This window comes from Lathamus discolor, chromosome Z (assembly GCF_037157495.1).
Source record: "Lathamus discolor isolate bLatDis1 chromosome Z, bLatDis1.hap1, whole genome shotgun sequence".
In the NCBI taxonomy this organism is placed as follows: domain Eukaryota; kingdom Metazoa; phylum Chordata; class Aves; order Psittaciformes; family Psittacidae; genus Lathamus; species Lathamus discolor.
In genome coordinates this window covers 55,756,686-55,866,249 of record NC_088909.1, presented here as the reverse complement: position 1 = coordinate 55,866,249, position 109,564 = coordinate 55,756,686, and the positions used below count along the sequence as shown (strand labels likewise).

The following is a 109,564-nucleotide window of genomic DNA, read 5'->3' as shown; positions in this document are numbered from 1 at the left end:
TTGCGCAAACTGCCTCGACCCTCTGCCTCGACGCTCTCTGTTTGCCGGCTCTGTTCGCCGCGCTCCTGGTCGCCGCGCTCCCTGGGAAGGTTTTTTTCAGAAGTGTTTATGTTCAGGGTTTATTGTGGGGAGGGGGAGCGACGACACATAAAATTGGACCAAAATTATGTGCCTTCAGTAGTTTTAGATGTAGAGTTTTTTCATACCTATTGCTGTCTTAAGTCTAATAGATACTATTTTCCCATATAAGTTGTATATTTACATTGTTAAAAATCAGTGTTGTGTACTGACTATATAAGAAGTGAATTACAGCTGTTTCAGCTTTTTTTTTTTACCATTGCAGTTTTATCTTTTGTATCACAATATGCAGGAATCCAAGCATAACCCACCTATTTCTAACTTTGGATGGTAATAATATGTTGTGCCTGGAGCAGTCCCAAAGAAATTAAATGCTTACATAGATGAAGAAAGATTTTACCTTAGCAGGGTAATTTTGTTGCTGTAAGCAGTTTTTCAGTTCTTGGGAACTGCACATTGTTTATGAGTGGGAAGCTACCACCTATGTACTTGGTTAATTTTAAGTGCTTTCCAATTCTTTTTGAATACGTTACCCACTTTCTGCAAAGGTTCACCCTAGAACTGCAGCAGCACAAGACAAAGGTTGCTAGCCACGCAGATTCTTGCATCACAACATCACTTCATTCTCTGACCAAAGACCGATGGCTCTGGCTTTACTGAGACATCTTCTGGAAAACCTGTGCTCTATCTCATGTTCATTTCTGATGGGAAGACCCAATGTAAAGTGGCCTTTACCTGAGATCACTATTGGTAGATGAAACTCAGTGGAAAATGAGTGTGAGATAAGAAAAAGGTTAATGGACTACTTCTAGTACAATATTAAAGACATATAAAGAAAGCATGGCTAAGAATTGCTGACATTCTCTCATTTTACATGATCTGTTCATAGATGTTCCCTTTCAGTTTATAAAAATATTCGTCTAACCCAATAAAATGCTGTAGATATCTGTAACATCACATTTTGTTGTTTTTTTTTAAACCTGGAAAAAGTGTTCTGGGGAACAAATGGAAGTGTAAAGTGTTTTGTATAAAAAAAATAAAATGTATACTTTAATAAGCAACAGCTTTACTTTGTAAAGCATCTTTGTGTCACTGCATAAAAAGCATTCCATGTCTGTTGATATGACTTAGACCTGAAAAGAAGATGTAATATTAAAGAAACCTATTTTTTGACTAGGTAGCACATGCTTAATTAAGTTTATGTTAATGCTGTTTCTTTTAGTTTAGTGTATTTGCTGATTGCTTGGTATCTATACGTAACTCTTTTCCTAACTCTAGTTGCTGCAGCATGCCTTTTAATAAATGTCATTACAGCTGTACTCTCCTAAACTTTCCTGTGTTCTTGTCTATTGCTATGGGGTTTGGTGGTTTTTTGGGTTTGTGGGTTTTTTTCCTTATTATGCAGCTAACAATCTCTTATTTTCTAGTTGTTTTTTGTTTGTTTTTTCTTTTAGCATACACAGCCATGTAAGCAAAATCTATTTATTGAAAGTATTTTAAAAGGACTAATGCACATCTTCAGTGACAGCTGAAGTTCAGCAGCATCTAAACTTTCTCCTGAGCAGGCTAGAAGTCCTCATTTTCAGGAGGATGGAAATCTGTTCTACAGGCGTAAGCCAATTCAGCAGTTGAAGATTGCTTCATTCTTTGAGACTTTAAGCCTTAGGGCCTCATCAGTTAGAATTCTTTTTTTATTTTAGTACACCATGCTCCTTTCTAGCCTTAGGATTCAAGTCTGTGTCATTTGCACATAGACCTTAAAAACCTTAAATAGTGGCTAAAAAAGATGATTTGCTGCCAGCATTCTGCTTCCCAGTTTTCTTGCTGATTGATTTTCTTTCATATTCTTCTGCTTGTCCTTCTCTGTGTCACACAACACTAATTTAGACCATTTATTTTTGCCTCCAAAATTCAGGATTGATGGTAAACTGGCAGTAGTCTAAACCAATAGAGGTACGTGGGGAGTGCAGTGCCTCTTTCTGAGCTAAAAATCTCAGTCAGTCTGGCAAGAATTTGTTTATCACTAAGTACAAGCCCAGCAGATCTTGAAGCATCTGAAGTCTCGTATATGTCTCAAGGCTAGGACTAGAGCAGTGAGCAAATCTAGTGAAAACTATGCTGCTACCAATCACTGAAGGCAGATGCTTTTGTAGGGAGAAAAATCTAATGAAGTTTAGACTTGATTGAAGCTTTCAGCAAAATGCCTATTCTCCAAATGTTAGGTACATAGTCCCCAAGTACAACTCTTTATTTGCCAGAGGAAGTGTGGTAGGAGAGTGGAATTCCTACTTCTTGTCCTCCTCAACCAAAAAGTAAATCCCATCTCAAATTCTTGCCTGCTGTACCCCTGTAATATAATCATGAGTAATTATGTTTCCCTAAATAGCTAATATAACTCTCCACCTTGGAAAATGAAAAATCACTTGTAAAAGCATGAGTGTAATTTTTCTGGTATCAGAATTTGTTCTCTTACTTGTAACCTGAAACAGAAAGGTCAGTAAGTGGTGGATTTGCCATCAGATAAAATCTCATATGGCTTGTATCAGTGCCAAAAAATTACTCTACAGCCCTGAGGCTCACCCATTTACAAAGCTGGACACAAGATACTGTATTTTTTTTTTAAATAAAACCTTCTTATATTTTCTTTAGTGCTCTTGGATATTTGGGCTTGAGTTCTTCAGAGCGTAGCAGGTGAGTACAAGGATATGAAACAAAAGATGTGAAATTGGAAATCGTGGTAGAATATATAGGTGAGGGGAAGCATGGGAAGTAGAGGCAAAGGAGAAGAGACCTTGAAGTGGATCCTCTCAGAGGCTATTTCCAGACCAGTGCTTTTGCTGTTGACCAGAAACTCAGGTCAGATGCTGCAAAAAAATGCAACAGAAACTGTCCATTGACAATGAAGACAAACCTCTTTAGGATACTGTAGGGTAGCAACGTGAGTTGCTTGACCCCAAAAGAGCTCTTACAAGGAGAATACTACTTTAGTCTCAAGTTTACTTTAATTTACTTTATTAGAGAATAACCCTTTAGTCTCAGTCCTTAGTATTTGCTGCTTAGACTGAATCAGTTTATCCGGGTAACACTTTTAGGCCCTGTTTTTTATTTCCAATCAAGTACAGCTAGCCACTGTCCATCCGAAAGAATCTCAGCTTTTAATCCAAGTGTTACAAATTATTTGGTTGAAAAGCAACAGCGTACCTTCTGTGGCACCTGCATTAAATGTCCTGTGTAACACATTTCTAGCTGCGGTTTAACTGGTTCTCTTCTTGGTCCATGTGATGTCCTTCTGTGATGAAGGGCTTGAGGGTTCTATGTGTGTTTTCCTCCACTCAGAGCCCATCTTGGTCTGAAAAGCCACATTATTCCATGCTTGGAAAGACTAACTGAAGGATACTGTTCAATGCTGCAGGCTCTGTGGTTGGATGCAGGGTCTATTTCTACTCCGCTATAGTGGTATCTAGTACACCCCTAGAGCACGTATTTGCAAACGTTGCTTGGTGAATAAGTATTGCTGCCTGTAAAAATAAAGAACAAGACATAAGGTTATTTCAAAAGCTAAGGAAAGTAGGATAAGCCTTCTGCTCAGTTCTATGAATTCTGTTGATTATCTAGGAGGAGCTCTCTGCAGCTCCATGAACTATTTTAGTCACTGAAGTGTGGATGGGTGCTTGGATGGAGGACTGTGGGTTCTTTTCTCATTAAAACTTTTCAGTTAAGACTTGACAAAAAATGAAATTGTCGGGTTTGTTCTTACCAAAGAACAGAGCAACGTTGCTGGTTGGTTTTTCAGCATTTCTAAACCATTCTTGCCTTCCCTTCCCTCTTATTTCCAATTGTCTCCCAAAGCCAAATTGCCGCAAAGCAGTATGATATCTAACAGTAGCAATAGAGTGCATTCAGCAAAATGTCATTTCTGTATATGCAGATTTGGCTCATCTCAACAGATCTGGAAATATCTTGTGAATTGTGTAATTAAGGTTCCTCATTTTACAAAGCTGTGAAAACAATTTCTCCATTGTAAGTTTCTGAAAAAGATTTGCTACCTAAGTACTCTCTTCTATCACATCTATTGACTGAAAATTGTTTTTACACCTTCCTTCACAATGAAGTCTGGTTGTGTTACCTTTGGTTACATGGTTATTTTCCTTTTGTATGTTCTCAGTGTGACTGAATAACTTCAAATTCTCTCTTGTTGAGGCTTTATTTATCTTGCAGAAAGCATGAAGGGTTCACTCTTACCCTGTATGTGTTTCAAACAAGCTTATCCTTTCTGAGAGCCTTCACTGGTCTATCAGATGATGAACTAGTTGAAGATTTTGGAAGGAGACCGATCCCAGTTGCTGAGCGCCTTCTGCTTCAACAGTAATGACAAAACACTCTGCTCTTCAAGTTCTCAGGCTTAAGCATCTCTCAGGATAAGATCTTTCAATGTTAATTCAACCACAGCGATACACAACACTGTGCTTCTTGATGCTAAGACCTGTTAATGTCATAAATGTCTTTTTCCCTCTTTGTGCTCTGGGTTCGCAATGTTGCTTACAACCTGCCTGTCACAAGATGGCATGGGCTAATTTCACTTTCAGGGCACGCTATCTGTGCTTGTAAAATTCCCAAAGAACTTCCTGGAACACTTTATAAAGCCCTTTATTCAGCATTCGGTGCAGGACTGTGGCTGCTGCTTGTGTAAACTGTTTTTCTTTGAGTAATGTGTATCTTCCACTGTTATACAAGCTGTTTATTCTGTGGACCTTAGATTCTCCCAGATTTATGTCATAGGAAGATCACAATTGTCACTTAGTTTTTATTTTGATGTATTAGACTTTAATAAAGGCCCTTAAGAAATATTTTCACAGTCATTGTTACCCATCAGCAGGAAAATAGACAAGGAAAAAATTGCTTCTGAAGGGTCAGACACACCGTAAGATGGTACCAACAACATTCTCTTTTGCTGGGGTATCTTGGTCACTTAACTGTCTCATTTAATCTAGCAGAAAAATTACATGTTTCTGGGCAAATCTGTCCTTCAGAGGCTGCTTAGAAAAGCACAGTTAATATGCACAATATTTTCATCTCGTGATAACCTGCAATGAAACATGCAGCCATTGTATTTTTATGGTGCAATAACAAATGTTCAGTACTAGACAGAATTTAACCTTCAGTTACTGTGGTAAGTGGTCTCCTATTGACAATCTATTTCTGAATAGCAGTATTACTGATCGTATTGGAGAGTTTTGTGGGAATATTATAAACTGTTTGAAGATAAATAAGGCTGTCAGCTTTGCAATTAATACATTAAAAAAAAGACTAGATGACCTTTTATTTCCCTAGAAATGTCAGTCTTACGTCTTTACTACAATTTATGATAACATCCAAATATCATCAGCCAGGGTCTCCTTCTTTTCTGATTTCCAGTAACTGTAGAAATAATAGTTATAGACCTAACTGAATTTTGAGAGACCAAACAAAAGCTCTCACTTTTTGTACGCTAAAAAAGAATGCATCATGTTATGAGTCTGAAACCCAACCTGTCCTGCTGGCCTTGTGCTCCCGGAGTCTAAAACCACAGTAACTCGTACTTTCTAATTGAGGTAAGAACAGTTTCTTTAAAACGGGATAAACAGCACGTGAAAGCTGGATTGCTTACAAAACAACTCAGGGAGGGAAAGTCAAGGTATTTAGTAGGAAAGGCTTGGTTATTAGATTCTTCCCATCTTCTTTCCCATTTCAAAGTATTGATGCAAATATGAGATTGACAGATGGCAAAATACAGTTTTGGTCTGCAGGGAAAGAAGCTGTGGGTAAAGGATGTCCAGCTGCTTGGAGAGCTTGAGGAGAACTGTTTGGTTTAGAGTCTCTAGTCAGTATTTGGGTTTCCCTTCTTACATGATGTGTGTATGGAATTTTTTATTTTCATAGATAATATACTTTGACAAGTTGCCATGTGTCTCATCCAAGCACTATAGCACATCTACACTGAACTTGCCCCAAAATGTAGCAAAGCTAATGGCGAGAGAAGGATAATAGAGTCAGTGGGGTTTGGTTTTCTTTCTGTACCTATCAAAGAAATTATCATTAATTGTTGCCTTATCTCTAAGTTGTTATTAAGTTTTGTGCTGCTGCAATAGTAAGGCCAGCACCCCTGTGGACAAGCCTGGGGAATCTGGCAGAGAAAGAATTAAGCTTATTGCGCAGTTCTTTCTCTTCTGATTTTATCAGGTACTGGTAGGATCAGAAAGGAAAAGATGGCTGCTCATTTATCTGGAGTTAATAAAATCACAGCACTAGGCTGGTTTTTTTGGAGGTTTTTTTTTGTTTTGTTTTGTTTTGCGGTTTTTTGTTTGGTTTTTTTACAGTCTATGAAAGGGATGCTGTTACTCTGCCTCTCTCTCTTAACTATTGCCTTCAGTTAGCATAGCCCTCAATGGCACAGTTTGTATATAACAGCATGGAACAATCAGAAGCAACGACTAGTCAGCAGCTTTGTCGCATGATATTCCGAGATACAGCAATATTAGGATACTGTCCCATAAGCTCTCTGATGCTAAGTCTTTGTGGTTTAAAATTGAGGCAGATTGTAGTGACATCAAAGCTTCTATCAGAGAAGTTTACATTGCATCATCTCAGGCCTGCTTTTATGGTGTTAAGCCTGAACACACCTACGTAGTTTTACAATTAAGTGGGAGGAAGAAGCATAGAGAAACACGAAGTGGTTATCAAAGATTACAGTGAGTTTGTGGCAAAGCTCACTTTGGGCTCCTACTCCTATTCTAAAACCCACAGATAGCAGCCCCTTTGCTCTGTAGAATTGCTCTTCTGATTAGCAGCAACTGTCAGCAGGCTTTATCACCTACCATGCTCTTGCTATGAGATGTACATGGCATGCTCTGGTGTCTTTTTCATCCAAAGCCTATTCTTGAGGGAGAAGCATTCAATATTTAAGGTTCAAATTCAGGTATTTCTCAGTTCAATTCTTTTGCAGAAATCTCATTTCTATTTTTTTCATTTGACTTCGTCAGGAGTTGAGACACCTGAGAGTACAGAAATGCTGCAGACAACTCAAGCAGTAACATTTCCTTTGTAGCAAAATTCACTACAAGAGAATGCTTTCTTCTGCACCATATCTACTGAAGCATTTTCATTAGAAGCTAAAGAGGGCCAGCCAATTTTTCTGTTATTTCTGCTTCAACAATTGCTGTTGCTTATTCTGGAAATTAAGAGGATAACCAGAAATCAGTTATTAATCACTTTAAATAGGCAAGAGAGGCAAAACTCGGATGGAAAGAACCTTCCATCAAGTTACATTTATTCTTTTCATTGACAGCTGGAAAGAGGTACCTGCTAGCAAGCTGTTTAAGAATGCAACTTCATTATGAATAGCTGAGAGATCTGTTAACAAGGATGAATTACATTTATTCACTCTGGTTGAAGATGTTTGTGTGTTTTTAAAAATATGTTTGATGAAGGAGTCATTAATAGCAAATATTTTGCCTTTATGTGTCAGAATAAGTAGTGAAATCTATGACAAATATCCTTGCAAAAGAATGTGATTTAGATGACACAGTGACATTCAGTGTCTGTAAAGGAGACAGAACAAATCCAGATGGCTGAGGAGCTGTTTAATGCTGCTTGCCTTTCTGATTTTCAATTACCTTAAACAGCTGCAAGGAAAAACTGCACAGGAAACTTCCAAGTGTCCCTGGATGAATTAAATTACTTTGACCATAACAACTGTTTTCTTATCACGAAGAAGAGAAATGGAAGCAGATACTGGTACAGATGTCTTCTGGGTAGTGAGACTGAATGCTAATAGGGACAAAGGAAATACTGTAATTACAAACTAGGTCCTTGAAGTTTGACAGTGAAAAGATGCAAAACCTTATCCTATCCAGAACAGAGAATCTATGTGGACATTATCCTGTGTTTTCATACTAGGACACTGATCTGTCCTACCCTCCTAAATCTTTAATTGTCTTCCTAAAGGAATGAACTCAGGTTTCTTGCAGGTGACTTCAGAGCAGAAGTGATCTGTGACTCATTTCAGTGGCTGATTCAAACCTTTGTCCAGATCTTGAAGGGTGTTGGGAGTCTGTTGTGAACTGACAAAAAAAGACTTAATTTAATTAATTTAACTTAAATTTAAGTTGAACCTTAGATTACCATTTTCAGATTACAAAGAGAGCAAAGTAGTTGAACAGATTGCTTGGGATTGCTGTGAATTCCACATCACGGCCACTGTAAACAGCAAGTTAGACAAGTATGTCAGGAATCATTTAAGTAGAGCCTATATTGTCATAAAGGAAAAAGAATAGATGACCTCTCAACATCTTTCAACACTTCATATGACTGTGCTTTAAATTTAGATATGCAAACAACATATACATAATTTAAAGGAGCCGTTTTGAGTAGTTTAATTATGCGTTTCTGAAGAATGTCTTAAGCAGCAACTTATCAGCTGTTGAATACACACTAGACTGGAACAAAGTAAGGAGTTCCACTCTGGGCCATGTATTTTCTTCAGCTGATACACTTCCATGTTACTTTCTTTAAAGAATGTTTATAGTACATTTTTTAACTTATTCTCTTTATAATATAACCAGGCTTGCCACCAAAATTATTTTCCTGTTTGCTGTGTGAGGTGTTCATAATTATAAGCAGTTGTTCCCACTACTTTTTTATGAAAGGAACAGCAGAAATTGCAGCTATTAGTCGGTCTGCAACTTGGTGGGCTGTTATGAGAGAAAAAAACCCTCCGAGCCACTTTTAATATGTGGTGCAGAATAATTCCTCTCTGAGTCATTCCTTATTGTCAAAAACTACTTACCACCACTGAGAATGCATGCCTCCAATTTCAGTGATTTAAGATAGAATATGCAGTACTGACATCTATAGACTGTTGTTCCAAAAGTAAGGTCAATTGCAATGTAACTGGCCACTGCTGAAGATGCAGGTCACTTTGCGGCCTGATCGAGGTGAATAAGGCTAGCAGAAGCTGGTTAAAAATGTAGGCAGAACAATAATTAAAAAACACTGTCACATGCCAACTTAGATAAATAAATAAAACGGGTAGTTTTATGAAACTGTGTTTTGTCTCCATTAAAATCAGACAGATTGTTCGGGTTTTGTCATTGTAACTCCACAGACACAGCATAAGATGAGGTCATGCCACTTAAATGCAGTGCTGGTGGAGGAACTGACTGTGTTAACATTAAAAGGCATTAATGTAAAGCCAACATAGCACATGAGCAAAGCCTTGTTGGGAAGCTCTTTAGAGCGTATCATGCCTCAATCCACCTTTGTGTTAGGCTTCCCCCATTCATCTCTTTGGCAGTACCCTACTGTAGCTGTGATAACTGGTCAACTGTGTTTGCAGATAAATACAAGTTTACACAGCTCTCTTAAAACTGCAACTCACAGACCTGACTGAGGACCGTGAGCTTCAGGAGGATCACCTTTCTTCTAGAAAACTCTTCATGCAGCGCCACTGGTACTCATTAAAAACCAAGTTTCTGAGATTTCCCTGTGGTGAAGGCCTACAAGGAGAAAGTGTTTCTTCATTTCAAGTACAAGGGTTGTGGGTTTACAAGGTTTTCATCCATTTGTAGCGTGGGGAGCGTGCAGATGCTACCAGCAGCACTGCGCAGCAGCGCAGCAGAATGCTGGCCCTTCCAGATGGCAGGCCCAAGGACCTGCTGATGGCCACCTTCCCTCCACACCACAGCCCGGGAGGTGCTGCATTGGCCCATTTGCTGCCGGGACAGGAGGAGCCCACGGCGGCCGAGCCCGCAGCAGCACCGCTGCCACATGCGAAGAGGGCTAACCTCCCAGATGCCTTGCCCCCTTTCCCAGGAATCCTAAATAGCCCTTCCCTCTGCTTCTTCCCCCCTCCCGGGGTGAGGGCCCGCTGCTGCACAAACCAACAGCCCTTATCAGCTCTGCCACTCGCCTCGCCGGGCAGAGGCGGCGTCCTGGGGAAGGAAAGGGGTTGTGCCAGGGCTGTGCGGGCAAGGGTTCTTCGGCCGCGGTAGGAAAGGGGCCTCACCGAGGGGAAAGCCGGGGGGGGGCAGAGGGCGCGGCGGCAGTGGCGATAAAGGGTGCCCCCGCCCCACCGGGAGGCAGCTTGACGCCCTCCCCTCGGGCTCCCGTCCGTCCTCCACCCGCGAGGAGGATGCGGAGGCACCGCGGCCGTGCAGCACCGGGGGGGGCGAAGCCGGCGGCGGGGACATGAGCCCGGGGTCCGGGCGGGCCCTGGGGCCGCTCCTGCTGCTGCTGGCGCTGCTGCAGTGCGCAGCGCGGCGGCGGGGTAAGTGCGGCCGCGACCCGGCTCCGCTGGCTCTGGGCTGCGGAGGGACCTCGGGCCGTGAGGGCGGTGTCCTGCTGTCGAGGCGCGAAGGGGACGGAGGCCGTGGGCGAGGGGAGGTGCGGCAGAAGGGAGGTGGGCAGCCCACGGAGCGGCTGCACGGGGGCGGCGGCGGGGAGGCTCATGCGCCCGCAGGCGAGAGGGCTGGGCTGGACCCGTGGGGTGGCTTTGGTGCCGGCGTGGAAGATGGCGTGTTTCTGAGGAGAAGTGAATCGCCAAGTTTGATACGTAACAGCGGGGGGGGGGGGGGCCGAGGGGGGTGGAGAGGGGAAGCCCCGTGTTTTATCTTCTGGAGCAGCAATCTGAGGAGGACACTCCCATGGCTTATCGGAAGATTGAGGCATCGTGAGAAGGTCGTTCCGTTGGCTGTTTTTAAATGTAATTTAATGATTACGTTGGATGCTGTGGCATGCTGACGGGATGTATTGTCTGTGCTTATTAGGTGCACACACACACACGCACACACACAAGTATATAAAACCATGGAGAGTTAGGCGTGGGTATCTATGATGCTTCCCAGGAGCCTTAATGCACTCAGAAATGTGCTGTGAGCAGCGCCGGGACGCTGCGTGCAGAGGGGCAGTGTTACCGCGCTGATAAGTTGTGTGTGTAAGAGAAGCTGGCTGGAGTGTTCATCGGCCTTCTCCTTCCAGTTATGTGTTTAGACACCATGTGAAGACAGGCAAAAATTGATCATAACTGCTGTATGCACAGGGAGATTTGTATTCTGTCAAAACCTGACTATACTTGTTAATCTGAGCTTAGAAGAGTGAAAGAATTCTGTATTGTTGTGTCCAGCATCATGAGACAACATCAGCTTGAGTGCTGTTAGTTATTTCTTAAAAAATATACAAAGGGTGTAAGCGTATGCATGTTTTATCTACATTCAAGCCATCTGTTCTGAGGTTTATCATTTGGAAAGCCAGTGCATGTGTGAAGATAACAAAAAGAGCTTTCAGAAAATGGAGGGAAATGCAAACAGTACACTGAAAGTATGAACACAAATTAGGCAGTAAGTTCACATTTTGTTCCAGTTTCATGTATATTTATAGCTGTATCAAATTGCGGTAAATTAGGTTGTGTGTCATAGGCTGGTAAACTACTTCTAATATAAATTAATTTCTAAAATGAGGTTTCTGTAAGTCATTTTCCTCCTGGCAGCATTCTCAGCATTGGTTTTATGAATAGCATTTTTCCCATATGCATGTTGATGATACAGGTTACAAATAGATTGATAAATAGCCCAAGTGTCTATGTGTAAATAATAGAAACAAAATAATAGAATAAATGAAGAAACAGGAACCAAAAATGGAAAATAAAATTAATATGGAGAAAAGATAATATTGGATAGAACTATTTATTATATGTCTCGCAGGCCGTAGTGACAAGCTGGCTTGCTTATTGTAAAAGAATAGATAGATGAAAAAAAATGTTCAGTGTAGTTGTTTTGTTTAATCCTTTCTTTTAATTTTTTGTCTTTGAATACTATGGCTGTGGTTTTCCTGCAAGTTTGAAAAAGAGATGGGGGGAGATAGGATTTTATTCTATGCGTTTTAACCTGGGTTGTATCTCCAGTTTAAATTCTGTGCCAGTTACCAGTTAGCCCCTTAAAAAAATAATTTAAAAAATAATTTTGTCTCTTTGTTCTTAAAGCAGTTGTGAAGAGATCAGTTCCAGATGTCTGTGCAACTTGCCACGTTCACGCTACGTGTCATCAAATTGAAGGAAAAAGTGTCTGCATCTGTAACTATGGATTTGTAGGCAATGGAAGAACCCATTGTCAAGGTAGGCTGCCATTTTGTAAAATGGCAAGAAACCATGTACGTTCCTAAAATGTTTTTTCTCAAGTAATATTACTGACTTGTTCAAAGTGTAGTAAAAGCTTTATCATTTCCTGGCAGAATTTCCAAAATGTAAAATATGTGTGGATGCTTTTGACTTTTTTCCTTTTTTTCCATCAGCTAACCGTGAGCTGTACTGGATGCGAATACTGGGTTTTGCTTAGTTGCTTAACTGTTTTATTCAGTTTCTCCTATATAGTGAAGGATTGTAATTAATTTTGTCTTGATAAATGTAGGGTTGTATCAAACAATTACTTTTAAAATATATATTGGAATGGTTTATTATTTTTTATCCTAGCTTCAGGAAAAAAATATCAGTATGGTGGGCTTCAGTTCGTTATTCTTTTTAACCTATGCATCATTGAGCTGAAAGCTAGACAATAAAACTGACAATTAAAATTGTCAGCACATCTTTTGCTAATTTTCCCAGTTATCTCAGATTACTGGCTAACTGAAAATCAGTTGAATGTCTGCTCTTAATAAGAGTGTGCATATATACACAGATTTCTTAAGTGCAGATGTCTTGTTACATGGGAAGTATTAGTCAGCATTTTTTTATTACTGTACCTGATGGTGTCCTTTTAATACTATCTCATATGTGAGAAATCAGTATGTGAATCAAAGGGTGATGTCAAACATTGTGTCTGAGTGTATTTAGTAGCTTACACCTGCTTAAAGGGAAAGGTCATCCACCTCTGATCTCTTCCACAAGCAGTGGCACCCTCTTGGGCCCTGCACAGAGTTCATTTATGTCATTATTGTGGAAGAAGACAAGCTGCATATTTTGCCATGTTAATTCTCTGCCAGCTGAGCGAGTTGGTAAGATCAGCACAAGCTCCATCAAGTGCTGCAGACAGTGCGTTATGTAAGGAAAAGCAGAAGCAAAGAACACAGCTTGCTGGTTTCAACTGCTCTTAGATCAGCTTAAGCTGTGTCATGAAACTTTATTCACATCTGCTCCACTTAGGGACAGCAGCCTCTGTTGGTCCAAATAGTCCAGCTTACTAGCAGTGTTTACATCCCAAATAACTTGGAAAAATGATAAGGGGAAGTCTATTTACCCAAGAATGAGGCGGGGAGGATATCTTACTTTTCTTAATCTCTGTCTGATGTGTTTTAAATGTGCTGACAGATAAAGATGAATGCCAGATTGGAGCCAGCAAGATCTGTGGAAATCATACACTGTGTCATAATACACATGGAAGCTTTTACTGTGTTTGCCTTGATGGATATCGAGCCTCCAACAACAACAAGACATTTATCCCTAATGATGGCACAAACTGTACAGGTAGACATCACAGAGTCTTGAGCTCCAGGAATCCAAAACTATTACAACACAGGTCTTTTTTCCTGTCACTTTGGAATTTACTTTTTAAAACTGTATCACAGCACTTTCTGTTCTGCCAACACTTACTTGACAATTAGGTTCTAGCAGCTGTGAATCAGTTCTATTTTGCATTCTTTTCTATGTTACAAATCATTGCTTTCCAGTCACATTCAAGCAAGAATGTTCCCAAAAGAAACTAGATTAAAGAAAAGAAGGTAATACTTACCTTTCCCCCAGAATGTCATATTTGTGTTTAGAGTAGGATATTAGCCAGTTCTGTGTTACAGTAATGAACTGTTGTAACTGATTAAGATATTTGCAGATACGGGATTTTTCTGGGATTGTTGTAGCAGGAGATGACATTGGAAAATATTTGTCATGTCAAACAGAAAAAAAAATTGAAAGATAGCTAGCTACAAAATTGAGAGTCTTCTCCTTCCAGATGCTGGAACGCTAGGTAATGATACAGAATCACAGAATCACAGAATCCCAAAGGATACACTCCTTTGTCTCTCAAAAGAGCCATCAGAAGCTACATAGAACCCTTCATGGAGTACTGTAATTATTTTAAGCTTGGGTCCTACATTATCTAATTGAAAAAAATTGTATTATGCAGTGGATGTATTTTTCTCTGAATTTTTAGATATAGATGAATGTGAGGAGTCTGGGCTGTGTGGTCACAATGCAAAATGTGTGAATACTGAAGGAAGCTACAAGTGTTACTGCAATGATGGTTATAAATTAGAAAATGGAGAGCGTTCTTTTCATCCAGATGGGAATACAGTTTCATGCAGAGGTGAGAGTCTCTGGATGCTGTTTTTACTAGCAGATAAAATCATATCTTCCATGATACAGAAATACCCACTCTGACCTGTGCTTTTAAGTCTGCAGAGCAGAAGCCCTCTGTGGGTTTTGCTTGCTGTACGATTTTCTTTCTTCTTGGGTTCAGTTTGTTCTAATGATGTCTGAATGGTAGAGTTGACAGCAGATATGATTTCTACAGGCTCTCAGAAGTTGATCAGGTCTGCAGGGTCAAGGAGGTATAATAATGCCATGAAGGTGATGTAGTTAGTTTCTGAATAGAAAGGAAGTATGGTATAATCCACTGGCTTATACAACCACACTGCATGAAGGGAAAGGGAAGAGAGGATGCATAGCTGGTGGGAGAGTTCAGATGAATGGAACAAGCCTAGGGGACAGTAATAATAACATAGTAGTTTCACTATTTGTACTTATTCTGCCAACTGCATAAATAAGCTGTTCTGTTTATCTTGCCATAACAACAACAAAAAATTAATTTTGAAACTTCCTCCTTTCCTCTCTAGTGTAGGTTTTCACAGATGCAAAGTGCTAACAGTGAAAGCTGTAGCTGTCACGGTATTTAATGAAGCTGGACATCCCAGGCTCACATGCTTCTATTGTATCCAGCTCTCATTTCTGAATTATAGTAAGAACCATCAGTAAAGCTCACTGCCTGTAGCTTGTCCAGTTTTTCCAACTGGACTGTTCCACTTCATTTTGGCAAAGGTGCTGACAACCCTGCTTATCTCACCAACTTCCCCTCCACATGCTGTGGTAAAGAAGTGTGTCTGTACTGACTGTTGCTTGCAGAGCTGGACAAGGAAGCCCTGTCACAGGCAGGAATGTAGCTTTTTTATGCAGGCTGGTTCAGTGAGGTGGAGCAATTGAAGGGCAGACCGTTTAATTTCAGTCTGTGTGCAGTGCTTCACTTTTCCCATGCACAGGAAAAAGAAACTCCGCATTGGGACCTTAAATTTTCATCTGGTGTTGGAAGGATTATTTATCCATTGCTGTAGCAAGACTAGCACACACAGAGCACCATCACACTGTAGTGTTTTCTCTTTGGTGTTGTGAATGGCTCCAGCTGTATGTTAGTAAAGGTGTAGCACAATACATGGGTCACTGTGTTTCTCCAACTGTGGTCAGTAAAATTTTTCTGCTCTAATCTTGTACCTCTTTGGCAACCTCTCAGATTCATCTGATGGGGGCATATTTTATGATGTGACCATCCGATTCAGCTCATTTTAAAATGGTCATGTGTTGTGATTTTTATACTGTGAGGTCTTCTAACACAGTCTCTTTGCAGAAATTGGATGTGGTTCCCCCCCTGAAATGAAGCATGGCTACGTTGTGGGGAACTACAGCTTGCTACCAGGAAGCGCGGTTCATTATGAATGTAAAGAAGGGTTTTACAGCAACGAGGGAAAGTTCTCATATTGCACTGCAAATGAAACTTGGGAACCTGCCACTTTAAGCTGTAAAGGTGAAAAGTCTTAAGTCTTTCTTTAATTCTTCATTAAGCTGGTTTATGCATGGGGAAGTGTGTTAGTGAAAGACAGTAGACTGTTTCCTCAGTCCAAAGGATAATTTCTCAAGATCTGGCTATTTGCCAAAGAAAAAAAAAACCCAGAAGAAAAAAGGACAGGTTATAAAGCGGTGTTACCTCTTCTTATTAGTGAGTGACATTTTCAGTGCTGGCCCTTCCACTTTTACAGACACTGCAGTGTGTCCTTCTACCTGTGAACCAATGTGTAGAAAACCAGTTGATTTCTGTAGCCTTTTCTTTCAGGGAACAAGACACTGAGCTGGAAGGCATTAGTGACCTCTCATGAAAAGAACAATTTGCATGACAGCTCATGAAGTTTTTCCTGAAGGTTGGCTGTAGATGCAAAAGAGGGGCCTCATACCACCCTTCATCCCTGGGTAGCCTTCATGATTTTAAGACCATTTGTGCATAAGCAATTGCTTTTACATCTCTTAAGTGTTAAGATTCCTGAGAGCATCTTTAAAATTTCCACTTGCTTTGGTGTTCTGACTGCCCATTCTGTTGAAATATTTGCTCCTTACAAGTGCAGGATTTTGTGTTCCTGTGAGGAGTTACAAACTCTGTATATTAGTTAAATGACACTTGGAAGTGCTAGCTAGCGGAAGTTACACAGTGTATAACAGTTCTATGGGGCCGAATGTCATCCTGAAAATCACCACTTAGTGAGGAGAGTTCCTTCTTCCTTTCCTCAAGATACAGAGGCCCTCTTGGTTTCTCATTCTTTCGTGGTCTTTTTTGTTTCTTTTGTTTGTGTGTTTTTCTTTGAGAGAGGATAGAAATGCAATATTTTTATGTGTGTCTGTGGGAAGTGACAAGCTTATTTCTCCTTTGTGTTGCAAGCTCTTTTCCTGGATTTCAGTTAGGACTTCTCTTTTCATAAAACTAGCAAGTCTGAGTTTTTATGTATTTATTTATTTATTTTTAAGTATTAGTAAAGGCACCTTTAAATAATTCTTTAAAATCTGAGAATGTCCCTGATAAGTCTTTATCGCCTGTTTTTCTCCTGGCCAAGTTGTAATGTCATCCTTTTTAGGAAGATCAGTAAGTTTGTCTTTTGTCTTCCTTCGTATGGTAATTTAGGACTTTATTTTATGTAGTCATAATGAAACTGGCCATTGAAGGTAGGTCAGACTTGGTAAGATGTGTCACCTAACATCAGGGTACTGTAAATGGAGCAGATCCTGTTTTTTTGTTTAAATACAAGTGTATGGCTATATTCTGTCTTTGAAGGTTATAGCTTCCTTTGAATATTAATAAAGGAATTGTTTTGAGATGGAAAGTCAGCTTAATGGGAAGGTGTGATGTATGTGAAGAGGTGTAGTTAAACTGTTGAATGTGAGGGCTGTGTCATGTTAACATGAAAGCCTTTTAGATGGTGGCTTACTTTAGAAAATGGACAGCATATCAAACAAGCTGCTTTTTTGTGCTACTTGACTTCTTTGTTTAAGGCACTTGTAAATGACAACTCTGCATGTTTGTGGGTAGAGCAACTATTACAACACATTTTGAACAGATGTAGACTTTTTAACAGGAAGCTTTTGTGTTGTATGTTGTAAACTTACGTGGTTTTACATTTCTCCAGTCCTTGTGCACTTTTTAAAATTTCATCATCCTAAAGGCAGTTTCTGCTCATCTGCCTCCCTCTGGCTGTTGTTCACTGCAGATGGTATAGAACCAGCTTGCCGCCTGTAATCAGGTTTGTAAAAGCAGGAGAATCCTAACTTTTTGTTCTTAAAAAAGGATGATTTCAGCATACTAGCAGCTAAGCTGATGAAAGAGTCACAGATTTAGCATGCCATTCTGAGACAAAAGCAGAAGGAAGTTATTTTATATAGAAGCAGCTCCGGAGTAGCTAGGAGTAGCTACAGTACTCTTGGTCACAGTGGGGTTGTCACAGAGGGCATCTGGGGAGTCTTGAATTAACACAGAACAGGGTTAGTTGGTAACAATGAAAGAAATACAGGAGTGCAGCTGTCACTGCTTCTGCTGCTTGAATAATAAGTTTATCTTCCTCTTTCTTCCTCTTCCTAGGTGTGGATTGTGGGGTTCCACCCTCTGTTTTAAATGCACATACAGCATCTGTAAGTGGGACTACATATGGAAGTGAAGTTACTTACAGCTGTGTTCATGGTTACTTTATGGCAAGTGGCAATCAGACTGCAGTCTGCAATGCCAAAGGACAGTGGGATGGTACTGATCTGGTGTGCAAAGGTAAATCAAATCTGCCTTCAGATTTACTTAGCATAGATACTGTTGCAGACACCAAAATAAATAGCAGTTGTCAGTTAGAGACATCCTCTTTGGACATTCAGAAGACCGCTTCTGGCATGTTCAGTCGCAAAACAGAAGCCACATATTAAACAGTCTCGGGTTTTTTTAACCTGTTTTGCTAATGAGGTTGCAATAAATTGTTTAAATTTACCATTCTAGGGACAAAATCTGAGTGCATGTCAGACATCAGGATTAACATGAGATGGAAATTTATCCTAAATTGCTGCCATTTTTTTAGATCAATATCTGCTCTGTGGTTGAAGCCACTACTTGGAAATTGAACCGCTATTAGCAGTTATCATCCCTAAAAAATTCCATATTCAGACAGTTTCCAGTTGCAAACTATGATTGCTCAAGCAAGCTATTGTTACTTGACACGAGTCCTAAATCCTTTATGTTACTATGATCTAGAAGAATGTGGCCCAACAAATTTCTTGATGAGAAGAAGCTCAAAGGTACATTTAAAAGTGAATTATTTTGCCCAACAATATTTCCACTGTATTTTAACTCTGAGCTGATACTTTTAACTAATGCAACCTCAGGATCGTTAGTCTTTAGTCAGTTTTTATATTGACGCAACTTCACTTTTCCATTCTCTGGATGCTTAATATCTTTTCAACTTGATCCAGCAGGGTTGAGTCTTCCTTTTATTGGAATCAGTCGTAGTGACTTCTTTTGAAAAAAGCTCTCTACTTTTAGAATCTTCTCTAATATTCTTATTCTGGGTCACCAGTCCAAATAGAGGGTTTGCTATGTTACACAGAAACACATTTCTGCTTTCCAGTCTAATTAGAGGGTGGCTTTGGGCAGGTAGCTGGAGTTAAGCAGCAGTAATCTTTGTATCTCATCACGTACTGTCCTTCTAGAATTTAAGCATGTTCTGTGCATGTGCATTAATTATTCTAAAGCTTCTGATGATGGTATATAGTAGATACGTATGTTCATACATTGGTGTATGAAAAGGGAGGTAGTCATGATGGTGGATGTATTGCCTGTTGCAAAACATGTTTACTTTTAAAGGTTGTACGTGTCACGATTATAAAATTTGGGTTTTATGTCTTTTTTTTCTCTTTTTTGAGTTAAATTTCAGAATTGCTTAGGATTATTTATTAAACATTTTTAAAAGCACAGTATATAAGCTATAGTGAAGGTAAGATTTTAATTCTTACATTGTTTACTTCTTATAAGTTAAGTGATGCAGAATCTTTTATTGGGGTGTAATGTTCACTGTGGATTTGGAAATTTCAACCCTAAACAATATTCGTCCATTTGTTTGTTCCTCACTCGTTATTCTTTTTTGTTTCCTCATTTTATTATGAAGCCCTTGGAAACAGCTGAGCAAATTTATTGATTTGTAAGTGCATTACCCCAGCTTTCTAATCACCTCTAAAGTGGTCTGACTAGCCCCCCAAATATGCCCCCATAGGTGTTCTTTCTCATGTCTGTAGCAGCTTATCCTGTTTTCCAGCGCTTGAATTAAATCCAAGGGCAAAGGATCCGTGAATTCTGTTCTTGATGCTGTTCTTCCATGTTATTACTTGTGTAATTTTTCAGATCTGTTGTTACTCATGATAGGTAAAATAAAGGAATAACTAGCATATGGGGGTTAAAAGAATGTTATGGGACGATAGATGTATTTGTAAAAATTTGCTTAGAGATCTTTGTTCTCCATTTCTAAACAGGACACTATCCTATTTTATGGCTCATCTTGAAGGATGAATGCCCCACCGTGCTGGAAATTCTCCACTTACAAAATTCAGGGTTCTAAAGGGCTGGCCTGGCTTCTAGAAGTCATTACAAGTGAAAACAAGTGAAGCGTTACTTGTTGGGACAATTCATCTCTCTTCCTTAAACACTTTGATATGCCATATTTGTTTTAATTTTCTGGTTTTGTTACCCTCTTTTTTTCTGTTCCAGAAATAGACTGTGGCAAACCTTTGTGGATTCCACATACAGAAATGACCTGGGACAACTCTACCACCCTAAGGAGCAGAGTGTACTATCAGTGTAAAGAAGGGTATTATTTTAATGGAGGCAGAAATTTTTCAGAATGCACAATAGATCAGTCGTGGGAGAATATTACATTCGTATGCAAAGGTACATATTACTGTAGGAGGCTGTTGTGGGGTATGCTATTCATATATTTTCACATTCCTATTCTGAAGGTAGGAACAGGAGGAAGGATGAAGGCAAGAAATCCTTGCCTAATTTACCATGTAGGGCATGTGGTGGTACTTTTTTATGGAAAGGTCACAGAAGAGAATGTTGTCTGTGCAGCATTTTCTAGTGGATGCCACAGATCTTTCTCTAGTTGTCTTCCTTTTTATTTCAAATTGAAAGGGACTAATGGAACTGGAGATACACTGCTGCACTGAGAACCTTGAACTTTAAAAACAAGGGGAACTACATGAGCAGAAGATATTTAGTAATATTTTGTTGTGGGCCTAATTCTGTGAAGTGCACTGTGATGAAAGTAGGGGGAGTGGAATTCAAAACTTTTTCCCCCCCACCCCCTTCTCTCCTAATGCCTTAAGTAAAATTTGCTCCAGGATGCCTTTCCAGCATCCAGTTGTCTGAATTTCAGCCCAGAAGGATTTTCTTAGAAAAGAATGAGTTCGGAGAAGGGAGATCTGTTACGAAGGTGTTGTCATACTGTGGGCTTGGAAACAGGATATACTAATGTTTTAATAACAGCAAAATAATAGCAGATGCTTTGGACTATGTCTGTTGGGCTCCTTAGTGTTCTTCTGTATCCTTAGAAAGAGATGTCACAGGTCATAGATGACTGTCCAACTCTTGTTCTTAAGTAGCAGTGCTGTCTTTTGCAGATGACAGTGTTTATGTAGCTTTGTTACAGCCACATGCTTTTCAAAAGGACTGGAAGTGTGTCTTTGACTGCTACCACTTCACAGACAAAGCCTTTACACAAAGAGTTGCTGCTTGATGCCTCTGGCCTCACTTGATGTCTTGAGCATCTACTGCAAATACAACAGGTGACATCAAATAAAATGGGCATGCAGAAAAGAAGTTCTCTCAGTTTTGACAGAGCCCTAATAAAAATGAAACTGCTGTTGTTAGAGGGCAGAATTCATATTTCATTTAGACAGTTTGCATAGCTGTACTTTGTGAATTGGCTTTGAAGCCAGCATTGTGTAGAGTGGCTAAGTTGATCAGGTGTGTCAGTCTTTGTAATGCTGAGAGTTTGGTCTTGAGCACTTTGAAGCTTAGAAGGGATTCTAAGCAGAGGGCTTCTGCAGACTGCATTCACAGGATATCAGCCAGACCTTTGCAGAGGCAAAAATATATACGCCAGCTCTAGCTGTTGGATCAAAGGCCCAAAAAAGAGTTATGGGCAAATAGAATGGAAAAAAAAACTTATAAAAAATGAAATACCATGAATAGGAAATTAGCAGCAAGGTCTTCAGCTTTTTAATTTCTACATTTTTTACACTTACTAGAGGTAAAAAAGGACTTTAAAATGAAACGACACTTCTGTTTCAGTGATGATGTGTTTCAGATATGTGTAATCTTAAGGGTGTGTATGATTAATCAGTAATTCCCATTAAAATATAAAAGAAAATCATGTACCATTCCAAAATAACTTATGATAGAGCCGGGAAACTGTTTGTCTTCCTACTGCCTGAGAAATCACAGTAGAAGCAAAGAAGTTTGAGAAATTCCCCTGAGCATGTTCCCTTTGACAAATAATCACTTCTTCGTTTCTTAGGCAGTGATTGGTATGGAATGCCCTTTATTTGTGTTGTCTGTTGCATTGTCTGTTGGGGTATATAGCATGTGTATATAAGTATGCAAGTACATTTGGTAGTATCTGGTTTAAATGTTTCAAAATTGCTTAACAAAATTAATTTTACTGAGAGATGCTGATTGGATTAGTGAAGTCTGGCAATAGTCAGCTGAATAGCAGTCTTCCTTTCCCAGCCCATGATCTGTATACATAAGCTTAAGACACTGAAGTGCAGAGAACATGCAAACAGTTAAATGCCTGCTGTCCAGTATACTCAACATGTGAATCTGGGCATCCCCTATAGGTTGTCCTGGAAGAACTTCTTTTTCTCCTGTGGAGCAGGAATGTATGGTTTATTTTATTTTCATTTTCAGAAATGGTGTGATATTATTTCAGGCACTTATTGTGTTGACCTCTGGTGAGATTTCATGGTAAACCTTGGAAGTTTTTTACAGAGTGGAAAAATTATCATCTTATAGGAATAATGTTTCAGTTTGTTTCAAAGGAGGGCTTAGACTATAAAGCACTGTAGCATGAAGTGGTGGAATGCAGGGTAGTCTGACACAGTAAGATAGTTTTTCCTATTGTGCATTTCAGAGGAGAAAATGTTAACTTGAGCTTTTTTGTTAGGAATATTTACCTTACCAAGTGAGATTGTTCAGGGTGTGGGCTCAAAATGAGACATCAGGTAACCCAAGACTTGGAGTTGCTTTTCATAGAAAAGTATGAAATGAAGTCTTCCCACTCATGTTTTTCTTTTTGAGTGAATTCTGCCCATAAGATTGATCAATCAGTCTGTCTGTCTGTCTGTCTGTCTATATATCTGTCTGTAAGAAGGCCAGAGAAAAGGTGATTCGTGCCTTGGGTGTCTGCTTGTTTCTAACAAGCTGAAGTGAAATATATGTATGCTGTTTATGTGCACACATGTAAACACACACACATCTACGCAGTTTTCTTAACTCTTGAGAACTTATTTCTTAGGCATCCAGAGAAAGTGAAGATGAATTACGGTGAATAAGGTGTTTATGAGGTTGCCTTGCTCTTAATACCAGGTACTTTTTCCAGTCTTCTTCAGTTATGAAGGTGTCAGTTCCTGCACTGTTCCTGATGCTGCTTTCTATCTTAATTGGACAATTGTTAGGGATATTTTGGAGGGAAACATTCTCTTCACCTACCGCAGCTCTCTTCATCCTGTTTGCGGAGTCCTCCCTTCTACTATTCATCAAGCTTTTTTGAATTTCCCAGTCCCAAGTCCTAGAGATACCCTTGTCAGGAAGAGCATTTTCACTGTATCTTAAACCACGACATCTATCCTTTCTGTAACAATTGGCTGTAGTCCAGCTATAAAGCACACAGGCTGGGTTGGGTGCTGCGCATTATTCTGATCCTAGAAGACTCTTTCTCTAGAAGACTCCTTCTCTACATCTCTTATCTTTGGAGGTTGTTAATATTCTGTTTGTTGACCTTATTTTTATCCAAGGAGAAGAAAATACAACTCTGTATTAAAGAATAATTTTCAGTATTTAAATAAGTCTTCAGTACCACAATTCACTGTTACTAGAAATGCATTTATTAAAGTGGTTTTGATGTGTTAAGTGGAACACTGTCCTTGCAAAAGAAGCAGCTATTGCACATGGGTGGAAAAAGTCCATGGGTGTGTAAAACAGCTAATCTGACCTGCATAGAAAAGTAATGCACATTATTAGTAAAACATTCCAAAACTCAAGTAGGGGGAAGCAGATGTTGTAGAGAACAGAAGAAACTGTAGAGAACAGAGGAAATGCTGAGCCTGACAGCATGGCAGTCTTACTGGTAGGTTCTGAGAGCCTTCTAAAGTCACGTTAGGCAGTAAGGGCAGTCAGCACTTGAAAACATTGCAGAAGAGGAAAATAATACTGTCCTAATAAAATAATAAAAAAAAAAAGGCCTTGAGAAAAATCAAAAGTGAAATCTGAATCCAGTCTGGAATAAATGGACCAGATTCATCCATTAGGTGTAATTTAACTGTAGACCTACAGCAAAGGTAATTTCCATGCAGTTGAGAGGGTCTCGTTACTTTCTTTTCAATACACAGTTGTTTTCCCTTTGCTTTCACTTTCCCTTCTTCTGCAATGCTTTATCCCTGTTCCCGATGGCAGATTTCCTCTCTAGCTGGAATTCTGTGGGATGTGAGTTTTTACTCTCCTGTATAGTCATTACCTGAACAGTAAGAACTGATATAGAAAGGCAGCTGGAATGTTTCTGTGATGGCAGCATCAGTAATTTCCTCACAACAATGAATAACTGTCACTGTCCTAATTTCTGTTCCCAGCTGTAGTGTGATTCATGTCAACAGTTACGAGCTTAATGGAATAGGTGTCACTCACATCTTTGGGCACTGATTCAAAACCCATGGTCCTGTAGGAATAAGAACCCCACCAAACAATTAGGATAATTACAGTCATCAATGAAAAGAATCTTGTAAAGTTCTTGTAAAGGCCTGATTTGATACGTTAAATCCAGACATCTGGTAGTCTAGTAATTTCTTTAATTGCCTGGAAAAACACAGGTGTATTTTGTGTTATGGGAGGTGCTACTTCTGAAATCAAAGTGATGAAACCCAGTGACAGTTAAAACAAAAAAAGTATAGCTTTTTGCAGGGCTATTTAGGCTTTTATTTGTTTGTTTGAAAACAATAATTACCAAGTTTGTGATGACAAATACCAATCTTGGGAATCTCCTTCAGTTTGGGAGTAGATCATATGCATCTCTAATCCCAGTCTGTCTAATCCTGGGTAGTCTGATACCCTTGGTTGGTACATCTTTCCTTTGTAAGTGTGCTCACAATTGCATCTCTTGTGTTTTTGTCAGTCTGGTTCAATGCATGAATTACTCTGCTCCTGGTTGTCTCCTGGTAACATTTTTAGACCAAAGGAAGTAGTAAATCATTAGCTATCTGTCTGTTCCTTCCTGAATGACTGTCTGCTTGCAGCTTTGCTGTTTCTTTGTGGACTTCCTCTGTGTAAAGTTTGGGTCTGAAGGTGAAAACCTGAAATTTTAAATCCTAGTTAAAATGGAAGCAATTATGTTACTCAAAATGTGAAAAAATTCATAAAAACTTACCATGGTGCCTTAAAAGGTATGAATACTGAAGATATGTGTTTGTAAAATAAATTCCGTATGCGTTTGCGAAAGCTCCTGTGCAAGAGGAATTTGCCTGTGTGCTATGGAACAGGTGCCTTGAAACAGTCTGGGCAGAAGTTGTCTTTAAAATGTTGTTTGTGCTCGTTTCATCTCTCTATCTGAACATAAGTGCGGTACATGTTAATAGCAGATGGCATTTACAGCATCATTCACAGTTTTCACAGAATTGAACAGGCAAAATATACAAAACTAATATTTGGATTTTATTTTTTCCTAAATTGCATGTATGTGTGGGATTGGTGAGAAGAGCTTAGTAAACGAATTTGTACATGTGGATGCTCTTTTAGGTACTTGCAGAAGATGAAATGTTAGATTTGAGCTGATTCTATCCGATTTCTGATTAATACCATCTTCCCATGCAAATCCAGAAGTACTTCACTGATAAGATGTATCTCAAGCTGAGGTCAGTCATAGTTAAGGGCTCTTTCAGCTGAGGACTAGTGGATTGTATATGTGGAAGAAGTCATGTGGTTTTAAACATTTAAGTTTAAACATAAACCTGAACTCAGAGAAAACTTTATTTCTGAATCAGCAAATAATAACACTGAGTACTAGGACCTAAACTTGCAGAGGCTAAATGAAGGATTAAGGTTGGTTTTCCTAGAACAGGATTAAGGCAGAAGAACGTAACACTACAGGCATTAATGCACTGGTTGTAATTACTATGATTTTCCCACTTCCTCATGCACAGAGAGAGGCCCTCCTTCCTAGCAGAGCTTTTAAAGGTGAAGTAAAGAAGACTGAGACGTTCACTCTGTGTTTTCCTTCTTAGAAATAATCTCTTTGTTAAGAAAGTCGATGTTAAGAATACCATTGTCGTCCTCTAATGTTCACTGAATCCCTTTGACGCTCAATTTTTGCATTCTCCCAGTTGTGTTCTCTTTCCCTGTACCTGTCTTTCCTCACCATTAGCATCTCTGTACCCTCTCCCAAATTTGCCTTTCAGTATTTGACTTCTCCAGGATCTTTTTACAGCCTTCTGTTCTGGACTCCAGGCATTTGCATGTCGTTTTTAGGACCTTATCCCTTGGCATGTGAAGGAGATTGAGGTTAACGTGGAGGTCTGTGGAGCAGCAGTGACATCCAGTGGCCTTCTTGCTTAATCAAAAGCTGAAATTTCTGGTGCTGACGTATGGGTAAATTGAGGGTCTTCAGTTCTCCCATCTCATTTCTGAGTCTGAGTGAAAGCTCTTGATCAAAATCAGATATGTTGAAGACCCATCTGCTGAGGCCAGGCAGGTACAGAGAGTTCCCAGGCTCTGTAAGTCTGCCTAAAAAAAGAACAGATGAGTTGATCTACGTGACTGTGTTTTTTCTGTACGGCGTAAGCCAACTCTTCAGAGTGTAAATTAATACAGGTTTGTTGAGGGGTGTATCTCTGGTTGCTACAACTGTACTCCACACAGGCTTAATTCTGTGGACTTCTTTTTATCTAATGTTTGTTCTGAAAAGTTATTTTATAAACTCATGAATCAAGTGACTGATTTTCTTGTTGGGCAGTCTCAGAGATTCCTTTGTCTTTTCTGGTTATGCATTTTGATTCAGATCTTGTGGCTACGCAGACTTCTCCATCTAGCTGTGTTCTAGTGCGTTATTTTTGCCATCCAGTCTCTCAGTAAAAATGTATCTGATTTAAGAACACAACAGCTGAACATGCTCTTTTGCTCTGTGTTGGTACAGAAGTCTTAATACTGTGGAGTTTCTAGACATTACTGTGAAACATAATAATAAGCATCATTTAGAGACATCTAATCACACAGCCATGTGTATGGAAATTTGTTCTGAAGGACATGCAGATTAATCTCTTTCTTCTGTTTCTAGAAGAGGAAGATTTCAATAGCATTTCCATATTTAACCACAGTTTGGGGTTGGGGTAACAACGGGTCTAGTGAGTGGGGCATCTATTTTTTGAATATGTGGAGAGGAAGATATTATTAGAAAACAGTTTTATGATGGTTTTTATAAAAAAAAAAGTGCTGCAAAATACTTAAGGAGTTACACTTTAGTTCTGAATTAACTGCCTGCATATAGGAATTTTAGAGAGTATTGATGTATTGATTTATTTCAGTGACAGCTTCTTGTCCATGTGCTCCGTGTGAAATGGTGACTGAAGTTTATATACAGAGGAATGAGTGCCCTGAGTTGTGCTTGCTTTTACAGCAGGACATTACACCCAAGTATTGAGTGAATGTTTCTCAAGTATCTACCAAGGCTGTCATGTAAAATCCCTTAAATTTTTTCAGCAGCTAGTAAGGGCTTTTTAGCTTGGAGTCTATATGAGGTTGGATTTGTATGACCCTGGTCTTGTAGTGGAAATAATAAGAAAGTATGGTAGTAGGGCAAATGAATGACTGTTTGAAGGCTGGTGGAAGAAAGAAGAGGAGCATATACATTCATTGTCAATCTGAATTGTGACCAGAAGCAGCTTCGTTCTTAGCTCTGGAGGGATTCTTCATTACCTTGTTATGTGAAGGCAACTGCTCTGTCTGATAACAGCAGTGAGAGAATTGCCTGAAAAAAACATATAAGTTGATCTGCCTGGCTGTGTTTTTCTGTGAGGCATAAGCCAGCTCTTCAGAGAGTATAAATTAACACCGGTTTATTGACGGATGTAGCTCTGGTTGCTACAACTATACTCCACACATGCTTAATTCTGTGGACTTCATTCTTTTAATCTAGCATTTGTTCTGAAGAGTGTTTCACTGTGACTGTGTTACATAATTTTATTTATAATAAAACAATGAAAAATGTTGACATCTTTTAAAAAAGCAACCCAAACAGATAGGGAACCAAAGACATTCATTCAGCTACAAAAAGCTCTTTTCCAATCTTACATAAGCTTTCTTGAACAGCTTTAATGCAGGTTGTTGTATTTAGAAGAGCATTTTTTTAAGTTTGTTGGCTTATAGGCAGGCTCTTTTTCTTAGGTCTTTTAAATCTGCATTACTTTTTTATTTGCTGTTTAATGAGCCTTCTAATCTTTGAGATCCAATGGTCTACAAAGTCTTCAAGTTGATTTGTGAGTGGTTCATTTTTTAGAAGACAGACCATTGCGTATCAAGAGATCCAGTCTCTGGCACTGAAGTTCAAGGAGAATACAGAATGGGTGGCAGAAGTAGTGGAAGTGGGGCATTGTTTATTGTTCTTAATTTCAAGTGGTGTAATGCTGTCATAAGCACACTTATTCCAGCCAGAACTGCTGGAATACCTCTATGTGGTACAAGTTCAGTGTATTATGCCTAGGAGAAAATATGAAAAATATGAAGCAGACCAAAATGTCTTTTCTCATTGACTGTTTTGCCTGCATTGGTCACCTGGTATGAAAGATTCTAGTCTTCAGCATATGCTGAAAATCTTTGTGTGAAAAAGCAGCGCTGTTGTATATGTATGTTTTTATATAACAGAACATACTAGTGATCTGATGGAGTTAATGAGCTTATTCCTTTGCTAAGAGGAAATTGTAATGCAGTTTTAATATCCTCTTCAAAGTCCTTAGAATTGAAATGTTCTACATTAAAATGCAAGCCTAGCAAAATACTTTGTCTTCACTGGTCACGGTAGTTTACTCAATGATGACTGTGTGTTAAGGACTTTGCAGTCATTTGTTTGGAACATGCTTCTTCAGTTAGCCTTGTATTTTAATTTTAGCTGCTGACGCAGTTAAGGTAAAAATTGCTACCTAGCTTCTGCCTGCATAATTTCTTTTTTTTCGAGTGTGGAAAAAAAAAAAAACCATTAAAACAAACCAACAATTTCCCCCCTCCCCCAAGCAGAGAAAAAGAAAGAAATAAACAATTGCTCCAAACATGTTAAGATTTGGATGAGAAATAACTTTTCATTCTGTGTTCATGTTTTTGCTCACAGAGGAGGAATTATTCAGTAATTTGTCCATATTCAATGAAACGTGTATGAAGTGGGAAAGAAAAACTGGAAGACTAGGAGCGCAGGAAACATACACAGTAAGTGGGGCAATATTTGAGTTTGGGAGTAGCTTTGTCCTGGTTAATTCTGATGAGGCGGCAATGGAGATAAGTTTTGTGACTTTCATTTGTTGTTTCTCTCGCTCTTCTGTGGAAACCTTAAGGTGTTAGGAAGGAAACAAGTAGCTATCCTAAAGTTAGGTGAAAAAAGTAAATCACCTAAATATCTGCTTGAACATATATAAGGAGTGTTTCAGCCCAAGTTTGTTTTAGTAAAACTCTGTTGTAGAGCTCATTGACATGGAAAACATTGCAAAACTTGGGCTCTGTCCCCCTCTGTGATGCAAACATTTCAAGTAAACAGTGTATCACTTGCAGATAGGGGATGTAAGTTGTTTTAGAAATGCAGGGTATACTGAAATACCATACCTTGCTCAAGAGATTCAACTGTCTTTTATTTGGACATTTTAGAACTGTTTTCCATGGAAATAGGAAGTGACCTTGGTAACTATTTTTTACCCCATTTATAAACATAAGAATAAAAGTTAAGGTGTAAATTCTCGGAAACAAATAGTTCAATCATTGTTCCCAAAAGCCAGAACAACATGATAAAAATTAGTAAGTTTTGAGAATGACAAGATCTCAAGAAAGGTTGAGTGTTTTTTGGTTTTTCTGGTGGTTTTTTTTTGTGTGGTGTTTTGGGTTTTTTTTCTGTTTGTTTGTTTGTGGTTTTGGTGTGGGTTTTTTTGTTCTGTTTTGTTCAGGTTTTTTTTTAATATGTACAAGCAGGGGGGAAAAGGATTTCCAGGATGGGGAAAATACTAAGGTTGAGTGATAATTTTGGAAAACAATCTGTCTTTCTCTTCCTGTGTTAAAGGCACACAAACTAAACATAAATTTTATGAGGGACTGATGAGATGGAAAAGCCAAATTCCCAATTGCCCTAATGGTTCAAAAGTAGAGCTTTTCATATACCCAGTGGCAACTGGCAAGCTGTGTATCTCTGATGTAATGTGCTCTGTGCACATGCTTTTGCCTGAATTCAGCTATCTGCAAGATGCTTCACAATAGTGAAAACTGCGTGTCATGTAGGTAGGGATGGGATGCATTCAGTAAAGTTCAGAACACAGTCTGGATTTGGACTGCCTTGAGCTCAATTAGATCAGTTTTGTTTGTCCCTTCATCTCATACAAACAACTGGTTTCTCTTTCACTGCACTGGGATGATCTTAGGGATGCTTCTTTTTTACTGTTGTTTGGCATTCATTCTTAATACTAATTCTGTAGGGCAAGGGGGAAGAATGAGAAGAAGATGAAGGTAGCAAGCAGATGTAGTTTCTATCTGTGCTGTAAACAAGAAAGAATATTTACTTACACCTTACTATTTGTGTTGGAGGTGTTTTTAGGGTCTGTAGGTCTGTATTATAGATTCCTTCCATATGCTGTAGATATATATGAAAAAAGAATTGATAATTTTAGCAGTCAGAAGAAATTAAGGATTAATTTATTAAGCCATCTTTTTGCACCAAAACAGTTAATCACAAGCTTTTTTTTTTTTTTTTTTTTTAATTGAGCTGATAATCTAAATCAGATGTAATCATAGGTTCTCAAGGCTTAATTGAACTAGTATTCTGAATTTTGGACAGCCACAAGCACTTGTACCATCATTTTTGTTAATCCTTCAATAGTTTCACATACTGGGCCAGAGATGGGATGAGAAGACGTTCTCGGAAGATGTGATATTTAACGTCACTACAAATGAAGATAATCCAAAGGTGTGTTTAGATCTCGACTCTGGCAGTAACTACGTGGTGAATATTACTACAGTTTCTTCCACAAACATCCCAGTCTCAGTTACCGTAGCAGTTCAGACAAAGGGTAGGTTGTGTTTTATATTCTCTCTGCTTATAGAAGAATTTACTGTGCTGAAGAATTGACTGTTTTGAGTCTAGCAGACAGGATAACAGGCTGTCTCCTAGACTATCTCATTCTTTATGCTGACTACACTCATGTAGCCATCATCAGCATTTTATTTTTCTGCAAGAGGTTTCTCTGCACACTGTGGCCATTGAATCTGTGAGCAAACAGAGCAGTGGCAGTAAGTGCCCTTCAGGAAGGTTTGGCAAATTCACTTCTTCAGGATTTGTCTTCCTGGCGGAGGCAGGATTGGTGCAGTGGCATTCCTGGCTACCTGCTGGAATTTCAGTCCATGGTACAATGCTTACTGGTTTCTGTTCCTTGTCTTGAAAACTGATTTTCTGCCTGTGGGAGGATTTCCTGTAGCTGAGCTGTGTGATACTAATCCAGATGCGTGCATTATAGATGATGTTCCTATGTTTAGCAGTGATGAGCAGTGTTCTGACAATTTTTCAGTAATTCTAGAGAAAACTTGTTCTAATAGCAGGTTTCTGCAGCATTTTGGTCATGGAAACTTTAATCTTGCTGTCTGACATACTAATTCTGATGAACAGACCTTGGGAAATAATTGCCTTTGGAATCCACAAAAATGCCTTTCCCCCCCCCACATGCTTTTTCCTAAAGGGCATCAGCTGTGACAGATTGTTCTGTGATAACTTTACTTGCATCAGAAGGTCCAAACCCCTGGAACATTCTGTCATTATGACCTCCCTAACTCTGGACAAATAAGTCGTACCTTGATTTCCTGAATAGCATGCTTGGGTTTTCCAAAAGCCATTTTCCCTGGAAAATGTCTGTGCTTTATTTGCTGTGTTTGTTCATTCAGAAATCAGATTCTTCAATCAGAAATCAGATTCTGCCTCCTTCTCAGAACAGAATTAAAATAGCCCCCTTCCCCCCTTTTTTATTTTTTTTTATTTTCAGCTTCTCACATTCAATTAAGTTGAAGAGGTGAAGTTTTTGTAAAAAATTGTTCCCGTTTTTTATTGTCTTTACAGTAAAGGAAGCTTTCAATAATGTACTAATTTTTAATGATACCTGCTTGAAATGGCAGAGAAATGTCAGGGGAACTGATGTGGAAGACAGATATTCGGTAAGTGACAATCTGTATTTTGAATCTAGAAAACAATTTGTAGCAATCACCTATGTGAAAAAAAATTTCAGACACTCGCTGCTAGCAGTGTTCCTCATTCTAATAAAGTCTCATAAAACCTCAGGGAGTAAGCTTGCATAGCAACCTTCAGCAAAGAAAGAAACCACTATCCTCTTTTGTACTCTCCTATTTCTTGTTTATTTTTTTCCCCCTGTTCTACTCTATTTTGCCCTTCCTATGTGTACTTTCAGCTTTGTCATGTTCAGGCCTCAGACAGCTTTATTCCAGTTCCACAGAGACAGTCCACTGCATGGTGACAAGTCTTCAATATTCTCTCATCCCAGGAGGGCATTTCTGCATGAGCTGTCTCTGCCAGCTATCTGCTGTTGTCTCAAATATCTGTGCTGAGGTGCTCAGAGATAATCTAGAAGCACAGGATCTATTTAGAGGAAAATTAACACATTATTAAAATACAGCAGGCATTTTAATTTTCATTAACAGTAATAGTCATGAGAGGTCTTAAGTAAGTAATTTCATGATCATTTGGAACATCAACAACAAAACAAATACACACAATATCCAACTGAAACAAAAAAAAAACCCAACCCCATGTCTGTAAATTTGCCTGGAAACAGAGCTGTCTGTAAGCAGATCCTGGAGAGGATATTTAGCATTTTGACATAGGTCAGAATGACTTGATTTTGACTCGTTGTTAGGGTCAGACAAGGTGTTCATGTGAGGTTACTTCTGTAACTTTGCACCATCTGGGTGTGCGATAGTGAAAATACACTATTACTGGAAGCCTTCATGTTAGCAGGAAATCAAGACTTAGAGGAAACCCCATTATAATAAAAAAGAGGCTAGACTAGGAGGAGAAGTGAAAGGACTAGAGCAATGTCAGAGATGATCAAGAGGGACTGCAATTCATGTGAAATTTAGGAAGCATTTGAATTTGAGTAACTCTCAGTGCCAACACTTTTTGCAGTCTCTATGCAGTGGTGTGTTTTTCTGGTCTTTCTTCTAATTTAGAGCGTGACATGACTGAATGCAAGTGAATTATTGAAACATTGCAATTTCCATGCTGTGATTGTTTGGTTACAGTTTCATGTGCAAGGCCAGCGTTGGTATCAGAAAGAGTTCTTTCATGAAATGATCTTCGACCTTACTACACACAAGCAGGCTCCAGAAGTTTGTTTTGATTTGCAGCCAGGCACCAATTACTCTGTTAATATTTCCATGGCAGCTTTGAATTTTTCATTGCTTGTTTCCATGACAACACAAATCACAGGTAAGTCCTGCCATTTATTTTATATATTTATGAAAGCACCTACTGGGTCTGAGAGGCTCAACTGAAAGAGCATGGTTGACTTAGTGTTGTATGGTGGGTTGTTATAGTGCTCTTTCCATGCTCAAAATTTTCATTGCTGTTTGTTTTCACAGATTTCATGTTGTTGATAGTCCAGCAGCAGAAGAGGGAGAGAAATGAGGGTAGAGTGTTTGGCACAGCAGGGGTAAAGATGGTTTGGTGGGTTAGACAGAAGACTGGTATCTAGAGGTGCTGTTGTATTAGAGGCTAAGTCACTTTTTCAGTAGAAGTTCTCTCCACTGTGGAGACAGTAGCACAACTACACTTCCTATGGGTAATTTAACAACAAATTATCACTAAAGTCTGCAAGGATCCAAAGTGCATAGAGTCCTGCAAGTACCTCAGACAGATACCTTAATCTCTAATTGGTAGAGTAAAAAACACGAAAGGCATTTGAGTGAATAACATTCTGTAGGGGGTGTCTCAGCTTCGCTATTGAGCAAGATATGGCACTGAAATGCTACAGTAAAAACCGTGTGTCATTTTTTAGCTCATTTTTTTGTTTAGAACAGTTTTGCACAATCCCAGTGCTGTCAGATTTTTTGTATTAGGTTGTGAAGTGCAGTGTTTGGTGCTAGTATCATTCTTCGCGTTGGGGCCACAAATTGAAATGGGTAAGAAACATGAAAGTTCTCTGAATGTCTGTAACTCTGATCAGCCACTAGATGGAACCAGTTCTCTTCGATTGCTTACGAAGTCCACCTACCACATGATTGTGATGGTTTTGAAATTGATAAATTACCGTACTTTTAACAGTAAATGTAAGGTTTTTACGTTTCATGAAAGGTAAATATCCCTTTAAACATCTTTAAGTTTCTTAAAGCTACTGTTGAGGATATACAATGACCTGGGGGTTTTGTGGGGATTTGGCAGCAAAATTACGTAGTTTTTGGAAGTTGACTAGCTGTCACTCAGAAGTAGCATCCATGAGTTCATGAGTACATGTAGCTTTGTATAAGCTAATAAGCTGCCTCAGAATTTGGTTGACTGAGGTAATTTTTGAATACATGCTCAGAGTAAAGACATATCTCTTTCATCCTGTGATAAACTCTGCAAGATTGCATCATGTCACTTACTCAGCAGAGCTCTAAAGAACATTTTGCAGCAGGTGCTGTGTGAAGTGGTATTCGTGCAGCTGGCATGTTTCCCTCTCTTCTGACTTAGTGCTTAACAAATGCACATGCACAGCCCCAGAAAAGGTCTTCACATAGAAGTTAGGTCACTTAGAAGATCCTGCTATGCAAGCCATTTTGTATCTGGTAGGTAGTTTTTTCAATAAGCAATAAAAGGTAGGTGTTGTTCTGTCATTAGAAATCTTCATCCAAAACTTGTCATGCATACAATTCATATTGTGAGTTTTTTTAATAGAAGCAAAAAAATAAAAGTCTATATTTTTGTGGTTGAAATTGAGTCAAAATTAAAAAGCCAGCAGTGACCATGCTGCAAAGCTCACTAAATAAGAATTTTTAAAAGTGTTGAATTTGTTGCTATTTCAGTTTATCTGAGATGAAAATGATACAGTTAATATAATTCTTCTGACAGTGTCCCTTTGACTTCCGTGCCTTATGTTTTCGGAATTTCATTATCTATACAAGCAACTTTATTTATATAAAACTAGTTATAATTTTAGAGTAGGTGTATAATTTGCTTTTTCATTTGTCCAATTATTTTGTAATCATGTATGTTGTTATACCAGATGGTTGTGTTTCCATGGTGGGTGGAATGATCTCATCTGCCACCTTAAGTCTAAAACGTGTTTTTTGGCTCTGTTGGGTTTCTGGCTAAATGGTACTGTATAAGTGTAAGATATTCCTTAAGCAAAGAGGCTCTAAGGAATCTGAGACTTACAGAACTATTTTACTCTTAATGTACTGGAGGTGGCCTCATTTGTTGTCCAAGGTTTCATACAGCATCCTTTAACAAATGCACCATCAGTTGGTCTGTTTCCCCATCTGGGGGCAAATCTGGATGTTGTGACTCCTTGTCTTCCACACGCTTCCCACATTTTGAGACTTTGGGAAATCTTGACTGTAGAGTTTGAGCTGCTGTGAAGGGCCATGTCCCAGGCAGTTGGATGAACACTGTGTAAGAGACTTAATTTCCTGACAAGGATAGTCATCTGTAAATTATTAAAGACTGCTGCAGAATACAGTAAGCATGTAAATGTTAGCCATAAGTCTGGGCCTTTTTTCAAAAAGGAAGATTTGAAAGTGCATGTTAAGAAAACTACTTCTGTATGCTGAAGATCTGTATCTACATTTATATCTCCTTTGAATGAGGATATGTTATATCCATAGTATTTCTAAAGAAAAAAAGCAAGCACATGGGACTTACAAGCCTGCTCTTACCCCTAGCAAGTAGCAGCCTTTAAAATTAGTTTTGTGCTGAGTACAAAATTGATGCTGCCCATCATCTTGTGGATGGTAAGTATAGTCTAGCAAATGCTTCATGGATCATTGAAATTCTACTCCTTTCATACTTCCAGTAACAGGCATCTTGCACAGTCTTTTATGTTGTCTTGGCTTATTTTAGACAAGCTCTCAGCACCTGTCTGCTTGAGATAAGACATTGAGTCAACTATGAAAAATGATTAGGCAGTGATTATATTGTAGTTGTAAAAAGATGGTAGCAAGATTGTCTTTAAAGCAAGAGAGTTCGTATCTGTTTCCAAATAAGGAAAAGAGTGTCTTGTGGGTGTACTTTTTCATTCATTATTTCTGTTGGGATTACTCTACTTACACGTGGCTCTGTTCCTTTTCCTTTATGAAGACCATTTGTGAGAGGTTTTCACATATGAATTTAAAAGACTTAATTTTGAAACCACTTGCAAGTGTTTGAAAAAACAAATAATAAAGATGTAATGCTTTTGCTTTTGCTTCTAATGCCCTAAATAAGAGAAACTTCTTCAGTTGAGCTGTTTAAAAATACTGTTGATATTTGAATCTGTTTATATCTGCAGGATATATCTGCAGGCTACATACTCTTTTGTGTGTATCCTCTCTCTCTTGTTATGAACACGTAACTCAGAAAGTAGGCTTGCAAGCAGAGAGTCTAGAAAGTCACTTGAATTAGAAGAATTAATTTTATCATGTACAGAGTATAATTTTATGGAGCCCTGCACTTTCATCTCAGTATGTGAAAAACGTACTACATTACAGATCAGGTTGGGATGACTAATTTGTTTGCTTGCCCATGGATGTACACACAAACGTAAAAGATGTTATTGTTCTGCTCTGTTTGTATGATAAAAAAGATTTACACTCATCCCTTCATAGAAGGACTTTTTTAAAAGTCTGGGAAAAGACAGACAAAACAGATTACTCTGCAGTGAGGAAGTGAAAAGCTGTTGGCGAGCTCTTAGCCTGAGAGTTACTCTGACAGCACATCATGTTCCTTCAGAGAGACAGTCCATGATAGCGTGCAGGTTCAAAGCACCAGTACTGCAGAGAAGGGAGTTTCCAATTTATGTAATAGGGAGCGTGAGGTGATTCAGACCTGAGTCTGGTTTATTTTTTTTTTTAATGTAGGGAGGAAATTAGCTGCCAGTCCTGTAAACACTTTCATATGTATGTTCATGCGTACGCTTTGTATTCCTATGCAGACTGTTCAAATAGTTAAGTGATACTTAAGTTCATATCCATGCCTCCGTTATTTTTCTGACCTGTTTCATGGCAAGAATTTTTCATAAATACTTGTCAAGTCATGATTGTTCCAATCACCTCTATGACTATGTTTAGAAAGCAATTGATAGAGGTGTCACAGTCTATGCTTTACATGCTGAACATACTTCCTTTTTTAATCTTTTCCATCTGCTGCGTGAAGAGGGGGTTCTTCAGTATTGCCTCAGACCTTTATAAATCTATAGTAATGTATTTTCCTTAGCCTGGATGTTGTCCTCAACTAGTTAGTGTAATTAGCGTTAACTAAAATGAATGAAACACCAAATCGAAAAAAACAATGCAAAAATAGGCTACTAATGGGGAAGAAGATGGATTGTATACTCTCTCCTGCAATGAATTTATATATAAAAAGGTCACACATACACACTGCTACTATCTCCATTTCTAAGATACAATGATAGAATGGTTTGGCTTGGAAGGGACCTTTAAAGGTCATCTAGTCCAGTCTCCTACAGTGAGCTGGGACATCTTCACCTAGACCAGAGCCCTGTGAACATGACCTTAAACACTACCAGGGATGGGGCATCTACCAACTCTCTGGGCAATCTGTGCCAGTGTTTCATTACACTTACAATAGAAAGTTTATTCTAATACCTAGTCTGAATCTCCCCTTTTTCAGTTTAAAACCATTACCCCTTGTCCTTTTGCAACAGGCCCTGCTAAGAAGTGTCTCCCCATCTTTCTTATAAGCCCCTTTTAAGGCCACAATAAGATCTCCGTAAAGTCTTCTCTTCTCCAGGCTGAAAAAGCTCAACTCTCTCAGTCTTTCATGATAGGAGAGGTGTTCCAGCCCTCTGATCACTTTTGTGGCCACCTCTGGACCCTCTCCAACAGATCCATGTCTTTCCTGTACTAAGGATTCCAGAACTGAATTCAGTATCTATGTGAGTTCTCATGAGAGCAGAATAGAGGGGAATGTTTACTTCCCTTGACCTGCTGGTCATGCTCATTTGGATGCAGCCCAACTTACAGTTGGCTTAATGGGCTGCAAGACCACATTGCAGGCTCATGTCCAATCTCTCATCCACAAGCAACCCTAAATCCTCATCCCTCAGCCTGTATTGATACCAGGGGTTGCCCTGACCCAGGTGCAGGACCTTGCACCTTGGCCTTGTTAAACCTGATGGGGTTTGCAGGGGGCCACTTCTCAAACCTGTCCAGGTCCCTCTGCGTGGCATCCCGTCCCTCAGGTGTTTCAGCTACAGCAGCTCAGCTTGGAGTCATCAAACTTTGGGCTTAGATCCCAAGAGTTTACTAAAGCTCAGTTGCTTGCAGCTCCACTTTCTGTTTTGCTGAGCTGCTGACAGTGCTACCTTTCATTGACTTCAGTGTTAACCTCTGTGAGACAGCAAGGCTTACTGAAGCAGTTAAAGACATCTGAAATCATGTACCCCACTTCCTTTGTGAGGAAGCAAGGAAACACTTTCTGTTTGAGCTCTGCCTGGCTCTAAGAAGTCACTCAGGAAGCCTTGAAGTTGGTTGTTTCTGGGTGCAGATGAGTAGAGCTGGGCTTTGGATCCTCAGCAGGGAGAGAGCAAAGCAGCTGGGCAGCTGTTGCAGTTCCCATGTCCTGGATCTTACCGGTCTGCTTGCCTTCACATCCTGCCCATCCCAGTGTGGGGCAGTGCAGCGTGGGCTTTCCTGCTGCAGCTCACTCCCAGGTTTGCTCCTTGGCCCCGCATTGCTGGGGTAGGAGCTGCAGGTCCTGCAGCTCTTGCTGCAATAAAGGGGCAGTGCCGGTGAGTGCCTCTGACAGCATGAAAGCTGCAACCAGCAAACTCTTCCCCAGCCTGCCACTGCAAGGAATGGAGTTGATTTCCATACTGTTTGCTTTTGAGTGGATGTTTCACAGATGAGAAGGAAGAAAAAGTGCATTTCCTCATGCCTCTTAGCTGAACAGGCTCCTTGCTGCATGTTCTCTGGGCAGAGTTTGCTGCTCTCCCATGGCGAGTGCTGTGTCAGTGCCTTCCCCTTCGTGTGTCTGAGGAGCTGCTCATCCCAGTGCCGCATGTCCTGTGCAGCCAGGGTAAGGACATTTTGCAAAGCAGATCTCAGTGCCACACAATGCAGGACCCAAACCTGCAGGAGGCAGAGCAGCAGCACAGCCGGCAGAGCTGTGCCTGGCTGGTGGCATGGCAGTGGGCAGTAGTTCCCTTCCCAGTTTTACTGTCACCCTCACTGAATGTGTACCTTTCCTATGAGGAGCGGGAGGGTGTGACGTTCAGCCACAGATCAGGAGAGCAGAGGTCACAGTCAGCAGAAGGAATCACATGAGTGAAATTTCCAGAGATGACCAGTCTTTGAAGAAGGTTTATATGGTCATTTTGTGTTAGATAAGGTCTTGTTTTTTTCAGATTTCTTCCTTTTGTCCCTTCTTTAAGTAATGTCTTTCTCCAAGTTAAAAATCTCTTCTCACTTTTGTTAAGTGTGCTTAATATGTACAGTAAACTTTATTGGCTCTTCAGACAGTAATACGTATGAAACTTTTCTGTTTTATCTGTATCTCTGTTTTAAAATTTATTTTACAGCACTGTTTTTTACTTAGTTGGTTAAAATTCAGTATTTTGGTCATTAAGTTATGAAATAACCATAAAAAAAAAAATCACTTGTTTGAAGGAAATGATTATCACCAAAACTGTGTTACTTCAGCTAGTACTTGGCCTTAAGAGGAATCTTTGATTTGATTTCCCTGATCTTAGGAAGAGTTGGCATTTGGTTTTGGTCTCTCTGGTTATGCTTCTATTAGCATAACCATTAGCATAAGCATTCTAAAATGCTTCTATTAGCATTTTTAAAGCTTTATCATCAACACAAAATAAGGCAGTCTGTGAGGAGGGCTGTGCTGGCATCAAGCTGGCACCTTGTTTTAATAAGCTACAAATTCAGTTTAACAGGTTTTGTACATATCAATATATAGGGTAGGATAGAAATAGATCTATGCTTTCATTTTTCTCCTTACTGTGTATAGGAAACTTACAACCTTTCTTGCATGCATTGTTTATTCAGAGCTAAGTAGTGTTGTCCCAGAGTTACAGGTTCAGAGTTGTACCAAGTGGTCAGATGACAGGAAAGGCATTAAATATTCCTGTTACCACTACTGGAGAATGTCACAGTACTGCCCATGTTCCTTGTATTGCAGCAGTTTGCCTGTGAAGTCTTCAGGCTGCCACAGTAAATCGTATCGGCAGCAAGCAGGAATTTAAAACAAGAAGTAAACAGTTCATTTCCAGGATTAAAGAAAGAAATGTAGTTGTTCCATTGCTTTTACGGTAGCGAATAGGGAACTGCTAGGTTTTTCTGAATGGCATGATTACAGTGAAGCTGTCTTTTCCTCCAGCTTTCAGGCATGTGCTGTGTCCCAGGGCTGTTGCAATGAACTTCCTGGCATGTACCTTCTTTCCTGTTGTCTGCTTTCATGTTTGGAGACAAACTCGGCAAATGCACTCTGACTGTGGAAGACGAGCCAGTACATGAAATGTCCAGGTGTTAGTGACATCGGGTTGCTATGACAAGGAGGTGCTTAGAGTAGGACTATCTTTGGACATATTTGCATTTCTTTCTATGTTCTTCTGTATTTACCTGATGCTGCTACAGGTATGTTAGTCAGTTCTGCTGATGAGGAGTTAAAACATCCCAAAACCTGTAACAAAGACAGCGCTAAAACAGACTGGAGGATCTTGCTTTCTTCTTACAGCTCACCTAGTGCAAACACCCCTTCTTCGTAGCATTCCCCCTTTCTCTCCCACTGTTCTAGATGATATTGTCAGTGTTTTTTCCATGTGGATTTTAAATCTGGAATGTATGATGACCTCAGAGCAGACATTTTAAAAAATGTTGAATTGCTGGAAAAGTGCTTTATTAAAAGTCATAGTGGACAAATACTCTGTGGGGAGTGCCTCCTTCAGTTTCTTTACTGTTTACTGAAGCAAAAATGAAATTAATTCCTTTCATTTATTCTTACTCTTTCTTTTATTTTGTCCATTCCCTTTTCTTACTAAAAGAGGCAGATTGCCCTTGGTATACTTGAAATCTGTAGTAATTTGTATTTCTTACCAGCAGCTAGAAATGGCAAAAGGCTCCAAGCATTAAGAGCACTCTGTGTGTGTGTGTGTGTGTGTGGTGTAAGATTTTGCTCTCTTTTGCCCACTTACTAACACTGACAGTGCTGGATGGCTGCTTATTTTCATGTTCTGCATTTTTCCTATCAAATTACAGAAAATAAAAAAATGAAATTGTTACGAACATAGTCAGCAGTCTTTTTGCCCTATGTTCACCCTTGCACTGCTTATCTGGAAAAACGTATTCAAAACTCTTGCATACAGTGCACGTAATGTCTGGCATTAAAGAGGAAATTCCCAAGTTTTTCTTACAAATTGGAACATTCTCAAGGCAAATTAATAACAGTGTCTCCTGCTGGTACTGGATGCCAAAGCAGAGGAAGATAGGAGAAATGTACCAGATGAATCTATCTGGACAGATGTATTTTCCTTTCACACCATCCACTGGCAATGTATGTGCCAAGGAATGACCGAAATTATAGGGAGGGTTTACAGTTCTTAAGTTCTATTTGCTTATGTTTGCAAGGTGCAAAGGACAAAAAGGTTGCCTGACAAATATTATTTGTTTGTTCATTTTGTTCTGATAGAAATACTGACTGTATATTTTTCAATATCTGCAGTTGCAGAAGTGTTGAAAAGACCCTCTGAAGTAAATACCATTTTCTGTTCTTGCAGGCAGCCATGCAATACACTTCATTAACTCAGACAACTATCTGAAAGAGTTTTCTATCCTGTCTCTGCTAGGGGAAGGCCACTGTGGAACATTAAGGCTTTGCTAGATATAATCTTACTCTGATTTCAATCTTAAACATTCCTAGCTGTTTATAGGAATTGAACTACTGGTAGTTCACCTATAGCATGTTCTTGAAGAGGACCTGTTAAAGGCAACTACCAGGAGGTTCTCTTAAGGATGGTTTTGCCAAGGGCAAAATAGGGTTTTTCTTGGTAGGGATGCCTCATATGGACTATTGTATTTATTTTGGGCATACTCTACTTAAGTTGTTCTTTTCCCATGTTTTACCTGTTTAAAGCAAAGATCATGTAGGCTTTCAAATTTATTTCTAATAGGATACAAAGACCAGGTTATGGTTCCCTCGTGTATGAGAATTTCTCTTTTGTTTGAATCTTTCTTGCCATCCTCTGCACTGGTTTCACTTAGCTCTGTTGAACTGATGATTGGCACTTCAGACACTGTGAAATGGCACACTTGGGCCCTCTGTACCTCTTGTGTACTATTCTAGTGTTAGAGAAATCTGTTTCTTGTACTTTTTAGAGCACTCTTCCCCCCCCCCCCCCCCCGTGATCATTTTGGTTATTAACATTCATTCTGAGATGTACTGATAAGCTCCTCCTGCTACGCAAAGGAGCTTAGAATATATATGAATATATAGAGAGAATTTATAGAATATATTTGTAGTCCCAACTACTTCACTGTTACGTACTTCATACTGGTGAATTTCATCCCATTTCTGCAAAACAGCTGTAAAGGTGATTCAGCTCATCTTGCATAATGTCTTCATTCTGCTTTTGTTTTACACTAACATAGTTTAAGCAGCACAATGCATCTGTATGCACAGGGATTTGCACCATGATTGTTAGCAGAATGCCAGACTTGGTACTCACTTTAGTCTTGGAGGAGCTATTCTAGCAACCTTCCTGCATCCCAGTACTTCTGCTTCCAACATGCTGTATTTTGACAGCTGTCTATTTAGCAGTTATTTACCCACTTAACATTTTTTCTCCTGCTGAACTAATGATTTCCTATATTTCAACATATATGTGCAGCAGTCTGTATTCCAGCTGTTTGAAAACTCCATGTGTCTCAGCAAGACATCATTTTGTCTGATGTGTCTTAGCTTTGACAGATGTTCATTGATTTACTTTTGTTTGCCTCCATGACATTGATTATTCTTTCTAATGGTGCTCTGAAGCTTTGTTTTTTGTACATAAGCACTGCATTTGTTACTCTTTAGTCAGATACCGCATCAGTAGCTTGATAGAGCAGTTTTCAAACAGCCTAGCCATACCTGTAAATATCTGTGCTAGTTCTTTCAGACTTCTGGGGTAGATAGTATCCATGCTTCACGCTCTTGCCCCCTTGGTTGTATATACTGAATCTCTTTTCATTTTTGCTGCCAGGCTGATAATGGTCATTTCCATATGAGTGTGCAGCTGTCATCATTGCCATTGAAATTAGAGGCAGGAGTGTTTGTTCCATTTTCGCCTTGATGCAAATTCCACTAGACCAAATTTGAGCTGTGTGTGTATCCATACTGAAATCCAGTTTAGGGCACTGAGTATTGCTAGCTGACTGTGAGTAGTAACTAAGGAAGTTGCTTTCTTGAAAGCGCATTTGACACTAACAGATACTCCCTTTATTTCTTGTAGTGGGCTGTGTGCCTGGAGTTTCAACTTTTTCTTCTCCTTGACTATTTCAAGTTGGTCTAATAAATGATACTACTTCTTCCAACTATTTCCTGTCTCAGTTCTCCATAGTCTACCATCATTTTGGGGAACCTCTGTTGTTCCCAGTTAGCAGATACACGTCAGTACAGAAGGTTGAGTTAGGGCCGCCATGCCATCATGTTCATATTCACTTTGTGTTTTTCTTGACCAGACTATTCATGTTGCTTGCAGAATTCATCTGTCAGGGGTTTGAGGCTCAGTTAACATAGGAAGTTTTTGGGGAAAAAATAGCTAGGAACCCTCATGCTGAAGTATTTCTAAAATCTCTCTGAAGTGCAGATATTTTTTTATTTTCTAGATCCCCCTTTCCCAGATGTAGAATTTGTTGCAGTAACAGGTTCTGCACCCTTGCTCAGACTTCGGAAAGCAGAAGATCAAAATGGACCGATCAGGTTTGTCTCTGTGCGCTCTTCACCCTTTCAAAAAATATTCTGCAGATTTATGTTACTTACATATTGAAACTTTCTGTGGGAGTTACATATTTTTGTTAGCAGCGGAAGAAAACTTAAGCTGTAACTCGCAGTTTCTTTTCTCTTAGCAGAGTAGTATTTGGTTTCAGACTCTTCCCTGCTTTCTGGAGCAAAATTCTGTGTTTTATAATTGTTTTTTCGCTGTTGTTTTGTGGACTTTTTTTTTTGTGGGGTTTTTTTTTTTCAACCTTTATCCACAGTGAAACCACAGTAGCTTTTTATTGATGGATCCAAGCACAGCTCTACCCATGTGATTTTTTTTTTTTTTTCCAGCAAACTCATGCAGCAGTACTTTTGTTTTGTCTAGGAGACAGAGAAAATGAACAGTATCTGTATTTATGCATATTCTCAAGTAGTGTTTTAATATTAGTATATTACTGTCAAAATATGATTTATACCTTCCTAAGTGCTGTCAGTGATAGAAGGAAAATTGTAACTCAACATTGCACTGGAGCAGAAAATACTTGAAAGCTAATAACATTTCAGGATAGGACTGGTGTAACAACCTGGTACTTAAATCTTTCTAAGGTTGGATACTATAGATAAAACATTGTTTTGAGATGTCTGAAGACAAATTTGATTATTTTGTGGTTGTTTTTTTTTACAAATGGTATCTGTCCTCTCCTGCTTTAAACAGTAAAAATCTTGTTTCAGGGGTTCATTTTTAAAGGCCAGTGATGTATTGTTTCATAGGTGAACTTACGCATTAGATGAGAGGAGCAACGGAGAGCCTGCAATAACTCGTTTTGATGCTCTTCTGAACATGAATGAACATGTAAAGTTAACGTGTATGTCAGGAGAACAAGCTCTGATCTGTACATGCATCGCTTTTGTTCAAAATGTGATGGAACACACAGAAATATTTTAGTTTAAAAACCATTTGTATTGGACATTGACAATAGAAAGCAGTTAAGATGCTACAAATATGTGTGAAAAGACATTGTGAATTAATGAATGATTATTAGTACGCTGAAGTGAGAGCTAATGTTTACTTTTTTTTTTGTTTCACTCTAGTTTTTATCAAGTCATTGTGCTTCCTCTGAATTTGCAGAGCACCTTTATTTGTGACTCCTTTGCTGCTGCAACTTTCTTTAGTAACACCACCGATGTTAAAGGATATGTGGCCGCTGAATTTCGGGCAAAGGATGTTGCTGATAACATGCCAATTTCTCTTGGAGACAGACATTACTATGGGAAATTCTATAATGCCCCTTTAAAGCTGGGAGAAGAGTATTGTGTGTTTTTAAGGGTAATAAGTGAGTGGAATAAGGTAATGCATGTTTTAAAACCTTTTCTTTACACCTGTTGAATGAAATGTTGCTGGGAGAAGAAGAGAAAGATGTTAGCTTTGTGTTAAATATATTCATGATGTTGCAGGGATCTTAGTTGACAGATTAAATCTGAAGGTCTTTAAGTAACACTTGTAATTCCTTACAGATATTTATGTCTTTGTAATGTTGGAGCAACTCTGAATGCCGAAAGGCAAACAATGAACAACCTAAAAATAAAGGGCCATCATAAATATTAGGATTGCAAATACCAAAAAGCTTTGGTTCCAAGCACTGCTTCTTTGAAATGGATCTTAAACCTGTGGCTCAAAAGTACTGGTTTATCTTCAATTCTTATGCTCTTGTATTTTGTATGATTGTTGGTATTAAGGAGTTAAGAAATTCAGAATTATAAATTGAGGGTTGTTGGGTTTTGAGAATTTCTGAAAATCTGATTACTTTAGTAACTGAATTGTGATTCAAAAGTTAATATTTAGAAGTCTGCTTTTTAAAAAAATCTGCTCTTTAATTGGCCCTCAATTATTAATACATGTGAAATCAGCATTTCTGTAATGTATTTTACTTGTGAATATATTCCCATTTGACACATTTCACATACAGACATGTTTCTAATGTGTCTGTACCATAGTCTCCTAATTAGTGTGTTAATTTTTGTACTTCTATTTTCTGATATCCTCCAGACTTCCTTCTGGCTCCAGACCCCATCATGCTGATAATGATACAATGCATATCATACATGCTGCAAAATCATGGCTTGGTTGTGACTTTTTATTGCCATTGTTTCTTAATATACCTTACATATTTTCTTTGTGGTAAGGGTGGGAAAATCGGTTCAGATAAAATTTTGTGGACACAGTTAAGCTGTTCCCTTCTGTTGAGTCCACATTCATTTATCCCTTGCTGAGATTTGGAGGCCCTCAGAAGAGTGTCTGCTGTGCAGTATTTATTTTTCAAGATTTAAAATGCATATTTCAGTTGTGCAGGACAATAAGATGCGTTAAAAGGCTGGTTGGACGATCTGAGGAGATCAGGGGGAATAAACAAGGAAGCAGTTTGGACGATAATGAAAATTCGAAGATGATAGAAATTACTGTTTTTCATATTGATTAATTTGGCAATTGGAATACAGGGATAATGGAGACCAGGGGAGGATTTAGGAACAAATCGTAGAATCATAGAATGGTTAGGGTTGGAAAGGACCTTAAGATCATCTAGTTCCAACCCTCCTGCCATGGGCAGGGACACCTCACACTAAACCATCCCACACAAGGCTCTGTCCAACCTGGCACTGAATTCTTAAATGAGAATTTACTGTCATTATCATGAAAACCTTATTTCAGTGGAACAACTTTTCCTTTGTGTGGAAATGTCCTTCTCCATGAGGGACTACTTAAATAACTCAGATCCATCGGTTACCTATTTTAATCTCCAGTGATTACTTTATAGATTCCATGCTGTGCAGAGAGTCCAGGCTTATAGTGAGGGGCAAGAACTAAAAAACATCTTTGGAGTTTAAACTTACTTGTGAATAATTTCTTTAGCATAGCTTTTGCTCAGTCTCAGCATCAGGTTTTTTTGATCAAACAATTTATGCCTGTAACAGAAGTAAAAGCAGGACTGTGAAAGGTGGAGATGACATGCAGTCTTTTCAGGAAAAAAGCTGTGAGCTCTTTTGAAAATTGGAATCAAAGTGACTCCTACTGTGAGAAAAGCCTGCTAAAATTAGGCTAATAAAAAGTCATCTGAGAAAAGTGAATATGCCTGGCAAAATGTTTTCTTGTTTCTGCAGAACTCTTTCAAGTGTACATATGTGGAAGGAGAGGTTCTATCTCCAATTTAGATAACTTGGAATATCCAGAGACTAGAGCCAGCCTTTCATCAAAGCTCTATTTCTAATTCTGTCTTTGTAGTTTATAATCTTTACAGACAAGCTAGAGGCTGCTATCAGGGGAATAATAAATTCTACTCCAAATAGCAGTAAAATACAGTATGTTGTGGATGGCTGCTCTTGCAGAGGGTGTCAATGATAGTAAATTCTTTCCATGAGAAACAATGATTTTTATGTTTTCATTTTCAGGTGAGAACACAGTCCTGTGCTGTTTGGGCACAAATTAAAAGTAAGTTGATTTTTCCTTCAGTGGGAAAACAGAAGTTGTCATGGCTGTGCTTGGCAGCATGATCTAATAGTTGCTTTGGCTGTTTCTAAATTTGCCATTAATTGTTGGTTGACTGTGAGGACTGGAAAAGTTAGTGGCAGAAAATACGCATTCACCTTGCGTAAGAAAGGAAGTGGCACCACTAGAGTCCCTAAAAACTAAATTGTGCTTTTGAGTTGGAAGACTTACAAATTGGAGTTTGTAAATGCAGTGACATTGAAGAGTGAGACGGTACTTTGGAATGAGACTGAATCATGTGGTGCATGGAGAGCTTGAGGTGCGTCTCCTCCCCTTGTTCACAAAACCGATGTCTGACTATTGCTATTACTGATCTGGTGACAGTTGTGTTTTTATTTCTAGGTTGCCTTTTGTTGTTTATTCTTATTGCTTAGTTCATTTACCACCACACTTTTAGAATATAGTTTAGGCAGTTTGTGGTTGTGGAGACTTGGCTATAATAAAGGATTCCCTAGGTTTCAGGGCTCTATTGCTAGAGCTGTATAGGCGACAGGTATGGAAAGACAGAAAACTGTCCTCTTCTGAATTTGTCATTTTTCTGCTTACGGAGCATCATCAGAGGCTGCCTTATGTGTAGGTGGGTTTGGGGTTTGGGATTAAAAGAATGACCATTAGAAGATGGGAGTAGGCCAGACCAGGCCTTTGGCTTTCTATTGTAAATCTGTTTGCCTTCATATTGAATATAATTCTAGACAGTGTCCTTTGCCTAATGTAATTCTGGAGCTGGAGAGGATGAGAGGGTTTTTTTTGTTCACTGAGTCCTTTGAGGAGTATTTCTTAATTCACATTGTATGGAAGGAAAATCTGTACATAAATCTAAACCAAATGGGCATGTTTCAGATGGTGTCTAGACAAAGCTACATTGTATGATAAGTCGTTGTCATAGACCATGGTAGGAAGCTGTTAGAAGCACACTTTTCTTCTGTCCCAAGTAAAATGCATTTTGAGGATTTTTCACCACATGCATAACAATGTTTAGGGAAGACAGTTGTGTCATTTTTATAGACATCTGACATCTGCTCTAGAGGTGCATAAATTCTGTATGGAAACTGGTGTTACAGTGATACGAGGACAAGTACAACTTTTACCAAAATTGAGTATGTCTTTAGGATGAGCATAGTCTCCTTGTAGGGTCCTTGTCTGAAATTCTTTATTTTACTGTACTTACAGTAAGTTTACAGGTGTGGTGCTGCACAGATACAACCCTTGCTTCACTGAGCAGTGTTAGGGAAGGATGGTAAACTGGTCAGGTCTTCCTTAAGGCTTTGTATGACATTTTGTGCTTCAAATCCATTGTTGAGGGTGTTCTGGTTGCACGCCTAATCAGTTTTGTGCTGTACATTCAGATGAACCAAAAAATAATTCCAGTAACAGAAGTTACTTTCCTGATATTCAGGTGCTTAGATTCTTATTTGGACATATACAGCAATTTCACTGAAAAAAAAATGCTGTTCTCTTGAGAATTTGAATTTTTGCTAAAGTATTAAATACCCATGCTTGCAAGATTTAACAGCAAGTGGAGTTATGGAATCTTGCAGAAATAAGATCCAGCATCCTAGAGGTCTGTGGGAAGCCCAATAAGGAATAGGTGACCTTTGACTAATGCTGAAAATGGAATAGAGGTGGCTGGAAGGGATTGATTGAGTTCCTGTCTTCTCAAGTTACCTTTAACAGTACTTCTGAGTAATTCTGGTTTTGACAACAAATCACTGTTAGCCTTCTGTTCTATCCCTGTGTGACTTCTGATATTATGGGCTTGGGTAAAGTTGTTGATGCCAGGTTTATTTCTATTCTGTCACTTGGAAAAAAGTATAAATAAATAAAAGAATAGGAAGGAAAAGTATTGCTTAGACTGTACAAATTTTAAAGGAAATGCATTGAGCCATTTAATAAAGCACTAGGATTTTCTGGCACCAGAGACCACTTTGGAATATGATTTAGACTGAAATTGCCAGTGATGAGAGGGAAAAATGTTGATGTTGAGTATCTGAATTTTAAAAAAAGGAAAGAAAAGAAAAGACAGGAAACTGAGGAAGGGAGAATCATAGAATCACAGAATAGTTAGGGTAGCATAGTTAGGAGTGTAATTACTTTTGAGAAATACAGCATTTAATCCTACTTCCTCAACTGGATGGTCAGCTCCATTACTACTTGACTGAGCAGTCAGTCCAGCATCTGGGTTTTGTTAAGAGTACTGTAGCTTTGAGCAGACTCAGTTACTGGACAGAAGCTACATTATTTGGTATTTGTTTGAATTGTTTCATATTTTCTTTCAGATTTATCACCGACTCCGCAATACATGACTGCTGTTGGATTAGGGTCAGTTGCTGCTGTCTGCCTTATACTGTTTCTGACATTCTCAGCGGCTCGGTATGTATGTATTGTTATTAACTCCAATTTTATAGTCCTCCTGCACAAGGCTTGCATGTTTTTCTTGCCAGTCTGCTTGGTTTAGGCTTATTAGAAACTATTATCATATTAGAAGCTATTATCAAAAGTTCCTTCAGTGGCGCAAACGCTGCCATTGCTTAAACTGATGCCCTCTGATGTACTTTTTGTATATTAGGAGCCAATTTCTAGTCTTCCCTACTTTATTCAAAAGGCCTGAAAGGACAGTTTTTTGGTAGCAGTTGATCTTGGACACAATAAAAACACAATAAAGGACACAATGCAAACATGTTAGAATGTGGATTGATTTATTTTTGTTTCATGATCCTTCATGCAGTAACTTTCTAACTGTCTTTCTGTCAGAGGTAAGACAGATATGTGCCTATAAGTAACCGTGAATGTCTGTATGTGTAAAATCTCTTGACTATGAAGTATGTCTTTGACTTTAAAGTACATCTTTTGTTTTAATATGAAGACCACTCTTAAGAGTGGTCTTCTGTGCCTTGAAAGGTCAGGATCCCCCAGCTTGGGAGCTGGGAAGTATAAAACAATGATCAGTTAAGATTTTTATTTGGCATTCTGAAATAGAAGGAGCTAGTCTTCTACAGGGCTGGAGAAAGTAGAATTATTCGGATTGTCTGTAGTTGTCTAAGTTTCAAATCGGTTCTTACAATCTAGATTCCAAACTAAAGATTCCATGGTGTCTGTCTTTTTGTAATTAAAGAGAGGGATCTCAGGGTTGCCTTGGCAATAGGATCCAGTGGTAACTTGAGCTTGCAGTCTTGATTGTTTTGAGATTTTTAGAAAAACGTTGTCAGATTCAGTTTTGACATGTGAGGCAGAAGGACCATTAACTAACTGCCTTTGTGTCTAAACCAGCATGCCTGGCAGAGGGCTTATTGCAGGAGGAAGGGCATCCCTGGGTTGTCATGGTCTGAAAGGCTCCTCAGTTATTACAGTTTCTCTTGTGAAAATGTGTCAGAGGAATAGAAATACTTGATGCTAATTGGTGTTAAATCAATTAGTATCACAGTGATTGAGAGCTATTTAAGATAATAGTACTAGAAGATTCATGTGTGAGTCTAAACTAGTTGTGAGTGTAGAGAAAATTAAGTACTGAACTTCCGTTTCAGTCTTCTTTTAAAAGGAGTGAGAACAAAAAAATACCCATACTCAGGGAGCTGAGTATGTTGAGTACATTTGACAGGAGTCATGCTGTAATATAGTGTAATGTTGGTGGATGAGACTTGATAATTCAACAAGTATCTTTTAGGCCCATATTCCCCTGTACAGAAAAGTTCTTGAGTCCATTCACCCATTTTAGAGACCATCAGGTAGAATCCTTTGCAGAAATTAAAGTTGCCCCATCTCAGTAGGAGGCAGAGAAGGGAAATCGCAGATGTTAGTCATGGGATTCACAGTGCTCTCAAGTAGATACAGTGCTGATAAATAAAAAATACTCTTAGTTTTAAATAAGCATCAGTTTCATGCATTTCTGATTAAGAACGTAATTTGAAAACACATGCAAAGTCAGCCTTTTGCCCTGGCCAGTTGTAAAGCCATGGCCCTGTTTTAGACAGTGTACTCCAAGAAGGATGTGGCCTGTCAGGAGAAAGCGACAGGGGAGCTCAACAAGAGAGAGATGAGATCTTTCTGATTTCTGATCTTTCTGAACTAGCTGTGACTAGAATAATGTGCTAGTAGGTTGCCTAGCCTGGCAGAGAAGAGACTGCCAAAACACATGATAAACAAGTATACAAAGAACCATTATAGAAAGACCAACTTCCTTCTGTCTGTATTTCCTGTGATACGTGTACCATCCATGGGCATTACACCTGTGTGCTTCTGAACAGAGGAGGAGGGGCATGGAAAGAGATTGCTGTGAATGCTATGAGACTTTGGCTCCTGGGTAGTCTGCAAGAGCAGGTTAAACATAGTCAGGAATGACACAGCTACAGCTGGTCTTGCCGTGGCGTCAGGTGAATGGTCTTGGGTTATTTTTTGGCATCCCTGTAAGCTTTCCTGTTCTGCAGCTTCTGTCACAAAAAACTGCTGTATTCAGCAGCTTGCCACATGTCTGCCACCTCAGGGGTTGTATTACCACAGTGGGATAGATTTTGAATTCTTACTATGATGGTTGCTGACAGCAGTTTTAATTGTTCCTCAGTGAGTAGAAGTCTGACACTGGATTCACAAAATGCACAGCCTGACTACTAATGTCCTTAGATATTACGAATTTTTTCAATAACAACTACAGGCTAATGCATTTTTTTTTTATTAAGGTGCTTTGTCAAATACTCACTTGCTTCATTCCTCTTTTAATTCCTTTTATATGTGATGCCCATAAGGACAGTGCCAAAACTTCAGGTTTCTGAAGATCTGCACTGGACATGAGTGTTGTCAATGCCAAGGGTAACGTAGGTCAGGTAGTGATCAGACCCCATGGGAATGCTTCCTACTCATCTTGTGCTAGCTGTAATATTCAGAATTGATACCAGCAACCTTAGGTCTTCAGAAAACTTCAGAAGCTCTGTTGTTTATCTCATCATTATGAATGATGCACATTCTCTGTCAGGTCAAGACTTGAGTCTTGAATGTTTTTTAACTATTTTAACCGGATTTTTTTCTCTTTCTCCAGCTCTTATCTCCACAACACAGTGAGCTCCCCACCTGCTGCTTTAGCCTGCGAGGCTGTATATTTATCTGCCACAATGGACACAGCACAAATGGGGATTACATCGTCATTCCTAGAGACTGAAAATGTCTCTCTTCTCTGATGTGTTAGCCCTTCAAGTCAGCATAGCGAAAATGCACTATTCTTGCTAAAGCCAGCATCCATTGAATAAAGACGTATCTGCATAGCATATGGATACTACAGTATGGGCAGTTGAAATGTGTGTTACTGGAAGTGAGATATTTATTGTCCCCCCTTGTTTCCAGGTGGTGTGGTATGTGAAGGAGGATCTTCCCTCACAAACAGGTTTGTGTCAGGGACATTATCGTGCATCCTGTGTGTTGGCCAAAGGCTTTCAGCTATTCCAGCCACATGAATGCCTGATAATGAGTGTATGTATTGTACCTTATTACATGAATAATCCCCTGATCCATTTGAGACTGTTGTGAGGATCAGCTGCTACTTCACATACCTTAGGACTTTACAAGAAAAAAAGCACTGGTCAACGCTTATGTCAGATAAAGTGCCTATTGTATTTCCAAGTATAAAGGTAGAAGATGTTCATCAGTCACAAGTAATGGTACTTCGATAATAAGTACGGAGTTGTTAGCCATAAAATTGTCACATTTAAACAGTGTCAGCAACAGATATGTTCCAGAGGCATTGCAATCATTGCTCATAGCAATTAGCAATAATTGCAAATAATATATCAATCTATAAAACTGCAGTTTGCCAAAACGTTGGGTAGCCTTAATGGCATGTGAAACTAAGTTAAGTAAGGAGCTACCTGTGTTAAATGCAATTTTGTTAATCTCTGTACTATAATTACTTCTGAGTAGAGTCATTACATCATTATCTGGTTTATGAGCTGGTGTGTAACATCTGGTTAGAGTCACTTAATAAAGTACAATTAACCAATTTCCTGCAGCATATTCCCAGTTAATATTTTTTCTTTTTGTAAGAAAGAATCAAATCCCTTTGATTATTTCCACTCCTGATCAGAAGTTGCTTTGAGATACATTAGCAAAATCATTCTGTTAACTGGTGAAATAAAGAAGCAAGAGTTTTGGTTTTTACGTAGGTTTTTTTTTTCCATTTTTTTCCAAGTTATGTTTTGTGGTTTTTCTGTTTGAATATTAATAATCACCCAGTTTTGGAATTCTGAGTGTTCCTGATTCCTGCTGGCTTTATAATTTTAGACTGGTTGTGTAATTCCCTTTTTGGTCTGTTAAAAGGGTATTTTAAAGCTTAACAGCAGACTTCATAGCAGAGAGGAATTACAATCAAAGTTACATGAGAGAATTTTTAACTGCTGTGGCTATTTGGGGTTCTTTTTCAGATCTGGGCAGATATAATTTCTGTTATCCAGCATTTCTACTGCTTATTATATCTTCCTTCAAGTTCAGAAGTTTTCTGTAGTTAGTAACTGAATAAGAACACCTTTGTCTATGTTAGTGATTAAGGGTTGGTAATATTTTCCTTTGCTGATTGAGAAAGAACAGCTTAACTGTTCATACTGAGAAAGAACAACTTAACTGTTCATACTGGGCTACTGTTACTTATTTTTTTTTTTGTTTGTTTCTCTTGTGGAATTCATTCTCACACATTCTGCTCATAATTCCCTTTCTCAATGGAATAGGTTGCTAAGGTTTGACATAGTGGCACAAACTGCACCACTTCATTCTTGGTTTATTCTCCTGCTGGTCCTGGAATAATGTTCATAAACAGCTGTTACTGAGTAAGGGAGAGCTGGAGAGGAAGGAAATGATTTGAAGAGACAGACATGACATCCTCTGTTAAAGAAAACTTCTTTCACCTTTTACTAAGACCAGCAGTGTTCTTCCAGTACATTATGCAGGACCAGGAGCAGAAAGTCCATCTTGTCAGCGGGTGTAGTTGGAAAGTTAGAGGTCTTCATGTAACCTTCAACAACTGATTTATTTTCCGTGTGACTCTTCTTCACCTAGCTTGTCTTTTCATAATGTAAAATTTTCAGAGCAAGGTTTCTTCTTAACAAATACCCACACTTCTGCTTGGGCTTACATAATGTATGTAATGACTTGTTTGATCATCTCTGCACAGTAGAGCAGTGCAGCATATGGTATTATGGAATAGACTGATAAGGACAAGTGATGAGGTAGGACTCCCTGCCATCTTAAGTTGTCCAAAATAGCTAATGTCCTGTAAGTTTCTCTCTTTCCCTTTTTAAGTTTCCTCCTCCTTTGTCACTCTTACTAGACTCACTGGCTGTGAGCCTGTTTTCATCTGTCATATGCTTATCTTTCTTCCATCTACATCTGTTTCAGTTTAATGTGGGAAGTGTAGAGAAATAATTTAGCTTTGTGCTCCTCAGATAATTGTGCAGATGTTGGTTCATTTGTTGTAGTCCTCTTTCAGAAACATTGCTCTATTGCTCCCAAGCTTTCCAATTATATTTTTAGAATTCTTTTTAAGAGAAAGTAAAAATATTCAAACGGTGGGAAATTAAGAAGTAGCTAGATTAGAAAAAGATTGTTAAAAGTCCTACTTAGAAGAACTATTGTAGGACCAGACAAAAAGCACAATATGAAATTATAGTGTCTGTAGTTAAAAATACAGTTGTAGAAACAGGCTAGTACAGTGAAATTGTGCAGCTAATGAAGGCCAGTTTTCTGACATTTCATCCATTGTGATAGAAAGGGTGTGACTGCAAATAAAAACTTTTAGATTTCTGATTTACAAAAATACTTCTTAGGAAAAGATAATCCTAATAGGTGCCACTTTGAATGGGGCTTTGGAATTAGAAGTGTGTCTTTAGGGGTACTTTTGTTGCTCAGACTTATAATTCTTACACACTGTATGGAATGATCTAGTGGCTCTGTATTTTACACATAGCATCCTGCCAAACTAAGTGCAACATTGACATAATCACACCCTCACAGTCTGAGAAATTATAAAGTCATTGCTCATGATCCTTCACAGTCTGAGAAATTATAAAGTCATTGCTCATGATCCTTCACTGCTGTTCCTTGAGTTAACACTGAAATTCTCCTATTTCTTCCAATGTTTTTTACTCTGCTTCCTCAGATAAGTGATTCACACCCAGGCCTAGTAAGGTAAAGCCAACTGAAGCTGGTCTGCCTCTCCTTCTGATCTGTACCCATTCGTGGTGCTATATTGAGAAACTGGTTTAGCTACACACCAGTGCATTATCTCTGCATTATCTCTGAAGTGTTTTTGTCTGTAGAGGAAACAGGATAAACAATGCTGTTTAAGCTTAAGTCAAACCATTTTTTATCTTTTATTTTGTAATAGTGAGATAACATGCAGGTTACTGTAAAAGTCCAGCATTTATGCATATAATTGTAATGGGGTGTCAAATGAAAAACCTCTTATTGTAAAATACACTTTCTACTTCATGTCACTAATGGGTCCTTTAAATCTTCTGATGAGATTTCTTTGTTCTGGGCATGATAGAGACAGCCAGAAGCTATCCAGGCTTGTTTGTTTGTTTGTTTCAGTATTTACAGTCACAATCAGTTGTATGTACAGGGCCAGATCTGAGGGCCAGTATGCTCCTTGTTTCTACACACGGTCTCAGATTTAGCTCTTCTTAGTCACCATTCCTTTTTCCCAGGTCTTGTACTATTTTGCAGAGCCGTTTCATATGCAGCAGCATTCAGTCAGAGAACAGCGTGAGTGGGCAGATCCGTGGTCTCTAGTTCAGAAGGAAGTATTTCTGTTCCTTGTAACAGCATTCCTAGGAAGTTACAAAAGTGCCTGAAAAATCTAGGGCTGGATTCCTAAGGATGACTTTCTGAGAGGACTGTGAAATTAGTTGATGATCTCAGTACTGAGCTCTAATGGAAAGGGACAAGTGTCAGCGTTGCAAAAGCACACCTCCACAACTGTAGTTCCTGGCAGCCGGAGAAATGGCTCTATGGACAGCAGAGACACTCATTCCTTTTGGCTATGTCAGAGATACAGTGATGGTATCTGTGGTATGGCTATTATGGATTTATTTCCATTTTGAGGCTAAAAAAAAATGGCACCTTTACAGTCACAAAAAAAAAAGGTGGACCTGCTCTGAAGTTATCGCCTTCCCTCCTTCCGCAAATGTTTGTGTGTATTTTTTCCAGAAATACTGCTTTTGTTCCTGTAGTTTTGCTGAATAAGGTAGTGTGAACTTTTGTATGTGTTTTCCCACCTAGAGGCAGCACTATTGATGTACTTCAGTTGCAGTTCGTATTTTATGTTCCTTAGTGTCCTTGTTGGATCACCATGTTGTGAAAAACTATAAAATTATGTATGAATAATATATGTGTGTGTATGTCTATGTAGTTTGTTCTGTTTCTTCTGTTTCACTTAAGAAGTAGCTGAAAATACAGTCAGAATTTGACAGCAAGGGTGGAGAAGTTCAGTTTCTGCCCCCAAGAGTATAAAAAGATTAATAAAGTGAGAGCAACAGAGAAAGGATTACAGAAGTAAAGTCAGTTCTTAATAGCAGGTAATTTCCAAAGGCCTGCCTTTTTCTGAGCAGCTTTTAGCCTATAATGTTTTAGCTTGACTTTGAAGACAATTCATATAAAATTCTCTCCTGCAGACATCCTGGGAGAAGCAAAAAGAGAGCAGAGTGGATTGCAGTAGTCTGATGAAGATGTTTCCAGCTAATGGGCACAAATGAGCTATGCCAGTACACTGAATAAAGACTAACGTAACAAGAACATGGCGGTGGTCTAAGTCAGTTCTCAGCTTTTTCTTTTAGCTGTATAAAATAACCTACACAATTTTGCTTTTGGCTAATGAAGATGTGTCATTTTGCATTCCTGTGAATTCTGACCTGTTCTAGGTATTTTATTTCCATGGGTACAATTGGCCAGTCCTTTACTAGAACCTGGAATAGGGTTATTCAGGCACACAGAAGCAGAGCTAAGTGAATGTGGAATGCCAAATGAGTAGCAGCTCTAAATAGAAATTTCTCAGGAGTGCTTCAACAGCAGTTCTTTTTTGCAATATTCCAGTCTTTTACTGGGAAATGAATAAAATGTGATTATTATGTGATTATGCAGCATGTTTCAGAATGGTGATTTGAGTGATTTGTGGCTAAATGAAATCTGTCTCCTTCCAGTTCTGTTAAATACTACCTTACCCCTTTTATTCTTCATGGCTTTTAATCTGCCAGACCTTAATTTTTATTACAATAAACAGGCTCAAAATTGAGCATACATCCAGATATTCTGAGGAATTCCGCTTTCTGCTGCAGATTTTCATTAAATTCCCTTGAAACTGTAGAATTACTCATGTTCTCACCCCATGTCACTTCTTTCTAAATGTAGTGCAATGGTGTATGCTTAACATTGGTTCAGAATTTTCTCTTACATTTTAACTTAAGCCAGAAAGATGAGAACAGAGAGACAAATACATTGCACATTTTCACAAAGAGATTGAAAGGAGTAGCTGTAAGAAGGATCCCTAGTGTGGCCGCAGCAATACCCAAAGATTCTTCAGCAGTACTAATATTTATCCACTGTCTACACAGGTCAGTGTGAAGCAAGGTAGGTGGAAATTTCCGGGTGCACATTGCCTTTGTGGCAATTTCCCTTTCTTGTTCAAAGACGAAATTTCATCCTTTTTTTTTTTTTTTTAATTTTATTTTTTTTGTTATGTCTCACCAGATTTTTCTACTGTTCAGTCAAACATCATTTGAGATCATGTAGTTGAGATCCTGCTAATCCATTCTGCTTTCTGCTGGGATTCCTGAGAGTTTGCTTTTTCATCCCACATTGTGATAATTACCACAGCAGGACTGATTCATGTTTTTCAAACAGACCAGAATGTTTGAACAGATTTTCATGTATTAGCTTTGGGCACTTTGCAGTGAAAAGCCATGCCGTCTTTGACAAGTTATAACAAGTGCTTCTTTATCCCATAATATGGTTATAATAATAATTCAAGCCCCGTTCTGGCTTTGACCGGTTTCATCCTCCAAAACAAAAGGCAAAGTTCATGCATTGAAAAGGATTGCATTTTGAGTGATAAAGTAAGTCTTAAAAGACAATGACTTTGTAATCACAGAAGTGATGAACCCAGAATACTTTTAGTAGAGTATCAGCAAGCAAGAATACTACTGTAGTATGATCCAATTTATTACCATTTAGATTTCACTTTGTTTTGCCTTTATCCGTAAACATGTCCCAGCAGATGATAGTAAATCAGTATGATGGTGAAATACTTTTTGCTCTGGGTGTTTCATCTGGTACCTGGCATTTCCTTCCCAGATATTTTCCTCGTAAGTCTACCTTGGGTATTGAGTAATTGATTCTTGTGTTTAGTCATACCCTGAAGTGCTCTTTCTGTATGAATAAAGTCTCTGAAGTCAGGATATGGTTCTCCATCAGAGTAATGGCCTGGTGAAAATTGTTGTAAGTACTCTGGTACAGTGTGTGGAAGCTGCAGCACCTGAAAGAGACCCTATTTCACAGCTGGCCCTCCACGCTCTACGTATCAGGTGCCCTTTTTTTCTTTATTATTTTTTTAAGTTTCCATTTCCTTTTGAAAATCTTAGCTCCGCAGTCTCTAAGAACCTGTAGTGCTTGCCCTGAGTTACACTCCTATATCCCTTTCTGTTTTTAAGGTATGCTTTACTGCTATTGGCTATATGCCAAGATTCAGAATCATGGAGTCATAGAATCTCTCAAGTTGGAAGAGACTTGTAAGGATCATCAAGTCCAACTCCCTGCTCCTTACAGGATTACCTAAAACTAAACTATATGATTAAAAGTGTCATTAGGATGCTCCTTAAACTCTGTCAGGCTTTGTGCCAAGACCACTTCCCTGGGGAGCCTGTTCCAGTGACCGACCACCCTCTCAGTGAAGAACTTTTCCTAATGTTCCATCTGAACTTCCTCTGATACAGATTCATTCTATTTGCTCGTGTCTATCAGTGGTCACCAGAGAGAGGTCAGCATCTCTCCCTCCACTGAGCCCTGCTGCCCTCAGTTGTGTGCTTGGGTCACTGTCCAAGTCTGTGTTAGCTGAATTCTGCATTGCTTATGGTAACTGTTTCACAGTTTCACCATTTTCTAAAGAAAAGAGCTTGTTACAAATTACCTCCATTTTCCCATAATAATGTCTTTGCCTGCAAGCACATTCAAGAGGAATAGGAATCACAAAGCTGTCAAGTTTGGTGAAAGCAGGTAGTTGCGAAAAACTAGAGTCCAGCCTGTATTTTTGTCAAGTACCAGAGAGTCCATTGTACAAGTAAATAATGTTAAAAATGCTATGTCCATGCTTTAGGAAACATGCAATACAGAAGAATCCATTGCACAGCCAATTTTCTCTCTCTTGCATGTAAGCAGGAGCAAAAATCTTTTACTGCTTAGTATGTGATTAGTCTCCTCTGCTTGGTAAGAGCTGAGCTCATTTAACAGCAATGCTCAAGTTCTGTTCGAAATTCAAGTCAATTGAAAGGTACAAATCCAAGGAAAACCAGGCTTGGTTGAGGCCAGTGTTCACAGATCTGCTTGTTATCTAAACTCTTTCAGCATGCCTGCAGGCTGTTTTCTGCAGAGAAATTTCAACAATTACGGAGTAGGGTTTTTTTTCAATACTCATTCGCAGTCTGTTAATTCTTAAAACCTGTTATGAGCATCAGAAAGCCAGTGAAGCTGAAAGTGGCTGTCACAGAGAATCCCAGAAGTGTTTTTCACTAGAAAAGAGCAGTGACATTCTCCAAACTCATCTCTCTGAATTGAAGAGAAAAAAATATCAGTGCAAGTGAAAGCTTTCCTTAAGTATGTCTTATGTGAGAGCTGCTGGTCTGGAATGATGACCTGTAAGCAGAAGAAAGAGATTACAGGGACACTCAGGCTTCATTGAGGTATGTGGTTACTCTGGTATTCTGCAAAAGATGAACACAGCACAAACATCTGGGAAGCATGCAGTGCATAAAATGTTTACAAGCCAAATCTGAGTGTTCATATGAATAGAGAAAGCAGATAGGTTTATGCAGATGTGCTGTAATGAAGTGATCAGTGTAGAAGATTTTAAATGTGAAGAAAGAAAATTACTAGATTCATTCAATTAACTTTGAGCCTCAGACTTTAACAGTGAGCTTTTAAAGATGAAAAAAGAGGCTTATAAAAAATGGAAGCAAGGACAGGCGGCCTGGGTAGAGTACAGGGATGTTGTCCGGGAAGCTAGGAACCAGGTTAGGAAGGCTAAGGCCCAGTTAGAATTAAACCTAGCCAGGGATGTTAATGATAACAGGAAGGGATTCTACAGGTACGTAGCAAACAAAAAACAGACTAGGGACAAAATAGGCCCCCTGAGGAAGCTTTCGGGAGAACTGGCTACACAGGATTTGGAGAAGGCTGAGGTTCTGAATGACTTCTTTGCCTCCGTCTTCACTGGCAAAGGCTCTGACTGCACCACCCAGGTCTTAGAAGGTAGACGCAGGGACTGTGAGAATGAAGACCTTGGGCCCACTGTAGGAGAGGATCTGGTTCGAGACCGTCTTCAAAATCTGAACACGCACAAGTCCGTGGGACCTGATGAAATCCATCCGCGGGTCCTGAAGGAGCTGGCGAATGAAGTTGCTAAGCCACTGGCCATCATATTTGAAAAATCGTGGCAGTCAGGTGAAGTTCCCGATGACTGGAAAAATGGAAATATAACCCCCATTTTCAAGAAGGGGAAAATGGACAACCCGGGGAATTACAGACCAGTCAGTCTCACCTCTGTGCCTGGTAAAATCTTGGAGCAGATTCACCTGGAAAGCACATGAAAACCAACAAGGTGCTTGGTGACAGCCAGCATGGCTTCACTAAGGGGAAATCCTGCCTGACCAATTTGGTGGTCATCTATGATGGGGCTACAGAACTGATGGACAAGGGTAGAGCAGTTGATGTTATCTACCTGGACTTGTGCAAAGCGTTCGACACTGTCCCACACCACATCCTTCTCTCTAAATCAGAGAGAAATCAATTTGATGGATGGATCACTCGGCTGGACAGCTGCACACAAAGAGTTGTGGTCAATGGCTCGATGTCCGGCTGGAGACCAGTAACGAGTGGTGTCCCTCAGGGATCGGTGTTGGGACCGGTCTTGTTTAACATCTTTGTTGCTGACATGGACAGTGGGGTTGAGTGCGCCCTCAGCAAGTTTGCCAATGACACCAAGCTGTGTGGTCTGGTTGATACGCTGGAGGGAAGGGATGCCATCCAGAGGGACCTTGACACGCTTGTGAGGTGGGCTGATGCCAACCTTATGAAGTTCAACCACGACAAGTGCAAGGTCCTACACCTGGGGCAGAGCAATCCCAGGCACAGCTACAGACTGGGCAAATAAGAGATTCAGAGCGGCCCTGCAGAGAAGGACTTGGGGGTGCTGGTCAATGAGAAAATGAACATGAGCCAGCTTCAGTGTGCGCTCGCAGCCCAGAAAGCCAACCGTATCCTGGGCTGCATCAAAAGGAGCGTGACCAGCAGGTCGAAGGAGGTGATCCTGCCCCTCTACTCTGCTCTTGTGAGACCTCACCTTGACTATTGTGTGCAGTTCTGGTGTCCTCAACATAAAAAGGACATGGAACTGCTGGAACAAGTCCAGAGGAGGGCCATGAGGATGATCAGGGGACTGGAGCACCTCCCGTATGAAGACAGGCTGAGGAAGTTGGGGCTGTTGAGCCTGGAGAAGAGAAGGCTGCGTGGGGACCTGATAGCAGCCTTCCAGTACCTGAAGGGGGCCTATAGGGATGCTGGGGAGGGACTCTTCATCAGGGACTGTAGTGACAGGACAAGGGGTAACGGGTTAAAACTTAAATGGGGGCAGTTTAGATTGGAGATAAGGAGGAAATTCTTTCCTGTTAGGGTGGTGAGGCACTGGAATCGTTTGCCCAGTGAGGTTGTGAGTGCTCCATCCCTGGCGGTGTTCAAGGCCAGGTTGGATGAAGCCTTGTGTGGGATAGTTTATTGTGAGGTGTCCCTGCCCATGGCGGCGGGGTTGGAACTTGATGATCTTGAGGTCCTTTCCAACCCTAACCATTCTATGATTCTATGATTCTATGGCCTTTAACCACTCTCTTCAAGCCACATTCATCCCCTTATACATTTATATTCTTTGCAGAAGTGTGCCAAGTCTGCAGGTAACTATGTCTCTAATGCTGTATATTAGAGGCTGCTGATTACGTGTCCTGGTGTATGTTAGCTGCAATTCAGCACTGGTTTTGCAGCTTGGAGTTTATATGCTAATCCCTCCGTTGCCTGGCTCTAGCAAAACTTTGCTGCTTTTTAATGAGAAATGAGTAATCTAGGAGAAGTCTTCACTTCAGTTTTAGCCTTTCTCACAACTGTTGAGATCTGGCTACCAGCTGCTGGGAAATCACAGGCTACAGATACAAGTCTTCAAACTGCCGAAGCAGCAGGTTTCTTTCCAGCCATCCTGAGTGCAAATGACTATAATCAGTCCTTGTTTTTCCAAGTAAACAAGCAGCTTTCAAAACTGATATAAATCTCTCTTCCTGCCTTTGACATCCTTAAACAAACATACTGTTCTTTGACTTTCACTTTGTTACCTTTTTATCTTGTACTCATTTTCTACTACGTTACAAGTTACATTTATTTCCCTTTGTCTTTTTCCCAATGGAGTCAACATCCTGTGGCAGCCTATGACACTTTTTCCCTTTTTGTAGGAAGGAGGGAGTGATGACTCTTTTCTGCTGGGGGAAAACAAAGATCATCAGTTACCCCCTAGGAAATACACTATTTAAAAGGTCTTTGAGATAGAGATGAGGATTTCAAATGTGCTTGCTGTGACACTTGCTCTTTTGCACTGCTCCCTTTATACTTCAAATCAAGGCAGAAAATGGGCCCGGATACACTTTGGATTTGGAACTTTATGTCCAGCAGCAGGACCAGAGAGGGAAAAAAGTGCCTGTTAATATAATTTCAATCCTTATCTTCCAGTCTGATACTAACAAAACTTTGCTGAATCTTCATGATAAATGATTGATCTAAGAAAAATTGCTAGGGAGGGTCGATAATTGAAAAGTATGGTGAAGAGGCAAACTGTCCCAAACTGCTTCAGATCACCATCCCCAAAGAACTGCCTCTTTCGCTGATGGAATTTTGCAAAGGAATTGCTTCCTCTACTGCCAGTCAGTCATTGGATCTGCCTTTATCATGATTCCCTGCAGACTCTTAGGATGCTTACCATCACATTTAAGAATGCATTTTTTGGAATCACAGGATCTGCTGCTTACCTAGCCTGTGCATTTCACCATGGCACTCTTAACAGATTGTCTCAAGACTCATGGCTGTTTATCTGTCTAGTGTGTTTGGCAGAAAGAGTTATCAGATACTTGCTTTTGAGCTCATCTTCACCAGTAGATTTTTAACCAAGTCATCAGCAAATGAAGTGTGGAGCAAATGACAGAACCACTTTGTTCATTCCAATTGAGGCTGCCAAAGGCTGCCTTGCAGACAGCAACTTTCGTATGTGTCAGTAGAGAAGCATTGCCACACTTAGAATTTAGAGACTCAACTAAATAAAGAGGAAGCGGCCTGACACCATTAGAGGAGTTCTTTTGTGTAATTGTTGAGCTTTTTGAGAAAAACAGTGTCGTTGTTAAGACTGAACATTCTGTCCAAATAGGTCACTTCCTGACAGAAGATTGAAGATGTGCTGGGTTTTTGAAGCTGCGGTTTTGCTATGACTGGCTCAGGGAGTCTTTGTCTCCTAACTTTGTTCGATTTCTTTTGAGTATCCTGTGTGCTTCCCTTCTCACTGTCCTTTGAAAAAAAAAATGAGAAAACTTGATTAAGAAGGATAAGAATAAGGTAGACAAGATCTTAAGATATTGCTGAAGTAAATTAGGGTTTGCTCCAAGGCAGTGCTGGTAAGTTTTACTTGGAAGGTGTGTCTGGGGCATGTACCTTTAGCAAGAGGAGAGCCTCAGTGTTTTTGATGTGGGACTTTGGATACCTGTTTGCTGTCAGGGTCTGTGAATTTGGTTATGCTACTCTGCATGATGGGGGCACTGGCACTCCTTTGAATCATTTATGGATTCATCTATTTGAAAAATATTGATAAAACCCATATATTTTGAGAGGCTTTTAAAACAAATACCAAGGTTTGTTCAATTAATTAAACCACACAATTTTGCTGTAAAAAAATAAGAAACATAGAAGGTGTGGGCAAACTGTGTTTTTAGGCATTGCTGAGTTCACTTCTGTATTTGTTTTTAAACTGCTGCTGCTTCTTTGTACTTGGGAAAAATGTTGTCACTACCCAGTGCTCTTTTTTTCCTTTGTACAAAAAACCTGTAACGTCTCCTCTGCTGGTTAGCTGGGATTAATTATCCTACACTGCATCTCACTGGGATGAAGAACCTTGTCTCTGGTTCTGAATATAGATAGTTATCTTACTCCCACGCTTGTCAATCCGTTCCTGCCTTCATTATCTGTTCTTTATACATCTTTTTTCTGAAGAACTCAAAACACTTTTCCATAAGAAAGCATGAGGATCAGAGATGTTAGGGGTTGTACTGGCTGCTGCAGGGTGAATTAGTAAAAACACAAAAGTGGAACAGTTGTAGTTTGGCTGTCAGTTTTATACCACGAGCATTGATTTAGACAAAGCTATCCCATTTTCTTTTGATTCCTGTCTTTCATAACTTAGAAAGTGATTCTGCCAAATGTGCTTATCTGTGACCAAGACCTCATTTTCAGTGGCATGATACAGATTGGGTTTATATTATGTTGGTGAATGAAGTTACATAAAGTGCTTGCTAATTGCAAGGGCATTTCAGGTGGATTTTTAGCCACCTGTGTGCTCATGATTAAAGCAATACCTTTTGAGAGTAGGTGGAAAATAGCAATATTCCATGCTCTAAGAATTAATGCACTATTTTTGATCTGTTTGGTGAAAATTATTTGTGTGAATGTTACACTGAAGGGTATTATACCTATGAAAAAATATTAAAATGCTGTGTACTCTGTAGCTGTGTGCCTGCTATTTGTTCTGGGCAAGAGGAGGAGGTCATAGGCATCTGCTAGATCTGTTAGCTTACTCACATAAAGAAACTACAAGTAGAACAGCCTGTCTGTATTCTGGAAACGTGGTGTCGACAGCAGGCAGTATTACCTGTGCAGTTCCTCTAAGCCATGATGTGCTCTTTGCGGTTTCTGTTGCATTTAGTTGGATACCAGATAAACCCATAGTACCCTGATTTACACAACTCCAAAGGGTGGTGGGAGGCTGAACAGGACAGTACTCGCTGTGGGACTTCACTGCAGTTATCTGCTCTCTCTGATACTTCCTCTGCTAGCATGTGGTACAAGGTGACAGATGCAGAGACTAAAATATCAGAAGCATCTACTAGCAGAGCCTTAAGCTTTGCGCATATGTTTGGGGTCTGAATACTGTGGCCACTGCATGACAAATGTCTGAAACTTCTTTGGGCCTGAGGTGGAGTAAGGACAATAAATACAGCCGAATTTAAAGAAACTTAAATTTTTCCTTTCTCCTGCTTTTTGAGGAAAACCTCATTGACAACTGCAAAACAGTGCTAAGCTGCAGCTGACAGTCATCGTTTTGGTCCGCAGCAACATCACTGGTGGAAAATACATTTTCTAGGGGAAAGGACAGTTACCACTGAAGGAAACTTTGGAGAGAGGCCAGGGTAAAGAAAACTCTATCACAAGAATATGAGTAAGGAGGGGAATGACTTGCACAGGAGGCAAAGGAAAAGAAAGCAGACAGAATCTGGGAAGACATGAATGCACCACTTCTGCTTTTTGTGCTGTTTTCTGCAATATCCATCCTCGTTGTGGCCCGTTGTAGCCAGCAGTGTTTAGTTGTCAGTTTGAGCAGGTAGCCAGACAGGTCATTTGCAAGTCAGCAGCATGTGTGTAGTGATTGCATCATCATGGCTCCTCAGGGTGTGCTGGTTGGGGGAAGCTGGAAGCAGGAGAAATTATATTTCCCCAGCAAAATACATACAGAGAAAAAATGGTGCAGTGGGAGGAGTGGGGACAGCTCAAGTAGCCTTTGGGTTAGAGCTCAGATCATAGTTTCCCCTGAACACATCGGGACTTATATTTTCCCTCCCAGAAATATGGAAAGTTTGCTCCTGACTTATATTTTGCAAAGCTGAGGGGGAAGCAGGTGCCAGTAGATACCTTTCTGACTTGGTTGTTCAGGCCTCCATCAAAAGTCAGATCTCCTCTTGTCTCATTCAAAGCAGGAACTTCAGCTTAAATCTCTTCCCTTGCAGAAGGCCCTGAATACTGTAATCTTAGCCACTTTTGTATTAACTGTATGAAGTGCACCCCCACCCAGAAACTCATGTTTCAGTGCTTTCCATGCTAAGCTCCTTCAATCACTGAATCAATGAATGGTTTGGTTCGGAAGGGACCTTAAAGGTCGTCTAGTTCCGTCCTGCCATGGACAGGGACACCTTCCACTAGAGCCGGTTGCTCCAAGCCCTGTCCAACCTGGACTTGAGCATTTCAGGAATGGGTCACCCACACCTTCTCTGGGCAGCCTGTTCAGTGCCTCAGCAACCTCGCAATCCCTTTAAGGAAACAAGGCTTTCTGCTGCTTTTGTGCTTTTTTCATGTTCTCTTTTTTAATTTTTTTACCGAGCAGTGTGTTTGTACCATTTTTATACTCAAGAACACAGCCAGTGCTTGTGCTCTAGCAATCTGCAGGTATAAACACAGCCATGATCTGAGCTTGGGCAGGAGCTGCATGCCTGCTGCGTGGTCAAGCCTGTGCTGAGACGACTAGCTGCAGTTTCTGACTCCCATGGGACCAGTGTCTTGTTGTGTTCCCATGTAGAACTCCACCACTCTTCATTTTGCATCTGGCACTGTAGCCCTGTCCGCTTACACAGCTCTAGTAAAAAAAGTGTTTCAGAACGTTGTTAAGTAAGTTGAAATAAGCTGTCTTGAAAGTGCTGAAACAAAAGTACTGAAACAAAGTACCTTCTCTGGGGCAAGAAGAACCCTATGAAGTTCAACAAGTACAAGTTTAAGGTCTTGCACCTGGGTAAACACAATCCACGAGTGCAGATTCAAGGGATATATTTGGCTGCTGAGCAGCTCTGTGGAAAGAGACCTGTGGATCCTGGTGGACAAGAAGCTCAGTATGAGTGAACAGTGTGCAGCTGTGGCAAAGAAAGCCAACAGGATGCTCGGTTCCGTCAACAAGGGCATCACCTGCACAGATAAAGAAGCCATTATAGCATTTTGCTCAGTGCTTGTCAGGCCACACTGGATTACTGTGTCCAGTTTGGTTCCTGCTATACAAAAAGAGGTGGACAGGCTGGAGAGGGTCCAGAGAAGGGCCACAACAATGATCAAAGGACTGGGAAGCCTGTCATAGGAGGAAAGGCTGAGGGAACTGGGTTTGTTCAGCCTTGAGAAGTCTCAGGTGAGACCTTGTGACCATGTTCCACTGTTTACCGGGTGGCCACAGAGAAAATGAAGGCTCCCTTTGTATGTGTAGTCACATGGAAAAGACGTACATGTATGTCTGTCTACACTAAACACATACACTGTGTATGTCAACACTAAACAAATGTGACAATGTAATGGGTACACGTTACTCCCAGGGAGCTTCCCATCGGACACGAGAGGAAAACTCTTGCCAATGAGAAGATTCAGCCACTGGAAAAATCTGCCCAGGAGAGTGGTGGGTTCCCCAACACTGAAACACTTCTAAGATTCATCTGGTCAGTGTGTTGGGACATCTTGTAGAGGTCATGCTTTGCCTTGAAAGGCTGGATCAGGTGATCCTTGAGGTCCCTTCCAACAAATATCTTCCAATCTGATATTCTATGATTTCCTGGTTTTGTTTGGTTTGTTTTTCTTTTTTTTGTGCTCTTTTGTTTTGTTTTGGGTGGGGAGGGGGATGTTGTTTTGGGTTGGTTTGGGTTGGGTTGGGTTTGTTTTTTTTTTTGTTTTGTTTGAGAGATGCTACTGAACTGAAAAAAACATCTCCTGCTTTGGCACTACTGACCTGTAGCAGCTTTGCTCCCAGCATGTAGCATCTCCCTGAGACTATGACTTTGATTTATTCAAGTGCTGACTTAAGTGAGAAATGTAGGTTATTAAATTCGGATACAGCTAGGTTTCACAGCCTCGTGTGATTTTTCCCAGCTTTTAAATAGTTGCTGGTAGTTACATACCCAAGGGCTTCTGCTGGCTTCAGAATTTTTTGTCAAGCACAATGATAGCTTTGTAGCAAAAATACTCCTTTTCCAATGGAGGAGCACAGTTTTACAGAAAGGTTGCTGAAATAAATAACTACCTCTTTTCACAGTGTTCCCTCTGTAAGGGAACAGCTAGAGACAGGAAGGTTCATAGACTTCCATAGTACCCCCTCCACCTCTGTGCCCACCTGAGCTTTAGTCTTCACATCCAAAAGCGAGCCCTCAGGCCTGAGCTGCTCTGCTGGGCTATTTGTCTGTGAGATACTCTCTATGGCGTTTAAGTGCTAGCAGCTCTTCTGGGGGGTAGGCAAATGTCTGTAAACATCTAACTGGGTATCTGCATTGTTACAGATAAGGTTTCCTGAGGATGGGGATGGCTGGAGCTGTTCTGGATGAGCAGGAGAGGCAAGGGCAATAGCTGTCCTTGCTTACTGTGAGTTACGGGTGGGATAAAGGTGGTTCTGATGAGAAACAGCACAGTGATATCAGTGGCCTCTGCTGGAGCACCACAGGGCTCTATGCAAGTACCCTGGCCCACGACCAGAAAAGGTGAGCAGGACAGTACCAGGGGAGGCACTTCTGGACTGCAGCAACAGTCCAGTAGTGCTCGCCACAGGAAGTGTTGCTGGTGAAAAGCTGGACCAAGCCAACCAAAAGTGCAGGTTTCACCAGCATTGAACTGCGAGGTGCAGGGACATGCTTGAGGAATATTTGTTTAATGGGTGTTTGTGCTGGCATATGGTTAATCCTTTGTAGCCATAGGCACTGATGGAGTGGTGTTTGCCACTCTCTCTGAGCTGCATATTCAAATATACATTTGTATATATATTGATGCTGCATTTCCTCACCTCTGATAAATGGTTTTCCAGGTTACATAAACAACCTTTTGACTGCTTAAAATTTCTTTCAACCCCTAAAGGCATCTAAATTGTAGCAAATGTAGGGGCAGTTTGGTCTTCTAACTAAGCCCTCCATTGGTGTTACCGGCACACAGCTGTGCTGCTGAAAGCCTATTCAGAGGGCTGGATGAATACCTGCACTGCTACGGAGGTGCCGTTGTAGTTGAGAGAGCTCCAGGTTCCCGTATGCCTCCAGGTCATTGCCAAACAAACTGATCTGATGTTCTTTGATGCAGATTTCTCAGGGAGATGGGAGATAACTTCATGTTTTGTTCTGCCCCTCAGGATTCTCAAGGGGGAAATCTGTGTCTTGCCATAAAATCCGTGAAGGTGTCCCAGGCAAATTCAAAGCCTACCTTTTGTTTGATACCTAGCACTTGATGAGAAACACGAGGTCTTCCCACTCCAGTTTTCTGTGGCAAAGCTCTTCTTTGGCCACTGCTTTGCCGTTTCTGCTTTTCTCAATGAAGAACTGGAAGTAGGAAAAAACAAGATCAAGTTTTATAGGAACTGAAAACAACAATAACAGGTCCAGCTACTGCACCCCAACCAGACAATTCAAGGCCTAAAAAGTTCAGGCATACAAGTGAAGAATGACTTATTGCTTACTGTCCAGCAAAAAGCCAAGCTTGACCCAAGAAAGGGTCAAGCAAACAAAGAGCAGCCTAAAGCATACCCATAAAAGAGCAATTCCTTTTAGCTCCAATGTGATGATGCCCAAACCACACGAATGTTTGCTTAGAGGTGATTTAATTTCTTGATTATTAGCCTTGTGCTGTGCCTTTAATATACATACATGTACATGGAGAAAGGATGAATGGTGGATACAATGCAGACATGTGTTCTGCACTAGCTTTGCATATATATTTTGCCATGTGTTTGATAGCACAACACCTGTAGTTTATTTTTCATTGCAGCAGCTCTATATAATGGAGGACTGCACTTAATAATGCTCTCTTACTAGAGGGAGGATGGTAGAGGGAATACAGAGAGCCTAATTGCTGAGATACTTTTAGCCATTATCTTTCAAGTACCCTCTGAAAAAGGTGAACTAAAGAGAACAAGTATTAAAGCACATAATAGAAAGAGGTACTTGTGAGTCCTATGCTAGCAGAGCAGTCTCTATAGAGCTGTTCCATCAGCCTTCAGCTCTCATCTTCTTAGGCTGTTAGACCCTCACTGTCTCCATTCCTGCTCTGCAGTATGAGTGGTTAGGACTGTTTTTCTACTGAGACCCTGGCAGAGTTAAGGCATTCCTGTATTAAGCATTTTTTATTTCACGAAGTACTAGCTTGGGAACATTAACATCCTTATTGTTTCAGTGCTGCCGGTCTGGCAGTACAAGCAGCCTCATGAGCCCTCTGGCTTGCAATGGGCAAACTCTAAAATAGGAAGCAGGCTTGAGGCAGGCTACATGGCACAAAACACTGTCAAAAGCAGCACTGCAAAGCTTCTGGATTAGGATATGCAGGCTCATCACATGGGTACATGTTTTGCCATTTAGAAATGTAGATACTTGACATTTCTGCATCCAGCAAAGAGAAGGGGCTTTAGCAAAAGCTTTGTGGAGGAGGCTTGGTCCTTTTCAGGCTGCAGCCAGTCTTTCTATAGCACTGAGGCTAAGAGCACACTTAGTTGTGTCTTCATCAGTTCATCCAGCATCACATAGAAGCCGCTACCTCTTTTCCAGTAATCTGAAAACAAAACCCAGTATGGCTTTGGATTGTTTGGGGCTCTTTGTTTTATTTTTTTAGAGCTCAGCCCACATTCGGTTGTATCTGGAAACACAGCTGGTCATCTCTGGAAATTTCACTCATGTGATTCCTTCTGCTGACTGTGACCTCTGCTCTCCTGATCTGTGGCTGAACGTCACACCCTCCCGCTCCTCACAGGAAAGGTACACATTCAGTGAGGGTGACAGTAAAACTGGGAAGGGAACTACTGCCCACTGCCATGCCACCAGCCAGGCACAGCTCTGCCGGCTGTGCTGCTGCTCTGCCTCCTGCAGGTTTGGGTCCTGCATTGTGTGGCACTGAGATCTGCTTTGCAAAATGTCCTTTCCCTTTGGGAAAATACTCCCTGGGCCAGGATACCTTGAAGGGAAATGGTCCTAGGGAAGGAACGGGAGATGAAAGCAGGGAGAGGTGGTTTAGGGGGTGTTCACTGGGACCTCAGTCTTTAATGTACCGTCAAGTGACCTGCCACCATGCCCACGAGTCAGCGTGGATCACAGCCGCAGAGCAGACATGAAGCCAGAAGCGCACCGTCACCGGTTTTCTGCACCAGAGCAAGGGCCTGGAGTGGCATTGATTCAAGCTTCAAACCACATCTGGGCATCAAGGAAAAACAAGAAGGGATGCCCAACAGGGAAGAGCTCTGAGACCAGCTCTGCGGGCTCCTGCCATTGCAAAGCCCCAGGGGCTGCAGTGAGGCTGACAAGGAATGGGCAGAGAGTGCTGTGTAATGTCACAGGTAAGACCTTCATTTTAGGGCTGCAGCATCGGCATTGCTCAGATTGTGAGGACTGAGCAACCTTTTGGTGACAGAAAACAAGCCACAGCAAGAGCATCTTGCAGGTACCTCGGTGGAAACCAGAGCACCCTTCAGCAAACCCATTTTCACTCTCTGTCCTTTAGCAAATCCCATCAGCTCTATGAGGACTTTCCTTGGAAATCCTGTCACAGGAAAACTGTGCCACATTTGCCAAAGGTGCCATTTCCTCAGCTGTGCAAAGACAAAACCATTCACACATGGCTCTCCTAAGGCGAAGAAGAGCGGAGGCGATTTGGGTCCACAGCTAGGAGTGAACTGTGTGTCCCAGGGAAACCCTGGGGCAGTGCCAGTGCCCGATCAAACTGTGTCTTGCAGGAAGCCCTGAAAGCTGATGCCTCGCATGTGAAGGAAGATGAGTCAGAGAATCCTTACCTGCCACGGGACCTCTGCTGACGAATTCCAACAGACCTCACGTAAAGGATAACCTATGAAAAGCTTGGGGTTTCATTCCTGCTGCTGTGCAGATGCAGTGAGAGGTGCTCGGGGTCTGACAGCACAACAGGAGCTGGGTGCTCCTTGCTCAGGGTGTTTGGGTTAGGGGCGTGTTTCCCCAGGGGCAGACATGGTGTGGCAGCAGCCTCACATCCCTACAGGGCTGTGTGCTGGTATCCTACTAGCAGCCACCACTGCTCCTGCCCTTGCTAAGCCCATGCACACACCTCGCTGGGGAGGCAGAGGGTGCAGCCCTTCACTGGAGCTGCAGGGGACCACCAGCCTTACACCCACAGCAGCTTCCTATGTCCTGTGCCCAGCACTCGGCAGTGCTGCCTTACCCCCTGACCTCAGCACAGCCTTGGAACCTCTTGGAGCTGGCTGCACAGGACATGCGGCACTGGGATGAGCAGCTCTTCAGACACACGAAGAGGAAGGCACTGACACAGCACTCGCCATGGGAGAGCAGCAAACTTTGCCCAGAGAACATGCAGCAAGGAGCCTGTTCAGCTAAGAGGCATGAGGAAATGCACTTTTTCTTCCTTCTCATCTGTGAAACATCCACTCAAAAGCAAACAGTATGGAAATCAAGTCCGTTGCTTGTAGTGGCAGGCTGGGGAAGAGTTTGCTGGTTGCAGCTTTCATGCTGTCAGAGGCACTCACCGGCACTGCCCCTTTATTGCAGCAAGAGCTGCAGGACCTGCAGCTCCTACCCCAGCAATGCTGGGCCAAGGAGCAAACCTGGGAGTGAGCTGCAGCAGGAAAGCCCACGCTGCACTGCCCCACACTGGGATGGGCAGGATGTGAAGGCAAGCAGACCGGTAAGATCCAGGACATGGGAACTGCAACAGCTGCCCAGCTGCTTTGCTCTCTCCCTGCTGAGGATCCAAAGCCCAGCTCTACTCATCTGCACCCAGAAACAACCAACTTCAAGGCTTCCTGAGTGACTTCTTAGAGCCAGGCAGAGCTCAAACAGAAAGTGTTTCCTTGCTTCCTCACAAAGGAAGTGGGGTACATGATTTCAGATGTCTTTAACTGCTTCAGTAAGCCTTGCTGTCTCACAGAGGTTAACACTGAAGTCAATGAAAGGTAGCACTGTCAGCAGCTCAGCAAAACAGAAAGTGGAGCTGCAAGCAACTGAGCTTTAGTAAACTCTCGGGATCTAAGCCCAAAGTTTGATGACTCCAAGCTGAGCTGCTGTAGCTGAAACACCTGAGGGACGGGATGCCACGCAGAGGGACCTGGACAGGTTTGAGAAGTGGCCCCCTGCAAACCCCATCAGGTTTAACAAGGCCAAGGTGCAAGGTCCTGCACCTGGATTGTCACATTGGTGGATGAAAAGGCTAGAAAGGCGTTGGGGTCTTTCCAGATGATCGTTGCCCTCCCCTTCATGGCAAAACATGACCTAGACTAGATGTCCCAGCACCCGGTCCCATCAGCCTTTAAAGTATCCAGCCTTAGGGACTCCTCCACTTGCATAGGGAGATTGTTCTAATGATTGAATTTTCATCCCTGGTTGCATTCACACTCAGGCTGGAGTGGGCTCTGAGCAACCTCCTCTCACTGAAGGTGTCCCTGCTCGCTGCAGGGCGGTTGGACTCGAGGACCCTTAGAGGTCCAACCAAAGCTATTTTGTGATTCTATCATGACGGAGAAAACATCAGAAATCAGAATTAAGAGATGAAATGGACCTTTGTGCAGGCAGGGCTCAAAAGGCCTGGATAACCCAGAGCTGATCATGGAATCTTTTACACCAGGTAAGGCAACAATCAGTGCTCTGTGTGAGGATCTCTGCTGCCAGGACACGCGGCTGAGTTTAAACATAGTTAAAACAAGAAGTCTGGTTTTGTTTCTCTGTGGCCTGTGTGGTATTTGGGGGTTATTATTTCCTGAGTTAGAGAAATGAAATCAGTTTACAATGTATTCCTTCATAGTTGACAGCTGTTCTGTAAAGAGTATATGAGGCATAACTCGGGAAGACAGTGGAGCAGGACATGTGAGATGGCTCCCATCCAGAAGAACCCCAGCATAGGAAATGCTCAGGAGATGACAGAAACAGGCAAAACACCACAGAGATTTAAAAAAGAAATTACAATGTTGAGCAGGAAGCCAAGGTAATATCTGCACAAAAATTATCCCAGTCTGACAGTTTTGTCCGTATCCATGTTTCCAGACTTGGTGAAGCAGTAAAAAGGGGGTCAGCTTGGAGAGGATTTTGGATTTTTAAGTTGCATCGTGCATTGGGTTGAGAAAAGCTGCTGAAAAGAAAGAAAACTAAATTTTTGAAACAGTGCGTAGACAAATAGGCCCGTTTTTAAATGTCTCAACACTTCTGAGTAGAAACTCAATGAGTGCTTAAAGAAAGGTCAATATTGTAAGTTTGAAGAGTCAAGGAGAGATTGAGCATATTGAAGCCCTTACCACTGCATTGTGCTCTGTTCAGTACCACAATCAGTCCTCATTCATGCCAGAGCATAGCAATAGAAGATGAGGAGTATGCCACAGTCAGTGATAGACTTTATTTGTCCTGAAGCTATTCAGGTAAATAGGGTGAGCAGACCAGGCCTGGATGTGTTCAGGCTCTTGACTCTGGAAACTATTAAAATGGTAAATGAAAGAAAACAGCGAAAGAGCTATGTGTGTTTTCTAAGGACAATGGAAGTTTCAGTTTTGGATTTGTTGAATTTTATTTCAAATCAACAGAAAAGAGCTTCCTCCTTTTTGCCTCTGGCACTAAAGAGTTGTTAGATCAGGTCCCTGTGAGTGGGTGTTCCCAATTAATTGCTTTCCAATCGTGACCTGCACAGGTCTCGAACAGCACAGAAAGGAATTAATGCGAGTAGCTCTGAGCCACAGCATTGCCCTGTATGCAGGGTGCTGTGGGGCTGGGAAGGGTCGTGGATCAGAGAACAGCACACAGGAGGTACCAGCTAGCCTCTTGGGCAAAGGTTTGTCTCACTCCTGCTGCTGAGGGGGCAGGTGGCTGAACCGCAGAGTCCCAATGTGATGGAGGTTCATTAGAGGTGTGGGTCACGTTTTCAGCTCAGGAGAAGAAATAGGTTAGGAAAAAAAAAGATCTTTTCTGCTTCCTTGATGTCTTAACAAGTCCCAGCTAGATTTAACAAATAGGCAAATAAAATTCCTGTCCACCTCCCCTCCCTATCCCAGTTTCTGAAAGAAAGCAGTCTGTGTATAGAGAGGAGGTTAGTACTACCCTATGGCTAATTGCTATGGTAGACATTGTGCCTTCCAACCACAGAGAGGAAACTTTCCCTGTCCCTATATGCTCCAGATTTCAAATCTGAAACCAAAACAAACCAAAAAAAAAAGGCAAATATAGATAATTTGGTATGTGTAGCAATCCCTCCATGTGCTCAGCACATAGCTGAAGCTTCCAGCTTGTGGCTAAAGCTAAAAACTTAAGCTTCATAAACACTGAAATTTTATGCCAGCATCTTTAGGCATTAAAAATATCTTTGCAAATATCTTTGCAAATAAAACTAGCTAAGAGTTGCCATGTTAGCTGCCAGTGAAGCTGTGTACATGAACCATGGGGGAAGTTCAGGAGCAATTATAGACAAATTATCTCCCCATTCAAACAGTTCTAAAAGAGGCTTAACTCTTCTAAAATGAAAAGCATAGTTAGGTACTGAAGTCAGATTGTGAATGGTTACAGACACCAAAATACTTCTGAAAGCAAGAAGATCCAACTAAAATTGAAAGTCTTAAGATTCTTCTAGCAATTTTCTTCACAGTACTCAATCTTTTCCTGCTAATAAGATTTGCCTTAATGTTAGGAAACCTGTACCGTGGATATTACCAGCAGAGTGAAGGTTTGTCTTTTTTCCTCCCCTCTAGAATAATCTATATATATTATAAAAATATAATTTATATAAATATGAATTACCCAGTTTTGCCTCAGACTTACACTGTCTAAAGGATTATCAAAAACCAAAGGCACTGAGACATCCTCATAAAAGGTGGGAGGTTGATCCTAAAGATAATGTGCAATCCGAAGACCTGAAATGTCCCTTCAGGGGATGAAGCAATGTGGCTGTAGGTGAGGACAGCTACCATTGCATCTCACAAACCATTCACATGCCTTTTGACTTTCAGATCCTGTTCTTCATTTCTGTTATTACGATGGCTGTAGTAGTGTCTCACGTGGCAGGAGGACTTTCTGTTTAATTTTCACACTGATACTGATACGGTGTTTTTTTTCTCCTCACTTCCCAAAGTTTACAGCCTTATGCCTGCTCCAGTTTGCTCTGTCACTGAAAAGGCAGATGTTAACCCTTTGAGCACATGGAGACGAAACCACTAGCAGAAACACCAGAATGTGGCTCCTGTGTCCATGAGCACAGTGCCTGGCCGGGAAAGCAATGTGCTTTTCCCTGGATCAGGAATTAGGCAAGTGCCACAGTGTCACCAGTTGCTTCTCATCACATAATGTTCTAGCTTATGTTAAATTGGGCAAATATGGCAAACTAGTAATGCACAGATTTAGCAGGCTGATTTTAGGGTTCTTTTAGAGCTAGTGGATTCTGCTTCCTGACTGCAGATCTAAGGTAAAAAACTTTACCTTGAAGAAGTGGTAATTCAGCTCTATGAGATTGTATGTATTTGAGAAGGCACAGTTTAGAAACACACCTGATGCTTTTATCAAGACATCAAAGTGTGTGAGATGTGGTATTTCTCTGTGAGTTCAGAGTGATCCTAGGGTTTGCCAGGAACAGTTTGAAAAACGCTTCTGAAGGATTTTGTGATGCTTTTCACCATTCCAGAGAGGGGCAGGGGAGAGCAGCAGAGAGATCAACTTCCTTGGGAGATGTTTAATACATCATCGAATCATTACACAGCTAGGAAACACATACGATTTTGCTATGCAGTAAAACACATATACAGCGTATGGTGAGATAGCCAGTATATCCAAAACCACCCACTGGTTCTCAAAGGACTTAGAGCTAAACTGAATTACTGTTTCCTCTAGGAAGTATGAAAAAGTATAGGTCGCCCCTTACAAGTACAGTTTGCTGGACTGAAAGTATTTCATGGGAGATAATGGGAAAGTAAGGGTTGCTGTCACTTGTTACTCCCTGTGATGTTGTCCTTGATCTGACTGCAGCTGCCATTCTAGATTTCTATAAATCATTAGACTCCAAAGTTGAGACCTGCAGTGCCTTAGCTCTCGAAAATGCTTGCAGAACTAGCAGTCGAGTTATGAATTCACTCAGTGTCCCTGGTCTGTCGGACAGGGCGTTTAGTCTCCTGTCTGCTGTGCTATGGAGATAGGAAAGATCCTTCAGAGTTTTGCTAATCCTCTGGCTCTGGTCCGGTGCATAGCTAATGCACGGTGGTGTTACAGTTGGTTTTCTTCATGGTTCTTCATGCTGGTTTTGTCTAATGTCTTTGAACACTTAAAACTTACACACAATGTTGTCCAACCAAAGAAAGACGTACTTTTGGGCAATTCTCAAGATAGTTTGGTGTCCAGCACCAGACTGTGTTCCTAGATGGCATCTTTAACAAATGAAGCCAGCCTAAAACAAACCCTCTTTGTTACCAAGGGCACTTTTATACAGTGGCATCCCTCTCCAGCGTGGTGCTGGTAGTATAAATCTACCAAAGCAACAAATCTATTTTAGTCTTACCCACCACTCACAGATCTTCATCTGTGCCAGAATGTTTCCCGTTGTTGAAAGAAGTTATTACAATGCTGAAATGAAATATTTAAGGCATGGTATGCACATTAAATATAGTTAGAAATTTGAGCACCCACTGCTATTTTATATCACCTTGGTTTGTTGACTTGATCAATGGGTATTATAACAATGCAGTCACATGTCCAAACCCAACAGTACTATTTTCACATTTTAATTGGATTTGCAAAGCACTCACAGCATTTCTGCTTAATCAGTAAAACATTAGGGTCACTTTTTCTGGTTGTATAGTGAAAAAAATGTGTAAATACCATCCTATCAAATGGGAGAAGGTAACAGTAAATGAGAATAATTTGTATTTCAATGTGGGGAAGAAAACCCTACCAAAACCCAGACAACCTGGCAAATCACAGGGCAAAATAAGGTCAAAATGTGGAGAGTTTTTATACAGACTGCAATCAAACTACAGCAAAAGCTATCCTGTTTCCTGTCACTCTCATTAAACCGCAGAACAGAGAGCTTGCCATATCAAAACTGTTGGAAAAGCCTGGGGAAAAGGCAATACTGATGCAGAACTTCCAAAAAAGAGAAGTACAAAGATCATAGAAGAGTATTTAATAAGCAATAAACTGCATAAAAGAACCAGCAGTTTGAATCCCAAATTTAACTGCTACTGAAAATAACAGGATATCCACCTATTACAAAATGAAACGTAAAACAATGTTGCTGATAATTTGTGTTTAAAATAGTGCTGCAGTAACCAAGTGTAATGCACCACTGAAACCAAAAGCACTTCCAGATTCATGCTGAAGTCCAGATCAAGATTCTGGAGACACTTCCAAAAACAGCTGAGGGAACCAGCACTTGATAGCCTTGAAAAATAGACTGAAACTTTTCCTGTTAAAACATGTTACTGCAGAAGTCACTGACAGAGGGGCACTTTGACCTTAAAATTAGCTCTGATGGAACATCATTCCATCAGAATGGCAGAGAGGTCTGTACCGCTCGCGCACAGTTAACAGGCACTGAAGAAAAGCTATACCTTACTGACTTCAAAGGTCTGGTACAGTAAAAAGAACAGATGGGACCCTTAAAAAAGGCTTAAAAACCAGTGGTGAGAACTGGGACCTCCTGTCTGCAGGCTCAAACCTACAGTAAATTCCTTCTGAGGTCCCCACTGGACCTCAGCTGCTGTTTCTGTATTGTGCTGTTCATTCAGGGCTGGAGTATTTTGACAGGTAATGAGATGGAAATGGTCAGTATCTTTCTACGGTAATTATTCATCGCTATGAAGTCTGGTAGCTGAAAGACCAAAGAGAGGCATCCAGAAAGCTAATTCGCTATTCAAAAAGCATTGAAAGGGACAGGACTTGGAAAACTGTTTATCTGATAAAGCCACAGCCTGGGTTAGCATCTTCTGCAAAACTGTGGACAAATTGTGTAATACTGTCAATAAAATTTATATGCCCACTTGAAAAAATGTAATTTAGTTCGTTGCACAGTTCATCCATAGTGTTATGCAGAAAATTCTTCTGTTTAACAGGATGCTGTAACCACTGTCTGCACTAGCAAGAGGAACACCTAAAGGAGCTTTGATCCTCTGGAAATCAGCTTTCATGATGATGAAAGATGTCTTCATCCAACATGAGACAGTTTATAAAGTCCAAACTTGTGCTAAACATGATTTCACTAGTCAGATGTTCTATGCTCCTTTGAAGACCTCAAAAGTATTGAAGTTAAAAAGCTCTGAGAGTATTTGTTATGAGCAGGAATAAATATTCCAGCTGCATATCAACCTCATGATGGGCTAATTCGAACGGACTGGTAGAAAGTCTACAGGTGAGATACCAATTATTATCTGGTCTAATGCTATGGCAACTACTTTTTCAGAGAGATTTATAAGGTAGATTTACTAAAGATTTAAAAAGAGAAAGAATTTTACTTTATTCTTCAGGCAAATGGTAACAGTGAATTAATATTTCTTGGAAAATCATTATAGTAATTTTTCTGCATCTTTCGTTAAACGTATTTGTGCTTTGAGTGAAAAGGTTTAGCCTTAAGAAAACACAATGTAGCCCACACACAAATTGATGAATTCCTGGAATGGTAATAGAAAAGAGTATTTTGCATAGCTTCTTACTGAGACTAAATATTAGTTACTAAAATGTTGTATTGAAAGGTCCAGACATTGCCTTTGTTACTTTGTTACCAGGAAGACACAGAACTCATAGGAAAAAAAGGGTACATTTATATCAAATAACTTCTTAGAACACTAATGTCAGGGGGAAAAAAGTCACTCTTAAATGTTAAATAGTTTTTGTTTACAGTTTCATTATTTATTATTACTAAGTACAGAGAGATATGAAACCTGCAGCAAATGCCATTTTCCTTTCTAAAAGCCTGTATCTAAGCCTTGATTTAAATGCAAGATTTGCCAAAGACATACGTAACCCAAGACGATAAATAAATAAATATTCACAAACAAACCAGATTTCATTTTCACTCCTTTTCCCAGAGTTTTAATAAATTATGTTGAAGTTTTTCAGTGATTCTAAATTCACATTTCCTACACCATAGATACTTTTCCTTATTGTAAGGATGTCAAGGTGGATTTGTTTCATTCAGTTGGAAGGTTATTCAGATAATGACAGAAAATACAGAAGTGAAAGGCAAGTGAAGGGGACATTGGGAAAAGGCCCATGTAGAACTCTAACTCTTGCTGTTAGTACAGCCCAAGAATGTCCATATCATGTAAAACTGAAAAGCATAAAGCTCCTGATCAACAAGGAGATATTAATAAAATTGTGAATTTCATAACTTCAGGAAGAGAAATAATAGCTCAAGAAAAACATTTATGTTTGTAAAATACATCTATTTGCTATATAATTGAATGATAACCAGCAAAAACTAAATCAATAACCTGACTTACATTCTCTGTGGAGGTTAATTCTAGAAAACGCTGGGCAATGTTTGCTCAATTTTGGTTTAGGGAACAGCCTCAACCAAAACCTAGCAGACTCCCAGGCAACTCTGGCTCATGCAGTATAGCTTGAGCTCAGGCTCAAGCTGGGCATTCTAGTGCTTATGAATTTATGAGCTATAAAATCCATTGATTGTGTAAAAGACAGCAGCCCCTGCTCCAGAAGTAGCCTGCCTGTACTAGTATGTTCCCAAACAACATCCAGAGTAGACGGATCTAAGGATCAGCAGCTTTCTCCCTGGAGGGGCATCCTTGCCATGCATCATACTGTATTTTGGACAGCCTTTCCTGTCTGCAGACAGTCAAGTGACTCAACCACACGTCTTGTGAGGATGGAGAGAAATATGCTGAGAAAAAAAGAAAGTCAGGACAGCTTGAAGTCTGCAGTTGCTAACCAGAAAGTAACTTCTTATGCTAGAACAAGCTGTTCACGAAAGTTTTCACTTTAAACTAGAATGTTAGCTGATGAGCTTCCGTGTTATCTCACATAAAGAATCGAAACTCCCAGCAAAAACCAAAGCAGCTGTTCCAACCCTCAAAGCTGCAGTCCCTACATTAGATCGAATACGTATATAAAAAAAATAATAATAAAAAATCTTCTCTTACGGAAATTGGGACTAATATGGAGATCAGGCAAACCTTAAAGCACCCACTGAGCAGCAAAGGTGAAACAAAGCCTTCCCCTCTGCAGAAATAATGGGGATTTAAAGCATAAATAATTCTGTGGTGAGGTAGTTGTAATACTTCCTGTGATGGCTTTTCAGTGCTGTTTATACTAAAAGGCTAACAAATTATCACCTGATAGCTCTCAGCAGACCAAGCATTAGCATAAAATATGTGGAGTATCTAATCTACCTTGTGGAGCATCCATGAAGGCTATGAACTCTCAGCTCTGTAAATAGCTGAAAACCCTCAGTGGTTTCCTATTTCATTGAACTGGCTGAAGGGGAGAGTCAGCACATCTGCTGTTTAACCTTAGTTTCTTAGTATTCCATTGTGTAAGAACAAAACAAATAAGAAGTGCAGGTAAGGCCAGGCAGCAATGTCAGCAGTGGCTTACCAGCCCTTAAACAACAGCCAGGCAGCTGAAGATGCTCCCTGGTGGAATGATGTCCCAAAGCATAGATTTAATATAACAACTATTAAGTGCCAGTTCATCGGCAGTGTGCAGTCATGGCATGAGAGCTGTTAACCTAAGAATCACCTAGGCTTGGAGGGAGGATTTCTTCTTTTTGTTTTTGCTTCTCCGGCTGTCTGCTAACTTCCTACATTCCTGTGTCACACCAGCATCTCAGCACTGCTGCTATCGCTTCCCGCAGGAAGGGAAGAAAGCCATCTCAGCACTTTTGGTGCTTCCACATTAAATGGCCTTTTTTTTCATTTCCTGTCATGAAGACAAGATTGCAACGGCTGCACCTTTGAACAGTGTTGGCTCAACAGCTTGCCCGTCAGTGGTGCATCCTGTTATTGTAGTCACTGTCTGCTTCCATCTTGCACCAGCTGATCCTCTGTCTGGGTTTATTTCAGCAGTGTTATTTCCAGCGCCTGGCAGCACAGCAGATCTTGGCTAACTCATCTTGTTCCCAGCTGATTTTTCCAGATTTCTAGCTTTGGTCTGTCACTTCGGTTTTTCCCTCCCCCTGACACAAACTGCATAACCGTTTTTAGCTTGATCATGTTTTGCTACTTGGGGATTGGCATACAGCCACCTCAGGAGTACATCTGTGACTTGTGGAAAGCACAAAGGAGGACTGGCCCAGGGCAACACTCTGACGAGTACACTTGTGCTAACATTGTGCAGAACATTTCACAAGAGGGCACACGCGGTTCTGAGCACCCACTTCAGCAGGCAAAGTCACTGTGTCTTGGTGGCTTCAGTGAATCTGCATTCCTGGAAAATAACCATGGTTTTGTCCCTGACATCCAGGTGGTGGAGGACATGGGTTTCATGGTGCACGGAACAGAGTAGGAGGTACCCTTGGGAGCCTGGTACAGTGCTTAAATACTCACCTTGGTCAGGCAGAAACGCATGCTGGTCTTGATTACTGTTCTCTGATTCATCTTCAGCTGTGCAAAACAAACTAACTCCTTTAAAAAGACAAAAGCAAAACTATAGAAAACCAAACAAGCACAATGAAAAAAAAACCCAAGCCAAACAACAGAAAAAAAGCTACTTATTACTTCTCAGGTGGGAAGAGCAGCTGCCAGGGTAACAGCATGTTGGGATGCTCTCACTCTTCCAATAAAGCTCTGAAAACTCCCCAAAGACCCCTCTGACAGAGGCATTATAATAATGGGGTCACATCACAAAGATCATCTTAAAATATTTGCGACTTGCTGCTGCAAAAAATTTTGAGTAGGAATAGATTCACAGGAAGATGAATTTTCTGCATAAAAAAAAGAGAAGGAACACAAGGCAAAGGCAATTTTAATTTTAAATAGAAAGTTGAAGGTAACATTATTCTCTTGGAGAAAATAATTACACATAAAAGCTATGGAAGTCCAGATGCAGCTTTTAAAATTCTCCTCTAGTGAGAACCAAATGGAGATTTTTTTTTCTTATATATGAAACTTTTTGCATATTTCTGGAAAAAGGGTAGAATTCAGCCAGCGTAGCCCATTGTTTCTGGCAGCTTCCAGATGTGCAGTGAACTAGGAGTACTGAAATACAATGTTATTCAAAAGCAAAACAGACTTGAATAGGGAAGGAGATTGCAATTTGGAGGCTTTTTTATTTACCAACTTATTGTCCTTTGTGATTATCTGACAAAGCCCTGGAAGAACAAGGTCTTTGAAAAAGATAAACATCCATCCCAGCTTGAAGATAAGGCTTACATATCTTCTGTATCTATGTGATGATCCTCTTCAGAAACTTGCAAAGAAGAAAACAATCAAAATAAAACAGGAGTAGCAGGGAGGGAAAGGGACCTTGGGAGGTCTGGAGACCAGCTGCCTGCTCCAGGCTGGGTCAGATGTGAAATCAGATGAGTTTGCTCATCCAACTCTATCCAGAGGGCTTTATCCAGCTAAGGCTTGGAAATCTCCAAGGATCAAGATGGTATCACCTCCCTGTGCTGTCATGTGGGGAAAGAGGCTTTCATTTACCTCCATTCTCTAGCCTGGCTTTCATGCCTCGCTACATGCCAGGGCACAGAGCTGGCTCCACTGGCATCGCTGACACAGCTCTGCCTGCCTGGGGCAGGGCTGCCTGCTGCTCCCACCCAAGTGCATGGACCCCATTGGCACCATTCCTCACCCTGTCACAGCCCCTCATACAGCAGCCCTGCCCTTGTGCATATTGACTGGTCTGTTCCCATTTGCTGTCATATGCAATTATGCAAGGATTTCAAGAAGTGGAGGGTTTTTAAGTGTCTATTGAAATACAGTCAAGATAAAGAAACTTTTTTCAGTAATCTGAAAGGAAAAAAGAAAGAAATAATATAAAAAGAAAAAAAAAAAGGAGACAAAGGAAATCACTCCCTTAAGTTGGTCCTTCATTCAGGACCAGTTGCCTGTTGACAGCTGTGGTGGTGGATTTCTGAAGCATTGTGTGTTTCAGACAGAATCTAGGCAAGCAGTCTTGCCCAAAATCCTGGGGGACCAGACCTTTACTCACAAACTAAAGGCAGTTGGGTTATGTTAGACCTGTAAATGCTATAGAAATGGCCCCAAGAGCCTTGTGAAATTTTGGAAATTTCTTCCTTCTCCTAAACATGCAAATCTGATGCAAGCTGTTATTTCTAATTTGAAATCAACATTCCTAACAACCCTCTCTCCCTGTCTAAGAGATCTCATGAGAAGAATTACAGCAGCTGCCCAGAACTTCAGGAGGGAAAAAATGCACGCACATAGTCTTGTCTGGTTGGAAAGGGATGACTAGAAACCTCTCATTCAGCCTCCTGTAGAATCCTCCTTTAGGCTCAGCAGAGAAGGCAGCAATCACTGCCCTCAGCCCCGTGGCTGTATTGTGCATCCTGCATGCAGTCATAAAACTGTTAAAGATATGCTAGCCCTGTACCTGTGGTGCAAGACCAAGCTGTCACCTGCATACAGAAACCATTCCTGGCCAGGAAATGCAAAAGGCTTCACAGAGAGCAGGAGGAAAAGACCTCAGGTCCTTGGCAGTCTCAGCTCACCTCAGGTACAGGCCTGCTATTTCAAGAGCACGAGAGGAAAGATGAATGTTGCTTGTAAGGCATTTCCTCAGCCAGAAGCTACAGAACATCGGACGCTGCCCAGCTTCCCCTGGCCAGGATCCACCACCTGCGCACAGCAGGGCTGTGCCTGGCATCTTCGATCACTGTGCCCCTGCTGAAAGTGGGCTTGGGAACTGGCCATGGCACTTTGCAATTACTGGGAGTTGGGCATCAGTCATTTGGTCAGCCCTTGGACAAAACTCCTTTAGACTTCGAGACGGGTTTGATCCTGTGGAAGAAAGGGAACATGGGGCATTTGTTAGTGCTCTGTGTCTCTGACAGTCAAATAAGGCTCAGTACCTCTGATTTTTGAGTGATAAGAGTATAGAAAGGAATGCATTCCCTTGCATTTCACACAGCTTTCGAATTTTCCTCGAAGCCACAAGCAGAGGCAACACTGAGGGATCTCCGTCTCCATGATCATTCATAGTTGCAGCAGGCTTGGGAGTCCATAGCTAAGTGCTCTGATTTAGCAGCAACTGAGTGTCCAAGATCTAGCGTGTCTTGCTTCTGCAGTGGGCTGTCTATCACATGCCATGAGACCCCTGGGGAGATCTCCCGTCTTTCACTGTTAGCCAAGGGCATAGAGTCAAATGGCTTTTTCATAACTTTAACCTTCCACGTGTGAACACCCACTTGGCCTCTGCATCTGTAAGGTGGGTACCCCTCCGCTATTAGAAATGGCCACTCAATCACATCTATGATAGCTGACCCAGGTGGTGAACCACTTGCAGACGGCACTTATCTGTAACTTGTCTGCGGTGGCCACTGGGGTGTTACAGATCGAGTTCTGGATCACTGAGCAACGGGGACGAGAGGAGGCGGCAGCTCTTACAGAGAAACCCTGCACCATGGCCTTGCAGTTGCATGTAAAGTCGTGCATCTGTGCTGGCTCAGGGGGACATCCAGAGAGACCCCAGGTGATGTTGTCACAGAGATTTCCAAGTCACAGGTAACTTCAGTCACAAGCTTGTCCCCTTCCTGTTCCCTCAACAGGCAGAGAAGGAGGGCACTTGAGGGAATGAATGCAAGACTTACAAGCAGTGACAGCAATCTGCTAACAAGCTGAGCCCCTGCATGTGCGTGTACTGGCAGCCTGGCATTTTAACATTGTCCCTGGTATAAATATCGCTCTTCAAATCCTGCAGGCTCCTTCTTCAGCTTTTTTACTAGAGGATCTTCGTTGACGAACTCTCTATGGGCTTGTAAACATTTCTGCACCTCATTATTTGCCGCTTATGGGCAGAAGCCTGCCTGGAGCTTCATTAACAAAGATTATCATTGTGAACCATGACTAATTCCTCCCAAAGCACTTCCATCTCTCATGACCATTTTTAAGTTTAAAAATAAATGCCAGCTGCCCCTCTTTGCCGGCACTTGTGCAAAGTACAATGGCAGCCTGATAAGATTACTGCTGCGGCTGATCACATGTTGGTTTGTGTCCGAGGTTCCAAAAGGAAGCTTATTTTGCTTTATGAATCAGAGAATCATTTCTTTAATCTTTACAGGAAATAGAGAAACCAAGCCTAACCTTATGCTGCCACACTGACTTGCTTGCAGGAATGAACTTTGCAACCTTGTAAAAATTGAGGGACTGAAAAATAAACAATTATTAACTCACTTGTAACATGACAGGAAAAACTGTGATTTGCACTGGCTGGAGCTTGCAATGGTCATTCTTGTTTCAGTTTGCAACCATCATTATCCAAATCAATCTAGATATCGAAGAAAAACAAAGCCATTTTGCACCCCCACCTGCAAAGACACCTCCTTGGGTTTTATTTTTTGCTGTTACTATTCAAAGCTGCAACCTGCACAGCTGTGTACCGAAGGCAAAGCCAAGCGGACTGTATAGTCCCAGTTTAGCTCAAGTTCTTCTCTGCCTGTAGTTCAAGGAGCATTAATTTTGGGTAAAATGGGAGCCCCACACTGTCTGCAACAGCCCATGTAATAGTAATAGAGTTATCTGTATTCAAAATTACTGTGACCAGGCTGACTGATACCAACATATAGATGCCTTTTAAGGCATAAGATGCCTTTTAACAAACATTCTTAGGAAGTCTTGAGGAAAGCCTCTATGGCTTAAGGAGATCTTAATAACTAGCTGGCAACTTTGAATAGAAGCCTAAGGCTTCAGTGCATTCCATGGGAAGGCACATCTTCACTTTTGAAGTAGCTATCAAGCACGCTGTTATTAAATCGATTCTTCCAGTAACTTGGTAGAAACAACTCTGGAGAACAACAAGCTTGAACTCTAAAGAAAGAAAAAATTAAAACCGCAAGTTTGTTCTTTTTGGAGCACGGATAACTTCTGAATGTGTTTGTTTATGCTGAAAGAACACGAAGCCACAGAACATGGTTATAATTCATTGTCCTCTAGGTTTGCGATAAAAACTAGATGTAATAAAACTCCCATTCTGATCCAAGGCTGACTATTTACATCTTCCCACTACAATCAGGGTAAAAGTGGAGGTCAGGAAAAGACACTCTTTAAGATATTTTTCTTACGCAAGCGGTTGTTTCAATCTGTTCTAAAGATTTCAGAGCACCAGGCAAAACCTGTGTATTTATTCAGCTTTGCTATTGCTTTTTTAGGCCACTTTGATATTCTCCACAGGAACTTCAGACATCTGATTGCCTGGCTTGACTGCAGCAGGATGGCAATATGAATTTACATGATTGAAACAGATCCAAAAGGCTTCTGTAAAGAATGGTAAAGCTAGAAAAAATATTTGCTGTTTCTTGGGCGAATTGATTCATAGCTCTTCTCCCTCTGCCCTCCTTCGGTTTCCCTGATACAGAGATGACTATGTGGGTTTGGTGACTGCCTTGTTGTACACAGATCTCATAGCAAAGATCGTGAACTCTAACATCTCTCCCAAAATTTGTGATGTTCTCATGTTTCCAGAAGTAGTTTTCCCCACTTATAAACTAATAAACCAAGAAAAACTTGTTTTCTTCAACTAATTAATGGAGAAAATTAAACTATTTCAATATAAACCTTATAAAGAAATCTAAATACATCTCCTAAAATCACAGTCTTCCTCTGCCATGGAAGCTGCAAGGTTTTCACCCTCTCAGAGTAACCTTCACAGATTTTCAAACTGTAAAACTCATGCTGAGTATCAAGGCCTGCTGGTGCCGGATGAATGCAGCAGAGCAACCTACTTCGCTTACTTGCTCCTTTCTTAACAACCCCTCCTGCTGCATGCCACCCCCCGTCTCCCACCCAACCTTTGCACTACCTCAATATATCTGCACAAGTAAACCTTGCCAACCACCAAATGGGTTCTGTTATCTGAGTGCTCAGCAGAAGATATGTAGTGTTGTAACCTAACATGTCAATTTTTAAGAGGCTGTCAGACTGCTTCTGCTTTCACTGAAATAGCTCTTCACCAAGTTTTCCTACTCTTTCACCCCATTTTCTTTCAGTTATTTAATTTTCTCACTTTCTCTGGGATGAGCCTTTGTTTCTACTGCAGTGCTGGTGGCTGTTGCTGGAAATGAAACTGATGCTCGAGCACATTCAGATGATTAGGTGACTTGGGCTTCTGCACCTGCTGTAAGTGCAGTCTTTTCTCTGCTATGTTATGACTCTCTTTTCACAAAAATAATGAAAATTCTTTTCAGACCAGTTCTTTCTGTTATTCTCCCTTTCTCTTTGCCAGATCCACCTCTTCTTCTCTGTGTTTCTTTTCCCTCTGAAGTATTTTATTTTCTCAGAGAGCAGCTGGAAGAATTTGCTTTCCTTATAGACCTGAGCATTGAGACTTTGGTGTGCTCAGAGACTGGCACGCATCTCAGTGGAGGCTGTCTGCACAGCGAAAGATCAGTCCCTGCAGTTTGAGTGTGCTCAAAGACTTTTCTTCTCTGAAAGGCCCTTGATACCTCCCAGCTTAGTGCATGAAGCAGACTGTTTTCATGCACACATGCCACATTGCATTAGCGTAGACCATTGCACCACTAGTGTAGTATCCTGTCTCCACTGGAGACATAAATGAATGTCCAGAAACCAACATCAACTTTTTAGCTTCAGGCATTTCCTGCAATGGATGTGGTTTCTGCCTCTTCCGTAACCACTGAAGAATTTCTTTCCTGGTGTTGACTAATCTCCACGTACCATAGTATGATTTTTGTTGAGTGTTTTGAGGAAACATTACAGCAGCTCAGCTACACCAGTTCCATGTCAGATGTCAATGACTGAATGTCCAGCTGGAGACCAGCAATGAGTGGTGTCCCACAAGGATTGGTGTTGGGACTGATCCTGTTCAACATCATTGTTGGTGACATGGACAGTGGGATTGATGCACTCTCAGCAAGTTTGCCAATGATACCAAGCTCTGTGGTTCAGTTGATACATTGGAGGAAAGGGATAGGATCTTGAGGGACCTTGACACAGTTGTGAGGTGGAGACCTCATAGCAGCCTTCCAGTATCTGAAGGGGGGCTATAGGGATGCTGGGGAGAGATTCTTCGTCAGAGACTGTAGTGATAGAACAGGGGGTAATGGGTTTAAACTTAAACAGGGAAAGTTCAGGTTAGGTGTAAGGAAGAAATTCTTTACTGTAAGGGTGTGAGGTGCTGGAACATGTTGCCCAGGGAAGTTGTGAATGCTCCATCCCTGGCGGTGTTCAAGGCCACGTTGGACAGAGCCTTGGGTGAGATGGTTTAGTGTGAGGAGTCACTGCCCATGGCAGGGGGGTTGGAACTAGATGATAAGATCTTTTCCAACCCTAACTATTCTATGATTCTATGATTCTATGTATGACAGATAAGGCTGACATGCTTTGCTGAGGACTGACTCTGCGGCAGTGGTCCACTTTCAAGCATGCAATGTCATCAAGAAGGTGGTGTTAAGTTGAAATAGGTGTTCTTTTCTTCCGTCCTCAGGTACTTCGGTTTGCATGGTTACATACTTTCTTCATGTGTATTTCTCCTTAGCCATTTGTGATTTCTATTTGTAAGGAAATCATGGCACTGCAGGCATGATGGTGTTGTGCAGCCATTGCTATTACAGCTACCTGTGGCATGCAGAGCTCTTGCACTATTGTGGTGGTGGCCCTTGGGTGAAGGCACAAGTGAGAGAGGAAAAAGCCATACAGCTGTCATGGTTTCTCCTTGCACAGGTCATGCCCATGGCAACTTATGGGGAAGCATTCATCCATCCTATAAGGAGCCACTTCTCCTGCTTGGCTTTGGGCCTGTCTGCTGCTGTCTTAATTGGTTAGCCTGGAGCAGCTTATTCCTAGAGCAGAGTGAGCCTTGCCAGGAAGAAAAATGGAAACTGGTGGTTTGAACAAGGCCACAGATCAACTGGAATAACTGGGGAGAAGAACTGAGGAAATCAGTTTACAAACCTCAGCTGCTACACCGTTCTGTTTACTGCTCTGGTACCAACAGCATAGGCATACAGATCTTCTGAAGGGGCATACCGGTGATGAACAGCTGTTTTCCAATGGTTTTTTCTGAGGGCTTACCAAAGGAACTACGCACTTGCTGTGGTGTTACAGGTGAAACTGCCCTATTTAAAAAGCAGTAGAACATGGTGCCCTGGAAAGTAATGGTCCTCAGCTCAGATAATATGTCTGTATTGTCCTGCCCTGTCAAAGTTAATAGCTAGATTGCTATACAGATGAGGAATTGGCACTAGCCCAAGTTTGCATACAAGGATTTGAAGCCCCATGGATACTAATAGCTGTTGGCTAGTGGTCATGCTGTGCAGGGGAGCAACTAGCTGAGCTTCCAACTAAGGGTAAACAGGCCTGCCTTTACACATGAAAGATGTGGGACTGAAAACCATGTCTCAGGCAGCAAAGTTTGGCCCTGCTTCCATTTATACTGCTGGTGGAAAACTTGGATGCTGGTTTCAGCTGCATGGGATGACCTGTGTGACTGGCAACATCTCTGGAGGGAGACCCAAATACATATCAGATCTTTAGGAAGAGAAAAGTCCCTTTTTTTATCTGTACGACAAAGCCTGTGCTGTAAAAATCCCATCTTTCCCCAAAAGTGTTTACTAATGCTTATAAATAAACACATCTTTCCCATAGGCTACTTTCTTATTTTTCCTTCCTGAAAGACACAACTCTGAAGGTTTGGGTCAGCAACCCAAACCGTCAGGAGAGGGGGTTCTGCTTATTGCACTGTATAACTAGCTACTAACTTACACCAGAGCAAACATGGCTGTGGAGGAATTTGTGTCCAGTCTCAGTAGTAAACAAAGTCTCTAAGTTATGGGAAATTATGTCACTGAGGCTCGACTTGCCCTGGGTACTATTTCCTTAGGATTTCGTAATGAAAACCAGGTGCCCACCACAAGCAAACCTTAGCACAGCTAGACGAATGCAAGCTCCTAATGTTGCAGTTGCTGGAGATGGGGAGGATTTCTCTGTAGTTCTGCCACACAGGAAAACTCTGTGGTATTTAGGTGCATCCCCAGAGGAGACAGCATGTTTTGGTCCTCTGTGCTGCCCAGCCCTGATCGCTTTGCCAGGAGCTCATTCAGTGGCTGACAGAGTTAATGCAGAATTAAAACATGGTGATGCAGAATGAGCATCCACAGATCAGTGATACCTGCGTGCATATAAAAGCATATTAGATGTAAGCAAAGAAGGTGACAATTCTTCCTAAAGGCAACATACCAAGCACCTCACTGGAAAGTGGTTACGTATGAGCGCGTTTCTGCTCCCTGATTATTTGTTCAAAGGAATGGCAATTCCTGCTGTGAATTACCTTTATATACATTCATTTTTCCCCTGCAAATATGGATTCACAGGAGGTCCCAGATATCCTCTTCAGCACTGACGTTAGGTGTCAGCTCTATCTGTCTGTGCTGCCCTTTGTGTTCAGCTGCTTTCTTTGCTATGTTATTTGGAAAATAAGAAGGATTTGGGTTTGGGTTTGTTTTGGGTTTTTTTTCCATTCATCTCTTTATCTTTCTCTTTTACTTCATCACTTTTTCTTGCCAAACATCTGTCAGATGAACTGCACTGCTTTCTGTTGTAACCAGTAAGACCGTCTGTGCCCAAACCTGCTGAAGTCTTTTTACCTTATCTTTCATGAAATTACCCCCAGCCCTACACCCACCTTGTTCTTCAAACAAACAGGTCAATCTGTGTTTTGCAACAGTCACCCCAACCCTTGGTACTGGGACCTAGATAACAAAAAGAAGCCTGCTGCTCACCGATGAGTGACGGCACTTATCTTTAATGGAAATGGCTTTTATGTTTGATGTTATGTCCCCAGGAAAATTATAGTACTTGTTGGGAGGTGAACATCATTCATGCTTGGTGCACAACTTGTTACTAATCAGGCAATCACTGATGTGAACTGTGTATGCAATTACCAAGTTCGATCAGTTTTTCCACTGTGCTATCTGTGATAGCCATGAGCAACCTTTTTAGGCACTCATAAGCTTTTTTATGGAGAATTAAACCACCTTAAAAAATATGTATGCAAAGCAATATTCAAGTCTTACTTTGTTTCTATTTTAAACATCATAAATAATGCATATTATTTCTTTTCCTTCTGTTACTCAAAGCTTCTCAGACATTGAACTATTTCCTAGTGGGAGGTCCAGATGTGAAAAACTGCAAAAGAAATGTCTCTTGCTGTTTGAGTTATTTTCCCTCTGAACAGATTTTGCCACAGGCATGTTCCCTTTAAAAATGCAGCTTGGCCTTGTTGATCAGCAGTGCTGCAGGTAAGCTGTCATGTTTGTAAGTCATTACAGGTATACATTTTACAGTGGAGTGGTCCAGCTCCAGTCCAAACTGGAGATGCCCAATTTCCCTGGCTCCACCCTGGGCAAGTTACTGTATGTACAATCCCTGTTCGAAAGAGCTGGGCTGGTAGAGAAAAAAGAGCAAAGTGGCATACCCAGGGACATCTGAACCCATGTGTCATAGTCAGCTCATATTCCTAACCACTTATAGTCACTGCACCAACAGCAAGAAACATACTGGAGAACGCTAATGCTGGCCCAAAATGTAAGAGAGACCACCCATCAATAAGTATTCACTTCTGACCAATTTTGAGGCAGATCCAAAGCAGGCTGCAGGTTTGGTTGTGCCTGTCTGCACCTCTCTGCTTCCAGTGTCCCCAGGGGCAGGCTGTGGTGGGGTCACGCTGAGCTTGGGACAGTGCATGTATCCATGGAGCTGGGAATAAGAAATAGTGGGACACAACACACAGGCACTGTTAGGTGTGGAAAGGCCTGGTCTTAATAAATAGGAAATAAAAACAATAATGAAAGATATATTAAAAATGTAATAGAAAAAGCCATCAAAATCAGCTCTTCTCAAAACCAAGGTAGACTCTGGCTTCAGTTCAGCTGTAAGCAGGGTCACTGAATCTCAAAGGCAGGCAGACAACGACCCAAATCAAATCTGCTATTCATCCTGTTTTCTCTGCCATAGTAGGACCAACCCCCCTTTTTTTTTGACTCTGTGGCAAAAATAAAGTGGTTACATTCTGGGTATTTCCCAGTCCTACCACCCAGCCAAGCGCTTCTTAAACTTTCACAAGTTTCCACATTGTTTTTGTTAAGTGGGTCAGAAACATTCTACCTTCATCTTTTTATCTCCTCTCTCTTTCTCTCTCCCTCCTCCACCAAGTAACAGAATAAATGACTTTTACTTGCTCTCTTAATGCAATTCAACCATCCAATTGCTGGTCTCTACCTCCTCTCCCCCATCCTTTTCACAGTCACCTGTTTGTTTTCTCTCCTTCTTTACGGAAGAAAATTACTTCGAAAGACTGTAGGCAACTCTATTTCCCCAGTTTAATCAGCCTCAGCTCCTCAGAGATTCATTTTTCCTTGCTCAGAGTACCGGCTTTGACTGTATTATGGAGGTGACACCAATACTGTGGTGCAGCAATGCCCTGGTGTGAACTGGAAAGAAATATCTGAGCAAAAGGATGCCATGAGTGGGGAAGGTTCAAATTCTCACCCATGCTTCTGAAAGGAAATGGTGGTGTCTGCTTCGTGGCATTGCAACTCACTCCGGCTTTCTGTCCCTAGCTGTGGACCTAAACCACCACACTAAAAAATGTAGTGATGTGGAATGTATTTAACTTTGCCCCATGGCGTAATTCTTCTCCCATTTCACAGAGATTTGTGCCTGTAAATTGCACTAAAGCCCCCCACATAGAAAACCAGGGTTTCTTCTTTTTTTCGAGGGGTCGTGGTGGCTCCTTTTTTTACCTCAGAAAGTTTAAGAAGGATCTCATGGGGGTTGTTAGCTATTTGCAGAGGTCTCTTCTCACCTGCCCCATGCCCTCTTCTTCCTGTCCCCACCCGGGCCCTGAGCACTGCAGGACACTGCAGGACACCCCAGGCTGCTTGGCTCCCCCAGCTCCTGTGGCATAGACAAACATTCTGCATTCAGGTAATTGCAGTTGAGATGAAAGGTATTTCTGACTGTAAGCAACCATAATAGCTTAGATTTTGAAAGCCATTACACGCAATTTACCTTTCTCTTGCAGCCCACCTCTGGACCTGCTGGAAAGCTCTTACCTCTTTTTTCACACAGGGAGTTAGCCACTTCACAGGGCTGAGCTAAGCTGTCCCCCAGGAGACAGAGAATATGCGCTGTATCTATAACTAGATACATAATTAGGTAAATTGCAACATGGAAAGATTAAAAGAGGGCCCAGAAATTTCCCCCCAGAAGGGTTGCTTTGCTTTCTCTGTGCATGAGAAGCTGGAACCTGGCTGGGAGAGAAAACACACCAGTAACAGGACCAGCAGCAAGGAAAACACTGCAGCGAGAGAACAGAGAGCAAAAACCCCAGGGTCTGGATTTTGGGGCAGGGTGAGGAGGGTGTTAAAAAGGCTTTCTAACTAACATTATGACCAATGGACAGCAATTCAGTTGCCAAGGTCCATATAAACTATGAAAGGGCTCCAAGGCCATCAGAGACAAGGGCAAGCAATTTCCACTCAAGGGGAGGTTGGCTGTCTCTAAGGGCCTTGCGTGACATCCACTGTTGATCACTAGCTGCACTGAAAGCATGGGCTTTGGAGAAACACCTCCCTCCACAGTTCCAGCCCAGGGGTCCTGATACATCCCTGTGGCAGCTCTGGTGCCCAGAGCCTGTTTGTCTTGCTGACACTGCAGAAAAATCTCCACCTCTGGCTTCAGGAGTACTCACCAAGCAGAAACCAAACACACAGCTTCCCTTCTGCTGACCTCTGAAGGAGGGATGACTTTTCAGAAATATGCAGAAGCTTTTCTTTTTTCTTTTTTTTTTTTTTTTTTTTTTTTTAGAGTGAAGAAAAAACAAAAAACCCAAAACTATTATTTGTTTAGACAGCTGTTTCGAGACTTTTATTCACGTCACCTAAACTACTCCCTTGCTTTTCGGACAAAACAGTTTTGAGGCATGGGAAGTATAAACTCTTTAAGTCTCTGATTATCTGGGGAGCTGCCAAACCCCATGGATGACATGCAGTTAAGATCTAGTGCTTTCAGGGAATGTGGGATGGTCAGGGCTTCCTCTTCTCCTATAGCAGACCTTTGGAGAGACATTAAGAGCTATGGGACAGTCATGATGTGGTTTGGGAACAACCACATCATGACTTGGGTTTCAAGAGCAATGCATGTACACTGTATTGAGCCCCTTCCGTGTGCTTCTCTGGGGGACAAGCAAGGGCAAAGAAATGGAGATTGAAGGAAAGACCCTGAAAATATGCTCGCTGTGACACCAACTCACTAATGTGCAAATATGCACTGCCGGTGTCCTTTGGGATCTTCACGTTTCCTCTTTACTGGGGGGTCTTAGTGGCAGCTTGTGTTAGTGGCAGATGCTGAACACTGGCTGCTGACTTCTGCTGTAACCGTCCTTGAACCCATCATCTCTCCCAGTACAACAGCATGCACAGTGCTTGGATGGCCCTCCCACAACTTAATTAGCAGCCTGGGACATTTCATAATTACATTGTAATTTTGCCCTGCTTCCTGCATTTGATTTCTAAAAGGCCCAAGTAACAGAGCTCTGGCAGCAGCAGGATAGGTTTTTCCCTGGCTTCACACTAATTGGCAAGTTGAATCAATGTAGCCTGGTTTTCCTCATTAATCTGCCCAGTGCTTATCTACTCTGTGAATGCTGTGGTGGCTGATACAGGCTAAATGCACTGTCGAGCGGAGGATGTGTGGAGAAGGACCCTACTAAAGGGCTTATTTTCCTGTAAAGGGTAAAAACTTACACTGCCTGGGACCTCAGACCCTCAGCTAAATGCAATTAACGCTGACAAAATGTGTTTGAGAAGGGAGAGGAATTAATGAATCTGTGCTGTTTTGTTCATCCAACAGTAGACAGTAAAGTGTAAACTCTCCTCTTCTTCCCCTTCTGCACATGGGAAACTAATGGAATTATTTTGCTTTTCATGCTCTTATTGCAGGTTTACTCCCTGGTGTGAGACTCTTGCTGTGCCTCGAGCCATTAGCAATCCCTCTGGGGCATTGGGTGGGATTATCTATTCAAGTTTGCATTGCTTTCCTTGCAGAGAAGAGGTGGGACTGGCTCTCTGGCATGTTTGATCTACAGCATACCTCAAACATTAACTACATCTGACACATCCCTTCTCAAGCTCATACCAGACAAAAAGGAAAATCTGGTCAGGAGGTGGGTTTGCTTCCCAGGTCTGGCCCTGGCCGCATTTGCGTAGAGCAGGTTCAGCTCAGTGTACTTCTACAAAAGCCGTGATGGCAGAGAGGGTGGGTGCTGAGCAGTACCCTTTCTCTTGCTTTCCTGAGCAAAGTAGTGGCAGGACATCCTCGAATGAGTTGCTGAAACAAAGGTGTCAGGTTGATACACTTGCAAAAGACTGTTCCACAATGACTGGTAGATTGGGTAATCCTCTTTTGTAGGTTAAGGTGTGGGATGCCTAGCATTTTGTTTTGTCAGTGACAGCATGGGTCTCTAAATAACAGAGTCTGAGGAAGAGAGGAGCAGTTTTCAGGAAGGACTGTGCCCTAGGCATACTAGAGATTTAATCACCCTCTCCTGGAGCTCCCCAGGAGGCCACTGAGCTCAGTCATGTTTGCAGCTGGGTTTCCTCAATGCCTCCTTCGGGATGTACCTTCCCGGGAGAGTGATGGAAATGCCCTGTGGCAATCAGCAGCCAGCCACTCTTGTCCCGTGAGCACTGCTCCACAAGCCTGTAGGGGAATGTTGAGCAAACGGTTGCCCTTTCTGCTTTTCCAAACCTTCTCACAGTTCCAATTTTTTGCCATCACGTATGGGAGCTGGTGGTCTCTCCTGCGGGGGTGCTGACTGCTGCTTGGTGCTATACAGCTTTATTCCTTGTATAGAGGTGCTAGCTATCACCGCAGTATGGTTCAACAACATTGCAGAGCCAGTGCATTTAGTTGCTGTTCCTGCTTGAGCCTTGTAAGTTATTCCCTAACCTCTAAACTCTGGATGAGACACAAGGAGAACGCTGTTTCCCTCAAACTATTTAAACCCCTCCGAGGATGCCAGCCATTAACCTAAGGGGGCAGAAGAGTTAAAAAAAAAAACCAACATAAAAAGCGGAGGGGCTTGCAGGGACTTGGAAATGCATTAAAAGGGCACAGGCTGTGAAAGGCCAAGGCAATCAGTTAGTCAATGTCTTACTGAACAACTGGCCTTCTTCTCAACAGAAAAACTGCTTGTCCAACAGTTATGCCTAGGCCACAGCCACAGTCAGCAAGATGAAAACCAAAAGAAGCAAAAATGTACTGTGTCTGGAAAAGAAGTCAAATCCATCTACAGGAACTGAGCAGAGAGTATTCAGATACCAGCATAGGAGCAGTGGGTGGTACGAAAGCAACAGACACCAGAGGTATCAGCTGGGTGTTGCTGCTGCACCAAAGGCAGAGGTGGATGTTAAAAGGATGGATGCGGGATGGATGATAAAATGCATGCCCCAGCCAAGGAAGATCTTTTTCACTTTAGCACTGAGGAGGTCTCAGCTGCAGTGACATGCACATGTGAGAGGTGAGCGCCTGGAGAAAAAGCTAGCTGGAAGCAAAAAACACTGTAATTGAGGCTTTAGAAATATACAGGTAATTGAGGGAAGTCTGAAAGGAGTCCTCATTTAAAAATGAGAGAGATGAGCACCACCTTCACTTCGTTTTCACTTACCTATGAGGACACAAGTCCATTCTTACCAGGGCCCATTGGAACTCAGACAAGGTATCAGCCTCAATTGCTGCAAATGGAGAAATGCTTTCTGCAAGGACAAGGCAGAAAAGTATTGCCTGGAGCTGCCCAAGCCATCAAGAAATCTCTTTTCCTGTCAGCTTCTAGGTGTGTTTAGACCAGCTTCTCTCAAACGCAGTCTAGGGGTGTCATATACCTGCTTAATGTTGACAGGTGTTTTTACTACCAGTCCTTTTCGGCTATATATTCCAGTGACTGCGTGGGTCCTAGCTGAACATGAGGAAGGAAGGCATCATTATGAAGCCTGGTCTCTAATCACATGCATTTTGCTTGGACCAAAAAAAAAGGCCGTAGAGGCTTGCCCAACATGGGGGTGTATCGGAGGAGCTGTCCCCTTCCCTATGCAGTGCAGCCAGGCTCATGCATGGGCATGGCTGAGTAACCCCTGTCATGGCAGAGCTTTCCCCATGCACAGGGAGGATGTCCTCGGCCCTCATAAACCGTGTCTGCCTGCCCCGAGAGGGTACACCTGCATTTGCCTTTTGAAGGCAAGTCTTAACATGTGTTCTCTGCAAACAATAGGGGACTGCTGAACTCTCCCTTGTAATACATGAAGGCAATAAGGAAGATGGAGATGTGTGTAGAAGTAGGTGTATTCATGGTCTCTGGAATCCAGCTCTGACTTAGTGTGTTACTGTGCCAATGACATTATCAGGGGAGACAGCAGAAAAAGCCATTTTACCAAGTCTTTAATCCCATAGGGCACAAACACCACCACAAACCAGAAACTTACATTAATCTGAAGGAGTTCATGCTTTCTGAGGCCAGATACCCCAGGAAGCTCTGACCAACACTCCATAAATCTGCTGCTCTCTTTTGACAATAGGCTGAAAGTGATCCCTCAAAGTGTCACCCTGGGTGAAGACTTGCTTGGAGGGATGGTGCCAACAAACATCTGCATTTGCAGATGCACATCTTGCAGCACACAGCAGAAAACCTCTGCAGCTTTAGGGAAACAAAAAAGCACTTGGCGGAACAGAGGGCCAGGAAGAGTGAGAATTTCTCAAGCCCTTCTTATTTATCAGTTCAGAGGCAGTCCTCATCCACGCTAACGACAGCAGTGCTGCAGCTTAATTCTAGTTGCCAGCATGTTAGCATACTTCAAGATCAATCCCATCAAAGTCAGAACAGCTCTCAAGGTCAGACCAGTGTAAATGACACATTGTCACCATACATTGCATGCTCTTAAAAGAGTTACACTGGCTTTATTGCATCGCATGCTAGATTATGCAGTGCCCTTGCTGGGGCATTTCTTCTTTGAAGACAGTACATAAACCCAATTCTGGCATGCATTTCGCAGTGGGTCTCCAAGGGAGCAACAGCCAAACTAGGGCAAGAAACAAGAGATGGAAGATGTGACTACACCTGGGTGGGCATAAACCTGCTCTGGTGAGGAGCAGGGGGTGAGAAAAGGAGAGCAGTTTGGAGGTGGGTGCTGGACTGCTTCTTCCAGTTGTGCTCCAGAAAACCGCTGCTTGTCCTGCTCTTAGTGCCTAGCACCCGTCTGTGCTCACGAGCCCCATGTCTGTCTGTCTACACTTCTTTATATTTAGGTTGGCAGCTGCTGGTGAAACTCCTTTTCATTTGCACGTTGTCGTAAATGCAGGCACTATGAACAGCAGCACCAGGTCTTCTCTGGACCTGAAGAAAACAGGCTCTGCATAAAGTGAACACCGGCAAAACTAGAAATAACCTTAGGACACAGAGCTAATGCATCAAAAAGGAATTGTATGTATTCAGATCAGTGCGTTTCATATCCAAAAATTATACGTACAGGTTGAGGACCATTTATGTTTTAATAAAATCTTGTTTTGCTTAACTCCCAACTGTAATTAAATATTATTTTAATATTATCATTGACGATGATGAAGATATGATGATGTTTCCCACAGGGCTGGACTTTTTCCTAGTCTGCATAAAGAAGTTGGTAAATACTTGCTGAGCTACCTAGCCTGAAGACACAGACTTCAAATACTCAGCAGAAAAAGATACCCAGTTTTGCCTTGAGATAGAGCTTGTCAAGATGTCTTGGCTTCCAGAGAGGAAAGTTAGAATAAATGCTGACTTTTGTTTGCCTGCTGTTAATACGGCCTAAAAGATCTAAATCAGACCAGCTTCATTCTGATTGTTAGTCACATCCATACACCTCCTTACTGCTATCTGGAAATTTGTGTTAAATCGTTGCTCCAGCTGTGAAGGTCTTTCTAACATGCCTCAAGAATAGAAAGCACTTACATCAGAACCTGAATGGAGTTAATCCCTTACATTGCCAAAGCGTTTCTTTAATGCTATTTAGAAAATTATTTCCTTTTGGAAAAGCCTGGCCCAAGACACAGTCCCAGCATGCAGAATTGAAAATGGTCTCAAGAGTGACAGGGTACGCAGAAAAGGAAACAACGTACAAGCACAAAAACATTCATCTTTGTGTCAGTGTGCACACATTAAGTCATCGGTTTTGTGCAAAAGAAATGTACAATTGCACACCCACATTCAGCTTCTATCATGTTTTTTCTTCTGCAAATAAACTTTGTGTTTTGTAGTGTAGTAGCTAGAGAATTGCTTGGGGTTTACTGTATGTACACAACACCATCTCAGGGAGCTGCTAGCTGCAGCCATTTCTGAGGGAAGATTAACCAACTGAAAATGGAAAAATAAAGTGCATTCTCTGCTTTTTACAGAGACTTAGTCCCTACCTTCTTTGTTTTTTTCATTTGCTTTATTTCTTTCAACCAAAATAAAACACTATTCAGGCAGAGGATCTTAAAGATGCTTTGCTATGATTTCTGGGCTCCAGGAGCTGCATAACTATTCTGTGGTTTTGTGCTCCTTCCATGTGTTTCTGTATTTTCTATTGTTGTCCTCTGATTTTGGCCATGAACATCCAAGCTTGTGTTTCCTTGGCGCAGTGGCAGCCCTGTGGTGAAAGTTACATGGGCTCTGCAGTAAGATGTAACATACCCCCTGTTCTGGCCAGGCTGGAATGAATCGTACGGTAATGTGATCAAATGGAAACATGAAACTGCTGAACACTGCGGCTGTGGCACGGCTGCTGTCATAATCCTTCCTTCAACTAAAAGAAACCAGAGTGGAGACACGGCGTGAGTGGATACACAGCTTGGCCATCATCCTGGCCATGTTTGTGTCTCATACAGACTTTGCTGGCTTATTTGTCTGTTTTACATCTGATGAATAATGTGGTCACAGAGCACAACAGAACCCTCACTGAGATCAGCCAGGGCAGTGTCTGTCTAGTTCTTGAGTGCTGTGGCTCTTCCTGACCACAGAGATGAGCACTTCTCGCATAGTGGGTTGGTGGAGCTGGAAGCCATCTGTCCAGACAGGGAATGCCTGCACATCCTGGCTGCATTTCCCACTAAGACCAGTGCAGGTTTCCTCTAGCTGCTGTTTGCAACACTGCCTCAGACATGGTGTAAAGCTGAGCTGGTAATACCTGCTTTTGGATGGAGATGCAGAAAACCCAGCTCTTTCTTAGTGTGTTTGAACACATCAGGCAGAAATGGAGCCAGGCAAGCCCTGTGCTCGTGCTTTGTCTTTCACTTCCCAAAAGCAGGGCAAGACAACCTCTTGTCTCAGCCAGGGGGTGGTTGTGGTTTCAGCAGGACATTTGGGCCATGGTGAGCAGGTAATCCAGGCAAACCTTGGGGTACAGGAAGCAATTTCAATCTCTTGATGTCACAGCAAATCCCAGTTAAAGTCCTGTGGGTAACTTGCGATGCCAGCCCATGTTCAGAGCAGGATGTTACAATGGCCGCAGGTGGAGGAAAAGGTTTTTGTGAAGCTGTGAAGTCCTCTCCAGAGGCAAAAAGCTTGTGCTTTCCCTGTAAACCAAAGATTTGCCCCGTGGTTTTGGGACAACTCGCAGAAAATAGGTGAGAAAGCCAAGCCTGAATTCAGCTTTCTTAAAACCCCTTTCACGTTTCAACCCTTGCACTGCTACCTGTCTGGTTGGTACACTGCACGTACCAGGGCACAAAATGAATGCATTGTGGACTTTACGTGCACAGATTTCATTGGAAGAGGCAGATCACAAGGCAATTCAGGCTGGAAGATCCTTACAACGCAGCTACAGTGTTCCTCCTCTCCCAGCTGTCTCAACATAAACAGACATTTCTCTGTCAGTGTGGTCCTGAACATAAACAGACATAAACTGCAGTGTGGTCCTGACAGACTTTTGTTCCCAGAAGGGCTGTGACCCAGCGGCACACAAACACGTTCTGTGTAGCCTGGGCTAAACCAGAGCTGGATTGCACACAGACCTTGTTCGCAGCAGGGGATTCCCTGCTCTGCGGGGTGCTCCAGAGGCCTGCGAACAACAGCTCTCATTTATGCTGTCTGAGTGGAGCTGGGTTTTCCACAGACCTGTCCACCCTCAGATGTCACCAGCTGAGTTTCATGCCATGTTTACAGTACTGACACAGCAAAAGGGTGGCAGAAACTGAGTCCACGCCGGGCCTGTGCTCCCTGAGCAGTGGTCACTGGCCATCAGAATGCGGAGGTTAGCTGTTGCTGCTTTGCTTGCTTTCTCTGCACTGGAAATTTTAGGAGCAGATGGATGACGCGGGCGGGCTTCCAGACCTGTCTACACTCTGATCCTCAGTCTCCTGCAAGTGCTACTGGAAACATGGGAAATACAATGTGCATCTGAAAACCAGCCAAGAGAAAAGAGGAGCCTCTCTAAGGCAGCTCACATGAGCCTGCAGAACCCCACGGACTGAATAGACAAGCTCTTTGCACTTGTTCACCTCGTGGATTTCAGCAGGAGGGCTGGCACAGAGCTCACTAGTTTGAGTGCCACTGCAACACTGGGGGTACTGGGGCTGTTCTCCCCAGGAAAACCAGGCTTGCTGCCTCCTTGGGTCACCAGCCATCACCACCTTGTCGCAGCTACCTGTGGCTGTAGCCACATCCAGTAATGGGTTTCCCAGCCCAGTAGAGACGACTGTGGTGGAAAACCCTGGCTTGCTCTGGGCTGCGTGAGAGGCATTGACCTGGAGCTGACAGGACCATTCCAAGTTCTCTTGAGCTGCTCATTCCCCTCCAATCCCATCATCACATGGCTATGAAGCACTGCCTTGCAGTACAGCCCTGTGGGAGCACTAGGCGTATGCTCTTGAAGCACTTTGCTTTTGCCTTCCTCCATTGCTATTTGTCAGCAATCAACCAGCTGCAGATATGCTGGAAAAAAAACCCACGACCTTTTCCCCCGAGCACATGTGGATTTAATTAAAAGTGTTTTTAATACCAGATTAAATTCAAGAGGATGACTGAGTTAACAGCACAGTAATGCAGCTCCCATAAACTTCGTAGGCTTTAAAACCTGAAACCTTGAGGTATTATAAGAAAATTAACTGCAGCCATAATGTCAGAGGGCAGGAGTGTCCTCTGCTTGTTTACACCGTTCAGGCTTGCCAGTTAGTAAGATTAATTGAACCCACTGGTTGCATTCCTGATACTTCCACAAACACTCGCTGTATTTGGCAGGTCACTGTCATTGTCCTTCAACCCAAGTTTCAAACTGATGAACTTTCCTTATGAGGCTAAAAGGAGCAGCTTTTCAGGGGAATTCAGAAGAAAGACATTGCAAGTGAAACCCTGGCTGCTAGCCACTTATCTCTGCTGAAGGCAGGTCCCTGCTCTACCCGCAAGGCCCTGGGTCAGATATGCACACACCCCTGGGTCATGGTGGGGAGAAGGACACCTTCACATTGAATTCACTGTGCAGAAATGTTTGGAGAAACAGGAATGTAGTTAGTTACACAGCAATCAGAGGAAGCAGCCAAGTGAGCAAAGGCATTAGGGAGAAAAAGAGAGAAGCAGGTCAGTGATCAGAAAACGGTAGTAAGCCGCGCTGGCACTCAGTGTCCCAGGCCAGGGTGTCCCTGTGGCAAATGTTTGCTTTCAGCTCCCCAAAAAGCAATGTTATTGGCGAATCTAGCAAAGTAACTGAGAGTGAAAGTCTCCAGACAATGAAAACCTTGTTCACTGACACATTTAAATAAAAGACAGCTCATGGTGATGGCAGCTGGCTTGGTGGAAGAGTTTCTTTTGCCGAACTGAGACCGTTGCTAACCTCTCTCACTGCACAGAAATGACTGTTCTGCCTAAGGAGGTCTCAGCCACAGCAGTGTAGGCAGTTTGGAGATGACTGTTCTGTCCATTTTTGTGATATGTTAGGTCTGCGGCTAAAGTGGGAACTTTCCTCTGTGGGACCAGCAGCTGCAATGAGCAATAATACACAGATGTAACATGCATCAGCTACTGTAAGCATGAAAAAGCACGCAAACTAAATCAACAAGACTGTCTGTGAGGACCACATATAGTCCTAGTCCCTGCTCTGCTTTGCTCAGGTCGAGATAACTTGGCATAAGGTTTTTCAGAAGCCATTTAAGGTAACCTGCTTACATAGGCAAGTTAAGTAAGGGCAGGATCTGGAGTTCCCCTGGATATGCATGGGGCAGACAAAAGCAGAAGCGAGACCTGATGAATTCCAGTTAATTAAAATGTTTCATCCGGCAGGGAAAGGCTAACCTTTTTGTTGTTGTTCATCACTGACGGTGGGAATTGATCTCTACTGTTTGCAGGAACTGGATTCGTTCAGCTGTTACTAAAGCTGTTCAGAAAGTGATTCCCTCTACATACAAAGCACCCTACCACCCTAGGCAAAACACAGGCTGTGTGGAAGCCCACAGGGCATTTTTCCTGGAGGTGGGATCCACCTGAAATTGCCAGCAGGTCTAACCAAATGTAGTCACTGCCCCTGACAGACCTTGGTCCCAGACTGACTCCTGCATTGCAGGCCCATGTCCCAGCGGCTTGTGGGGATGGCAAAAGGGTGTGCTCAGTGAGGAAAATGGGTGCAAAGGAGGCAGAGGAGGGCTTCTGCTTTGTTGTAAGTCCGCATGGGCACCAAGGGTGTGTGCCAGGCAGCAGGAGAGCAACCATATCCAGGGGCTACAATGAGTGCATGCGTGTGCCCCAGCCATGCTCCCCAAGGCATGGGATGGCGGTGGGAGGAGGTTTCCAGTGGTATTTGTGCTCTAGGTTCCCTGTGGATCTTAGAGTCAAGAAAGAAAAATGGGAAGTGTACCACTGCTGCCTGAGAGAGGGAAAGCAGTCATGCTGGGCAAACACCTGAGCCAAACAGGCTCTGGAGAGGCTCTGCCCCCAAACAGGCTCTGCCCCAAAAGCAGCTATCTGTGGCTGTGCTGTGACTTACCTTTCCTGGCAACCCCAGGGGCCCCAGGGGCAGGCTAGCCTAGTTTTGCCTGTGTCAAGCTTGCTCACCAGGTACTTGTGTTCTATACTGGTAGCCACCAAACACTTGACAGGTCAACAGTACAGTGTTGGTCTCTGTAGCCTTACTAGCACTGCTTCATACTGCAGAGCCTGTACTGGTAGTATCCTCACAAGGAAAATAAAAACCTGTGGGCCACTCCACGCTATGCGGTGGGGAAGGGATCCCACCTCACCGAGGGCAGGGAGACATGTGTACCCTTAGATGCTGTGTCCCATTTCCACCAGTATTCACTCCAGTGCCTTGCTCCCAGGGTCAGGGTCACTGAGGGTCAGGGCAGGGATTCCAGGGAGCTGCTGTCTGCCAGTACTGGCACAAGGGCACCCTGAGGAGCTGGGGCTGCTCCTGCCACCCCTCCAAACACCTCCTTCCCAGGTTAGCAATGCCGGTGAGTGCACGCTGCTGCCCTTCCCAGCCCCGTCTCCCTGCTGTCTTGTCCATCCTGGAGGAGGTGCATGCAGAAGAGCAGTTACAGAAGGGAGCTCCAAAAAGCACAGAAATCCATACGTGGAACAGTTTAAGTGAATCCTGAAATTCTATTTCCCAAGTTCCTCCAAGCCTTTTTTCTCTTTCAGGCTCCCTCCCTCACCAGGGTAAATCAGGTACTTTGTGTTTGTGTTTCTGAAGAAAAAGCCTGATCTTTCCCTCCCAACCCATTTTTCAAACACAACATAATGAAAAAAAGACCTTTTGTGCTTATCCTGGGACACGTGTTTGTGAAGGGAGGTGTGTGTGGGAGACAAGGAAAGCAAATAAGTACAAAAGGAGAAGGCAGGAAATGTGTTGTAAGCTGTTTCCTCTTGCTCCCCTCATAGTCAGTTTCTTATTTATTTTCCTGTCCCTTAGAATTAGAACAATCTCATCATAATAATGAGCTGGGGCTTCATCAAGAAAAGAAGCCTTGAAAAAACAGTAAGCCATTTTAGAAAGATCAGGTCTTTTGTGTTAACACAATAATTCACATCTCCTGGACTAATAAACTCTCTGGCCTAAAATCTGTTTTGTAGTGTGTGCCTAATAAACAGGAAGATAAAGTGTGACACATAACAATACTGAGAAAAAACATGTAGGTAGGAAAATCAGAAATATTACAGGCAGAAAGGTTTACTTGTCAGTCCAGGGCATAACTTGGAATGGTCTTCTAAATACTTAGACCGGTTGTGATACGACTCGTGTGCTTCAAAGAATGAGAGGACATTCGTCACCCCAAAAGGTTTCTGGTGAGATCGGAAACCTGATGCAAGCTAGCCCCTGACCGCATAACCATGCAAAATGGCACTGTTGCTAAGATTATAAACCTCTCAATCTGTTTGTCAGCATCTGTGTTTCCTTTGAGTCATGCCCACAACTCACAGGGAACCATTTACCTGCCTGTGAATCACAACAGTAAAAATAAATAATCAAGAAGAAGAGCTATCAATGCAGCACAGCTGGCAGCACGGACACGGAACAGGGTCTCTTCTCCTAGGAACAGGGTCTGTTCTAAGGCTAAACTAGCAGGGTAATTTAGAATCCCTGTAGGAGCTGTTTGACTCCGCTGTTCTTTACTCATGCCGGCCAAGTCCTGTGCACAAGGCACACGCTGTTTGAGCAGAGGGGTGCACCTTGCCCAGCTCACCCAGCACTCACCGCTCCCCAACTTCAAACCCCCAGATGTTGCCCTTCCAGTGTCTGCTGTTCACAGCTCCAGCCACAGTCCCCCCTGCAGCTCAAAAGCTTAACTGGCAGACTGTGTCACACTCAGAAACCTTGTGCGGATGTGGCGCTGCCCCTTCGCACGTGTGAAACTGCTGCCCTGCTGCTCAGTGCTGGCAAAGGCTGCCTGATAACCTCCCTGCAGAGGTTCAGCCCCTTAGGATCTCTGCACATGGGAACACAGCTAATTTCCTCACCCTGCCTGGTGCACTGTTTACATACCACGTCAGCATGATTTAAGCAAGCCTCCTCCTGTGTTTGAAAGTCAAATAGTTTCATTTCATAACATTTGTCATTTTATATAAACAGAATTGATTTCTGACTATTAATGCCTTCCCCCCCCCCCCCCCCCCCCCCTTGGATGCTTTTCAGCAAAGGCATAGACAACTTGGTGACCCCCAAACAATCTAGCTGGCTGACAGACAGTGGTTGAAACAATTCTTAAGCAACAATCTGGCAGATAAGGCCCATGCCTCCCTTTGGTAAGTAGATGCAAACAACATAGAAAGGGACGCACATGCCCTAGGAAACTGGTACCTGGAAATGGTGAATGTCACTTGTGTGTCCAGCTGGGCACTGCAAATGCAGGGTACTGGGTCCCAGGTGTGAGCATCACTGGCTCTCGGTGTGGAGCATCAGGGGAGGACCCGGTGCAGAGCCAAGCATACACTCTGTGTAAATAAGCCCATGCAACTGCTTGCTGCCAGTTTTGCTGTGCACCTCCGTTTGCATCCTGGACCCATCACACTGTCCATGTCAGGTGGCTTTGCCCCTCGCAAAGGTTCATCCTTCCTCTCTTCCCCTGAATGTTTTCATCATCTTGGGATCGCATCCCCGGGGTCAGTTCTACCCTGGTGCGTGATAGATCTTTTCCTACAGAGATCTGCCCATGCATCTCAGGCACACTACCCTGAGCCAAGCAGCCAACAGCAGAGCTTGTCTGGCAGGAAAGTGCTCGCCTGCTCTGCATCAGCTTCTCTGGTTTGCATTTCTTTTCCACAACTCTGAACACACACTCACTGAAATCACTGCTGAAAACAGTTCGCTGGTGAAAGACACTCATGCCCATTTTGATACCTTTTCTCATAAAGTTACTGATAAATATGAGCAGGGAGAGGCTCAATTTTTCATACATACGAACTGATTATATTTCAGCCCACTCCAAAAACCACTACAGGTGGCAGAGGGGAAAGAAGGGCGACTGAGCTTCCATGCCCCTCTTTGTCAGAACCAGTGAACATGTGAGGACAAATGCAGCGAGTCTCAAATTCAACACAGCTTACACTGTGAAACTGCCAGGCATACAAGTGCTGCACGCTGCTGTGCCATGACAGGAGGTCTTGCTATTTCAGCGTCTGGGCAACCGTTTTTACTTTAACTGCTTCTTTAAGATGAATTTTAAATATCTTCATGTCTATTGCGTCCATGCAGGAAGCAGCTCTGCAAAATCCCAGCTCTTCACAGAAGCAGCTAAAAGCTGGTGTTCCTGTGAAATGCCAAGGAAGATTTATGGGGCAGACCCCAAGCTGTTTACTGGAGACCCTGATGTTTCTCTTAGACTTCAGCTGTCCTTTTGACACTGCCTGTGTTCGTGTTGTTTGTGTACTTAAGAAAAATTGCTTTGAAACCTATTGTTTTCTGAACACACCATATAAGGATTCCCTAAATAACCATATTTGCAGTGAGCTGTCAGTAAACACCCCCATCTCTGAATCTAAAACTCAGCTTACTACTGACATAAGAGGAGGATGGTACAATGTTATAGTTCACAGGTTTTAAGCATGGCAA

The 109,564-nt window shown here is 41.6% G+C and overlaps 1 protein-coding gene across 5 annotated transcripts; it reads left to right on the top strand.

Moving 5' to 3' along the window:
- Nucleotides 1-10,106: 10,106 nt before the first annotated feature.
- On the top strand, nt 10,107-57,686 carry SUSD1 (sushi domain containing 1). 5 transcript variants are annotated; one of them, XM_065662696.1, is made up of 16 exons: nt 10,107-10,381; nt 12,095-12,223; nt 13,412-13,567; nt 14,250-14,402; nt 15,714-15,890; nt 17,985-18,164; nt 20,142-20,321; nt 29,017-29,111; nt 30,760-30,949; nt 31,987-32,081; nt 33,183-33,369; nt 43,950-44,043; nt 45,136-45,391; nt 47,488-47,527; nt 49,861-49,954; nt 52,611-57,686. In XM_065662696.1, the coding sequence occupies exons 1-16, from the start codon at nt 10,303-10,305 to the stop codon at nt 52,747-52,749; spliced, it is 2,244 nt and encodes a 747-aa protein (XP_065518768.1). In that variant the 5' UTR covers nt 10,107-10,302; the 3' UTR covers nt 52,750-57,686. The 5 variants fall into 5 exon arrangements, with proteins under 5 accessions (XP_065518768.1, XP_065518769.1, XP_065518767.1 ...); XM_065662697.1 differs by having other exon boundaries at nt 12,092-12,223; nt 57,229-57,686; XM_065662695.1 differs by having other exon boundaries at nt 12,092-12,223.
- The last annotated feature ends 51,878 nt before the right edge of the window (nt 57,687-109,564 follow it).

Bases quoted from the DNA above. Each gene is read 5' to 3' on its own strand.
- SUSD1 (XM_065662695.1), top strand. From the start codon at position 10,303: ATGAGCCCGGGGTCCGGGCGGGCCCTGGGGCCGCTCCTGCTGCTGCTG. The intron at 14,403-15,713 runs GTGAGAGTCTCT...GTCTCTTTGCAG, and splicing joins GAATACAGTTTCATGCAGAG to AAATTGGATGTGGTTCCCCC. The intron at 20,322-29,016 runs GTACATATTACT...TTTTGCTCACAG, and splicing joins TATTACATTCGTATGCAAAG to AGGAGGAATTATTCAGTAAT.